Consider the following 128,589-nt stretch of genomic DNA (forward strand, 5'->3'; position numbering starts at 1 on the left):
AATCCAACAACACATTAAAAGGATCATACATGATGATCAAGTGGGATTTATCCCAGGGATGCAAGGATTCTTCAATATACCTAAATCAATCAATGTGATACTCTATATTAACAAATTGAAGAATAAAAACCATATGATCATATCAATAGATGCAGAAAAAGCTTTTGACAAAATTCAACCCCCATTTATGATAAAAATTCTACACAAAGTGTGCATAGAGGGAACCTACCTCAACAGAATAAAGGCCATATACAACAAACCCACAACAAACATCATTCTCAATGGTGAAAAACTGAAAGCATTTCCTCTAAGATCAGGAACAAGACAATGATGTCCACTCTCACCACTATTATTCAACATAGATTTGGGAGTCCTAGCCATGGCAATCAGAGAAGAAAAAGAAATAAAAGGAATACAAATCAGAAAAGAAGAAGTAAAACTGTCACTCTTTGCAGATGACATGATACAATACATAGAGAATCCTAAAAATGCCACCAGAGAACTACTGGAGCTAATCAATGAATTTGGTAAAGTTGCAAGATACAAAATTAATGCACAGAAATCTCTTGCATTCCTATACACTAATGATGAAAAATCTTAAAGAAAAATTAAGGAAACACTCCCATTTACCATTGCAACAAAAAGAATAAAATACCTAGGAATAAACCTACCTAGGGAGACAAAAGACCTGTATGCACAAAACTATAAGACACTGATGAAAGAAATTAAAGATAATACAAACAGATGGAGAGATATACTATGTTCTGGGATTGGAAGAATCAATAGTGTGAAAATGACTATACTACCCAAAGCAATGTACAAATACAATGCAATCATTATCAAATTACCCATGGCATTTTTTACATTTTTACATTGTACATTTTTTTTACAAAAAATCTTAAAATTTGTATGGAGACAGAAAAGACCCCAAATAGCCAAAGCAGTCTTGAGGGAAAAAAACGGAGCTAGAGGAATCAGACTCCCTGACTTCCAACTACACTACAAATCCACAGTAATCAATACAGTATGGTACTGGCACAAAAACAGAAATATAGATCAGTGGAACAGGATAGAAAGCCGAGATAAACCCACACCCCTATGGTCAACTAATCTATGACAAAGGAGGCAAGGATATACAATGGAGAAAAGACAGCCTCTTCAATAATGGTGCTGGGAAAACTGGACAGCTACATGTAAAAGGATAAAATCAGAATACTCCCTAACACCATACAAAAAAATAAACTCAAAATGGATTAGAGACCTAAATGTAAGACTAGACACTATAAAACTCTTAGAGGAAAACATAAAAAGAACACTCTGACATAAATCACAGGAAGATCTTTTTTGATCCATCTCCTAGAGTAATGGAAATAAAAACAAAATTAAACAAATGGGACCTAATGAAACTTCAAAGCTTTTGCACAGGAAAGGAAACTACAAACAAGACGAAAAGACAACCCTCAGAATGGGAGAAAATATTTGCAAATGAATCAACGGACAAAGGATTAATCTCCAAAATATATAAACAGCTCATGCAGCTCAATATTAAAAAAACAAACTACCCAATCCAAAAATGGGCAGAAGACCTAAGTAGACATTTCTCCAAAGAAGACATACAGATGGCCAGGAGGCACATGAAAAGCTGCTCAACATCACTAATTATTAGAGAAATGGAAATCAAAACTACAATGAGGTATCACCTCACACCAGTTAGAATGGGCATCATCCGAAATTCTACAAACAACAAATGCTGGAGAGGGTGTGGAGAAAAGAGAACCCTCTTGCACTGTTGGTGGGAATGTAAACTGATACAGCCACTATGGAGAACAGTATGGAGGTTCCTTAAAAAACTAAAAATAGAATTACCATATGACACAGCAATCCCACTACTGGGCATATACCCAGAGAAAACCATAATTCAACAAGACACATGCATCCCAATGTTCATTGCAGCACTATTTACAATAGCCAGTTCATGGAAGCAACCTAAATGCCCATCAACAGATGAATGGATAAAGAAGTTGTGGTACATATATACAATGGAATATTACTCAGCCATAAAAAGGAATGAAATTGGGTCACTTCTGGAGATGTGGATGGATCTAGAGACTGTCATACAGAGTGAAGTAAGCCAGAAAGAGAAAAACAAATATCGTATATTAACGCATATATGTGGAACCTAGAAAAATGGTACAGATGAACCAATATGCAGGGCAGAAATTGAGACACAGATGTAGAGAACAAACGTATGGACACCATGGGGGAAAGCAGCAGGGGGTTGGGGGTGGTGGTGTGATGAATTGGGCGATTGAGATTGACATGTATACACTGATGTGTATAAAATTGATGACAAATAAGGACCTGCTGTATAAAAAAATAAAAAAAATAAAATTCAAAAAAATAAAATAAAATAAATAAAACCTGTTTATTCACTAGGTTCCTTTTATCAGCTATTTAAGTTGAAATTAAGTTAATAGGCTGAGATTCAATAGGGTTTTTTTTAGAATTTTAAATGTATTAGCACAAAGATTTAAAAATTGAGTATTTCTGTAGAAAATAAGATTTACAGTTACCATATCACCAAATACTACAAGTTAGTCTTATTTTTAGAAGGAAATTTTTAAATGTCTATAAAGTCAACGTTTTAAGAAACATATATTTGTCAATCACTATTTTACCTTAACATTAAAATAAATAATAATAATAATAATAAAAAAATTAAACAACTCCCATGGGAATTAAATAGCAATTAGCACATGGTGAACAAAGGGGATTTGTTGAAGACCTGTGCCCCACTGGAGGGTCTGTGGATTTCCTGATGTAGTGATGTGGCCCAATGTTCTGATTTCATGGAAATCAGAGGAGTGTGCCCAAGATTAGGGCCATCTGTAACCACTGTGTCACAGGCAGTTTCTCCTTCTCCCAAGAGAGGTGAAGGAGTTTTTTGCATACAGCATGAATGACAGCAAGCATCAGTAAGCCTGACCTGAGGCCAAGAAAAAAGAAATTGTCCCTCCAAGATGAAGTGGCAGGGAAATTTATACCCCAGAACATGCCACCTATTTGATTCTTCATCTGACAACTCTACTTTAGCAAATTATGATGTTGGAATACGTCCTCCTTGCTCATAGAGTATCAGTGTGCAGAATGCTTAAAACCTGTGAATATGCTGTCTGGGGTACATCTCACTGCATCTGTCAGAAAGCTCCATCTGTCTCATGCCACCATAGGCACTGACCAGTTCCTCTCAACTCCCCACACACCAGTTTCTTCTTGCTTGCCTTACAGCATTTCACCTTCCTTCACTCACCTAGTTAATTTCACGTGGCTCTGATGATTCCTCCACATTGTTTTCATCTGACTACGTAGCTTCTCTACTTGCCATCCTAAAATTATCTTTTAAAAATCCCATTCAATTCAGAATAGCCTCATTAAAGAATTTAAGACAATTTTCTAAATGTATTTTACAGAAAGAAATAGGAAGGAATATGAATATTAGCTTTAACAAGTAATGCTTATAACTCTGCTATTGCATGCTTCACTAGTACATAGAGCCCCAAAAGCTATAAGCAAAAATATAAATTGTATATATAACAAAATCCTAATATAAAATAGCATGAAAACAGACATTAGCCTATCTCTGAGAAGCTCTGTAAAGTGGTTGAACTGCCTATAAATATAATGATAGAATTATAACCATGAGCAGTTGTCACTGTCTAGACCTAAGAAATACAGAGTTCCATTTGTTGGCTTTGCCGCTGACGAATCATACACAGTCAATTAACCTCTGTGAAACATTACTTGGTACCTTTCTATTTCACAGTAATGTTTTGAACATTTGGATGAATATGAATTAGTAAAGTTTTGTTTATTAAGTGGCTACAATCCAAAACATGGAGAATAGAAAATAGAACAATACATGCCCAGGTGTGATAATCAAATATATTGCATTGTTAGTACCTTTTATTTATTGATTATTTATTGATTGCAAACTTTCTTTTAGGTGTTGCAGTTACTTGTTTTTTGGTTTTTTTTTTTTTTGGTTATTTGTTATTAGATCAATCTTTTATTTTTTTAAAGTCTTACTGAATTTGTTACAATATTGCTTCTTTTTTATGTTTTGGATTTTTGGCCGTGAGGTATGTAGGATCTTAGCTCCCCAACCAGGGATCGAACCCACACCCCCTGCATTGGAAGGCGAAGTCTTAACCACTGGACTGAAAGGGAAGTCCCGAGCAATTCTTTTAGAAATGACTGTACTGTTATTAATGTCATATTAAACACTAGAAATGTTATGTTGAATTTGAATGAATATAGCAGGAAAATAAATTTTTACCTCAAAAGAATAAGCATGGATTTACCCTTATATTTAAATACATCTATTGATATAAATTGCTTGGCAGGAAACATATGTTGTGTTTAAAACTGATCCCACATTTGGAAATTTGAGCTGAGCTACCCTGAACTTTTTAGCTAGGTTAACTTATATTCTTCAAAGTTGTAAATGGTTTCTTTCCACATGTACAGTCAAGGTTACTGAATACAAAAGTAAGACTTTAGTATTATATTTTCTTCTACATTAAAAGATATAGGGGTTGAGGGAAAGATATGTATTTTAAAATACAAAACTTGAATTAAAGGTGGCCACAAAAGCTTTACTTAGAAAGAATTTGTGGAATGTTATTAAATGTTGCCACCTTCAGGACAAATTTTAAAATAACACTGAAAGGACAGGATTAAAGATACAGTATTCTTGCTATGATTAAATATTCAGTCTACAATACTGATGCAAAATTATCTACTTAGACTTTTTTAAGGCATCTAAACTTCTGACTTTTAAAAATTATTCTCATACTCAAATAAATACCTAAAAACTTCAGCTAGAGTATGCTTATCTAATAGTCACCCACTATAGATATTTATTTAAGAAACATTGGTTGATTATTATTATGCCTAATAGGCACTGTGCTAGATGTTGAAGATACAGAGATGACAAAGACATATATATCAAGTACACTCAAGGAGTCCACATTCTAGAGGGGGAAACAATACGTAAATGGAATATTCCAATATTGTGATAAATGTTCTGATAGAAGTAAACAGACTGTTATAGAAGAACATGAGCCAAACACCTCACTCCAGAGGATAAGAAAGAAGCAGTGAGGAAAGCGTGATGGAAGTGGCAACTGAGCTTAGTCTGTTATTATAATAACTTTGTTATAATATGTCACATGTTATATCTATAATTAGATTGTTTCCCTTTTGCTTCTTTCTATTAAAATAGAGAAAAAAAGAATACTCAAAAATAGCACAATTATCATGTCTACTGGTGTGTACCTAAAACAGAGATTATGTTCATTGAAATAAGTTATTTCATAGCTTATGTAGATATTTTCATACCTTTCAAATTTCTTTTTGGTAGTCTTTAACAAATTTCCTATGGAGTCTTCATGGAGCAATCTTGGGGGAAAAAATATGCTGTCATTTCTCCTGCTCATATTCAAGGTCTGGACCATACAAACGAAGTAAAGGTACTGGGTTGATTGGCAGAAGCTGTCTTTCTCAAATGGTCCAGAAACAGCAAAGAAATCCTCCTAGAATTCACCATGCTGTCTGTATTCCTCTCCATCATGAGAGAAATTTTTGTTCTAATAAAAATCAGTACAAAATTCCCATTTCCATTATCCCACTTTCCACATAAATGGCCTCTGAGACAGCTCCTATCTTTAATTTAAATGTGTTACCATTGTTATATATATGTGCAATGTATATGAGATGTGTCTATAGAGCAGTAAAATAATGTGGCATATGAGCCAGTCAGATGTGTTCTACCTGAAAATTGGCTATTCCTCCATTAACCAAGGAGGATTTTGATCTGCTCTTGACTGTAATAATTTCTCCAAAATGTCACTGCAGGACTTTTAAGTAAAAATTATTATTATCATCACTACCTTTGGAAATAATATTATTTCAGTCAGAGAAAATTGAAATAGAATCATTGATTGAAGGAATTATACAGGTAGATAAGTATCAGTACTTAAACTCACTATAGAAAACAACAGATCAAATCAAAGCAATTTCTACTCGAGTTTGAATTTGAAAGAGAACAAAAAAAAAAGAGTAGAGTGTTGAATTATGTCTTTTATTTTTGCAGAATAATAGAAAAGAATCCAAATCTGAATAAAATAGTTCATAGTCTTTCCTGATGAAATGTCATTCAGGTGCACTAATTGGACTACAAGAGTACAAGAGCTGGTTATTTTTTAATGTTACTTACGAAACTTCTCTTTAAGTTGGAACACTAATTATAAACTTAATTGCACATGTCAGCAAGCAATGTTCCTCTTGAGGTACCACCTCCAAATGAAGATAATGAATGGGTGGCTCTTTTATCCCAGACTTAGCTTGTCTTCTATGTGACTGCATCTTTCTTTCCAGAAACATTCACTACAGAGATAGGTTGCGCTCCAGTTTTATATGATAAATTATGTAAACAATTTAACCTTAAAAGTCAGTTCATACTGAACCAGAAATTACCAAAAAAATTCTTCATAATAATATCTATTACTTTTCTAGTGAGGAATCAAAGTTCCAGGATTGAATGGGTGACAGAATCTGGTGGTTTTGAATTTGAATTTTTTCTAGTTCAGTAAAAATTTTTAAAAGAGGAACTGACAAGGGGTTTCCTTCTTTTATGTTGCCAAAACAAGATAGACACATACATACATACAGATAGATAGATAGATAGATAGATATAGATAGAACAACCATGATTTTACAGAATAAAGAAATTTTTTGACACCAAAAGTCAAAGATATGTAATCTTAAATTAAGTTTATTACATAAAATTAGATAAACTGGTCTTCATTTAACACTCACTACATTCCTTTTATTTTCTACTAACTTTACCACAGATTGGCAAAAACTTTGTTACAGATAGCCTCTGGTCTGTGTCAGACCCATGAGAACTATGATCTGTTTCAAGTCTAATTCCTCCCTGGTAAGGGTTTATCCAACATTTCTTCTTAAAAGTCACTTGTGCTTATAACTGCTGCTAATTTTAATTCATGGAAGATGTTTAATTTTTTTAAATAACAGCTTAAAGTTATTGTAACTATTTCCCATGTTTGCTATTCAGAAGATTTAGTTTAAGTATCATTTGAAGGCTGAAATGAATAAGTTTAAAATACTCAAACTTCAGTTTGTCCATTTGAAAAATGTTGTTTCTTATTCAATGAGAAACAAGATGATGCAGATGTGGACCTAGAGTGAAATTACATAATTTCTGTCATCAAGATTACAGTTTAATAAGGAAGGCAAAAATATATCTCAGAGCTTTATATAGATTAAATGCAATAAGATTTAAGAAGCAGTTTGAAGACTATTAACTCTGATTCAAAATTATGTAATTATATTGCACAAAACATACATAACAATATGGACAACAACTTAAGACACTTGGAATATTCTATGAAGTTTGGTTACCGGTTAAAGCCAAACAAAGCATAAATACATTTCCTGCTCCCTTTTCTGTCCCTGTTTCTGACATGGACACAGGAAAAATTCTCCTTAGATTCCAAGGCCATCTCCTTTCCTCCCCTATAGCTACAGTTCACCGTGGTTACATGCTTTTGAAGTCTCTTATGCACACAAAGTCACCCCTTCTGCTCTTGGGCTTTCAGAGTTGCTGACACCATTTCCTGACACTCACAAACCTCCTGTTACCACATCAGCTCACCAGAGCCCCACTGTGTTCTCACAAATTGAGGAGAGTCCCCTCCACCAGACTCCTCCTAAAGTCACTTACTTGGGCCTCAAAACCCTGATTTCTACACAGCCAAAGTCTTCAGGAATTCAACAAAGTGGCTCATTTCAATATTTATATATTATTATGTAGTTATTGTATTATATAATATATACAAAAAGTTATACAAGGCATAACTGCATATACGAGCAGTTTAAAAATGAAAATAAAAAAATATACCAGTCTCCTGCTGGTCATGCTTCCTTGCTCTGGAACATGTTCTCTAGAGCATTCTGCTCTGGGCCTGCTCTAGCTACTCCCCTCCCCAAGAAGAAAGGATTTCCGGAGACCAAGGGACCATGCCTACCAGAAGCCCGAGGGCTGACTTCTCCAGGCACCAAGAACCCTAAAGTTCCCTGCCACATGTCCCTGAGCTTAATTTCAAGGCCTGATTTGACTCTTCCTCAGGTCAGACACCATTGGATGTGTCACTATAAACTCCAAGGGGGTTCAAGAGGCAGATATTTAGGGGAGTTGTGGGCAAAGCCTGGATAGAGGCGCTGTGAGATGCCTTGAAGTGGCACAGGCCTAAGGGTGGGACCAGACAGGGTGAGCCAGAGGTCATGAGTCTATGTACGGCTTGGACTGACTTTTTCTGAATCATTATGATCTATTATGGAATTTCTGAATTCAAACTTATATTTTATTTAATGGATAAGGTATATTTTTCAAGTTAGGAACGTAGAAGCTATTTTGCTTAACAGCTTGTTATCTTGATACTATTAAGCAATAAAAAGGCATGCACTACTGATGCATGCTAAAACATGGATGAGCTTCCAAATAATTATGTTGGATGAACATGCCAGACAAAAAAACGAGGACATACCATATTCCATTATTTAAAATTCTAGGATCAATAGGCTTTCACTTTTCTTGAGTAACTTCCTAGGAGTAGAATGGCTAGATCTTATGGAATATATGTTAACTTTTTGAGAAACTGTCATACTGCTTCCTAAAGCACTGGTTTCATTTTAGATTCCTGCCAGCAGTGTATAAGAGCTCTAATGCCAGTTTTTCCATGTCCTTGACAACATTTGACATGTCAGTCATTTCATTTTACTAGATGTATAATGGGATCTCTCTGTGGTTTTAATTTGAATTTCTCTAATAACTAATGATGTTGAGCATCTTTGCACACACTACAATATTAAGAAAAAGTGGTGAATAATTTTATATTTATTGAGATTTTTATTAAGGCTCAAATGAGATATATCTTAGTAAATATTTTGTGTCCACATGAAAAGAAGGTGTATTCACTGTTGTTGTGTAGAATTTTCTACAATGTCACATGAGGTCAAGTTGGTTGTTAGTTTTGTTTAAATCCTTTTTATCCTTAGTGGATTTTGGTTTCCATGGTCTATCAATTATTGACAAAGGGGTATTGAACCATATCTCTATAATTGTAGATTCATTCATTTATCTTTGAAGCCTATTAGCTTTTCCTTTGTATATTTTGAAGCTTGTTTTTCTGTCCATTAAAAGTTTAGGATGGTTAAAACCTCCTGATGAATTCATCCCTTTATCATTGTTGAATGATCTTCTTAATCAGTGGTAATATTCTTTTCTGTGAAATATACTTTGCCCAATATTAATTTAGTCACTCAAGCTTCATTTTTTGATAAGTGTTGTGAGGATATTTTTTTGTACTTTTAGTTTTTTTTTTTTTTTTTTTGTACTTTTAGTTTTAATGCATTTGTTTCTTTTTATTTGAAGTGTGTTTTTTTTGTTGGCGTTACATAATTGTGTCAGTTTTTAAAAAATCCAATCTGACAACTTCTGTCTCTTAATTGGAATATTTAGACCATTACATTTAGTGTGTCATTGATATGGTTAGGTTTAAATCTATATTGCTCCCGGTTTTCTATTTGTACCAAATGTTTTTTATTTGCCTTTTTCTTTTTTTTTTTGCCTACTTTGGATAAATTTGTATTATTATATTTTATCTCTTTGTTGGTTTATAAGCTAGTATCTTTGTTTTGTTATTTAGTAGATGCTTTAAGGTTTATAGTATACATTAATTGTTACTTTTTAGTGATATTATACCACTTCACATATAGTATAAGAATCATAACATTTTATATTTCCAGACTCATTATATTCCAATGACTATTGCTCAAATGCTATACATGGCATGTGAAAAAATTTAGAGATAAATTAAGGCTCTAGATGTTAAATTCTTCCAGAAAGGATTTAAGCTAGGGGCATACCTCCTTAACCCAATGAGATTGAGCTGATTAGAAGTTGACTTGAAGGTAGGTTAGGGTCTATTTCTGGTTGGCTTTTACTCTTAGAGTAGAGACTTGTAGGGGTCTCAACTAAATGTCCGGGAAGCTTATCAGTCCTCTATTCCTTAGTGGACTCTAAACTCTAAATTTTGACCCTCTACTCCACACCCTAGCCTGAAAAACTAAGAAAAGCTCTGCTCAGTTTCTCTGTCCCTTGGCTTAAGAATTCCCAACTTCCTTAGTAGGAAGTTGGAGCCAAATGTCAGGAACATCTCACTGTGCTTCCCTTCCTTCTAGAATCTTCAGTCTTCAAGTCCGTAGTGCCTTAGTAGTTCTTCAATATGTTCACACTGAAGATTTATTTTTTGTTTTGTTATGTTTTATGTTGTATCTAGATTTTCTCTAGATGTTTTAATTGTGCTCAGCAGGAGGATTGAGCTAATGAAAGCTAAACTGCCATGACCAAAAGCAGATGTCCCCTTTGTTCTGAAACTACATGATGACTTTCATATTTCATCCATTATGCTGGACACTCAGTGGCCATTTCAATATGGAAACTCATAGCATGCCATTCTGAAATTTTCCTTGTATAATTTTTATAATAAAATCCTCTTCATTTTCTATGTTTTATCTTTTCTATCATTTCTGTAGTTTCAATCTCCCACTCATTCCAGAGACCATCTCTTGAACTTTTTTCAGTTACTAAATCTTCAGTATTTTGCTGTGATTTATAAAGTGGAGAATGTAGGGATATAACTTCTTTCTTCTTATCTATTTTCTTGGAATGTCTTTAGCTTTTTTTTGAACCCTTTTTTGCTTTGTTTTATTTCCACATTTTTTATTAATTTCCAAGAGGATTTTTACTATGCATTTTTTATAGTTTTTGGTTTTTTTTTTTTTTTTTTTTTGGTCCATGAATGTAATAGATCGTTTTGTCTCTATAAAATATTGCTAATAGGTGTGCTTTTTCAGTTTTCTTCTCCCTGAATTTTGGGGTGTGTGTGTGTATGTGTGTGTGTTTCTTCCATATAAGAAGATTTATTCAGAGATTTCATAATACTTGGTTTATAACAAGGAGTGAGAGAATTAAAAGCTGATTGGTAGTTTTGAGCTTGCATTTGTAATGTCAATTTAAACCTTCAATAAAGTATAAAGTAAACATGTAAGTCATTATCTAAACTTTTGAGATTAAGGAGGCACTGTTTATAATATACCAATATTTCAAACATGAATGAGACTGTGCCAGACAAACCAAAATGTGTGTTTATCCATTTAATTAGAGAACTCCATATCTGTAAGTATTTTCTTTGAGACTGGTGAGATTCCTCAGACAATAATCTTTAAAACTCTGCCTGCATTCAAGGATAAGGTAAGAAAACCCAGCTGAGTGCCCTCTATATTCACATTCAGTATGCAAACAAACAAAAAAAAAATAACTGATTTCCCTGTTTTTGAAATGGTACCCACAACCTCAAGTCTTTATCACACTGCAATCCCCTCAGTTTATATACTACCTGTTGAACTTTAGTTAGTAAAGCGTCAGATTTCTGTTAGGGTGTGTAAAGTGAGAGAAGGTAAGGATCTGACTTCTCCAATAGCATTCACCGTAGTCCTCGTATTTTAGCCCACACCTCAATTCATTCCCAGTGCCACAGTATTGGTTGTCTCGGTCTCTGAGGCCTTTGATTATTCTTCAGTGTAAATCAAAATGATTTCACTTTTCCTTATTGCCATCATAGGAGGTGGCTTTATGTGGATGCTAGATCAATTAACACGCTTCCATCTATACTTCCTAGATTTCAAACTGTTGTTCCTGTTTTCTTTGTCCCTATACTTTTCTATCCTCATTAATTTATGTCTTTTTTAAAAACAATGCCTTCACTGTAGTTTTGGTGGAGTTTCAAGAGGGAGGAAAGTTTGATGTGCTCTCAATCTATGACCTTAATTTGGAAATGTTCTTTCCATTTTCGCTGCTGACCCTGCTTCTCAGGATCTGGATATGGACTTGAGAGAAATGGAACAAACAGCAGCCTGACTAAGAGACAGAATAGAGTTCTTTATTAAAATATTCACAATCCTCTGACCTTGAAGCACTTCCTTGGACCCAATTGCCCTCCTTTTAGAATGAGTCCTTTCTCAAGTACTAATCTGACTTCTTGTTCAAGTAGCCATTTCGTGGGTATACTCCACACATCCACCAGACTTGTAAGAGACTAGGATAACACAGATTAGGTTAGAGAAAAGAACACTGTTTATTTTAACAGTGTGTAGTTATACCCATAACCAGGTGATTTTCCCACAGAAAATCATTAATTCAGCAAATATTTACTTGGAGTTTTCTGTGTGGAAAACATTGCATTGGTTTTCATAATTTACAGTGTTTCTTCATATATTAGCAAGTGAGCAAATTACCATAAAGCTAAGAATTAATTGGAGACAACTGCATCTAAGCATTAGAGCCAGAGAGACCTCAGGGACTATGTAGTCTTCATTTTGCAGGTGAGAGAACTGAAACACTGAATGGTTTAATGATTCAGAGAGCTGCACCCTTATTGGGGATTAATGAAGTGTCCTGAGGGATTTCTCATCTAGTGTACCCAAATTGAGAGTCAATGGAGTAAATTGGGGAATTTCTACATTAAACTAGAAAATCAATTTCCTATGGTACATTAGCTAGAATCTTGAGTAAAATATAATCCTTATGTTCAAGTGAATTATCAAATCAATTTTGAACCCACTCCAAATGCCTTGGTCTCTAAGCTGCTGCAGTCTGTACTGTAATAGTATAACTTCTGTATTAGCCAGAATGCAAATGACCATTTGAAAATTACTCATCCTTAGTGAAAATGGCGAAATGTTGAAAGTTACGCTGTACATTACACAGGCAGAGAATTTTATTGCAATTTTGTCTGATTGAAGATTTAGATACGACTATTTCTTCTTTTCTCTTGCAATCTCTAAGTCAATAAGCTTCACACTAAATAGTACTCATATATCATTTTAAGATCACCTTCTGGTACATGGTACATGGTGCTTTGCTGGATGACCATGGGGTCAAAGGTAAGCCACTATTCAGAGAGGTGCTCAGCGCCACGAAGAGCAGCTTCTTCATTAATATCCAGACAAATGCATATCATCAGGTGGGAGTGTTGTGCAGAATACACTGGCATTGAGTAGTGAATTTGAATTAGATAATTCCTAGCTCACTTGCAACTTTAAGTTATAGGTTTCTCAGAGAATGCTAAAAGAAATTAAGGACGTACTCTTCATTGATGCTTCATTAAAATGTCTTTACAGATATATCATATTGCTCTAGCACCTACATCTTTTGTTTTGCCATCATAATAAATTTATATTATACTATATAACCAATTATGTACTATATATCTACACAGCATAAGTATATTCAATAGCAATGTGACTTTAAAGTATGTTTTAACACACACATACATTCTATACATCGTATCCACACAGGGAAAAACAAGTTCTGATGACGTTGGGTCAATAAATAAATGTGACAATGTTTAGGGGAATAGAAGTGTCCCAGAGAATATTTTATTCACTCTAGACTACATTGACATAGAATGAAAAGGCCTCCACTTCTTTGTAAAACAGATCACTGGCTTTAAATAAAGACCATTTGACAGTAAGAAGTCAGTCCCTTGAGTGCACTCCACAAAGTCAAGCCCTCATGGCTGAGGGCTTGGTAGATTCCAAGTCAGCAGGATGCAGGAGCTTAGTGACCTTTAATTCCACACACAGAAAGAATTTTCACCTGGTTCCCTGTCTCCATCACTTTCAGAAATGAATTCTTGAGTACTCTTCTTTGTGTCTCAGTTGCAACCAGAGCCATTATCTGCCCCTAGAATACAGTTTTTAGGCTGATTGGAAAGATAGCAAGAAATACTCCAGATGTTTCCATTGTGATAGCTAAGAACCAGTTGGCAAGTGCCCATTTAAATTGCTTTTTGCTGCACTGAAAGTTTTGAGATTCTTGCTCTTATAAAACATCTGCAGAAAGAAAGTATCATATTTCAGTCTGTGAAGCACAAAACAACCAATCAATAAATGTTAGTGAATTAACTAATTGTCATGCACAAATTGTCAAGCTAGGCTCTCAGCAGGATAGAGTGCCATTTAGGAGACACGGGCAAAAGAAAATAGAATTAATGTCATAAAGCAATAAGTGCATTAAGTGGTGGTAGTTGCTCAGTGAAAGAAAATAGAAAAGAAGCAGTTTGAAAGATTGAACAGTGTGAAGTATCTGAGTTGTACTTTCCATAAAGGAGGAATATCACTAATGAAGGAAGCAGAGGTGAGAAAATACAAGGGCTTTTTGATGGTCAGAGAAGGGAGGAAAGGTAAGGTGAACGGTCATGATGGAGAGGACCATAGTCTCCATGCGTGGAAACAATACAAGATAAGAGCAAAAAGGAACTGTGAAATTGGATTGACATGGCCTTGGCCACACAAAGGAAGCTGGACATCTTTAGGTAGATAATGTGACACTATTAAAAGATTTTCAAAGAAAATTCAAGATGTGATCAGAGCTTTGTTTTAGGAAGATCATTTTATTAGTGGTATGCAGAGAGGAGTTGACAGGGGAAAGAATAGAAATGCATCTTAGAAGCCCTTGCAGCATTCCAGCTCTCTGGAAACTAGGGCCTAAACCAGATATAGTGTAAATGGGAGTGGGGATGAGATATGTGTGAAGACACCCAAAGTTGTTGGTTAATGACATTGTGAGAAATCAGTGAAAATTGAAAATGACATTTTAAGTCTGGCTAATTTAGAGAAAATAGAATTCAAAAAGAAACTGTTATGAAAAGCAATGTAAAATAGTTATTACAGTTGCAAGCTCTAGAGTGTAAATGATTTGAGTTTGAATTGCAGCTTTACTACTGATCAACTTTGTGATCTCAGTGAACTTACATGACATCTGCCTCAATTACCGCACCTGTAAAAGAGGGTTAATCAAGCACCTACCACAAAGGGATGGCATAAACACAAAATGAGACTACATATGCAAATAATATTGCTTTGCACATAATAAATATTAGACACTATTATCAGCAATGTTATAATATTTCAAACACATAGGATTAATTTTATGTATGTTGACTTTGGAATAACGTATTAATATCAAATAGGCAATTAGAATTGTGGCATTGGAGCTCTGGAGGGAAGCAGACAAGAGATGTAGAATCATGTTATTTAAGCCTATAAACATTTGAAACTCTCAGAGTTAACTAGAGAAAAATTATAGGAGTCTCACTTTCTAGTCTCTGAGACCAAACTTGGACCCATTAGGTGAGTCCCTGGTGCCTTGCAATACCATATATATTTCGGTTTCACCAGGCCACAGTTGATTTGACATCTAACCCAAGCTTCATCAATCAGAGTTTTAAAATAAAAATTCAAAATTTGTTTGAAATTGGAGAACTCTTTGAAAATTATAGTCAGCTGTACAGGAGTTCAACAACTAATGGTAGACAAATGTATTAATTGTCAAAAGAGGAAGAACGTTGTAATTTGAGAGCTATAAATCTGTAAGTCTGATGTTCATCCTCAGGAAATTTTACAAAAGATAATTATATAGAGTATTATTAAGCCTATTAAAAAAAGTGATCATTAGGAGCCTGCATGAGTTTACTAAGAAAACAAATACCAGAAACATAATTTGAGATTTTTTTTTTAACATCTTTATTGGAGTATAATTGCTTTACAATGGTGTGTTAGTTTCTGCTTTATAACAAAGTGAATCAGCTATACATATACATATATCCCCATATCTCCTCCCTCTTGTATCTCCCTCCTACCATCCCTAGCCCACCCCTCTAGGTGGTCACAAAACACTGAGCTGATCTCCCTGTGCTATGCAGCTGCTTCCCACTAGCTATCTATTTTACATTTGGTAGTGTATATATGTAAATGCCACTCTCTCACTTTGTCCCAGCTTACCCTTCCCCTTCCCCCTGTCCTCAAGTCCAATCTCTATGTCTACGTCTTTATTCCTGTCTTGCCCCTAGGTTCTTCAGAACCTTTTTTATTTTAGATTCCATATATATGTGTTAGCATATGGTATTTGTTTTTCTCTTTCTGACTTACTTCACTTTGTATGACAGACTCTAGGTCCATCCACCTCACTACAAATGACTCAATTTCGTTTCTTTTTAAATGAAGTTGTCCAGGGAGTTTGCAAAGATTTCATAAGTTTGAAGATTTGAAAGGATTCACTTGAATCCACAAGATATGTATTCATGTAAGGCTTTAATATAAAGGCAGAGGTTACAGTGCAGCAAGAAAAAGAGAGTGCAGATAAGCACTGGAGATCTAAGAGACATCCCATGTGCAAGCTCCAAACGGTTCTTATTAGCAAACCTCTCAAGAGTGAACCTTCAAGATCATGCAATGAATCCTGACCTCAGGAGATCTCAATTTATCAGAAGATAAATTCTCATTAGAATCTTTTACGCCTCTCTGGTCACACAGTCAAGTGAGGTTGGCTAACTGGTTGTACCAAGTGAAAACGATCAGTAAACAAACTGGTCCTAGAAGTTACCAAAGTAGTTTTGGACTTTAAATCTCACTGCCCCATTTCAATTAAGAATTAAAGCCAGACATCCAAGCATCTCCAAAGATAAGGCTAGAGTTTTCCAGTCAGCTACAAATCAACTCTATCCTACACACAGATCAGAGGAGTTCATATATGTGAACTATTCTAATTTCAATGAGAAATTTGATCTTGTGTTATATGAACGGTTATAAGCAAATTAGAGAAAAATAGATGACTCTATGATTAGGGTGATTTATAGTTGGAGAGGGAACTTACCCAAATAACGTAATGTAATGGTAGTTTTAATTTATATTTTCTTTAATGTGAGGTACATGGATCATAATTTTTATATGTTTAAGTCACATTTGTGTCTCTCCTCTGTGAATTCTCTATATCTTTTGCAGGGTTGGATGAACTGTAAGAGGCAAGTGAATAAAGGGGTAAGCTGATCCAGGCAGTGAGAAAAGCACAAATGAAGGCAATGTTTGTATGATGCAAAAAAATCACAAATAGGTCTATATGTTCATAGCATTAAATGGGTAAAAGAAGTAGTGGTGGGAAGTGAGGCTGGAGAGGATGATGGGCATCTTATAATGGAGTGCCTTTTGTTCCAAGTTATTAACTTGGACCTTAGATTTATTCTAGATCTTTAATTATAAGAAACACCAGACATCTTTTTAAAGTAGTGTTCAGGATTTTAGTTCTACAGGATTAATGTAGGAACCATGGGCCTAGGGCAAATAGTGATCTATCTGAAAGCAATCTGAAAATCAATTCAATGGGCCATAATACCAGTGTTGGAGGTTTTTTGTTTGTTTGCTTTTTATTAAATACACATATAGAAGAGAAAAGAACAGGGGCTGAGAATAGAGGGGAAGAGACTGCAGGAGAGGAAAGCAGAAGAGAAGAGAGAAAACTGAAAAAGAGAGAATATCAAAATGCATTGCAGATTACGACTTTGATTTTCTAAGTATGTTTATACATAGAGTGAGTACATATTTTTACATATTTGGACTGGTGTTCCAGGAGGTGATGTAAAAATGTAAAATGTAATTTTTGCTCTAAGCCATGGTCAGAAAGTTTGAAAATCACTGCCTTAGGCTAGGTGGTACCATTGAAGGATTTTAATCAGATGAATGGCATGATCAGATTGAATTTTAGATTCATCTGTTAAAAAGCCTACAGGGCAGAGAGCTTCCTTTTCAACAGACTGTATGCAGGCAAGATCTGGAAGCCTCACTTGAATATATCTAAAGCAAAATCCTTTTATTTGACATGCAAATGAATGTGCATATTTTTAAAATAGAAAAATAAGTTTTCATGAAGATATTTTTTAATTCAACATTTTGTCCATTAATTTACTTAAATATGTATCTAGTACCTACATTATTTCAGGCCCTTTTGGAGGTGCTGAAAACATAGTAGTAAATGAAACAAAGTCCCTGCCTTTATTGGGCTTAGAGTTTAGTTGGAAGTGCCACACAGTAGTAAACTGTCTGTGGAAGATTTTATTTTCCAAAGATGGCAGCAACAATACCTCCCATTTCATATTCTCTTCCGACAATGTCACTTTGATATTTCTCCCATCAATTAATGACATCTATGTCCATTCTCCTTGAAAACAGGCAGGCTTTTGTAATTTTTTTGGTCAATTAGGTGTGTTGGAAAATTCTTTCTTGAGGTTTTTTAGCACACTGGAAACGATCAGACTGCCCTGAGGCATCCATGCTGTGAGGAAGCCCAGACCTGCCTTGCTGAGAGTTCATGCGAAGAGGCCATGAGACAACATGGAAAAAAGAGAGATACCTGACCAATCCCAAGATGCATCCCCGCTCTTCCAGCTGCATCCACTCAGCTGCTGCAATTGCATGAGAGACCCACAGCCAGAATGACCCAACAGAGCCCTTCCTGAAATACCGATGCTTCAACACCATGAGAATTAGTAAATTCAAAATCCTTATCTTGAGCCAGTAAGTTTTGGGGTGTTTTGTTAGGCAGCAATCGATAAAGGGAACACTGACAAAGAAATAAATATACAGTTAGCCAAACGGGATTAATTGCTAAGAAAATAAATAAATGTATAAGTGTAGAGCTTAGGAGGATAGGAAGTAAAGGGGAGAAAAGTAGCATGTAAGCTGGTCAGAGAACCCTTACCCATAAAGTGATGTTCAAGCAATGAGAAGAAAGCGGAGGAACAGCTCTGCAGAAATGTGGGGAAGGATCAATACAGAGACAGAAAACAGCAGGTATTAAGACTGAAGTCCAGAATGCTTGGTATGGGCAAGGAACCCTAGAGCAGAGTGACTGAGAGAGTGGGGAGATGAGGTCATAGATGAGGGAGAGGATGGGGAAGAGAGCAAAGAAGCCTAAATAACGTAGAGTGCTGTAGGTTGTTTTAAGAATTTTTATTTTCACTCTGGTGAGACGGGAAGGTTTAGAATGGTTTCGAAAAGAGGTGTGATTTTTTCTTAAAGGATCTTTCTTGCTTCTGTGTGGAGATTAAAAGGAGTGTAGGAGCACATACAAATGAAAAACAAGAGGCTTAATTCTCTCTGTTGAAAATAGAGTCCCCCATCCCTTTTCTTAGAGAAACTGCAATTGTAAATTCTTTCACTGTCTCCTTGAAATGTATGTAAATCTTTTTAAAATCTAAATAAGTCTCCTGCCCACTTTACAACCTAAGAATATCTTTCTCAAGGGCCTGGGAGCCATTTCTTTGAAATGTAATCATCATCGAGAACGATAGCACCCCTATCTCCCAGTTTCTGCAGTAGGGCAGGAACCTAACTTCCATAGGCTCCTTACTCCAAGTTGTAAAACAGCCTCTTGCCATAGAGACATGAGATGGGTTTTTTTTTAATCACCTTTGGATAAAGCCAATTTGCTAACACAAATGGTCACACCAAGTACCAAGTGAATTTAGGATGAACTATGTGTGACAAATGATGCTGTCAAGTCCTCTTACTTGAAAACTAGTTGTTATTTCGGAAACATGTATGTGATGGGGTGTACCTGCTTGGCTATATAAGAGGGAGAGATTTCTTCTGTCTTTGCAATCTCCTCGTGGATTGCCTGTGATGTACATCAAACTCTGGTTTAATGCTTATTCAATAATAAAATTGTTTGCTTTCTCTTCTACCTTTGTGGGCAGGAAGGATATTTTGTTTTTAAGTATATCTTAAAATATGTTTTTAAGTATACCTCCCAAACAAGGACAAGGATAGAAACAAAGAAAACAGTTAAGAAATCGGTGTGGAGATAAGTAATGGAGGCTGGCAGCATGTGCAGCAGTGGACTGAAACATGAGTTTCATGATGGCAGGGGCTTGGTATTTTTTGCAACTAACAATGGAAGTGTCATATGTGACCAAACTTATTCTTTCTCTTACTCTTTCATTCATTCAACTCAAATGTATCTAGTTCTTTGTTATCTGCCAGACATGAACATAGACCCTAACAGAAATTAAAATAAATAATACTGATACTATTTATCACATTTGCAAGTCTTTTAAATTTTTTCTGATAAGTCAAATTGCATGGTTTTTAATTCTTCTAGGCTCTCAATTAGTGTACATATGCAGAGCTAATTTATTCAATTTTATATGGATTTTTTGAGTGTTTTCTTTTATAGGCTATCAAATCAAAGAATAAACGTCACCATTATGAATAGCATATTCAATATTAAAATATGTGAAACCATATATATGTGACAATAAAAATGACAATATTAAAATAATGAAACGATCTAAAAATTGGTTTATTAAAGTTTGTGTCCCCACTATTTATATAGTAATTTTGGTAACACTTCTTTTTGATGTAGAGAGAGAGATGAAAGAGAAAAGAGAAAAAAGTAAAATATCTGGCATGATTTTTCCCAAGGTAGGAAAAAACAGGAATACTTGGTGATTTCCAATTTTGGTCTCACACTTTCTGTTTAATCTCTCTGATATGAGTCAGAGGGAGGATATCTGTACTGAAGTTTTAAAGGGGTGAGGGGAATCTGTGCCCATTATTTGGAATTCAGAAGCATCCAAGTTTTATCTAAAAATAAAATCCCATTAAAATGAATACTAATAAGAATATTAAGCGAGCCTCATTGAAACCAATTGTTATCCAAGATATACTTGAGAATTTTGTTTAGCATAATGATCATTCCAGACAGTTTCTGTGAGCGCACTTTTGATTGGTGACAATCCAGTATTACTGAACTTCTTCAAAGAAGGCAATTTAATATTTTCAGAACAGGGAAATCAAAATATCCAAGTTCTTTCACTGACTTCTGCACCAGCACTGGGACCAGCTTTTGGCAGGTTGAATTGTGCCAGACATAAGGGAGTGATTTTTCTCTTCCTAACTAGCTTTATTTTACTTTATTAGCATGGAACATATTAAGAAATAGCAATTCTAGGGCTTCCCTGGTGGTGCCGTGGTTGAGAATCTGCCTGCTAATGCAGGGGACACGGGTTCGAGCCCGTGTCTGGGAAGATCCCACATGCCGCGGAGCAACTGGGCCCGTGAGCCACAGTTACTGAGCCTGCGCGTCTGGAGCCTGTGCTCCGCAACAAGAGAGGCCGCGACAGTGAGAGGCCCGCGCACCGCGATGAAGAGTGGCCCCCGCTTGCCGCAACTAGAGAAAGCCCTCGCACAGAAACGAAGACCCAACACAGCCATAAATAAATAAATAAATAAATAAAAATAAATTTAAAAAAAAAAGGAATTCCAAAGAAAAGCGAAAGTAAACATCTACATAGCTAAACCCAAACCTGAAATAATTCAAAAATGCCATTTTGACCTAGGAAATTCCCCCACTGAGGAAATTAGTTTGAGTTCCTAAATTATGTAGAAGGGCTGTCTACACTAGCTGAATCCACTCAATGATTGTTCACCTTCTTCGCACATGTTGATAGAGCTAAAATAATTCCTTCAGTTAAGCGCAATGCTTTGGAATAGAAAGAAATCTGTATTTGAAATCAGAATACCTAGGTCCTTTATTTCTAGACCTGTATACTTAGGCAAGTGAGCTAACATTAAACTGAGTCTCTCCTCCTCTTCAAACTCGAAATAATAACGTTTTCCCCTGTGTAACCCTATTAGTATGAGTCAAATGAGAAGATGCAATCATAAGAACCTTGAAAACAGTAACCTATTTCTAAAAGTAAGGCATATTATTACTTCCATTATTGAAAATATTGATTTTAAAGTATCAAATAAAATTATAAATGTACAAAGAGAATTTTTTTTTTTTTTACTTCTTTTTATTTGGCCTTTAGGGATGTCGTGATAATCTATAAAATCATTTAAAATGTTGCAATAACCCAAGTAACAACACTCATTCCTTTTACAAAAAAGAACTGGGTGGACGAAGGTCAGTGTTTATAGGAACAAAGCATGAATTATTAACAACACATAGCTAATGCCTGCATCCTAGTTTATGATAAATTCATGTGGAAAATTTAATAAGTAACATATTATAAACAGCACTTTAGTGATCATGAATGTATTATCATCTTGTCATGCCCTTGCTTAAAGGGATTAACAAAGTAAATTCTCTGCCTGAAGAGGAGGAGTACATTGAAGAAGGTAGAAGCCATATTCACACTCCTCAACTCATTCATTTATTCAACAAAATATTTATTGAGTTCCTCTTTATGGCTAGGCATGAGGTAGCCCTGATAGAATGCTCCATGTCTGCATGTCTGAAAAGAATGAGAAACTGGGAAAATGTCGAAGACATATTTATATGTATTCATTAATTAATTCATTCAGTAAAAATTAATTGAATCCAGGACCATTCTAGTCAAAAGAGACACAGCAATAAGTAAGATAAGCATGATACTTGCCATCTCAGAATTTACAAAGTGATCATTAAACAAAGGTTTACAATAAAGAAAGCTGATTGTTATGATTGGGAAATGCAGAATAATATGGGAACATAAACCTAAACTTAGAGTCAGTGAAGTCAAAGGCAAGAACTGATTCATAAATTGACACCTGAAGAGTGATTAGGTAAAGTGAGAGGTTAGAGTGTCCCAGGAAGAGAACACTTCTTGTGCAAATTATGGAGATAAGATGGAAGGTCTCTCCCTCCTCCTCCCACCTGAGACTAAGAAAGTTTCTTCATTAAACTTCACCATAGCACCTTGCACTTCTATAACACTCTTCATATTTGTAATTCTTTATTTTAATGCCTATGTTATCAATCATTTTGTAATCTCCACAAGGACAAGGAAACTGCCTCATTCATCACTGTATCCCACCTCTTAGTACACGGATGGTTATTTAAAAGGAGATTAATAAATAAAGACTAAATAAAATTAAGTTAATGAAAGAAATTTAGTGAAGCTAGATGTGAGAATGCTAAAAGTAGCTTGGAGAGAAACGAGATTGGAAGTATGGCCAAAGGCCAGATCTTCATTCTAATTTATGAGAAAACTATTGAATGATTTTATGGAGAGCACTAAGCTGATTACACTTGTGGGTTTTGCAAGATCGCTCTGGCTAGAGAATAAAGAAAAGTTTGGAGAAAATCTCACCAGCAGAAAAAGACACCAATCAGGAAACTTGCAATATCCTAGTGATTGATAATCGTGGCCTGGTCTAAGCTGTAGTGGTAAATATGAAGAGTAGTGAAAAGACTCCGGAAATATTTATAAAGGTTTAAAAAAAAAGACAAGAGAGGTGAATATCCCTACTTCAATTCTGCCTTTGTCAGTCTCTTTATACAATAAAAATAAACTGGATATCTATTACAAAGTCAACAGTGAAGATATAGAGAAACTCACAGACATAATAACAAACCATTATAATACCATACTATAAAAGTTATAACAGAATAAGTACCCAAAACAAACAAACAAACAAATAAAAACAGAAGCATAAGGAAACTAACATTTGTTCAACAAATACTGATTGATATCCATTGGGTACCAAGTACCATGTTTGGACCGACCTTCAAGAAATTAACAGTATCATGGGAAACTCAGATTGGAACAGTAGTTAAATGGCTAAAAACACCTAGCATTTACTGAGTTCTTACTAAAAGTCAGTCACAAGGTTAAATACATTTCTTGCTTTATCTTGTTTATCCCTCCTGACAAACCTATGATGATAATGATTCTTCTCACTATCATCTCCTTTGCTGATTTATCTTCTTCTCCACTACTGTTTAAGGTTAAAATGTGCTAGGACTCAGTATTTGGTGCTCTTCTCTTCTCCATCTACACTAATACCCAAGGTGACCTTATTCTTTTTAGTGATTTTAAATACTTCTGTATGCTGTGACTCCCACATGCATATCTCCAATCAGACCTCTCACCCAAATTCCAAACTTCTGTATCAGCTACCTAGTGGACGTCTTCTCACATGGCCACAATGAAGTGACAATACTTTCCCAAAGGTGCTTCATTAACAACATTTCCCATTTCAGTGGATGGTACTGTCCCCTTAAAGTGGTTTTGGGTCATCTTTGACTCCTCTGTTACTCTCATAATTCATATCCAATCTTGTCAGGGAATCCTGCTGGTTAAATCTTCAAAAGATATCCAGAATCTTACTGTTTCTCACCTCCTGCATGGCCACAACCTTGGTCTGAGCCACCATTATTTCTTACCTTAAAAACAACTAATAGCTTCCTAATTGGAATCTTAACCTTCACATGCCATTGCTTCCTCCCTTATAGTCCATTCACACCAGAAAAACCAGAGAACTTTTTTTATATTTTGATATTTGTATATATTGCAAAATGATCACCATAATAAGTCTAGTTAATGTTTGTCACCACGTAGTTATATATTTTTTTTCTAGTGTTGAGAACTTTTAAGATTACTCTCTCAGCAACTTTCCAGTATGCAACACAGTATTATTAACTATAGTTGCTGTACTGTATATTACATCCCCATGACTTCTTTATTTTATAACTAGAAGTTTGTACCTTTTGACTCCCTTCACCCATTTCATCTGCTCCTCACCTATGGAAAACACCAATCTCTTCACTATATCTATGAGTTTGGGTTTTTTCTTATTTTTTTGGAAGTATTTTGTTTGTTTGTTTTTAGATTTCACATGGCATTTGTCTTTCTCCATCTGACATTTCACTTAGCATAATGCCCTCAAGTTCCATCCATGTTGTCACAAATAGAAAAATTTCATTTTTAAGGCTAAATAATATGCTATATACCATATATATATACCGTATTTTCTTCATTCATCTGTGGATAGACAATTAAGTTGTTTCCATATCTTGGCTACTGTAAATAATGCAATGAACATGAGAGTGCATATATGTTTTTGAGTTAGTGTTTTGTTTTCTTCAGATAAATACCCAGAAGTGGAATTACTGCATCATAGGGTAATTCCAATTTTAATTTTTGAGGAAGCTCCATTCTGTTTTCCATAGTGACTGCACCAATTTAGATTCCCACCAACAGCGCAAAAGGGCTTCCTTTTCTCCCAACACTTGTTATTTCTTGTCTTTTTGATAATAGCCATTCTAATTTTCTAATGTGAGATGATATCTCATTGTGGTTTTGATTTGCATTTCCCTGATGATTAGTGATGTTGAGCATCTTTTCATGTATCTTTAGGCCTTCTGTATGTCTGCTTTGGAAAAACATCTATTCAGATCCTCTGCACATCTTTCAATTCGATTGTTTGTTTTGTTTTTTTGCTATTGAGTTGTATGTGTTCTCTATATATTTTGGATATTAACCCCTTATAAGATACATGATTGGCAAGTATTTTCTTTCAATCAGTAGGTTGCCTTTTCATTTTGTTGATGATTTCCTCTGCTGTGCAGAAATATCTCTTGAAAATAAAAGTCAGATCATGTCACTTGTTTGCTCAAAATCCTACCGTAATTTTACTTTCTTCAGAATGAAAACCAGAGTCCTCTGAATGGCTTATGTACTGGATCAAATATTATCCTCCAAAAGTATATGTCTATTTAGAACCACAGAATATGACCTTATTTGGAAAATATCCTTGCAGATGGAATCAAGTTAAGGTAAAATCATAGTGGATTAGAGTGTACTCTAATCCAATGATTTGTATCATAAGAAGAAGGAAATTTAGACAACAAAACATACAAGGAGAACACCATGTGACCATGGAGGCAGAGACTGGAGTGATGTAGTAATAAGCCAAGGAATGTCAAGGATAAGGACTGCTAGCAACCACCAGAAGCTAGGGAGAGGCAGAGAAGGATTCTTCCCTACATTCTTGAGAGAGAGCATGATTCTGCTGACACCTTGATTTTGCAATTCTAGCCTTCAGAACTGTGAGAGATTAAATTTTGTGTTGTTTTAAGCCACCCTGTCAGAAGTAATTTGTGACACATCCCTGGGAACTAATACAGCTTAGAAGGCCCTGCATGATCTGCACTCACCATCCTCCAACCTTATCTCTCACTGCTTTTCCTCTTGCCTACTCTATTCTAGTCACCCAGCCTCCCTATACTACTTCTTATATATAACAGGCATGATAGCACCATAGGCTACTTGCACTGCCTGACACATCTTCCTGGAATGCTTTTCTATTAAGTGTCTGCACAGCTAACTCCCTTATCTCTTTGAAGCCATTGACCAACCAGAAGGGTTTTGATGAAGCTTATATTGTTCACCTTATTTTATTTATCTTTAAAATTTATTTTATTGAAGCATAGTTGATTTACAATGTAATGTTAATTTCTGCTGCAAAACAAAGTGATTCAGTTATACATGTATATACTTTTTCAAATTCTTTTCCATTATGGTTTATCACTGGATATTGAATATAGTTCCCTGTGCTATATGGTAAGATGTTGTTGTTTATCCATTCTATATATAATAGTTTGAATCTGCTAATCCCAATCTCCCAATCCATTCCTCCCCCACCCACACTTTGGCAACCACAAGTCTGTTCTCTATGTTTGTGAGTCTGTTTCTGTTTCTTGGATGTTTGTTTGTGTCATATTTTAGATTCCACATATAAGTGATATCATTTGTATTTGTATGACTGACTTCACTTAGTATGATAATCTCTAGGTCCATCCATGTTGCTGCAAATGGCATATTTCATTCTTTTTTATGGCTGAGTAGTATTTCATTGCATATATGTACCACATCTTCTTTATCCATTCATCTGTCAATGGACATTTAGGTTGTTTCCATGTCTTGGCTATTGTAAATAGTGCCTCTATGAACATAGGGGTGCATGTATCTTTTTGAATTGTAGTTTTGTATGGATATATGCCCAGGAGTGAGATTGCTGGATCATATGGCAGCTCTATTTTTAGTTTTTTGAGGAATCTCCATACTGTTTTCCATAGTGGCTGCATCAATTTATATTCTCACCAACAGTGTAGGAAGCTTCTCTTTTCTCCACACCCTCTCAAGCATTTGTTATTTGTAGACATTTTAATGATGGCCATTCTGACTGGTTGATCAACTAATTTTAAATTGCAGTTATTCCCAAGTCACAGAAGTCACAGAATGTATCAAATTTCACTGATACATTTGGCTTACCATATTAGTCAGGAAATATCGACTGGAACGTCTTCCAAGAGATTAACATAAAAATGTTAGGCCCTGTTTTTAAGGAATATCAGGACCTCTCTCTTGTCGACATCACAGAGTATACATACACATACAAAGTATTCAGAGTTCAAGTACTAAAGCAAATAATGTGTTTCCTTCTGATGAATAATTCATAGACATGAAGATCTCAGGTGGAGCAGGACAAAGCCAAAAGACTGTTGGAATTGTGGGACTTTGATGGGTTGCTTAACTTCTCTGGATATATGTTCCTTGTATTGAGAATGAAGAAGTAGGACCAGATGATCTGTAAAAAGTGTCCCACCCCTAACAATTTATTATCAACACTTTACCGGCTTAAAAAAATTTTTGCATGTAATACTTTCTCCAGTAGCTCACATTTTGTATTATAATAGTTAAATACCCATGCCATAGATCCTTTCCAACAATTGCCTTAACAGTTTAATGTCCTAATGAGTAGACATTGTTCTAAATGCTATCTTCACAGCACAACAATATGAAAACCACAAGCCCTTTACTTAAAAAATGTCTTCCCCATTTTTGACAAGATTATGGAAGTTTATTGGCAACCTTTTTGTTTTATCATATCCAGTCTAATTATAAAACCACCAAGAAAGAAACAGTGAAGCATGGAGCAGTGAAGAATACAATATTCCACTGGAAAAATAAGGTATAGCAGTTCTGATAGAAGAGATAAGAGACTGAAGAAATGTTCAAATACTGAACTAAGAAACCACTAAAATATATCAAATACATTTATTTGTTTAAATGAGAAAACTAGAGAAAGCATATACAGCAGTCCCCCTTGTCCATGATTTCACTTTCCTTGGTTTCAGTTACCTGCAGTCAACCACAGTTAGAAAATATTAAATGAAACATTCCAGAAATAAACAATGCATAAATTTTAAATTGTATCATCCTTCTCCATCCAGACTGGAATATGACTCATCCCTTTGTCCAGTGTTTCCCGCCCATTAGCCACTTAGCAGCCCCCTCAGTTATCAGATCAACTGTCAAGTTACCACAGTGCTTGTATCCAAGTAACTCTTAATTTTACTCCAAAGCACAAGTAGTGATGCTGGTGATTCACATATGCCAAAGAGGAGCCATAAAGTGCTTCCTTTAAGTGTAAAGATGAAAGTTCTTAACTTAGTAGGGAAAGAAAAAAATAATGTTATGTTTGCTAAGATCTACAATAAGAATGAATCTTCTATTTGTGAAATTGTGAAAAAGTAAAAAGAAATTTATACTAGTTTTGCTGTGGTACCTCCAACTGCAAAAGTTATGGTCACAGTGCTTAGCTAAGGTGGAAAAGGCATTAAATTTGTACAACAAGATATTTTGAGAGAGAGAGAGAGTGAGATCACATACATAACTTTTATTACAGTATATTGTTATAATTTTTCTATTTTATTGTTACTGTTAATCTCTCACAGTGCCTAATTTATAAATTAAACTTTGTCATAGGTGTGTATGCATAGAAAAAAAAATGCAAACATGTATATGTAGGGTTCCATACTATCTGCAATTTCAGGTATCCACTGGATATGCCCCATGGATAAGTATCCCCCATGGATATCCATGGATAAGGAAGTATCCCCCATGGATAAGGGCACTAATGTAACAATAAAATTTAAAAGTGGGAGTTGGAGTAACAGTCTTTAAAAAATTTTTGGAAAACCTGGAATAGCAGCAGGAATCACTACAGAGAAGCAATTTAAAATAAAAACTTATAATCTGCTAACTCAGATCCACTTTATTCTTCAATTAATTACATGTTCTTCAAAATGATAAAATAATGATCTGAGAGTGCCCAAATAATTGAGTGCTCTCGAATTACATGGAATAAGAAGATTACATTTTTTATTCCTTTACCTCTTCTGAAATTGGTGTAATGCTTATAAAAAGATATTCACTTGACAGTTCTAAACATGTAAGCCCTCCATTAACCCAGAAAGCAAGCATGGAATGCAAAGGAGATTCCAACAGTTTCACATTAGCTGTGTGTATGCTAAACGCTGCTCCTATTGGACTGCTTGTAAAGTAAGAGGCTCATTCAGTTCACAGACCATTCAGCCCTTTCTCTGTTGCTGGTATATTCAGGGAGGAAGCTAATTAACCATAGATTTGTCAAATTATTTCAGCTCAGAGAGAATCTCCAGAGATATGTTCCTTAGCATAATGGTGAATTTGCTTCAGGTGTTATGTTGGCTGAGGAATATTAACTTGCTTCACCCAAGTTAATAAAATAATTTGACTATTTATCAATCTAATATTCCTATTTTACCTTAAATGACATATCTCTATTTCCATGATACATGACTTCATTATTTCTATAATATATGCATGACCTAAACATATGGTATGGGAAAAAGAGGCACTCTAAGCTGAAAGCTCTTGTTCAAGTAACTGGCTTCTCTTTTTTTAAATACATTTTTAAAGGTTTTACACTTAACATCCATGAGCTACCATTGAGACCTGCAAAATGCAAGACATATTTGAAAATTATATCAAATAAAGATATCATATGTTTTTATAAACCTCATTTTAAAAATAATAGTTAATGTGAAAAAAATACACAATTTAGAAAAGCTTAGCACCAAATGCATTACACATTAGTATTTCCCAGGTACAAGAAATGTTCCCAGATTTTAAAATGTGTCCTTGAAATATAGTCCACACTGCTACTAGTAAGCCACAGACTGTGGAGAATTTTATAAAACTTGGGGATGGAGATTCACAGATAAGGAAAAGTCTCCATGGTATCAGCCTCCATTTGTCATTTTAATCCATGCCAGTTTTCCAAAATTTATGACCCAAAGAATTTAAAATCAGGAAGAAAATCCCATTGATGTATAACGGTATTAAGAAAAGTTTTACAAAATTTGGAAATCACAAGAGAGTACAGCATGCCCTTTCAATGTCATACTAGGGGATTCTTTAATTATTTTAAAAAGTTTATCTGTGTTGATGAGTTATTTTTAGACTCTTCATTTAGAACTTAGACATGCAGAAGTTACAGGTTAACTTGTGGACTTATGTCTAATAGAAAAAATAATCCCAAGGATTATGCTTTATTGCCATATAGGAAATAAACTTTTTAACCTTGTAATCTTATTTTAACATATTCTTCTTCAAAATGTCTATAGATAGACAGCTTCTCAATATGATTTTGTCCTACCTTTTGATCTTAGTTGTTACATCATGAATTAATACATTAAATAAGACTGTTGCCATGTTCTTTTTTTAAGAATCATATTTTAGCTACTTGAAAATTATATTTTGACAATAAAATAAAACTTTCAGAATGGAGAGACTTGAGTTCTACCTTTTCCAAATCACCTTCCTAGTTGCATGATCCTGGGCAAGCTACTTAATTGTTGAATCTCACTTTCCTTATCATCTTAAAGAGTATAATAAAAACCAAAATAATGCATGAAACACAAGCTCTAATGCAATAGCAAGTAGAAAATAAGCTACAGCAAATTATCAATATTTTGACACTTCAGATTTTAAACCTTAAATCAGAGCTTCCAAACTTCAAAGAGTTGTATGTCATCTTCACAGTTTGTCACGTTTATATTCCTCCTATAAGATTTCTTTACAATTATTAATTTTAAGTATAATAATTATTTTCACAAAATTAGACTTTATTTTACTACCATAAATGGAAAGCTAATCTCAAAAAATCAAAGTTAACAAGCAGACAGAAGATCAATAAGGACACAGAAGACTTGAACAGCACTGTAGAACAATTGTACCTAACACACGTACAGAACACTCTACCCAATAATAACAGAATGCATATTTCTCTCACATGCACATAGAACGTTCTCCAAAATAGAACATATGTTAGGCCACAAAACAAGTTTTAATAAATGTTAAAAGATTGAAATAGTACAAAGTATCTTTTCCAATCACAATAGAATAAAATTAGAAATCAACAGCAGAAGAAAAAGTGGAAAATCCACACACGTGGAAGTTAAACAACACACTCTCAACAAAGAGATAAAAGAAGAAATCACAAACAAAATTAAAAATACCTTAAGACAGTTGAAAATGAAAACACAACATACCAAAACTTATGGGATGCAGAGAAAGCAGTGCTAAGAGGAAAATGTATAGCTGTTAATGCTTACATTATAAAGGAAGAACAATCAAAAATCAAAAACTTAACCCTACAATTTAAAGAAAAAGATAAAGAAGAACAAACTAAACTGAAAACTAACTGAAGGAAGGAAATGATAAAGATTAGAGCAGAGGTAAACAGAATAGAGAATGGGAAAACAATAGATAGAATCAATAAAGCCAAGAGTTGATTCTTTGAAATGATCAACAAAATAGACAAATCTTTTGCTAGATTAAGGGAAAAAAAGAGAAAACTCAAATAACTAACATCAGAAATGAGCAAGAGTACATTACTATTGATTTTAAAGAAATAAAAAGGAGTATATGAGAGTATATATGAACAATTGTATGCCAATAAATTGCACAACCTAGATGAAATGGATATATTCCTAGAAACACAACCTACCAAGACTGAATCATGAAGAAAAAGAAAATCTGAGCAAAGCTATAAAGAAATTGAATCAGTAATCAAAACCTTCCAACAAAAGGAAGCCCAGGATCAGATGGCTTCACTGATGAATTCTTCCAAACATTTAAAGAATTAACACCAATCTTCCTCAAACTCTCTAAAAAAAAGGAGGAGGAGGAAGAAAAAATCCCAAGCTCACTCTCTGAGGACAGAATTAACCTAGTATGAAAGCCAAAGTCACTATGAGAAATCTACAGACCAATATCCTTGACGAATATTGATGCAAAATTCCTCAACAAAATACTAGCAAACTAACAGCATATTAAAATGATTATACAGCATTGCCAAGTGGGATTTATTCCTGGAATAAATTTTTAAATAGAAGCATAAGGTTGGAGGTTTCACACTTCCCGATTTCAAAATCTACCACAAAGCTACAGTAATCAAAACACTTTAGTATTGGTATAAAGACAGACACATATACCAATGGAGTAGAACAGAGAGCCCAGAAATAAACCCTCACAGATATGGTCAAGTGATTTTCAACAAGGTTTCCAAAACCATTAACCAGGGAAAGGACAGTCTTTTCAACTAACGGTGTTGGAAAAATTGGATTTCCATATGCAAACAAGTGAAATTGGACACTTACCTTACACCACATGTAAAAAAGTAACTCAAAATGGATCAGATACCTAAATGTAAGACCTAAAACTAAAACACTCTCAGAGGAAAAGATAGGACAGAAGTTTCATGACATTGGATTTGGCAATTGTTTCTTTGATATGACAACAAAAGTACGGGTAACAAAGGAAAAAATAGATAAATTGGGCTACATCAAAATTTTAAAATTCTGTGCATAAAAGTACATAGTCAGGCATAACCAGGAGGAGGTTCAAGATGGCAGAAGAGTAAGACACGGAGATCACCTTCCTCTTCAAAAATACATCAGAAATATATCTACATGTGGAACAACTCCTATACAACACCTACTGAACGCTGGCAGAAGACCTCAGACCTCCCAAAAGGCAAGAAACTCCCCACGTACCTGGGTAGGGCAAAAGAAAAAAGAAAAAACAGAGACAAAAGAATAGGACAGAACCTGCACCTCTGGAAGGGAGCTGTGAAGGAGGAAAGGTTTCCACACACTAGGAAGCCCCTTCGTGGGCGGATACTGTGGGTGGCAGAGGGGGGAAGCTTCGGAGCCACGGAGGAGAGCGCAGCCACAGGGGTGTGGAGGGCAAAGTGGAGAGATTCTCGCACAGAGGATCGGTGCCGACCAGCACTCACCAGCCCGAGAGGCTTCTCTGCTAACCCGCCGGGGTTGCCATGGGCTGGGAGCTGAGGCTTGGGCTTTGGTCGGATCCCAGGGAGAGGACTGGGGTTGGCGGCGTGAACACAGCCTGAAGGGGGCTAGTGCACCACAGCTAGCCGGGAGGGAGTCTGGGAAAAAGTCTGGAGCTGCCGAAGAGACAAGAGACTTTTTCTTGCCTCTTTGTTTCCTGGTGCATGAGGAAAGGAGATTAACAGTGCCGCTTAAAGGAGCTCCAGAGACAGGAGCGAGCCGCTGCTATCAGCACGGACCCCAGAGATGGGCATGGGATACTAAGGCTGCTGCTGTGGCCACCAAGAAGCCTGTGTGCAACCACAGGTCACTCTCCACACCACCCCTTCTGGGAGCCTGTGCAGCCTGTCACTGCCCGGGTCCCGTAATCCAGGAACAACTTCCCCAGGAGAACTCACGGCACACCTCAGGCTGGTGCAACGTCATGCTGGCCTCTGCAGCCGCAGGCTCGCCCCGCATCCGTACCCCTCCCTCCCCGTGGCCTGAGTGAGCCAGAGCCCCCGAATCAGCTGCTCCTTTAACCCCGTCCTGTCTGAGTGAAAAACAGTTGCCCTCAGGCGACCTACACGCAGAGGCAGGGCCGGATCCAAAGATGAACACTGGGAGCTGTGCGAACAAAAAATAGAAAGGGAAATTTCTCCCAGCAGCCTCAGGAGCAGCAGATTAAATCTCCACAATCAACCTGATGTACCCTGCATCTCTGGAATACCTGAATAGACAACGAATCATCCCAAATTGAGGAGGTGGACTTTGGGAGCAACAATATATTTTTTTTTCCCTTTTTCTCTTTTTGTGAGTGTGTATGTGTATGCTTCTGTGTGTGATTTTGTCTGTATAGCTTTGCTTTTACCATTTCTCCTAGGGTTCTGTCTGTCCATTTTTTTCGTTTTTGTTTTTTGTTTTTCTTTTATTACTTAAAAATTTTTTTTTCTTAATAATTATTTTTTATTTTAATAACTTTATTATCTCTTATTTTACTTTATTTTATTTTATCTTCTTCTTTCCTTCTTTCTTTCTTTTCTCCCTTTTATTCTGAGCAGTGTGGAGAACAGGCTCTTCATACTCCAGCCAGGGGTCAAGGCTGTGTCACTGAGGTGGGAGAGCCAAGTTCAGGACAATGGTCCACAAGAGATCTCCCAGCTCCACATAATATCAAACGGCAAAAAGCTCCCAGAGATCTCCATCTCAACGCCAAGACCCAGCTCCACTCAACGACCAGCAAGCTACAGTGCAGGACACCCTAGGCCAAACAACTAGCAAGACAGGAACACAACCCCACCCATTAACAGAGTAGCTGCCTAAAATCATAATAAGGCCACAGACATCCCAAAACACACCACCAGATGTGGACCTGCCCATCAGAAAGACAAGATCCAGCCTCATCCACCAGAACACAGGCACCAGTCCCCTCCAACAGGAAGCCTACACAACCCACTGAACCAATCTTAGCCACTGGGGACAGACAACAAAAACAACGGAAACTACGAACCTGCAGGCTGCGAAAAGAAGACCCCAAACACAGTAAGTTAAGCAGAATGAGAAGACAGAGAAACACACAGCAGATGAAGGAGCAAGGCAAATACCCACCATACCTAACAAATGAAGAGGAAATAGACAGTCTACCTGAAAAAGAATTCAGAATAATGATTGTAAAGATGATCCAAAATCTTGGAAACAGAATGGAGAAAATATAAGAAACGTTTAACAAAGACCTAGAAGAACTAAAGAGCAAACAAACATTGATGAACAACACAATAAATGAAATTAAAAATTCTCTAGAAGGGATCAATAGCAGAATAACTGAGGCAGAAGAAGGGGTAAGTAACCTGGAAGATAAAAGAGTGGAAATAACTACTGCAGAGCAGAATAAAGAAAAAAGAATTGAGGACAGTCTCAGAGACCTCTGGGACAACAGTAAACGCACCAATATTCGAATTATAGGGGTCCCAGAAGAAGAGAAAAAGAAAGGGACTGAGAAGATATTTGAAGAGATTATAGTTGAAAACTTCCCAAATATGGGAAAGGAAATAGTTAAACAAGTCCAGGAAGCACAGAGAGTCCCATACAAGACAAATCCAAGGAGAAACATGCCAAGGCACATATTAATCTAACTATCAAAAATTAAATACAAAGAAAAAATATTAAAAGCAGCAAGGGAAAAACAACAAATAACACATAAGGGGATCCCCATAAGGTTAACAGCTGATCTTTCAGCAGAAATTCTGCAAGCCCGAAGGGAGTGGCAGTACATATTTAAAGCGATGAAGGAGAAAAACCTACAATCAAGATTACTCTACCCAGCAAGGATGTCATTCAGATTTGACAGAGAAATTAAAAGCTTTACAGACAAGCAAAAGCTGAGAGAATTCAGCACCACCAAATCAGCTTTACAACAAATGCTAAAGGAACTTCTCTAGGCAGGAAACACAAGAGAAGGAAAAGACCTACAAAAAACAAACCCAAAATAATTAAGAAAATGGTAATAGGAACATACATATCAATAATTACCTTAAATGTAAATGAATTAAAGGCTCCAACCAAAAGACATAGACTGGTTGAATGGATGCAAAAACAAGACCTGTATATATGTTGTCTACAAGAGACCCACTTCAAACCTAGGGACACATACAGACTGAAAGTGTGGGGATGGAAAAAGATATTCCATGCAAATGGAAATCAAAAGAAAGCTGGAGTAGCAAATCTCATATCAGACAAATAGACTTTAAAACACAGACTATTACAAAAGACAAAGAAGGACACTACATAATGATCAAGGGATCAATCCAAGAAGAAGATATAACAATTGTAAATATTTATGCACCCAACATAGGAGCACCTCAATACATAAGGCAAATACTAACAGCCATAAAAGGGGAAATTGACCATAACACAATCATAGTAGGGGACTTTAACACCCCACTTTCACCAATGCACAGATCATCCAAAATTAAAATGAATAAGGAAACACAAGCTTTAAATGATATATTAAACAAGGTGGACATAATTGATATTTATAGGACAATTCCATCCAAAAACAACAGAATACACATTCTTCTCAAGTGCTCTTGGAACATTCTCCAGGATAGATCATACCTTGGGTCACAACTCAAGCCTTGGTAAATTTAAGAAAATTGAAATCATATCAAGCATCTTTTCTGACAACAACGCGATGAGACTAGATATCAAATACAGGAAAAAATCTGTAAGAAATACAAACACATAGAGGCTAAACAACACACTACTTAATAACCAAGAGATCACTGAAGAAATCAAAGAGGAAATCAAAAAATACCTAGAAACAAATGACAATGAAAACACAATGACCCAATACCTATGGGATGCAGCAAAAGCAGTTCTAAAAGGGAAGTTTATAGCAATACAATCTTACCTTAAGAAACAAGAAACATCTCAAATAAACAATCTAACATTACACCTAAAGCAATTAGAGAAAGAGGATTTTTTTTAAAAACCCCAAAAGTTAGCAGAAGGAAAGAAATCATAAAGATCAGATCAGAAATAAATGAAAAAGAAATGAAGGAAACGATAACAAAGGTCAATAAAACTAAAAGCTGGTTCTTTGAGAAGATGAAAAATTGATAAACCATTAGCCAGACTTATCAAGAAAAAAGGGGGGAAGACTCAAATCAATAGAATTAGAAATGAAAAACAAGAGGTAACAACTGACACTGCAGAAATACAGAGGATCATGAGAGATTACTACAAGCAACTATATGCCAATAAAATGGACAACCTGGAAGAAATGGACAAATTCTTAGAAATGCACAACCTTCCAAGACTGAACCAGGAAGAAATAGAAAATATGAACAGACCAATCACAAGCACTGAAATTGAAACTGTGATTAAAAATCTTCCAACAAACAAAAGCCCAGGACCAGACGGCTTCACAGGTAAATTCTATCAAACATTTAGAGGAGAGCTAACACCTATCCTTCTCAAACTCTTCCAAAATATAGCAGAGGGAGGAACACTCACAAACTCATTCTACGAGGCCACCATCACTCTGATACCAAAACCAGACAAAGATGTCACAAAGAAAGAAAACTACAGGCCAATATCACTGATGAACATAGAACAAATTGAAGGAGAAAAACCATATGATCATCTCAATAGATGCAGACAAAGCTTTCGAGAAAATTCAAAACCTATTTATGATAAAAACCCTCCAGAAAGTAGGCATAAAGGGAACTTTCCTCAACATAATAAAGGCCATATATGACAAACCCACAGCAAACATCGTCCTCAATGGTGAAAAATTGAAACCATTTCCACTAAGATCAGGAACAAGACAAAGTTGCCCACTCTCACCACTATTATTCAACATAGTTTTGGAAGTTTTAGCCACAGCGATCAGAAAAGAAAAAGAAATAAAAGGAATCCAAAGTGGAAAAGAAGTAAAGCTGTCACTGTTTGCAGGTGACATGATACTATACATAGAGAATCCTAAAGATGCTACCAGAAAACTCGTAGAGCTAATCAACAAATTTGGTAAAGTAGCAGGATACAAAATTAATGCACAGAAATCTCTTACATTCCTATACACTAATGATGAAAAATCTGAAAGTGAAATTAAGAAAACACTCCCATTTACCATTGCAACAAAAAGAATAACATATCTAGGAATAAACCTACCTAAGGAGACAAAAGACCTGTATGCAGAAAATTTTAAGACACTGATGAAAGAAATTAAAGATGATACAAATATATGGAGAGATATACCATGTTCTTGGATTGGAAGAATCAACATTTTGAAAATGACTCTACTACCTAAAGCAATCTACAGATTCAATGCAATCCCTATCAAACTACCACTGACATTTTTCACAGAACTAGAACAAAAAATTTCACAATTTGTAGGGAAACACAAAAGACCCCGAATAGTCAAAGCAATCTTGAGAAAGAAAAAAAGGAGCTGGAGAAATCAGGCTCCCTGACTTCAGTCTATACTACAAAGCTACAGTAATCAAGATAGTATGGTACTGGCACAAAAACAGACATATAGATCAATGGACCAGGATAGAAAACCCAGAGATAAACCCCCGCACATATAGTCACCTTATCTTTGATAAAGGAGGCAAGAATATACAGTGGAGAAAAGACAGCCTCTTCAAAAACTGGTGCTGGGAAAACTGGACAGCTACATGTAAAAGAATGAAATTAGAACACTCCCTAACACCATACACAAAAATAAACTCAAAATGGATTAAAGACCTAAATGTAACGCCAGACACCATCAAAATCTTAGAGGAAAACACAGGCAGAACACTCTATGACAAGAATCACAGCAAGATCCTTTTTGACCCACCTCCTAGAGGAATGGAAATAAAAACAAAAATAAACAAATGGGACCTAATGAAACTTGAAAGCTTTTGTGGAGCAAAAGATACCATAAACAAGACAAAAAGACAACCCTCAGAATGGGAGAAAGTATTTGCAAATGAAGCAACTGACAAAGGATTAATATCCAAAACATACAAGAAACTTATGCAGCTCAATATCAAAAAAACAAACAACCCAATCTAAATTTTGGGCAGAAGACCTAAACAGACATTTCTCCAAAGAAGACACACAGATTGCCAACAAACACATGAAAGAATGCTCAACATCACTAATCATTAGAGAAACGCAAATCAAAACTACAATGAGATATCATCTCACACCAGTCAGAATGGCCATCATCAAAAAATCTACAAACAATAAATGCTGGAGAGGGTATGGAGAAAAAAGAACCCTCTTGCACTGTTGGTTGGAATGTAAATTGATACAGCCACTATGGAGAACAGTATGGAGGTTCCTTTAAAAGCTAAAAATAGAACTACCATACGACCCAGCAATCCCACTACTGGGCATATACCCTGAGAAAACCATCATTCAAAAAGAGTCATGCACCAAAATGTTCATTGCAGCTCTATTTACAATAGCCAGGACATGGAAGCAACCTAAGTGTCCATCAACAGATGAATGGATAAAGAAGATGTGGCACATATATACAATGGAATATTACTCAGCCTTCAAAAGGAATGAAACTGAGCTATTTGTAATGAGGTAGATGGACCTAGAGACTGTCATACAGAGTGAAGTAAGTCAGAAAGAGAAAAACAAATAATGTATGCTAACACATATATATAGAATCTCAAAAAAATAAATAAATAAATAAATGGTCAGAAGAACCTAGGGACAAGATGGGAATAAAGATGCAGACCTACTAGAGAATGGACTTGAGGATATGCAGAGGGGGAAGGGTAAGCTGGGACAAAGTGAGAGAGTGGCATGGACATATATACACTACCACACGTAAAATAGATAGCTAGTGGGAAGCAGCCACATAGCACAGGGAGATCAGCTCGGTGCTTTGTGACCACCTAGAGGGCTGGGATAGGGAGGGTGGGAGGGAGGGAGATGCAAGAGGGAAAAGATATGGGGACATATGTATATGTATAACTGATTTACTTTGTTATAAAGCAGAAACTAACACACCACAGTAAAGCAATTATACTCCAATAAAGATGTTAAAAAAAAGAAGTACATAGTCAACAGGGTGAAAAGCCAATCCAGAGAACGGGAAAAAAGATTTGCATCTCATGTATCTGATAAGGGGTTAATATTGAGAATATATGAACCATAAATATATATATATATATAAATATATAAAATATCTTTAAACTCAACAACAAAAAAGAAACAACCCAATTCAAAAATGAGCAAAGGTCTTGAATAGACATTTCTCCAAAGATAAACAAACGGTCAGCAAGCATACAAAAAGATGCTCAACATCCCTAATCATTAGGGAAATGCAAATCATAACCACAATGAGATACCATTTCACATCCACTAGGATGGCCATTATCAAAACCCTGAAAATAATAAATGTTGGCAAAATTTGGATTTGGAGACATTGGAGCCCTTATACCCTGTGGATTGGAATGTAAAATGATACAACTGCCATGGAAAACAGTATAACAATTTCTCAAAAAATTAAAAATAGAATTACCATGTCACCTAACAATTTCAGTCTGGTTATATAACCTAGAGAATTGAAAGCAGGGACTTGAAGAGATATTTGTACACTCGTGTTCATAGCAGCATTACTAACAACAGACAAAAGGTAGAAGAAGCAAATGTCCATGGACAAATGAATAAATAAACAAAATGTAGTTATAGACATACAATAGGAAAGACATTCTGATACATGCAACAGCATGGATGAATCTTGAGGATATTATAATAAGCCAAGTATAATAAGCCAGTGACAAAAAGACGAATACTGTATTATTCCACTTATACAAGGTGTACAGAGAAGTCAGTTTATAGAGATAGAAGGTAGAATGGTGGTTGCCAGGTGCTGGAGGGAGAGAGGAAAGCAGTCATTTTATAATGAGTACAGAGTTTTAGTTTTGCAAGATGAGAAGAGTTCTATGGATGGATGGTGATGCAAGCACAATAATGTGTATGTACTTAAGGCCACTGAACTATACACTTAAAAATGGCTAAGGTGGGAATTTTGATGTTATTTGTGTTTTATCAACATTTTTAAAAATAAATGCTAAAAAAGGCAAAACTATAAAAATAGATAAAATAAAATATAACCTAAATAAATATATCCTAAAATATCATCTTCGATCTGGCTTTTGAGGAACATGGTCCTAGTGAGAACTCTAACAACTGCAAACATGGCTTCTGAAAAAGTCCTACACAAGTTAAGCTTACAGATTTGCCCTGGTGATTCCTTCAGTTACACATCTTTTTTGAAGTATTTCTGTTTGTTTAGTGTGGCTTGAATTTTTCCTATAAGCATGACCAAAATGTTCTCTACTCCACCTCCACCTTCTCCCCAGCACTTCCTGGCACAGAAGTTCAGGGACATAATATCCATGCTCTGTTTTTATGATGACCCCATAATTCTAACAAGCAACTCAGTGCATTTGGTCTGCAGTCCCAATCTTCCCAATCTCCTGCTCTTCTCTATGAATTTCATCAGGTAAGAAAACTTTTTCTAGAGTGCTATGGACTGAATTGCGTCCACCCACAATTCATATTTTCAAGTCTGAACACCAAATGTGACTGTGTTTGGAAATAGGGCCTATAAAAAGGTGATAAATGTTAGATGAGGTCAGGATATAAGGGTGGTATCCTAACCCAACAGGGTTGGTACCCTTATAAAAAGAGCAAAAGACACCAAATCACTCTCTTTCTCTGCATACAAAGAAGTCATGCGAGCACACAGCAAGATGGTGGCCGCATACAGGCCAGGAATAGAGATCTCACCAGAAACCAAACCCTGCCAGACCTTGATCTAAGGAATTCCAGCCTCTAGAACGGTGAGAAAATAAATTTCTGTTGTTTAATCCTCCTAATCTGTGATATTTTGTTATGACAGCCCTAGCAGTCTAGTATACAGTTTTTCCTGATCTGAAATCTTACCTCCCAGAAGAGAATGTTCCTCTTTTCCTCACATACACCACAGAGGAAAATCAGACTCAAAAGATTTCTGAATTGCAACTTCAGAAGAATGGTGCTGTAAATGCTCCCTAAGCCTGTGTTCATAGAGCTCTAGTGAGAAACAAAGATCCTCTATTGTGTATTTCTACCTAAAGCTTGTGTGCTACAACCGAGCATCTTCCCAGGTTGTGTCTGATGCAATATCAAAGACTCTTTTTTAAAGTAATTACATATTTTTTTGAGGTTCTGATATTTTCCTCAGAAATAGTGTTCTGCTCATTTAGCATACTCTATTATACCCTGTGTTCCTTGATCTAACAAAGGTTCTTAAAATTTTATAAGTAAATCTAATTCCTAGATACAAAAGACATTTCAATCTGATGATAGAGATAACCATTAAACAAATTAATAAGTAAACATGTAATAAAATAATGTCACTTAGTGGAAAGAAACCTACAAAGGAAAACAGAGTAAGGTATAGAGAGAGAATGTATGACTTCAATTGATATTTTATAAAGGGTAGAGGAGGGACAGTAGAGCAGACACTTAAGTTAGAGAAGGAATCATGGGCATATCTGGAGAAGAGCATGACAGGTAGTCTTGAAATCCAGAGTAAATAAGCCTAATGTATATATATATATAAATTACAAAACTTCACTTAATGTGCCCGTGGCCTTTTAGAGCACGTTAGTTAAATAAAAACATTTTATGGTGAATACAAAAAAAATCAGTACAAAATTGCTTATCACTGGTAAAGATTAACTATGTATCATACATATGCAGTAAGCAGTCCCAAAACCTAAAATCCGTATAATAATTTTTTAGACTATATAAAATGCCTTTACTTATAAAGCAATTGCATCATTACTGGGCATTATGTTAAAACATACAGACTGAATAGTGGTTTTGAGGCAGAAAAATGTGAGCACAAATCCAAGTTCTGCTATGTCTCTTGTCATAATTCAGTGCAAGTAACTTAACACGGCTTCAGCTTCCTGGCCTGTAAAGCAAAGGAAATGATCTCTACCTTCAATTAGCTGTTTGTTTGTTCACGCATGCATGTATGCATTCATTCGTTTAATCATTCAACACATATTTATTAATTGCTTGCAATATGCCAAGCCTCATTCTGGCCATGGGAATACAGGAATGCTGTCATGGACTTTAGAAAGAGACCACTAAGAAAATATTAAAGAAAGAAATTTGTAATGTTTCAGGTACTAATCACTGCCAAAAAGAAAATATAACAGAATTCAAAAGAAGTATTTGGGGCATTCTACTATTCGAGATAATGTAAGGAAAGCCTGTCTGCTAAAAATTCTCTGTAAAAAACAAAACAAATAACAAACTTAAATAATATAAACTAAATTAAAAGTAAGTAAGTGTACCCACACTCACAAGAAAAATTCTGGATCCAGGCAATTGGAGCCCAGAAAAATACAGATTAAGTTACGAAGGTAGAGAAGAGGGAGGAGATTGCCTAAGGCTTTCCATTAGTTTTAAGCATAAATGGAAGGAAGTAAGAAATCAGGAAACAAAATATGGAAGTTAGCAATCTCTGGAGTTGTCTTTATTATTAACTTTCAGTATTATGAAACTGAGATCAGATACTCATTCATATAAATATTAAACAAAGGATATTTGAACTGCATGTCTCCTGCTAAAGTCTGCATAATTACTCATATCAATCACCAAGTAATTACTGCTCATGTTCTAAGGTCTCTGCACTTTGTTTTTCTTCACAATGATGAGTACTCTAGAATAACTAACAGTATGAGAAACAGAGGCTAAATAAAATTCAAGGACATTTTGAAATTAAATTTCAAGAATATTTAGCTAGTACTTTAAATTATCCCAAAATACAGAGAAAAACATGAGACAACAGCAGGCCTCTTTTTTTCCCCCTAAAACGCTAACATTGTTCAACAGGAAGGCATTGCTGTTAAAAGCTCTATTATTAGATTTTCGGCTAATGGCACCAACCACAGGGTTACTGTGAGGATCAAACGGTGAGATCCATGTGAAGTGGGTTAGCATAGTACTTGTTCTATAGTAAGTACCCAATAAAAGTAGACTGTGACTATTATTATCAAGATATATTGTTTTCTTGAAATAGATTTTTGTTTCTCTCAAAAATAATAAAAATTTTGTGCTAAACATGTTTTATTAATATGAGAAGGCAATTTGATGCCTGTGTATCTCATCATTATTTTTTGGAGTTGAATGTTTTTTTATTTCCCTCACTATGACAAATAAAAGTTTCCTGTGTGTCCATCTTTTGGTAACATGTTGTTTAAGCTATAATGATTGTATTGTGTCAATAGTATTCTATGATATTGAGAGGGTTGTATGGACTAAGGTGAATATATTTCATTAATAAATATTGTTCTAAATTAAGAAGGACTTGGATACGAGAGTGAAGTCTTCTTTAAAAGAGTTTAAACTGTTCTGATAGCTTATATTAAGCATTTCCCCAGGTACTTAAAGCAATTTGTCTGTGGTAACTACTACGAGAATTTTTTTTCTTTTTTTTCTTTTTTTAATATCTTTATTGGAGTATAATTGCTTTACAATGTTGTGTTAGTTTCTGCTGTATAATAAGGTGAATCAGCTATAAGTATATCTATATCCCCATATCCCCTCCCTCTTGCATCTCCCTTCCACCCTCCCTATCCCACCCCTCTAGGTAGTCACAAAGCACCAAGCTGATCTCCCTGTGCTTTGCGGCTGCTTCCCACTAGCTATCTATTTTACATTTGGTAGTGTATATGTGTCAATGCTACTCTCTCACCTCGTCCCAGCTTACCCTTGCCCCTCCCCATGTCCTCAAGTCCATTCTCTAAGTCTGCGTCTTTATTCCTGTCCTGCCTCTAGGTTCATCAGTACCACTATTTTCTTTAGATTCCATATATATGTGTTAGCATACGGTATTTGTTTTTCTCTTTCTGACTTACCTCACTCTATATGATAGGCTCTAGGTCCATCCACCTCACTACAAACAACTCAATATCATTTCTTTTTATGGCTGAGTAATATTCCATTGTATATATGTGCCACATCTTCTTTATCCATTCATCTCTTGATGGACACTTAGGTTGCTTCCATGTCCTGGCTATTGTAAATAGTGCTGCAATGAACATTGTGGTACATAACTCTTTTTGAATGATGGTTTTCTCAGGGTATATGCCCAGTAGTGGGATTGCTGGGTCATATGGTAGTTCTATTTGTAGTTTTTTAGGGAACCTCCATACTGTTCTCCATAGTGGCTGTATCAATTTACATTCCAACCAACAGTGCAAGAGGGTTCTTTTTTCTCCATACCCTCACCAGCATTTATTGTTTGTAGATTTTTTGATGATGGCCATTCTGACTGGTGTGAGATGATATCTCATTGTAGTTTTGATTTGCGTTTCTCTAATGATTAGTGATGTTGAGCATTCTTTCATGTGTTTGTTGGCAATCTGTATGTCTTCTTTGGAGAAATGTCTATTTAGGTCTTCTGCCCATTTTTGGATTGGGTTGTTTGTTTCTTTAATATTGAGGTGCATGAGCTGTTTATATATTTTGGAGATTAATCCTTTGTCCGTTGCTTCATTTGCAAATATTTTCTCCCATTCTGAGGGTTGTCTTTTTGTCTTGTTTATGGTTTCTTTGCTGTGCAAAAGCTTTTAAGTTTCATTAGGTCCCATTTGTTTATTTTTGTTTTTATTTCCATTTCTCTAGGAGGTGGGTCAAAAAGGATCTTGCTGTGATTTATGTCATGGAGTGTTCTGCCTATGTTTTCCTCTAAGAGTTTTATAGTGTCTGGCCTTACATTTAGGTCTTTAATCTATTTTGACTTTATTTTTGTGTATGGTGTCAGGAAGTGTTCTAATTTCATTCTTTTACATGTAGCTGTCCAGTTTTCCCAGCACCATTTATTGAGGAGGCTGTATTTTCTCCATTGTATATTCTTGCCTCCTTTATCAAAGATAAGGTGACCATATGTGTGTGGGTTTATCTCTGGGCTTTCTATCCTGTTCCATTGATCTATATTTCTGTTTTTGTGCCAGTACCATACTATCTTGATTACTGGAGCTTTGTAGTATAGACTGAAGTCAGGGAGCCTGATTTCTCCATCTCCATTTTTTCTTTCTCAAGTTTTTGAGTTTTGGCTGTTTGGGGTCTTTTGTGTTTCCATACAAATTGAGAAAATTTTTGTTCTAGTTCTGTGAAAAATGCCCCTAGTAGTTTGATAGGGATTGCGTTGAATCTGTAGATTGCTTTGGGTAGTATAGTCATTTTCACAATGTTGATTCTTCCAATCCAAGAACATGGTATATCACTCCATATATTTGTATCATCTTTAATTTCTTTCATCAGTGTCTTATAGTTTTCTGCATGCAGGTCTTTTGTCTCCCTAGGTAGGTTTATTCCTAGATATTTTATTCTTTTTTTTGCAAAGGTAAATGGGAGTGTTTCCTTAATTTCTCTTTCAGATTTTTCATCGTTAGTGTATAGGAATGCAAGAGATTTCTGTGCATTCATTTTGTATCCTGCTACTTTACCAAATTCATTGATTAGCTCTAGTAGTTTTCTGGTAGCATCTTTAAGATTCACTATGTATAGTATCATGTCATCTGTAAACAGTGATGGTTTTACTTCTTCTTTTCTGATTTGGATTCCTTTTATTTCTTTTTCTTCTCTGATTGCTGTGGCTAACACTTCCAAAACTATGTTGAATAATAGTGGTGAGAGTAGGCAGCCTTGTCTTGTTCCTGATCTTAGAGGAAATGGTTTCAGTTTTTCACCATTGAGAATGATGTTTGCTGTGGGTTTGTCATATATAGACTTTATTATGTTGAGGTAGGTTCCCTCTATGCCCACATTCTGGAGAGTTTTGATCATAAATGGGTTTTGAATTTTCTTGAAAGCTTTGTCTGCATCTATTGAGTTGATCATATGATTTTTATCCAACAATTTGTTAATATGGTGTATCACATTGATTGATTTCCATATATTGAAGAATCCTTGCACTCCTGGGATAAACCCCACTTGATCATGGAGTATGATCCTTTTAATGTGCTGTTGAATTCTGTTGGCTAGTATTTTGTTGAGGATTTTTGCATCTATGTTCATCAGTGATATTAGCCTGTAGTTTTCTTTCTTTGTGACATCTTTGTCTGGTTTTGGTATCAGGGTGATGGTGGCCTCATTGAATGAGTTTGGGAGTGTTCCCCCTTCTGCGATATTTTGGAAGAGTTTGAGAAGAATAAGTGTTAGCTCTTCTCTAAATATTTGATAGAATTTGCCTGTGAAGCCATCTGGTCCTGGGCTTTTGTTTGTTGGAAGATTTTAATCAATTTCAATTTCATTGCTTGTGATTGGTCTGTTTATATTTTCTATTTCTTCCTGGTTCAGTCTCAGAAGGTTGCGATTTTCTAAGAATTTGTCCATTTCTTTCAGGTTGTCCATTTTATTGGCATATAGTTGTTTGTAGTAATCTCTCATGATCCTTTGCATTTCTGCAGTGTCAGTTGTTACTTATCCTTTTTCATTTCTAATTCTGTTGATTTGAGACTTCTCCCTTTTTTTCTTGATGAATCTGGCTAATGGTTTATCAATTTTGTTTATCTTCTCAAAGAACCAGCTTTTAGTTTTATTGATCTTTGCTTTTTTCCCCTTCATTTGTTTTTCATTTATTTCTGATCTGATCTTTATGATTTCTTTCCTTCTGTTAACCTTGGAGTTTTTTTTTTCTTCTTCTTCTTCTTTCTCTAATTGCTTTAGGTGTAAGTTTAGGTTGTTTGTTTGAGATTTTCTTTTTTCTTGAGGTAGGATTGTATTGCTATAAACCTCCCTCTTAAAACTGCTTTTGATGCATCAAATACATTTTGGGTCATCGTGTTTTCATTGTAATTTGTTTCTAGGTATTTTTTGATTTCCTTTTTGATTTCTTCAGTGATCTCTTGGTTATTTAGTAGTGTATGTTTAACCTCCATGTGTCTGTATTTTTAGAGTTTTTTCCTGTAATTGATACCTAGTCTCATAGTGTGTGGTCAGAAAAGATAGTTGATATGATTTCAATTTTTTTAATTTTACCTAGGCTTGATTTGTGACCCATGATATGATCTATCCTGGAGAATGTTCCATGAGCACTTGAGAAGAAAGTGTATTCTGTTGTTTTTGGATGGAATGTCCTATAAATATCAATTAAGTCCATCTTGTTTAATGTGTCATTTAAAGCTTGTGTTTTCTTATTTATATTCATTGTGGATGATCTGTCCATTGGTGAAAGTGGGGTGTTAAAGTCCCCTACTATTATTGTGTAACTGTCGATTTCCCCTTTTAAGGCTGTTAGCATTTGCCTTATGTATTGAGGTGCTCCTATGTTGGGGGCATATATATTTACAATTGTTATATCTTCTTGGATTGATCCCTTGATCATTATGTTGTGTCCTTCTTTGTCCTTGTAATAGTCTTTATTTTAAAGTCTATTTTGTCTGATATGAGAATTGCTACTCCAGCTTTCTTTTGATTTCCATTTGCATGGAATATCTTTTTCCATCCCCTCACTTTCAGTCTGTATGTGTCCCTAGGTCTGAAGTGGGTCTCTTGTAGACAGTATATATACTGGTCTTGTTTTTTTATCCATTCAGCCAGTCTATGTCTTTTGGTTGGAGCACTTAATCCATTTACATTTAAGGTAATTATTGATATCTATGTTCTTATTACCATTTTCCATTGTTTTGGGTTTGTTTTTTGTAGGTCTTTTCCTTCTCTTGTGTTTCCTGCCTAAAAAAGTTCCTTTAGCATTTGTTGTAAAGCTGGTTTAGTGGTGCTGAATTTTCTTAACTTTTGCTTATCTGTAAAGGTTTTAATTTCTCAATCAAATCTGAATGAGATCCTTGCTGGGTAGAGTAATCTTGGTTGTACATTTTTCCCTTTCATCACTTTAAATATGCCCTGCCACTCCCTTCTGGCTTGCAGAGTTTTTGCTAAAGATCAGCTGTTAACCTTATGGGGATACCCTTGTATGTTATTTGTTGCTTTTCCTTTGCTGCTTTTAATATTTTTTCTTTGTATTTAATATTTGATAGTTTGATTAATATGCGTCTTGATGTGTTTCTCCTTGGATGTATCCTGTATGGGACTCTCTGTGCTTCCTGGACTTGATTGACTATTTCCTTTCCCATATTAGGGAAATTTTCAACTATAATCACTTCAAATATTTTCTCAGACTCTTTCTTTTTCTCTTCTTCTTCTGAGACCCCTATAATTTGTATGTTGGTGCATTTAATATTGTCCCAGAGGTCTCTGAGACTGTCCTCAATTCTTTTCATTCTTTTTTATTTATTCTGCTCTGCGGTAGTTATTTCCACTATTTTATCTTCCAAGTCCCTTATTTGCTCTTCTGTCTCAGTTATTCTGCTATTGACTCCTTCTAGAGAATTCTTAATTTATTTATTGTGTTTTCATCATTGTTTGTTTGCTCTTTAGTTCTTCTAGGTTCTTGTTAAACACTTCTTGTATTTTCTCCATTCTATTTCCAAGATTTTGGATTCTCTTTACTATCATTACTCTGAATTCTTTTTCATGTAGACTGTCTATTTCCTCTTCTTTGTTTGGTCTGGTGGGTTTTTAACTTGCTCCTTCATCTGCTGCATATTTCTCTGTGTTCTCATTTTGTTTAACTTACTGTGTTTGGGGTCTCCTTTTCGCAGGCTGCAGGTTCGTAGTTCCCATTGTTTTTGGTGTCTGCCCCCAGTGGGTGAGGTTGGTTCAGTGGCTTGTGTAGACTTCCTGGTGGAGGGGACTGGTGCCTGTGTTCTGGTGGGTGGGGCTGGATCTTTTCTTTCTGGTGGGTAGGGCCACATCTGGTGTTGTGTTTTGGGGTATCTGTGAACTTATTATGATTTTAGGCAACCTCTCTGCTAATGGGTGGGGTTGTGTTCCTGTCTTACTAGTTGTTAGGAATGAGGCGTCCAGCACTGGAGGCTGCTGGCTCTTGGGTGGAGCTGGGTCTTAGCATTGAGATGGAGATCTCTGAGACAGTGCCTGCCGATTGATATTACATGGGGCCAGGAGGTCTCTGGTGGTCTAATGTCCTGAACTCGGCTCTCCCACCTGAGAGGCACAGGTCTGACACCAGGCCTGAGCACTAAGACCCTGTCAGCCACACGGCTCATAAGAAAATGGAGAAAAAAAGAAAGAAAGAAAAATAAAAATGAAAAATATAATAAATTGAAAATTATTAATATAAAAAATAATTTTTTATAAAAAAGAAGAGAGCAACCAAACCAATAAACAAATCCACCAATGATAACAAGCAGTAAAAACTAAACTAAGATAAACATAAATATCAGAAACAAATCAGTCACAGACAGCAAACCCCAAGTCTACATTTGCTCCCAAAGTCCACCACCTCAATTTTGGGATGATTCTTTGTCTATTCAGGTGTTCCACAGTTGGAGTGTTCATCAAGTTGACTGTGGGGGTTTAATCTGCTGCTCCTGAGGCTGCATGGAAGAATTTCCCTTTCTCTTCTTTGTTCGCACAGCTCCTGGGGTTCAGCTTTGGTTTTGGCCCCACCTCTGCATGTAGGTTGCCCTCAGGCATCTGTTCCCTACCCAGAAAGGAGGGGGTTAAAGCAGTGGCTGATTGCAGGGCAAGCCTGCAGTGGCAGAGGCTGGCTTGATGTTGCAATAGGCTGAGACACTCCACATGTTCTCCCGGGGAAGTTGTCCCTGGATCATGGGACCCTGGCAGTGACAGGCTGCACAGGATCCCGGTGGGTGGGGGGGAGTGGGCAGGTATCGATAGTGACCTGCGCTTTCACACAGGATTCTTGGTGGCAGCGGTAACAGCCTTAGCATTTCATGCCTGTCTCTGGGGTCTAAGCTGATAGCCGTGGCTCACGCCAGTCTCTGAAGCTCGTTTAGGCTGTGCTCTGCCTTTTGTTGGCAGACAGGGAAGGAATCCCCTCTCCTCATGCACTCCGAAACAATGGTCTCCTGCCTCTTCAGCAGATCCAGACTTTTTCCCAGACTCCCTCCAGCTAGCTGTGGTGCACTAGCCCACTTCAGGCTGTCTTTACGCAGCCAACCCCAGTCCTCTCCCTGGGATCTGAACTTTGAAGCCTGAGCCTCAGCTCCCAGTCCCCGCATGCCCCGATGGGTGAGCAGACAATCATCTCAGGCTGGTGAGTGCTGGTCGGCACTGATCCTCTGTGCGGGAATCTCTCCACTTTGCCCTCTGCACCCTTATTGCTGCACTCTCCTCCATGGCTCTGAAGCTTCCCCCCTGCCCACTGCCCATCTCCACCAGTGAAGGGGCTTCCTAGTGTATGGAAACTTTTCCTCCTTCACAGCTCCCTTCCAGAGGTGCAGGACCCATCCCTATTCTTTTGTCTCTGTTTTTTCTTTTTTCTTTCACCCTATCCAGGTACATGGGGATTTTCTTGCCTGTTGGGAAGTCTGAGGTCTTCTGCCAGCGTTCAGTAGGTGTTCTGTAGGAGTTGTTCCACTTGTAGATATATTTTTGATGTATTTGTGGAGAGGAAGGTGATTTCTACATCTTATTCCTCCCCCATCTTGAAGGTTCCCCCAGAATTATTTTTTCTTAATGTGTTAAGGATCTCATGTGTTTTTCAGTGTATTATAAATAAAGAAAAACTTTTCTTCTGGAAATGACCCCAGAAAGAGGTTGAGCAATTCCCTTCAGAAGAAAAAATGTATAAAACTGGTTAAAATCATTAAAAACAAATTTAAGAATGCTGGAAAATGACTAAAGGCAGACAGCAACTCGAGAAGTGTTTACTTGGAAAAAGATTCCTACTCCATTGGATTAAAAAAAATGAGTCCGGTGGCATTCTTGAATGGAGGCATTCCCACCTCATCAGTTTGGTTGGTGAAATCCCACATTTTTACCTGATGCCAGTGGGGGACTCATATCAGGGTGGCTAGAAGAGCAAGTTGAAATTCAGAGGGAATTTCTCTTGGAAGCAAGAGAAACAGAGAAGAACTGAGACACTAAACTCTTCAAGTATTCTTCGCTGGCAGCTGATCTAAGAGTGGGCAAGAGATCCCAGAGAGCTCAGTGAAAATTGAAAGCCTGGAGAGACTGTGAACTTGCTGCACCTTTGCATATAATCCTCAATTCACACAGTACTGGGGTGGTAGAGGTGAAAAAACTTACTGGCTGGAGGTGTCCGAGCATAATCTCTGTTGGAATCACTGACTAATCTCTAAACTGTGCAGACACACTAAGACCACAAGGGAATCAAGCTTAAAAAAAAAAAAAAGAAAATTGAGCGGAGACATCAGTACTTGCATACCATGATGAAGACATATTTCACAATGTGAGTGCAGATAAAAAACAAACAAACAAACAAACAAAATGGTCTTCAGGAAAACAACAGAGAGTCCAGAATGGCTATAATGTATTACCTATCATGCATAATTATCAACCATGCTCTTTATGAACTACACAAAGAAATAGAAAATTGTGAGCAATAATCAGGGCTTAAAAATAGCCAATAGAAATTGACTTCAAGTGAGCTCAGGTGTGAGATTTAGAGACTTTGAAGCAAAAATTCCTTTATTCAAAGAATTAAAGGAAAACATCCAAATAATCAAATTACTAAATTATTTATTTCAAATAATTTAAAGGAAATATGCTGAGAATAATCAAAGTGATCAAATCAATAAGTAGTCTCAATGGAGACCTGGAAACTGTAAAAAAGAAACTAATGCGGGCTTCCCTGGGGGCACAGTGGTTAAGAGTCGGCCTGCCAATGCAGGGGACGTGGGTTTGAGCCCTGGTCCGGGAAGATCCCACATGCCATGGAGAAACTAAGCCCGTGCACCACAACTACTGAGCCTGCGCTCTAGAGCTCGCATGCCACAACTGCTGAAACCCGCGCGCCTAGATCCTGTGCTCCGCAACAGGAGAGGCCACCGCAATGAGAGGCCTGCACACTGCAATGAAGAGTAGCCCCTGCTTGCCGCAACTAGAGAAAAGCCCACACTTAGCAACAGGGACCCAACACAGCCAAAAATAAATAAATAGATAAATAAATAAATAAAAGAAACTAATGAAAATTCAAGGACAGAAAAATTTAACAGTGAAAATTAAAATTTCTCTGTTCAACAGCAGACTTGAGATGTCAGAAGAATTAGTGAACTTGAAGATAAAGGTCTTCAAATACAAAGAAAGGAGAGGAAAAAATGTTTAAAAAAGAAATGAATAGATATTTGGAGGTAGGTAGGACAATAGCAAGTATTACAAAATGTGTGTAACTGGAGTTCCAGAAAAGAGAAATATAAAGGATCAGAAAAATATTTGAAGTAATAGTGGCCCCAAACTCAAAATTTGACCAGGAATATTAACTTACAGATCCAACAGCCTCAATGAAACTCCAATTAGTATAAATGAAGAGAGAACCACACGTAGATACATCAGAGTCAAACAGCTGAAAGCCAAAAACAGAGATGAGTCTTGAAAGTGTGTATCACATACATCACAATGATATGATTAATGGCTGGCTTCTCATCGGTTATAATGGAGGCAAAAGGACACTGAAATAACACATTCAAGATCTGAGGGAGAAAAACCTACCAATTGAGAATTTAATATATAGTGAAATTATCTTTTATAAATGAATGTCAAATAAACGTATTTCCAATTAATAAAACTTGAAATAATGCTAACACAAGTGCACTGCAAAAAATACTAACAGAAGTCCATCAGATTGAAAGAAAATGCCATCAACATGTAATTAAAATCAAAGGAAGGAATGAAGAACACTAGAAATATCATAAGGCAACACTACAAATATTATAAGGTAAATAAATATAATACAAATAAAATATTTTGTGTATAATACTCTTCTATAAATTTCTTTATAGGCATTTATTACTGAAGTCAAAAATTATAACACCCTATTACTGAGTTTATAACATAAAGTTGTAATGTATATGACAAAAATAGCACAAAGGAGTGGGATGTGGTACAAATTTTTTATATTTTATCAAAAGCAAGTTAGTACACATTTGAAGTGGTATTGACAAACACTAAAATAATATTGCAAAGAAATTGGATGTGCTGTCCATTATGTGACTGTATACATTTGTCAAAACTCAATTAGCTGTACACTTTAAAGAAGTAGATTTTTTGTATGTAAATTATCTCAATGAAGCTGACTTTAAGAAAAGTAAAACAAGCTTTCCCAGATTTTTCTACAAACCAGGATGTGTTATTCGAATAAAAACAATCATAGGAACAACTCAAAATTGCCTAAAGTTGGGAAAATTTATAAATCTGTGAATGTTAAACATTGTCAGACTAGAAAAAAGAAAATGTTTTCTTTCCATACTGAACTGCATACTGAAAAACAGGAAGTTGAAGAAAGAAAGAGCATTAAAAAAAAATAATGGGTGAAATTTGAGAATCCAATCTAAGCAAACAAAATATAGCTCTAATTTATCAAATATCAGAATGTCCTGAAACTTTTCTTTTTTATGAACAAACAATTTATGTGAAATATGATGGCAAAAGATTGTCAAAAGGCATCAAGGAGAGTGACAATGTTAACACTTTGACCTCTACAATGGCACTTAAGATTTTAATCTGAAACTACAGCTTTCACATATAAATCTGAATTTAGCAACAGTTCAAATTAAATAATTTAGTAAATGCGATGCTTTCTAAATCAGCATTTCCCCAAAGCAGCACCCATGACTTTGTTACAAGAAATCACCAAATGGTAAAATGTCAAGCTGCTTCCATGAGTGCATCTTTCCTCAACCCAGTAGGTATTCATAGCACAGATTTTTTTTTTCAGAGATATTTTATTGTTTTCCTACTTTTCATCAGGGTTGGGTTGCCATGGCAATAAAGTAGGCTATCTTGCTGGATTTCACCTTTGCTGTCTTGCTTCATGTGGTTCTCTCTCAGAGCAAACATGGCGGATGCTGCACACATACAGATGTCTGATTTCGTGTTTCCTTCTTGAGTGTGCTTGGCAGCTACTCTCCTGAGACAGCTGAAGCAGCACTTCACAGACTGGCATTCATCCTTCTCTCTAATGGCCACCATCATATGTCTCACTTGTTTTGTGATCTCTCTTTTAAAAAAGACACAGCTCCTCTTGAAAGATTTCTTTTTCCCATTGAAAACAGAGGACTTTTAATATTTCAGTTAACTTGGTTGTCAGATCAGTATGCCCTGTTTAATACATGCCCTATTTAAAGGTACCCATCATTAAGATGTAAAAGAAAAAAAAATCAAAAGAGCATATAGGCTTATCACAAACACAGGTTACTGTTGCTTAGTGTATAAACACGTTAACTTTCAGTCAGTTTCTATTTATATGTAGCAATTACCAATTCTTCCAACTGTCTAAATGTAAAAGGTGACTCCTGACAAAGGATGCATTAGTTTTTGAAGTAGACTTGCCTCACTGACAAGAAAAAATTTTTTTTCCTTATTTCCTACCTATTTCTGATTTCCCAAGTTCAATTCTACAATATTTATTTGCATCTGATAGCCAGTGGCATCCAGTAGTATTTCTTCATCAGGTTATTTTGGCTTGGAATTCTAATTAAATGAAATTTGTTAATCCTATTACTTATAGTTCCAAATATGATTTTTATATATCATATATAATAAGGATTCCTATACATTTAAGCAAAAATTGCAAGGCAAAACTTGGCCGTATTTTTAAAGATCTCATAAAACTATTTTCTGATTCTATTTAATCATATGACTATAGTCAGCATTGTCTAGATAATGATATCTATCACATCATTATTATGTGTCTCACACTTTAAATGTTTTACTGTCCTAAAATTGATGTTTTGTCTTATTTTGGTAGCCATTTTTTCCCCATCCAGGGGCACAGAATATTTTTTCCATACTTTTAGATAATCAGTATTGTGTATGTGGGACTTCAAGATATTTTCCTGCCTGCCATGATTTCCTTTTCCTCCTTTGTCTATTTCCTTTGCAGAATCCCTCTACTCACTTACATTTCCGAAGTGTCTCTCCATTATGGTACCCATTTCCAACTCCAGGAAAAGTCTATGACCCAAGTTGGTCAAAGATACCATCCACATGGTCCCAGTGATTGCTTCATAGATGAGCATATTACCCCTTCAGAGCTAGGATATTCTTAGAGAAAAGATCTCTTTCTGCATGGGGAATGTAGATATGAAGTAGCTAGTAGCCATCTTGCTCACAATATGAAGTGCTTCTCTACAGAATAATGCCCAATAGAGATAAGCTGAGCCAAAGGAGAAAGACACGAAGACAGCTTCATGCATACCTGAAACCAGCTTCATACATAAGTATTTCATTTATATGTCCTATTATAAGCCATTTTTTTTAAGTTTGGCTCAAACATCAGTTCCGCAGAGGCCTTACCTGCCCACAGTAACAAAGTAATATCTTCTTTAAGAACCCAACAGTTACTCCTTCACTGCACACTTTCATAATAAGCATAACAATCTGAATTATCTTGTTTATTTATTTCATTGTTTATAGTGTCTTTCTCTCATAAGAATATAAGCTCCACTATGGCAAAATCTTTGGCTTGTTCACTACAATAGCTCTAGAGCCTAGCACCATGCTTGGTTTTCAATAAATGTTTGTTGAATAGATGAATAAATGAATGAATGAATGAATGAAGTTGGTTAAGTTTCTGTCACTAGAAACTGAAGGAACCTGACTAATGCATACTTTATCTTTCCAGATTATGAAAATAACATAAAAATCTAGATATTAATGATTCTATTTTCTTAACTTATAATATCTTTTCTTCACATTATCATGGCATCTGTCTTATTTTAGGCACTCAAATGGGTTTTCAAAATAGACTACTAACAGGATTTCTTGCTCCTTAGTCTAATCCTTTCTTTCAGTTTCGCACTGTCACCAAAGTGATCTTTAGGAGAAAATGATTATGTTAAGTGCATATTCTGAGTATCAGAAGAGATCCTCCAGTGTTGAGGTGCTTTAGACAAGACCACCTCTCCCCTAGCTTCCACAAATCCATAGGAAGGAATTAAAAGGTATACAAACGCTCCATGTACTCTAAATAAAACCTTCCCTCCTACAAATTCCACATGCCCATTGGCAAGAGTGAACAAGAGACCATGGAACTTTATGATCCTTGCAAGACTCACCCCTTTTCATCCAATTCTCACAGACTCACCTTCACCTTGTTTGAGACCACCATTTCATTTTGTAATTTATCTGTTTCAAGATAAGCATCACAAGACATACAGAACTCTTAATTCAGCGTTTATTCTCTGGATTCTGAACAACATAATGTCTATATATAGGCAGAGGGACAACTCTCTCATCTCATCTCCACCCCCAATATTCTTTAAATCAATTTCCTGCTTTATTTTTCTGCTTAACATCTGTGTATATTATACATTCTCTTTCCCTTTTATGAGGACAAATATAAAGTTCCCTTTCATCTCTTCTGAATTTCTGTAATCCTGCCACTACCCTTCTATAACAGATATAGGCACCAGTCTGAGGCTTGGCTAATCATGGTAACTCTTTCTCCTTTCCATAAGAGATGGCCATGTGTGGTATCCAGTATAACGGCCTTCCAAATATGCCCATTTCCTAATTTCTGGAAACTGTGACTATGTTATGTTATGTGGTAGAGGAGAATTAAGGTAGCAGATGGAATTAAATTTGCTAATACACTGACCCAAAGATCAGGAGATCATCCCGGAACATCGAGGTGGGTCCAGTGTAATTGCAAGGGTCCTTAAACATGGAAGGAGGAAACAGAAGTGTCAGAGTGATACAATATGAGAAAAACTCCACTGGTCATTGCTGGCTTTGAAGATGAATTAAGGAGTCAGAAGCCAAGGGATGCAGGCAGTCTCGGGAAACTGAAAAAGTCAAGAAATATATTTTCCCTTACAGCCTCCAAAAAGGAATGCAGTCCCACTGACATCTTAATTCTAGACCAAGGAGACACAGTTCAAACTTCTGGCACCCCAAATTGTAAGTAATACATTTGTTTTGTTTTCGTTCACTATGTTTATGATAATTTATTAAAGCAGCCATAGGAAATATTCACCAGAGTTTCTTTAAAATACTTGTTATATTGATATTGGGAGAGAGAAAAAACGCTCTTCACAAAGATCCTAAGATTCAGGAAACTTGTAAGCCTGGAGACACCCGGAGCCTTCTTTCCACCACATGAAGAGAATGAAGGTAGCAGATGGAATTAAAAATTCTAAGAATCCAATCCAAACAAGGTGGCACATCTAAGACAGCAAACCCTAATGACATTATTTGTATCCTGGATTTTGCGTTTATGTGAATCAGTATATTCTTTTTTATCTTGAACTTGTTTTAGTTAAATTTTTGCAACCTTTAGCAGAAAGAACCCTTTACAAAACACCATCTACAGTTCTTTGACTATGCCTTTACCTTCTGAAAAATGTCTATACATACTTAAAGTTTTAGCTCTACTCCCCTCCCTTGTTAAATGTTCTCTGACTCTCACAAGTAGAATTTTTGCCACTTCTGTGCCTACTATAAAGCTACATTGTTAAAGTTAGTATATCGTGAAATTATTTGAGTGACAAGGTAAATTAAGATTTTCCTTATGCTTTCCATGTCCTCACCCTTACTTGAAAATGATTCTTAATCATAAGAATCTTTTCTAATGTAACTCAGATAAAAGAGAGATAAGTGCTGCTTTAATGATTTAAGGCCAGAATACTAGTTCATAAGAAATAAAGCCAATGTCACTTTAATCAGAGGAATATGAATTTTTCAGGGAAACACAATGAGATATTTGGGAAGGAATTCCATCCATGCTTGATTAGATATTTTTGATTTTTGATGGACCAGAGTAAAAGTAGCTTTGATAGTAAATCAAATAACTTGTCTTCCTTGTCTCTCCACAAATCTCTTCATCAATGACACCATAGCTTAGAACCTGTGCATTCATGGGTGCACACGTGCGTGCACGCACGCACACACACACACATCTTCCTGGATAAGCCAGTGGACTGAAATAATCCTCCTCTCCTTTCTGGGAAAATATGAAAAGACACTGAGGTGTTTTTTTACCTAAGAGTTTTCAGTATATGGGAGAGGGGAAAGTGTTAAAAAGAAATAGTACTAGGAGGGTAGTGATAGAATAGGGAAGGTTCAGTTTCCTGGGTGGTCTTCACAACAGACCCTCCATTGTCAGGAGGCCTACATGAGGTACACATTTATACCTTTTGCATTTTGATAAAATAGGAAGCTATCGGGGATATGACACCTAGTTTCCTACCACCTCTCATATCCATACTGTGTAGTTTTTAAACAATCCTCCAAATCCCAAATTTTTTAAATAAATAACAAATCTTCAAAACTATTAGGAGCATATTAATTTCAAAAAATGGTAAATCAATATCGTTAAGTATATTCACATGATTATACAACAGATCTCTAGAACTTTTCATCTTTCAAAACTGAAACATTATACCCACTGAACAACTCCCATTTCCCCCTCCCCAAGCCCCTGGTAAACAGCATTCTACTTTATGTTTCAATAAGCTTGACTACTTTAGATATCTCATACTTAAAAGTAAAAAATACATGATCTCACTTACACGTGGACTCTAAACTAGTCCAACTTATAGAAGCAGAGTAGAATGGTAGCTGCCCAGGGCTGCGGGAGGGGCGGGGATTGCAGACAATGTTGGTCAGGAGGTACAAAGTTTCAGTTACACAAATTGAATAAGTTCTAGAAATCTAATGTGCAAAAGTATGCCTATCATTAATGATACTGTACTGTATAATTGAAATTTGCTAAGAGGGTAAATCTTAAGTCTTCCCACCACATACACACAAAGAAGGAAATAGGTAATGACCTGAGGTAATGGATCTGTTAATTACTTGCTTGTGATGATTATTTCACAGTGAATACATATATCAAATCATCAAGTTGTACACTTTACATACATGCAATTTTGCTTTTGATTGTTGATTATGCCTTAATAAAACTGAAACAAAAAAAGAGAAAGAAGTGGAAGAGAGACCAGGCCTCTCCTTCTCTCTGTCATGTGAGGATGCATCCATGGGCAAGCCAAAAAGAGAGACTTCACCAGGGAGCTGAATCAACTGGCACATTAATCTCAGACTTTTAGCCTCAAGAATTGTGAGAAATACATGTCTGCTATTTAATAAATAAATAAATACAATACAGTATTCTAAAAATCCAACAATGTTAGAAGGAGAAGCCCTCTACTCCTTGTAAGGTAAGTATCAGTAGCACCACTATCACTGTAGAGTGGAGGGCTTCAGGGAGTTTCCTGACATAGCTGACTAGACCACAAGGGATGATGTGTACCTAACCTACTTGTCAAGGAACAGCTGGAGAGACCCTCATTTCAATGGGTTTTACAATTGTCTCCATTCTACCCACAAAGTATATTTATAGATAAATTCTAAGTTAAGAAAAGGAAGAGTCACTAACACCCAGGGACATTGGTTTACGTCTTTAACTACCCTAAAGACTATAGGCTCCTGGAGAAAAAAAAAAAAAAAAAGGGCTGTACTTATGTAATACTGCTTTTAAGTAAATTTAAAATAAAAGTTTTGAATTAGTCTGCATGGGCTGCCATAACAAAATATCACAGACTGGTTGGTTTAAACAACAAAAATTTATTCTCACAGTTCTGGAGGCTGGAAGTGAAATATCAAGGTGATGGCAGTGTTGATTTTTGGTAAGATCTTACTTTCTTAGCTTGTTGCAAGCTTCCATCTCACTGTGTCTTTACATGGCCTCTCTTCTGTGTGCACGTACTCCTAGTGTCTTTTACTCTTCTTACAAGGACACCAGTCCTATTGAATTAGAGCCACATCCTTATGACCTGATTTAATTCTGATTGAAACTTTAAAGGCCTTATTTCAAAATATAGTCATATTGGGGGTTAGAGCCTCAACATATGAATTTGAGGAAGAACAATTTACTCCATAACAAGCTTCAATTAAAACATAAGTTGAAAGTTTAAAAACCACCTTTAATTATGAAGCTAGAAAAATTCCCATAAATGTCAGCTTTAAATTGACATTTAACAGATGTCTTTAAATGCCAAATATTTTCTTGTTCACTAATTTTGGGCTGTTATGAGTAAAGCAATGGGCTAGCCACCTTTGGTTAAAGCTTGGAAACAAAATTAGAAAATTAAATTTATGAAGAAGATTTTCAAAAACTGAATTGTTTCACAAGAAGGTGCAGGTGATATGAAGTACCAAATGTGAAGCAGAAGCTAGTACCATTATGTATGAAAATGCCTGAAAGAAAAGGAAAGATTTTGAAGTTTAGGAAAAGGCAAGTTTAATACCTTTTTCTGATGAACAGGCAAGGACAACTTTGTTGTCTTTTTAATACCAATTGAGAAATTATCATATATTCTGATTTATACATATGTTATAGTGGGTGACAATCAAAAAAGCCTTATGGAGAATCATAAATAATTGTGTTCTCATTCTACAAAAATGCTAAGCCATAATCCTGTGAGTAGTTGCACTGAAAAATTTTTACATATCACTTTCTACTAATTTGGAACTAAAGTATGCCGATTTGTGTTAATCAACAGATTCATATAATATTATTAATTCAAGATAATATTGATTACATAAATTGCATATTGATATCTGTAGACTGAATTTTGCCCACTAGAATGTAAAAGCCAACAGAACAAGAATATTTGTCTGTTTTAATTTTATTTGTTATTGCTGTATCCATAGCACCTAAATCAGCATCTGACATATTAAAGGTGCTTAGCGAATATTTGTTGAGTGGAATATTTATTTAATTTATGCATGAGTACTATCAGTAATAAGATTTTATTATGTTGTAAACATCATCCCAAAGGAAATTAGTAGAACATCTAACAGTGATCTAACAGTGACTTGGCATGTATCAATGAAAGAAAAAGAAATGTCAGGAGAGAAAGAAAAGACAAATGATAAAATTGAGAAAAAAATAGGAAAAATTGGTAGCATCAAATAACACGATGGTGACTTCCATGTAAAAAGTAATATGCTGTGGGAGGTAAGGTAAAGGTGTTAGGAAAGCAACCTGATGTCTTGTGGCTTGTTTTAGTTATTAGTTTCCACCTCAGAAAATTTTTAAGATTTTTCTCTGCTTTAAAACAAATAGAAAAATGAAATGATTTACGTACAGCCATTTTCCTGGAGCTTAATATCTAGAAGGAAAGTAGTGAGAAGTGTCGTTGAAGAAGTGAGGGGAAAGCCACATTTCTTTTGATAGGATTTAACTAAAAATCCAATCAATGCAAACTGGCATTCACTCATCCATTCATTCATTTCATTAATGTTACAGGTACATGCTGCTCTTTTATATTTTATTACCTAAGGCAATAGACATATTTATCTTATGTTGATATTATAATTACTATTAACAATCAAAGTATGCCACACTGAAGATAAATTGCAGACTCACCGAGTGCCTAGCAAACCTGTTTTCTCCATGGTTTATCTTGCACCGTGCACTATGTCCCATAATGCTGTCACCCTGCTCAGCTGCCTGTCTGAACTACTAGACAATGCCATGATGCAGTAGTCGTGTCTATTTTGTCCCCACTGTAGAACTTGCTCATGGAAAAGTGATTGTCACAAATTATATGCTTAGTAACTATGTGATAAAGGAATTGACTGACCATTTTGAGAGTTCTGCTTAATGGGTATGCTGTAGTTAGATTGTGAATGGTCAAACCAATCATACCTTTTCTTGCGGTATCTGTGAGTCACAGACAATCAGTTGTGTGGTTGAAAGCATCAAAAGAAAATGTCAGAATATTAGAATATGAAACACAGATGCTATCATCTCTACAGATGGACAAAAACCAGAGTTGCTGTCAGGTTATTAGGACTACCATTGCAATCATGAGTAATGTTCTGCTCTTCTTGCTGTGCATCTGCTAAGGTGAAAGTTTGTTTTACTTTCCTTTGTATCTTTAAATAATTCACCATTTACTGAGATTATATGAGTGTGCCTAGGGTCTCTATAACTTGTAAGACCCTAACTAGCAATTAAGTTTAACAAATATGCATCAAATGTTTTATTTAGTTTATTTTATTTTTACGTATTTTATTTAATGCCGTTTTAAGCTGTGTGTGTCTGCTCAAGACTTACATACTTATTGTCATATAAATATAATATTTACCTTGAGATTTCTTTGCACTGTAATAAAATAGTTCTTGTACTCTTACTGGCAAGCTAAATGTTTGAAACCCTCGTAACTAATTATAGAACAGTGCTCCTGATAGGATATGGTAAGGTATGAGAGATGCTTTTATGTAAATAACATGATAGGTTTCTATTGGTGGACTATAGATATTGAAATTTATTAAAATGCCATTAAGCATAAGATTTATGTTTTGGGATTGCCCAATGGATGAGCTATTTTATTACAAAATATTTTTGGTACTCTGGTAATTTACCCATCACCCACTCCTTGGAGCAGAAGCTTCCTAAATTTCACAATATAATAAACAATGTAACAGAGAAGGTCTTGAGTAATTTCTGACTATGTTATTCTGTCAGACTGACTTTTAATTGGCAGTGGCTAACATTTATTGATTAAATTTATAGATACCAAACCATAGATTCTTAAATATAATAATACATTTTAATATAAGGATAACAGCATATAGTTTTTACTAGTTACTATGTATAGTTCTAATATATGCTCATCTCATTTAATCTTCACATGTCCTAGAACGAGTTGTTATGGGCTCCATTTTAGAGTCATTTTAATAAATACTTAGAGAAAAAAGTCATACCTTTAGTTAGTGATAAACTTGGAATTCAAATGCATGTGAGTCTAAAGGATTGCTCTTAATCATTGTTGTATGCTACCTACCTTAAAGCTTTTTAAAATACTTTAGGGTTTATGAAAGGAAGAGCTCTGTATTAAATCCCTTTTAAAAAGTATTTACACTTGGGATTATTCTTTCTTGAGGACTCTTCAAGCAGTGATTACCTGCATGATTGAAACTATTTAGATGTTGTTAGCTTCTAACTAACTTTTCCCCATTGTAGTAGATTCAGTTTTATATTCTTCAGAGCACTAACTCTGAAGAATTTTTTCAAAAAAGTCCTGAAATCTAGAAGTTTGAAAAATATTTTGATAATATACCACTTCTTAAATATTCACCATGCACATGTTTTTAAAAATTAAAGGATCTTATAGTAAGAAAACATTTAATTTTATTTATCTCAACACTTCCAATTTAATCTGTTTTTGTTTAATTTATTGAAATTCTTAGGTAATATTTTCTTAGAGATACAATGACAAATGTATGTTAAATTTGTTTATTTAAGGTTAAAAAGGAAGGGGAAGAAAGCCCTGGGGTAGTTTCCCATGTAAAATGTAATTTTCTAAAAATACACAGCTTTATTTCCAAATGGATACACTGTATAAAAAAAAATAGATCGATAGATATCCTTTAAAATCTCTCTATTGAAAACTTCAAGAAATTAAAAATAGTGATAAAAGAAAAAAAAACCCATTCATATTCTACATAAGAAAAATTTTCATTTGTAAGACGTGCTTTAAGTTTTTAAAAATAAGTACAGCTATTTATTTTCAAGTGACAATATATGTAACTTTTCTATTAAGGCTTCATGTGATGAATGATATATGGATATAAAATAGTCATTACTCCTCCTTTAAAATCATATTTCTCCTCCTTATCTAAAATAAAATGGATGTGAGGTGACCACATGAGTTAAATTACCAAAGGCACTATATACCATAAGTGGAATAGAGCGTTATTAAACAAACCCAAAAGGATATTTCCTTCTACAGTCTCTTGTCAGCTCCAATGTCTCTCTCTGTTGCTTCTCCTTTTCTGCCCTTTCTCAAATGAATTCATTTCTATGCAAATGCTTGCATCTCTGTATGGAGGATATGTGATAAGAAACCAGACTTTTTCTATAGACAGGCTGCTTATTGAGTAATTCATCCATCATTTACTCAAACAGAAAATCTATGACTACCATCATTTATTCATTCCCAAGGGTGTTTTCCCACCTGAGGCAAGGACACTATTTTAATTCTGCTTTAGAGCTAGTGGGGACATCTCTGCTCTATCATGGTCAACAGCTCCACTTTGCATGTAATGTTCCAGGGGCAATCTTACTTGAGAGACTTCTAAATATTCTTTTGTCACAGAATGTCACTCATCTTCCATGTTCTCTGATTTACCCAATCTTAGCCATCTTTTTGAAATGCAGTTTCCTTGGCTGCTGCAACGCATCTTTATTCTGTTAATCTATATCAGACCAGCTGTCACTTAAAAGTTCACCTTTGTCTTATAGTTTTCCTGAAACAAATGATAAATATCTTGAGCACAGATACTACTTCTAACATGTATTCTGTTCTCAACACTACAGTATTCTCATCCCATAATAGATATCCACTAAAGATTTGCTGAATTGGAATTATTGAGGTTATTAAGAGAGATAATTACAGTGGGAGGAGGGTTACCTTAGTGAGAGGGAAGACCCAAAGTAAAATAATGAAGACCTGTTAAATTCATGAAGTTACATTATCTCATAAATGTATGACTTCAAAGAATGTGAGAGTTTCTGGTTGTACAGTCTATTAGGAGCCTAGAAAGCTTCTAATAGGAGGATCAGATGAGTTAGTAAAATATATTGTATTTCAATCACACAATTCTATGTCTTACAAAAAATAGCCCTGTTCTTGTTTTTGTTTTGTTTTGCATCTCAGATTCTACTATAGTTAATGCTCCTTTCAAGTCAGTTATTTTTAAAATGCTCACAACTTAATTCTTTATATGTCTAAAACAGTGTATCAAGCAGTTTTACTATTTGGTTAAATAGTATACTTTAAAATCGCAATTTAAAAATCTTTTCTGTGTATCCTCAAGATATGTCTATAGAGGTAAATGAATTACTTACAACTCTAGTTAAGTGAACAGGCATGATTATTTATTCCTTCTACACATATTAAGCTAGGCATTGGGTATGAATAAGTAAGCAAAGAGATTTAGTCCCTTCCTTCTGGAGATTATAATTCTGTAAAGAATATATATAATAAATGATCAATCAAAAAAAAAAAGGAAATCAAAAAGGAATATATAAAAAGAAAAAAAACAAGAAAAAATAATAACCAATCAGCAATATAATTACAAACTATAATAAATCCTGTGAAAGGAGAGTGAGGTGCTAAGAGATTAAATAGGGGGAACCTGTTTTGGATTATAGTGTTTTTCTAAGAGACTTATTTTAGGAGGTGACATTTAAGCTAAGACAAAAGATGAGAAAGAACCATTATATGAATGAAAGAACATTCCAAATTGAAGGGGGAAAAAAGTCTGTTAAAGAGAACCTAAACCAGGAAAGGATGTTTAGTATATAATGCAAAGGGGAATAAGGAACAGAATAAAGCTAGAGAAATTGGCAGAGGCCAAATTGTAAGAGGATAATAGGCTAGGATAAGTACAATGGGGAGCCATTAAAGACTCTCAAGCAGGGAAGGAACAATGTTAGTTTAAGTTTTAAAAAGATAACAAGCTGCTATGTGGAAAGTATTAGAAAGGAACAAGTATGGAACAGACTTCATGTTCTTGAAAGCTTTCTCCATATAATGGAGAGGGTTCTCAGTGACAGTCATGGGCCCATATACTTCAGATTCAGCATCCATAAATCAAATGTCACAGAAGAGCCAATTAACCCCTTCCAGTTCCACCTCTGCTCTAGCACCCAATTGACACCTCCATCAATGTCATGTAATTGCGGCAACAGTAGATAAGAACTCTTGATTTGTTTCCCTTAATTTTATTCTTTCTTGATTTTCATAATATCACTGTTTACTCAATTATTGTCATTCTTCTATATATTTCTATTCTTTATACTCTGAGTACCCTATGCTGACACCTTAAATATTGATGCTTTTCCACCTCAACCCACTTTTGCCATGCTCATTTTCAGTGTTTTTCTCTGAGTATGCCCATCTATTTTCACAACTTTAAATTTTCTCATATTTACTCAGTGAAATACTGTCAAGTACCAGGAACTATTCTAGGCACTATGGATACAATTAACTAAAAATTCATTTAAATCTATCTATCCATCTACCTATCTACCATCTATCTACCTATCTACCTAATCTTTTCATCTACTGATGCCTCTCAAATCTAGATCTCTAGACTACAACTCTCTCATAAGAGGTTCTGTCTACTGGGCTTCAGACTTATATATCCAGCTTCTTGCTATGTTTGCCTAAACATCACACAGACACTGCTTAACTCAAGATAGCCACACAAAAATCCTCTTTTTCCTTAAATGTGTTCTTCCTCATTTTCCATCTCAGCAGTTGGTACAGCCATCCATTCAGACCCCAGGGAGAAATTTTTCTTTCCTCCCTTTCTTTCACTTTTCACCCTTCAATCGGTCACCAATATTTTCAGTCAAAATTAATTTTGAAGTTAATTCAAGCTTCCATCATCTATTGCTGTTCTATTGCTATAATTTCCAGACTTGTTTTCCTGATTCCAATTTCCTTTCCTTTAAATCAGACTTCTTCATCACTGCCAGAGGGCTCCATCTAAAAGGCCCTGGCGGTCCAGTGTTTAAGGCTCCATGCTTCCACAGCAGGGGGCGTGGGTTCTATCCCTGGTCAGGGAACTAAGATCTCGCATGCCACTCGGTGTGGCCAAAAAAATTTTTTTTTAATCTTAAAATAAAAAGGGTGGGGGCAGATCTGATTACCCTATTCCTCCTCTTAAAACTATTATTTCGTCATAATAATTCAAGTAACTTAGTATGACATAGGTTATCTGACCACCACCTCTACCTCCTCTCCACATCTAGCCTCATTTCTTCCCAACTGCCCTCAAGCATTTTATGCTCAACATTTTCTCCTGACATTGCCTGGGCTTAGGATTTTTTACTTTCCATTACCTCTTCTTTATCTGAAGAACAATTTATCATGCTTTAAGACAGTTTCTTCCCAGAAGGCTTTTTTGAAACTTTGAGTGTGGATTAGATGCTTCTCCTCTGTGCACCTATTTATGTATTCATTCACTCATTCACTTATAACGTCCTTTACTTACTCTTCTGTCTGCTAGTACTTGACACCTGCCCATGTGTTATTTTTCTTGATAGGACTTATGAGCCATGAGAGGGAAGGAACCACGTCTTATTTATCTTCCTCTTTCTAGCACTAATTTAGTGCCTTACACAACATATGTTTACTTAGTGAGTGAATAATTTACATTTTCTCTTTCACGCTTAAATATTTCAAACAAATATCTATACACACTCTATTATAATGATAGTGTGTGTTTGAATACTCCTTTAAATTTATGAAATGCTTTTACATTTATCATGTTTGATCCAAGTCACTCTATAAAGAACATTAATAGGTTTTGATATTCCCATTTTAGTAACAGGGAAAGTTGAAGTTCAGAGAGTTTTATTCAAGGTCAAACAGCTAGTGATGAACTATAACTCTGAATATAATTTTTTTTCAACAGAACACACTGCCTACTCACTGTAGTGGGAACACAGCCTCCTTGATCCCCTCTTGCTGAAACATGCTAAACACATTTCCTAACCCAGGAGAGCCTAACCTGGTGAACGCAGACACCTTTGTTCAAGTGAGCCTGACCTTTTTCCCTTGAGCTCCAGACCTGTATTTCTAGCTACCTGCTTAATATCTCTCTCCTTGTACGTGCCACACCACTTCAAAAGCAACATGTCTAAATCAAAATATATCTTTCCTCTGCTCCCACAGCCTCTGACTCCCACCCAAACTAGTTTGTCCTTCAAGTTTTATGATTTCTGTCAATGCTATTTTGCCTTCAGGATTTGGAAATTAATGTTACAGCTGTATCTAGCTATTCATCTCTTGAAAATAAGCCTCTTTACTGATAAATTGTCATTATTTATTGAAAACCTGCCAGACTATCATTCATCCCTTCAGGGCCTTACTGAACAGAGACATTTTAGAGAATTAAATATGGCATACTGAAAATAGTACTCTCCCCTTTGCATAATTAGATTTAGGCATAAAAACATTTCAGTGACAACCTAAACTGATAAAAGGTGAAAATCTCTAACAATGAAGAGATTACTTTCATTATTTCAATGACTTTTTAAGTGAAAAGTATGGTACTATTATCTTTCATCTTGTTTTTATTTCAGTTAATTTTCTTTATAATGAGGAAGGCAATGATGCCATCTGTTTTATTTCTATTTATTCCTATTTTTGCTCCATGTGTGTCAGTCATTTAGCTACACTAATGGAACCAGGGCAAAAGAGATTCCCTTCTGGATTTACCAAGTTTTGTAGGGGTGAGTCAGCTCTCCCTGTATTCTAACAGCTTTCTTGTTATTTTAACATCTGCTTAAAACCATTCAATAGATTAAAATGTAGTTATTAACCTAAAATTATCTTTAAAAAACCAGAAAGTTTAAAATAAGTTCAAAATGTAAATCAAGTAACCAACTCAGTAAAGCACACCTAAAATATATTGCTGTGTAAGTAAGGCATAAACTATATGAATCAAATTGTTCTTAAGTGGTCTTTGAGTTAGATTTTAGAAATAAAATCTGAAAATCACCTCAGTGGCTAAAATTGAAGAGAGAAGGCTGAAGATTCTAGGGCAGGATTTCTCATAACCTGGGTCAGATAGACATTGTGATGTAGCACACAGATCCCATTCATGGAAGAACTTGTCGCCCCAGCTGTTGGGAGGGCTGTCATCAACAGGCTTTAGCCATCAGTCCCTTCAGAGATTTCCTCGGCTGCATGTAGGCCTACAGCCACTGCTTCCTGGGAAACACATTCAATTTGACTGATCAATACAGAAGGGCCCAACTCCTGACAGGACTGAAGGGCCGTTCTAGCTCCTGAGTGCGATCACTCCCATATGATTCTGATTGGCTGAAGCTCTGTTGGTTCTGCATCACAGCTCAGCTTCTCCCTCTGCCCTATCTTGCATCTTTACCTTCCTTTTCATAGATACTGCTTCCTAGCAAATACCCTGCATACTAAACTGTCGGCTTCCCCCATCACAACCCAAAGTGGAACACAGGGCTCCAAGGAATCTGTGAGCCCTCTCAGTTTACATGTACATTTTTTAATTTTGTATGTATATGTGAATTTTCCTGATAGTCTTTTCCTAGGTGGCCTTTGTATCAAAAAATATAAGCACGATTGTTCTAGTGTGTTGAAGATCATCTGATTACCAAGAAAAGACAAAATGTGCCAGTTTTAGCCTTTAAATTAATTCTAAGAAATTCTGCACAACTATTGCACACATATCACTCATTCAATATCTCTTACATTATGAATGGGCAAAAATGAAAATAAATCAATGAATGCTTAAAAGGCAAATACCACCCTGCTAGGGTAAAAAGAGAAATGATACACCTTGAAAAAACAGAAGACTATTTTTTGTGACCAGCAGACTGTTTCAGGCCACCATTTTCATTTTTATAATTTTTTAAAAGGATAGATGAAAAAACACCAAGGTAATGATGCCCCCGGAAAAAAAAATTTAAAGGATTGTGATACACTTTTGAAATTGTGTGCATGAGCTCTTGCCTAGAGCCCTGATGAATCTTTTTTCAAATTCATAAAGAAAGTCCCTCAGGATATTTCACAGTGTGAGGATACACAGTCTCCTTTCCTGACAGGTCATTATTGAATATCATGCTGGGTTTGAGTACAGGGCTGGTGAGAGGCTTCTCTCCCTGCTTCTTCTGTAAATGTATGTGAGGTTCAAGCTTTGGAATCTTAAATGTCCACGAGAGCTCAAAAGGTACCTGGTGATTGATTTGCACTACAGGACAGAGCTGACACAAGAATTGCAGTTGAGTTCAGCAGGATTGCAATCAGAGTCCTTGGCAAAAGTCACATTGTATGAGGTAGATCATCATGTGGTTAAGACCAACTGCTGCAGTTTTTATGACTCAGTTTTTTCTATGCAGTTTTTTTCATGTACTGGGTAAGGTTTTTGTGTTTCCCTTTTTAAATTTTGTAATTAAAAGCAATGTCTTCAAAAGGAAAAGTTTAACAGCAAAAGAACATATCTGACTAAAGAATGGAAACCAATATAGGGTAAGTAAAACCATAGGGAGGCATATGTTGTGTGTCTAATTAGTCTACAGCCTTCTAAGTTGAGATACATCATAGGAGAGATTGTGCTTGGAGCAAAGCTCCTTCCTTTAATAACGGCATACTTTTCAATCATTAAAATATTAAAGTCCTAGAAAATGTTACACCACACAATTCATGATTTCACTTTATATAGTTACGAAGTCTCTGGGAAAAAAAAAGTATATTTTTAAATTCACATTGTTTTAATAAATTTAATAACTTTTGCCCTCCTACTTTGCTCATTGTAAGAAAAATTTAAAATACAAAAACTATAAAGAAGTGAATGAAAATCACTTAAAACCTCATTACACAAAAGGGCACAATCCAGACGACTGAAAATGCGCTACTAGACCCCGAGGTAGCCTAAATCCACTGAAATTGTTATAAAATGTCAAAAAATTTTTAAATTGTTGAAGACCAACAAAAATTTAGGTTAACTAAATTTTGAAATAAATTAACCACATTTTTTCAGAGTTACCTCACATTATTTTTTGTTTGTTTAATATGCAGCAAGCACAGGTAAGCAAAGATAGTTGTCTCAGAGAATTGATTTAAACTGAAACAGAAGCTAATCAAAACCAGATAATAAAAATGATTCTAAGGGTTTTGGTGTAAACATTCAAATTCAAAATCAAACTCTATTGACATTTCAGTCATATTTGAAGTTTATTAAAATCTTCATGGAGCTTCTTTACATTTGCCAGTAATATTTCTTGCTAAGTTTTGATCCCTAATATTGGTCTGGACAGGGAAGAATATGAGGACTCTGTGCTCAAAGCTCTTAAGTCTTGAAAAATTATAACCAAACCTTCTATACCTGATGGCTATGTGCTTCATTCCTAATATTGAAGGGGGTTTTGTGTGACTTTTTGTTTCATTTTGGTTTTGCTTTTTACCCTCAGGGTTGGTTTTTATTTACAGAAATGAATATTCAGAAGTTTAATCTTTAAAAAGTCAACTAATTAAATTTATAATTATAAAAACTTAGTTCATTTTTAGGCTTTTAATCTTAAAGTTTACTTTAAGTTTACTTTCAAGCTCAGTTTATTTACCTTATTCTACTTATAGGACTAGAAAATTCTCAAATTGTTTTAAAGGCCTTTCAATAATTCCTAGTCCCATTTACAAGCTTAGTTATAAACATTTTAGCATTTTAAATCAAAGTTAAAATTTTTTAAATTTATTTTCTTATACTTTTGTTTTCTGACTACAATTTCCCAACTGCTAAATACTTTTATAAAGCTAATAAAGTAAATTTATAAATAAGAATTCTCTTAAATATTATTTTTAAAAATCTAGTCAGGTCTCGACAATAACCACAAAACCATAAGCCTAAAGTGGTTGGTTAATTAGGCATCTTAATATGAAAATACAGGGTTTTAAAATGAAATAACATAGTTGACCCCCTGGGATTCTAGTTTTCCAATTTTCTTCAACACTAAAGGGACCAATAATAAATGTGCACCTAATTTTTACTAAAGAATATTAATGCTATGAGTTTTTAATCTCTTAAATGTTTCCCTATTCAATTTTAAATCTTTCTGGCATTGAAAAATGCTTTGCCCTCCATTCCTATTATTATTCTTCAAATTTGGAAGGTTAACTCTCCAAACCTACCATATTTATATATCAACTACATTTTAACCATGTCGTTGGATTCATCTACATCTATAGCTCCCACCTGGCTTGATTGGATTTTGCATTTCTTTTATCTCTGGAGGGCTGGCATGTAGACCTCGGCCTGTGGGATCACAGAAGGCTAAGCAACCCAAGCTGAGCAGCACAGTCGGGTCTATTCCTAGGCCCACCCCAAGTAGAAGGGATGAACTTGAGGGCCCATCAGAATCTTACCATGTAGGGGGATGTGGCGCCTAGCCCTGAGTGGCAGAGGCCGGCTCTCAGCTTTCATCTGCCCTCAGTCAACCACTCCAGGGACAGCTTCCTGTTCAAGTCCGACAAAGGGGGGAGAAAAACAGCAACTTACTTCTGGAGATAAGTAAATACAGTTGCTCCCCAAAGCAAAACATTTTTCTATTTGAATGGAAGGAAACTGCATTATTTTGTATACTTCCTAAGACTATACAACTCTTAGGATATTAAAATATTTGGCTTAATTTGGCTCAAATGTTTCTTTGTACTCTATTAGGCCCAATGTATAATGTGTTTCCTCAGAAACAAGCATTTCCCATTTCTCTGATGTTGATGCTATACGAAGAGAGATAACAAAATATGACTGTCAGGATAGCCTTGCCTAGAACAGTCCATGCTGAGTTCCTTTCTTGTTTGAATAGACTACTAATTCAACACAGGTAGCTTCTAGGAGGGAGGTGGACTCAAAGAGGATAATAACATAGTTTTTACATTAGGATTTGAGATTCTCAGAGTTTGGGGTGGCTAATTGCTGGGAACTTTTTGACCCTGCATTGTGATAAATTATTCTGAAGATGAGATACAATATTGGTGGCAGCAGCAGCAGCAGAAAACATAAAACTAGGGTTGCACAGCTTTTGGAAAGCCTCCTATTAATAGCTTCTTATTATCATCATCTTCTAAAATAGCATCTCACTTGCATATTAAACAGAGAAATAGTCCTTACAAATATGCTTTCTCCCATTTTTCTTGAAACACGTGTCTCTTTTGGTATATCTTTCATTCATCAATTATTGATAGAATACAGATAAATATTTCTCTTTTACCAGAAAAAACAAATAGTCCATGCTTAATGATAAATGGCAACTGACAATCCATCTCTGGGAAAAGGAGACGATAAGGTTCCATGGAGTCGGAACCAACTTGGAAAGTATACATCCCTCTTAACAAAGGACCCATCATGCAGCTCTAGACAACACTTCTCATGTTGGACTACAAACTCGACATTGTCAAAGATTTGGATCTTTATGTAAAATTGCCCTATTTCAAATCATTAGTTCAAATTTTCAAAGAACTGTATTCAGGTTAAACCAAACACACCAGTAAGATTTATTAGGTCCTAAGTAGCTAGTTTGCCTTTGATTGCTAGTTTGTCCGATTCAATGTGTTATACAGCCTTTCTAACACGCATTATCTTACTGCCAGGAGGGTCCACTTGCCTGAGTTTGTAAAATTCTGTAGTAGTCATTTCTCTAAGTTGGGATTTCAGCTTTCATGCTTTTGCTAAAACTCAAACCTTCTTCTCTCAGATAGTATGATAAATCATTTTAAGCTAATATAAATAATCTTATGCCTCATTATCAATAATTGGAAAGTTCTTCCCTCATTCTCTGATTGGCTAATTTTAATTTCCCATCCTTTAATACCCAGATCAAATGTCACCTCCTCTGTGAAGGGTTTTTAACATCAACATTTAGCATTTTTTTCTTCTTCTCCCCACACTCAGAGACTCTATATATCACCTCAACTATGGCATATTGCCATGAAATTAACATGTCCCGATCAGCCTACTAGTCCAAGGAGGGATAAAAACATGTGGAGCAGACCTGAACTCAACCTCAGCTTGAAGTCAAATCAGGCTGAACTCAGGCAAACTGAGCCTGCTCCAACCAATCTGCAGAAAGGTGACTGATGAAAAAGTTATTTTACATTTATGTGTAATTTGTTATATAGCAGTATTATGGCAATAACTAACTAGTACACTTTATCATAATGGTTAAGGGATCTTTTGAGAGCATTGTGTTCCTGGATATGTGAACACTAAAAGAAAAGTCTAATTTTCAGAGAAGAGAAGAAAAAGAAACCAAAAATACTTTCCTCTTAATAATTTTACTTGAAGTTACTCTGAGAAGAAATAACTGCTCATTTTGAGCAGATATATAAGTAATCCTTGAAGTGTGTAAGGTTACTACTTATTACCCTGAAAGGAGTATTCGCAATTTAAAAAAAAATCTGGCAATCGTTACTCACTTTCCAGATTGAACAAACACCTTTAAAAGTATGTAATTCCATCATGCAGTACACATTTTTGAGCCCCATACTAAACACTAAATATAAAATGAAATAAAGAGATCCAGAAATATGTTGTCGGGTACAGAGGAGATCATGAGTTCAGTTAAGTAATGTCCATGAATAGATTTTGAGTAAGCTTTGGCTATATGAATTTAGAGCACAGAATGTGACTGGGTATCTTTAGTAGTCAAGTAGTAGCTGAAGGCAAGGGTTGGACATCATCTTCCAGGAAGAAATTATAGAGGAGAGGAAGATAAAGCTGAGGATAGAACTCTGGATAACGCTAATATTTAAATGTTGGGCAAAAGAAGGTGAACACATACATGTGAGCAAGGACTGCCACAGAAATAAAAGGAAATTTGGAATAATTCGTGTCATGAAAACCAAAGAAGGAGAAAATTTCAATTAGGAGTAGGCAACAGTGTCAAATATTTAAGAGAACATGGCTATAACAAGGGCAAATTTTCACTCGATTTGGAATTAGGAATTCATAGATGATTTCAATTACTGAAACTTCAGAAGAAAGAAAGGCAACAAGCCATATTACAGTGGGTTGAAGACTGAATGGACTGTTTAACAGCAAAAACTTCCAGTGAAGATAGCACTTCTGTAAGTTTGACTATGAATGGAACTGGGATTAAAATGCATCTGTTTAAATCCTACTTTGCCCTCACTTGTTCATGAATATTCTATTGAGTTATCTTTAGTGTCTTGATACATAAAATTTTTATTTTGTTTCTATACTATTTTTTTTAAGTATTTTTTATATAGACAATAGCAGTTTTTTGGAGAAATTCCTATAATTATCAGAATCACTCCATATTGCATCATATCTAAAGAACCTCATTCAAATTCCTGGGTCTACACTTAGTAAAATGTATGTTCTTAGATAAGTTACCTAAATTTTCTAAGCCTCCATTTCCTCAGATGATAAAAAAGCTAATATTTTCCACCTCATTGATTGTATGTAAGGATTAGATAAAATACAAAAATCTCATAGGACTAACACTAAGTAAATACTTAATAAATGGTGACTGTCATTATCATTGTTATTATTAATATTAACAAAGTGCAAAGAACATTATGCAACATTTGCTTACATTTTAGAGTCATAGAGTGAATGATTTTCTTTGGTAAGAGTAGCAGTGGAAATCACAGTCACCTAGACAAAAGTACAGATTATTATTTTTTCACAGACAAGAAAGTAAGAAGATATAATTTAATGAGTAAAATAATTAGTCTTTTAGTTTGGATAAAAACAGAGCAAGTGAACGTTTAATTTTAATTATTTAATAGCAATACAAATTGACTGAGCATTTTTCCTATTAAAATTATTTGCTTTATTAATTGAAAACTCTTTTAAAATTTTATTTTATTATGGTAAGAACATTTAGAAAGAGATCTGCCATCTTAACAAATTTTTTAGTGACAATAAAATACTGGTAATTGTAGGGACAATGTTGTACAGCAAATATCTAGAACTTATTTATCTTGCATAAGTGAGACTTTATGCCTGTTGATTAGCAACACTCTCAGTTTCTCATGTCCCAGCCTCTGGCAAGCACCATTCTACCCTCTGATTCTATGAGTTTAACGATATTTGATACTTCATATAAGTGGAATCAGGCAGTATTTGTCATTCTTGCACTGGCTTATTTCAGTTAGTAAAATGTCCTCAAGATTCATCCATGTTGTTGCATATTGCAGGATTTCCTTCATTTTTAAGACCAAATAATATTCCATTGCATGTGTATACCTCACTTTCCTTATCTATTCATCCATTCATGAATATATATGTTGTTCTCACACCTTGGCTATTGTGCTTCAGTGAACATTGGTATGCAAAACATTGGAAAGATTCTGATTTTTTTTTTTTTTTTGGTGGGGGCAGGGGTAAACACCCAGAAGTGAGATTGTTAAATCATGTGGTAGTTCTATTTTTAACTTTTTGAAGAATCACTATACAGTTGTCCATAGTGGCTGCATCATTTTACATTCCCATCAAGGGTGTGCAAGGGTTTTCATGTCTCCGCATACTCGCCAAAATTTGTCTTTTTTTTTAAAAATATTTGCCATCCTAACAGATGTGAGGTGATACATCACTGTGGTTTTGATTTGCATTCCCCTGATGACTAGTGCATTGAATATTTTTTCATATACCTGTTGGCCATTTGAATGTTTTCTTTGGATAAATCTCTACTCAAGTCTTAGCCCATTTTTTAATCAGGTTATTTATTTATTTATTACTATTGAATTATAGGAGTTCCTTATATATTATGGAAATTAATCCCTTATCCAATATAATGTTTGTGAATATTTTCTCCCATTCACTGCCTTTTCACTTTGCTGATTGTTTCTTTTGCTGTGCAGAAGGTTTCTAATTTGATGTAGTTCAACTTTTTATTTTTGCTTTGTTATCTGTGGTTTTAGTGTCATCTCCATGAAATCATTGCCAAGACCAATGTCATGAAGGTTTTTCCTGTGTTTTCTTTTAGGAATTTTACAGTTTCAGGTTTTACATTTAGGTCTTTAATCTATTTTGAGTTGACTTTTGTGTATGATGTAAGATGAGTCAAATTTCATTCTTTTGCCTATGAATATCCAGTTTTCCCAGTACCATTTGTTGAAGAGACAATCCTTTCCCCGTTGTGCATTTCTGCCTCTCTTGTCAAAGATCAATCAACCATGTATGCATGGATTCATTTCTGGGCTGTCTATTCTGTTTTGTTGGTCTATATGTCTGTCTTTATGCCAGTGCCATACTGTTTTGGTTATTGTAGTTTTATGATATAGCTTGAAATCAGGAACTGTGATGTCTCCAGCTTTGTTCTTCTTTCCCAAGATTTTCTTTGCTATTCAGAATCTTTGTGGTTCAATATGAATTTTAGGATTTTTTTCTATTTCTGTTAAAAAATTTTAAAAAACCTGCCATTGGGATTTTGATAGGGATTGCATTAAATCTGGACCACTAAGTAGTATGGATATTTCAACAATATTGTCTTATCCATGAACACAAGACATCTTTCCTTTTTTTTTTTTTTTGTATATTCTTTAATTTCTTTCATCAGTGTTTTGTAATTTTCAGTGTTTAAGTCTTTTACTTCCTTAATTAAGTTTATCCCTAAGCATTTTATTCTTTTTGGTAGTATTGTAAATGAAATTGCTTTCCTAGTTTCCTTTTCAGATAGTTCATTTTTAATGTATAATATACTACTGATTTTTGTATGTTGATTTTGTATCCCACCACTTGACTGAATTAGTTTATTAGTTCTAACATTTTTTTGTGGAGTCTTTGGGTTTTTCTATGTACAAGAGCATGTCATCTGCAAATAGGGACGATTTTACTTCTTTTTTCCATCTTAGGTGAATTTTGTTTCTTTTTCTTGCCTAGTTGCTGTGGCTAGGACTTCTGGTACTATGTTGAATAGAAGTGTCAAGAGTGATCAACCTGATCTTAGAGAAAAAGTTTTCAGTTTTTCCCCATTGTTTACAATATTAGCTGTAAGCTTTTCATATACAGCCTTTATTAACAGGGCATTTTTAAGGCACATTTAGATAATACTTAGAACAAAGAGAAAACTTGAAATTCTCCTAAATTATCCTCTGATTATTACTGATTAATAACTTGCATACATTTTTAATCTAAAGATAGAATCAGTCCTTGTATTGTTTTTTTTTTCCCAAAGTCTAAAGCAAGATTTTTAAAAAACAGATAAGAGGCACCAGTCCCAATTTAACTAGAGATGGAAATGAAAACTGTGCTCTGCAAAAGGGCTTAGACTATAAAGTTACTAGCAGGTGCAAATATGAGGGCAAGCAGTTTTCTGGCATCATTCATTTCAATTCAATATTATATTAGTTAAATATTCTTTATACAATCTTTTAAGTAACATTTTCTTGTTTTAAACATTGATGCCTGTGTTTGTTTTCTATTGCTGTATAAACAATCTTAGCCACTTAAAAAATATACATTTATTATCTCACAATTTCCATGGGTCAGGAGTCAGGGCACAGCTCAACTGCATCCTCTGTTCAGGCTCTTATAAAGCTGCAATCCAAGTATCAGCAGGGGCTGCAGTCTCATCAGAGGCTCAAGTGTAAGTCTTAGTTTTCAACATATCTACAAAGATTAAATTGTATTCTTTTTGATTAGTTATGGTTTTTAGGAATTTATAAAAATCTTTCATAAATTTTAAATATTACAATTATTATTGTTGTTAATGAGAGAGAAACTTAACAAAACCATCATGTTCAAAATCACCTAACTCTTTGAATTTGTATTTCTTTGTTTCTTTATTTCATCACCTTATTCTTCAGTCATTAAAGTTTTGTCACCACTTTATATTCTCAGTCCAATTTCCTACTCTACTTTGAAATTATTCAAGGGACAGAGTTTCCACTATTTCTTGAGAAGCTATTTGGCACTGTAAAATAGCTCACACTTAGGAATTTTTCTCCTTATTCTGTCTAGTTTTCCCTTTGCTCTGTCTTGTCTCATTACATCTCCACAACTTCCTGCAATATCACATTGCAGGCTTTTATCTAATTTTCAATGCACTGTCATCTGTTCATCCTTTTTTTAGTTCTCCTGTTTATCAAGCAGTTTTTTCCCAAAGAATCACTTTGCTTTGGAATCTATGTGCCAGGTGTATGATACTAACTTGCAATGCTGCCAGATGAATCTTGTTTAATTTTCTTTTTAACCTTGCTTTAAATTTATAGAACAGCACATCAAAATGTGTTGAACAGCAGGAGTAAAACACTTTTTTTTGTGGAGAAAAATAGAAAAGCACATATATAACCTATTTTATTTATACATAAACATAGAGCTGCTCTTCTACAGGTGGTTGTCTGCAGATGATTACCAAGAGGAAGGTACTAGAAGATAATGGAAATTAATATACTCAGCACAGCAGGAAGCATTTAGCCTTTTAGATATACTTTAGGAAGAATCTCTTAATGGATGTGCTTGCAAAGTGTGATTCTGAACAGCAAAGCAAAAGCTAGCATCACCAGTATTGAGACAATGCCCCACTTCATGCATCCAAAAGCTAAAATCTAACAGATATAACTCTAACTCTTAAAATCACAAAATTCCTTTCCTAAATTTCCAAACATAGAGAAGAGTATTCTCTGGAAGAATGAGAAATTTTTTTCTGTTTGTTTTCATCTGAAACCTATTTTATATAATATTAGCCTTTGAAAATACCTTTATGCATACACATTTGAATAGTTTAAAATTTTTTTAACTTAATAAATAGCTATCTGATACAATTCCCTTTTGTTTAAAACCTGAATATTTTTAAAGTTGACAGTAATAACAAGAACTAAATCTTATTTGTTATGAAGGCAAGAGTTTAAATATAATGCCTGGTGCCAAAAATCAGGTAAATTGGTCAAAATAAAAAAATATATATATATAGTGTGTATGTTTTCTCCAGTGCCTGGTAATAATATTCAAGGACAATATGACCAATTTAATTAGGAATATGTTATAGTAAAACAGAATCTAATAAATTTTTATCCAAGAAAATAAATGTGCTCTGTCATGATTTTGGCAAGTTTATCCAGATCTGTTTAAATACTCCCAATGACTCAGATTCCCTTACTTCACAAGACCATTTCTTATAGTGTTGGGTTGTTCTATTTTTATATCTTATAAAATTTTATTTTTATAGAGAATAAAACTGCCTCTGTAGACAATCTATTCGTTGGCCCTACTTTCACCTTGGAACTATTAGTTATATACCTGTTTCTTACACATTACCTTCCTACAAATGTTTAAAAATTATTTTAACAAAAGAAATGTTCAAGTTAAATTCTAGAATTTTCTCCAGTAATTTCCAATATGCACACAATCTTCTGCACACAATCTGGTTGGCCATTACCCTGATTATGAGTAGAGCTTAAAATCATGCACAGTTGCATAGGCTAAGATTACAATGCATATTCTTTTATGTTTTTGTTCTGTCAACTAAAACCTTATTTTACTTTCTGATATAAAGCTCTCAAGATATGTCTTTTGATTGTGAAATTTATACTTGACATTTTTATAACCTTTGTGCTGAATTTATTTAATTATTAGTTGCATAACTACTAGTGCCAAGCACTACCCCAGGTTCTGGAGATGTATTGCTGAGCACAGACACTCTGATGACCATACAGTCTCTAGAAACAGTCAAACATTAATAAAACAGTCACAACAATAAATATACAATTACAAACTGATATAAATGCTCAAAAGAGAAAACCCAGTTTATTTCATGTGTTTATAGTTATTTTAATTTGTTTTTCTTGTTAGATTTGTTCTATACATCCACTTTGAAGATGTTTTTGAATCTGTATTATTTTATCCAAATTGTTAGTTATTTCTCTTAGCTTTTTTTATTAATAAGCGTATGTATTCCCATATGTCTTTAGGCAAATCATTTACCCATATTTACTTAAATAAAGATAATCACTTTATTAGAAAAATAAAATCAGTTTGAAAATCAGTTTCCATATCTAGTTAAAGAAAGATAATCACATTGTCCCAGCCTTCAGCACAAGGCTATGATGAGGATTAAATGAGAGCTCACAAATGAGCTCTTTGTGAACTATAAAATGCTATGCAATGTCAGGCATTATTATTATTATTTCTTTTTTAAAGATTGATTGATTGATTGATTGATTGATTGATTGCTATGTTGGGTCTTCGTTTCTGTGCTAGGGCTTTCTCTAGTTGCGGCAAGCGGGGGCCACTCTTCATCACGGTGCGCTGGCCTCTCACTATCGTGGCCTCTCCTGTTGTGGAGCACAGGCTCCAGACACGCAGGCTCAGTAGTTGTGGCCCACGGGCCCAGCTGCTCCGCGGCATAGAGGATCTTCCCAGACCAGGGCGCGAACCCGTGTCCCCTGCATTAGCAGGCAGATTCTCAACCACTGCTCCACCAGGGAAGCCCCAGGCATTATTATTATTCATCTGAGTTAATATACCAAAAACCAAAGAGCACTGTTTATGTAATTAAAGCTTGCATTAATCCATTAATCAATAAGCATTAGGTATATTTGCTCAACCAGTTAAAATGTACCCAAATGTGTTTGTATTTGGTCCAAGTTTCTCCCTTTTGGTCATAAAGATATTGTGACAGAGAGTCAAATGGCTTGTTGAAATCAAGATATAAAATGTATATATTTCCCTGAATTTTCCATTTCATTCCTTTATCATTCATTCAGTTAGTTGGTTAGTCAAAACCAGTAAACATTATTTTGGACCTCTTCTTTCACATCCTTCTCAGTAGTTTCACAACTCGTCAAAGAACCAATGGGAAAAATTCCTGCAAGCTTTACTTACTCCACTTTCTCTTTTCAACTTTCTTTACTTTATCTAATGTTTTTAAATTTTTTATGCAAATAGATAAGCACAGTACATGTTCCTCCTTTTTAGACTCTTTAAATTTTGTTTCCAATTTCAAAGGTAGCTCTTCTTTTTCTTTCATTTAATAGTGACTGCAGGTGAATTCTTCTCAACGAGCAAGAGGTATGGTATCACACTGAGAAGATATGAGGATTAAACATAGCTTTTAAATAAACTTTCATCTATCTAGTTTTTTCTCTTGGAAAAGGTGAGTTATAAAAGGTGATTTTATCAATTTTAATAAAAATTTATTTCTGATATATCCTGTAGCACCTATCATAATAATTACTCTCAAAAAATTAACATTCTTTGCTAATAATCATCCCTTGGACAGCAACAAATATATATTTTTAAAAAACCTAACATGTATTTTGACAAATGTCAAAGTTCTACTTATTGTCTCACTCAAAACTAAACTAAAATCATAGCATTAATTACAATGTTTGTGCTCTTTTAGCTGGAGAGTATCAAACTACTCTAGATGGGTAAAAAAAGCAATCAAAACTTTGTAAACTAACAACCAACTTCAAATTCCATATTTTATCTAAATTGACATTTGTTGAATTTTTATTGTAGTGTGACTTGTATACACACAGTCATATTTAATGCTTCAAACGTAATTTTACCACTGGTTTAAAAATTCATTCACTCATTCTCCCCCCAAATATTTATTGATTGCCTACAATGCTCCATGTACTATTTTAGGCGCATGGAATATAGCATTAAACAAATTAGCAAGCAAATAAATACATAAAACTCCCTGCCCTGATGGAGCTTCCATTCCATCAGACAGACACAGACAATTATAAATTAGCAAAATAAATTAGAAAAACATATATGCAAAAGTGGTAAATGCTATGAAGAAAAATAAAGCAGGTTGAGGAGGTGGAGTGTGTCTGAAGTGGGAAGGGGCAGGTTGTAATTTTAATTGTGACAGGATAAAGTAAGGTCACCATTGATTTCATTAAGAAAATGACATTTGAGCAAAACCTTAAAGAAAGTGAGAGAGTTAGCTATACAGATGATAGGAAGAGGAAGCTGCTAGAGCAGAGGCCCTAGGGTGGGGGCATTTTTGGCTTGAGGAGGGAGACTAGTGTGACTGGAGCCCTGGAGGGAGAGGAGCAGTGGAGGCGGGGTTAGAGACTTAAGGAGAGCAAAGTCATGGAAAGTCCTTTAGAACATTGCAAGAACTTTGGCTTTTACTCTGAGGGGCATGGGGAGTCAAGGAATAGTTATAATCAAAGGTTGTATTCATTTTCATTTCTACAGCAAAGGATTTCTCTGCCTGAAAACAGATTTAAGTGGGCATTGGTAGATACAGGAACACAATATTACGGACCATTGCAATAATGCCAATGAGATATGGTGATGACTTATACTAGGATAAAATCAGTGGAGGGGGGGTCAGAAGTAATCACAGACTAAGTGTTTTAAAATAATTCAAATACAGTAAAAAGTAAAAATAGTATTATTATGAACCTCATATACCCATCACCAATAAAGAAGAATTATCAATATTTTGCCATATTTGCTTTATTCCTCTTTATCATTTTCTTCCTTACAAAGTGTTTTAAAGCAATTCCTAAGTATCTTGTAATTTCCCCCCTAAGTGATTTAATAGCATTTCCCAAAACTACAGTTATTATGACCAGAAAAAGTAATGATATTCCTTAGTATCCTCTAATATCATAATCAGATTTCCATAATCAAACTTCATTCAGTTGTTTTAAAACGTATTTATACAGTTGCTTTCTTGAAATCAAGATCTAAACAAATTTTTTACATGGCTTTTTGTTTTATTGTGTCTCTTAGATCTCTTTATTGTAGAACAGATGCCAGTTAACTTATTTTAAGTGAGTCTCTAGTAGACAACATGTAGTTGGATCATACTTATAAAAAATTTATTCTGACAATTTTTGCCTTTTAATTGGACAGTTTAATCCATTTAAACTTAAAGTAATTAGGGATAAGAAAGAATCTCTGCCATTTGCTATTTGTTTTGGTTGTGTCTTTGTTGTTGTTTTTCATTTTCCTCCATTAGTGCCTTATTTGCCCTTATTTGATTCTTGATTCTTTATAGTGTACAATTTTTATTCTGTTTTCATTTCCTTTTCTTTTTTTAAGTTATTTTCTTATTGGTTTCCCTGAGGACTACAATTAATCTTTTAAACTTATTACAATCTATTTTGTACTAATACCACCTTATCTTCAATAGTGTACAAAATCTGCTCCTATACAGCTCTGTCCCTTCCCATTTATATCGCTGTTGTCACAAATTACATCTATATGCATTGTTGCCCATTAACATAGATTTTAAATTAATGTTTTATGCATTTGCCTTTTAAATCACATAGGGAAAGAAAAGGGAGTTGAAAAATACAATAATACTGGTTTTGTATTTGTTACGTAGTTACCTGTACCAGTGTTCTTTATGCTTCATATGACTTCACATGGCTGTCCAATGTCATTTTATTTCATCCTGATGTACTTTCTTTAGCATTTCTTATAGGGCAAGTCTACCAGGGACTAACACCCTCAGCTTCTATTTTTCTGGAACTATCTTAGTTTCTTCTTCATTTTTGAAAGATAGTTTTGCCACATATGGAATTCATTTTTTTCTTTCAGCACTTTAAATATGTTATTCCACTGCCTTCTGACCTTCATAGTTTCTGCTGATTAATTGGCTATTACTCTTATTGAGGATTCCTTGTGTATGACAAATTGCTTCTCTCTTGCTTCTTTCAGGATTCTCTCTTTGTCTTTCAACAGTTTGATTATAAAATGCCTTGGTATAGATCTCTTTGTGTTTATCCTTCTTGGAATTTGCTGAGCTTCTTAGGTATAAAGGTTCATGTCTTTTATCAAATTTGGAAGGTTTTAGGCTATTATATTTTCAAATATTCTTTCTGACATTTGCTCTCTTCTCTCTTTCTGGGACTCACATTATGTTTATGTTGGTACACTTGGTGGTGTTGCACAGGTATCTTAAATTCTGTTCATTTTTCTTCATTCTTTTTTCTTTCTGCTCCTCAGAGTGGATAATTTCAGTCTTCAAGTTTGCCAATTCTATTCTGCTTGCTCAAATATGCTGTTGAAAAGCTCAAGTGATTTCTTCATTTTAGTTAATATACTTTTCAGCTCTAGAAATGTTTTTTTCTTTTTTATATTTTCTACCCCTTTATTGATATTCTCCATTTGTTAAGACATCTTTCTCCTGGCTTCCTTTAGCTCATTTATCATAGTTAACACTGAGTAAGTCCAATGTGTCTACTCCCTTAGGGACAGTTTCTATTAAATTCTCTTGTGAATAGATCATATTTTCCTGTTTCTTTGCATACTCTATAATTTTTGGTTGAAAATTGCACAATTTGACATATTATAATGTAGTAACTCTGGAGATTATAATATTCTTGTCCTCATGGTTTGTTTTTATTGCTATGTGTATTATAGCTCTTTGTTTAATGACTTCTAAAGTATTATTTGTAAAGGTTGTATTCTTTGCCATGTGTGGTCTTTGAGATCTCTGCTCCTTTAACTTGTGGTTAAGTTAGAGTTTTGACAGAAATTTCCTTGAACACCTGGAGTTAAAAAAAACAAGAAACAAATAAACAAAATAACTCTTCTAGTCTTTGCAAATTGGCTCGATGTTGGTGTACTTGTTTAATGTTTAGCCAGCCTGTTTACAATTATGCTTTAGCCTTCACTTACAGCTTTTACTGAGCCAGAGGTGAAAACTTAAGGTCTTCTCAAGGTCTTTCCTGAACATGAGTCCTGCCCATGACATGGACATGGCTTTCTAAATCCCCTAGTATTTAAATACCCAAGGAAACTTTTCACTGCCCTAATTTTCCAAAGAATATCTCTTCCTAGCTTTTATATTTTGCTCCAGATGGAAACAGGTTTTCTCTTTTCCTTTCAATGTTTTTGAGAAAGGTCCTCTGTGACCTGAGGGTGTTCTACTTAGGAAAATCAAAGACAGGTGCCTTGCATCAGTCCTTTAAGTAGCCCTCAGACAGATCAAACAGAGAAACACAATTCTTTGAGAAGGTCTGCTATGCTGTCTCTGGAATAAGGAAGCAGGATTCAACACTAGGAAGATTAACTGCCATCTTCAAGACCCCAGTAGACCCAAGGAAGGAGGTGGTGCAAGGACAAGTAAAATGACACAAAGGTCTTCTGCCATATCTTGGCTTCCTCTTTCTTCATTAAACCTTTGTTTGGTTGATGTGGACCTTTACCTATTTTTTCAGAATTTTAACAGTGTTGATTCTGACAGCTTTTGGAGATATCTACACCAGCATTTTTACTGACATTATTTCCTTCACTTAAAATTTAATTATATGTCTCTGACTATGAGTGAAATCGAACATCTCTCTATGCGTCTGAGGGTCTTTTTATATCTTCTATAAACTGTTCATAATTTTTGCCCATTTATCTATCAGGCTGGATATATCTTTTTTTTTTTTTTTTTTTTTTTTGTATGGCTGTGTTGGGTCTTCGTTTCTGCGCGAGGGCTTTCTCTAGTTGCGGCAAGTGGGGGCCACTCTTCATCGCGGTGCATGGGCCTCTCACTATCGCGGCCTCTCTTATTGCGGAGCATAGGCTCCAGACGCGCAGGCTCAGTAATTGTGGCTCATGGGCCTAGTTGCCCCGCGGCATGTGGGATCTTTCCAGACCAGGGTTCGAACCCGTGTCCCCTGCATTGGCAGGCAGATTCTCAACCACTGCGCCACCAGGGAAGCCCCAGGCTGGATATATCTTGAAGAAGCAGGAGAGTGTGGCAAAAAAAAAATGCCAATTGTCCTCAGCCAGTGTCCAATCTTCCCTTCTCTGTCATAGTACAAGAATCCCTAATTTTTATTTATTTTTATTTTTTTCCAGTTTTTAATTTTATTCTATGGATGTACACCTATAGTCAAAATGTACTTCTAATAATAATAATAATTTTTTTACTTCTCAATTAACCATGCCTTTTTTAGAAAACAAATATATTAACATAAACAAAGAGAAGAAAATAAAATCATCTACAACCTCACAACTTAGAGGTAACAACTATAAGCATGTAGGCGTAAAACACTCTATACCTTTTAACATGAAATATCAAAAAAATGACCATACTTGTACAGATTTGTAATAGAGAATGATTTTTTAAGATTGATATGCTTAATTGAGCAAAAATGTAAAAATATTCTATTTATAAAAACAGCACAAACATTTCAGCAAATGATGCTGGAAAAATTAGATACCCATAAACTGAAAAAGTGAACCTTGACCCATATATCTCATCATGTGAAAAAATTAACTCGAACTATACCATAGACCCAAGTGTAAAACCTAAAACTGTACAACTTCTAGAAGAAAATACAAGATACAATCTTTCTGACTTTGTCTTAGGCAAAGATTTCTTTTTTTATAGTGGTTAAATACATATAACATAAAATTTACTACCTTAATCATTTTTAAGTATACATTAATTAGACCAAGGGCTGACTAGAATAAAGTCTAAATCTCCCAGCCTCTCTTGCAGCTAAGTTTAGAGTGATGATTAAATTCTGGGCAATGCGATGTTTGCAAAAGTAATGTGAGCACTTCTGAATTTTACCCTTTAAAGGAAGGGGTATGAATTTCTTGCTCCATTCTTTCCTCCATTCCATTGCCTGGAATGTGAATGTGATGATGATACATTTGGGACCATACAAGATAAGGGCAGTTTTCTTTTTTTTTTTCTTTTCTTTTTGTGGTTATAAACAAGAATATCTTTATTACTAAGAAATCCCACTGAAGTTTTTAGGGGTGAAGGCCATGATGTACGCAATTTACTCTCAAATTGTTCACAAAAAGGATACACTTGTTATTTGTGCTATTCTTATTTTTGCAGGATAAGGGCAATTTTCTATCATGAAGCAATAGCATAGTAAATGCAAGGCCCTTAGAAAACTTTATGGAGCATACCTGCCAAGCCAGACTTTAATCTCTATTTTCCATTTCATTACATGAAAGGAAAAGATATTTCTGTCTCATTTAAGCCACTGTTATGTGGGTTTCTTTCTCATACAACATATCCTATATCCCAACTACACAAGATCCACTGAGGATGGTTCTAGTTGTCAGCAGTTATTGACATTAGAAGATCAAGTAGACCTGACATCTAAAGAATCCATTAAGGACAACATGCAAAATGAATATATAATTACTCATACCTCTAACAGCATTTTAATTATTTATTAGAATGAAAGAAAAAAATAGAAAAGAAAGAAAAATCCTGGTGATAAGGACAATCTTGTTTTTATTTAAAATACACAGATTTTTAAGAAATGTGAATATTTTTTATTGCTGGCATGGCATAGTGGGAATTAGGATATAAGAGTAAAGAAGCAAAGTTAAAGCTAAATTATTTGCTGCTTAAAAAAAGAAGAGAGAAGGTGTCAGTAGTATGAACGGTTAGAGCCAGTGAGGTTTGGAGAGAGAGTAGGGAAAAGATTAAGAAAGAATTTGTAACCAAGAAGTTACTCTGGGAAGAAACAGATGATAAAGATGTTTGGAGAAAAATTAATACATACTATATGATGTAACTTCTACCTTCTCACTTAATCTTCAGTAAAATCTAAATAGTTCACTATCATTATAGAAATCATAATTGCCATTTAATAATACAAAGACATATTGAATTCTGATTTAACGCTGTATAGATTGCATGAAAACACATTCTCTCTAGAGAGGTTCAATCAGATCTGTACTACATAGTACGTAATTACATATTGAATTACACAGTATGTATACACAGTTATAAATTCTAGGTATACAAATGTAAACAAGATAAAAATATGCATCCTCCAAGATTTCACAATCTAAAAAGTCATAAAATGAAGCAAAAAGTGACAAAACAATGTAACGAATGTTGGATACTAGGGATATGTAAAGGTGCTAAGACAGTGCAGGAGAGAGAAAGACTAAATCTAGTCATAGGGTAGGGAAAGAGGAAGTATCAAATTATTTCAGGAGGTAATACTTTTGTGGAGGCAGGTTGGAATTCTTCATGAAGTGAAGGAAAAAGAACCCTAGGTAAGAGGAATAACAACTACTTACAAATGTATAGAGGTATGAGCCAGTCAGACAGAGAAAGTCAAATATCATATGATATCACTTATATGGGGAATCTAAAGAAAAAAAGGGTATAATTGAACTTATTTACAAACCAGAAATAAACTCTCAGAAATAGAAAACAAACATGGTTACCAAAGGGGAAAGGAGGGGGAGGGATAAATTAGGAGTTTAGGATTAACATATCATCTACACGCTACTATATATAATATAGATAAACAACAAGGGCCTACTTATAGCACAGGGAACTGTATTCAGTATCTTGCAAAAATCTATGATGTAGAAGAACCTGAAAAAGATGTATGTATATATTTGTATATATAGACCTGAATCACTTTGCTGTACACCTGAAACTGACACAGCATTGTAAATCAACCATACTTCAATACTTCTTATCTTTTTTAATTTTTGGCCATGTTGAGCAGCATGCAGGATCTTAGTTTCCCAACCTGGGATCGAACCTGCATCCCCTGCAGTGGAACTGCAGAGTCTAACCACTGGACTGCCAGGAATGTCCCCTGCAAAAATTTTTAAGGGGTATGAGCCAACATTTTACCTCAGTGGCCTACAAGTGGTTTAGTATTGTGAGAGTCCAGGATTTTTAAGGGGGACTGAAAAGAGATGCATTGAGAGAGTTATACACTTTTTCAAGACATCCTAAGGACTTTTTGAATTCTCCTTTCATGTGGAAGAATTAAAACAATAGCTTCACTTATTTATAAAACAAAGCTTTTCCTAAGCATCTATTTGTTCCAGATACTGTTTAGATAAAAACATATGGAGGGAGTAACCTCATATCTTAATGGGAGGAGAAAAATTTTTAAATAAGTAAAAAATATATTACAAATACATTAAGAAACATATATTAAGAAAATAAGATACTATGTTTCTGGGGGAGAAAATGAATTAATGTTATAGAGAATATGATGTGGGCAGGGAGGAGAGAGATTTGCTTTAGCTAGAGTAGTCACGAAATGCTTCTCTGAGGAGGTGATATTTGTTGAGACCTGAATAAGAAATAGAGAACCATGTAAACATTCACTGGAAGAAGTTTCAAAGCAGAATCAATAGCAAAGGCACAGAAATGAGAGTAAGCTTGAATGTTTGAGGGGTGGAAAGAAAGCCAGTGCTATAGACTGAATGATTGTGTGTCTGCAAAATTCATGTGTTGAAATCTAATCTCCAGTATAATGAGATTTGGACGTGGAGCCTTTGAGAGATGATTAGGTCACAAGGGCAGAACCTCATGAACAGGATTAGTGTTTTTATAAAAGAGACCCCAGAGAGCTCCCTTTCCCGTTCTGCCATATGAAGACACAGTGAGAAGACAGTCATCTATGAACAAGAAAGTGGTCCTTCATCAGACTTCAAATCTGTAGCACTTTGATCTTAGACTTCCCAGCCTCCAGAACTGTGAGAAATAAATTTCTGTTGTCAAGACAGACTGAGTAGACAAGCCACCCAGTCTATGGTATTCTGTAATAGCATCCCAAATAGGTTAAGACAACTATTGGATGAACATAGTGAATAAGAAGTAAAAATGAGCTTAGAGAGTCAGGTAGGGGCCAAATTATATAGAAATATGTAAAATAGGTAAATTAATATGGATATGTTTGATTTCAATAGAAATCCATTGGAAGCATCTATGCATGGAATGGCATGATCTTTTAGAAAGATACTTCTGGCTTTTATGTGGAGAATAGACTGTACTTAGGCAAGAATGAAGCAAAGTATTCTAGTTAGGGAGCTATTTCAGAATCCTAGACAAAAGTAGTATGGAACTGCAATGAGAAATGGAAACAGTGAGAAATATTTGAATCTGGAGTATATTTTGGCAGAAGAGATGTGACAGACTATCCAGAACGAATAGGTGCGAGATGTGAAGAATCATGACTCATACTCCTGTCTGAGCAAAAATGTAGATAGATAACTATGCCAATACCTGGGATGGGGAAGGTTTGGGAAGAGTGTATTTCAACAGGAGCAGCTTGAGGAAAGATGAAAATTATTTTTTGTGTTTTGGGCTTGTTAGCTTTCATATATCTACTAAAGAGAGTGGAAGTATTGATTAAGCACTGGAGCCTAGGAGAGGTCTCGTCTAGAAATATAAACTTTAGTGTCATTAGCATATTCTGATATTTAAATCATGGAACTAGAAAGATCATCTTAGGAGAAAAATTAGAAAGAGAAAAGAAAGAGGCTGAGAGCTGGAGTCCTTCAGCACTTAGACATCTGTCAAAAAAAGGAAGAACCATCAATGGAGACATCAAAGGAGCCACTAGGGAAGTAGAGGAAAACAAAACAAAAAACTGTCAAATGTTATGTCACTGTGGATTTCACAGAAACATTTCAAGAATGGACCCAGTGGTCAACTATGTCAAATGTTATTGATAAGTCAAGTAAGATGATTTGCAATGAAACATTGATTTTGGCAAGATGCAGGTCATAATTGGCTTTGACAAGAGCCAATTCAGTAGAGTACTGGAGACTAAAGATTGAAGTGGTTTGAGAAAAGAATAGGATAGGTGAAGTAAGGGTACTTATAGAAAACTTTTAAGGTATATTGTCATAAAAAGGAGCAGAGAAAGGATTGGTGAATGGAAAAGTTAAAGGTTAAGGGAGGATTTTAATTTTAGGTTTTATTTTAGTCCAAGTTACACATTCACATAATTCAGTTAAATAACTCAAAAGCCTTCACACAAATGTAATTGTCCCCTGCATATATCACCCCCCATTTTTCAACCTTCAGAAACCTTAGAATCAACTATTTTAGCTGATTCTTTTGGCTTCTTCTTGACTTCTGTGTCTGCACTGGCCTCCTTTGTCTACATTAGACTATTCCTATCCACTATTTTCCTTTTTTTTGTTTTCCTCTTTCCCCTTTTCTTTCCTTTTTTCTCTCCTCCCAAGTCTCTTTAATCTTATTCTTATTATTTTCCTTTTTTAAAAAACTAAGCTCTACCTTTCTTTTCCTTTTCCTTCTCCATTTCCTCTTTATCCTCTTCATCTTCCTTCTTTCTATGTCTATCTCTTCCCCCCACCCCCCAGATACGGCCAGCCAAAGTTTTAAAATGCCATATATGTTACACTTCATGAATAAAGATTTTTAGGCCAGGTTCTTATATTTGAGTCAAACTAGCCAAACAATTGTAGTTCTCTTTCTAAGGAGGAAAAATGGGTTTTTTGAATGTCGTATTAACCTTATTTTGTTTCCTTCAGCATCAGAATTATTCAATAGAAATAATAAATAAATGATACATATAGAATATATTTCTAACTAGCTTAAAGACTTCTGAGAATAGGAGGTCTCCTTTACTCAATAGATATTTCCTTAAGATCAACTACTCTGCCTTATTCATCTATTACCCTAGCACCTAATACTGTGCCTGGTAGGTAATAGCTGCTCAAAAACTTTTATATAATTGTATTCATAATCCTCCTAGCAAGTAGACCACAGTGCTAACACATTGACAAACTCTGGAAGTGTCAACTTAAACAATTATAACATGGTTTTTCTTTGCATTTGACTATCTTCCATGTCAAACCTTAATCTTCAAAGTAAAATTATATTTTTAAGAAAACAATACCACCATTAAACTATATGGCATGTTTTTCTTATGCTCCATTGCATATTTGATATGACATTCATGTTTACTTAGTAAAATATGTGCCAGATCCGTATGCTACACTCAGAGGCTAGAAGGAGTGGTTATAAAATAGTGTGACAAGTGCTACAAGAAACAAAAAAGAAAGTCACATTTTCCTGGGGGAGTCTTCATAGGTTTCAGAGAAGTGGTGACTTTTAATCTGAGTCTGAAAGTGTGAGTGGTAAGAGCCATTTCAATGAGCCCTGATACTCAACACAATCTTTATAACAAACAGGTGCAAGATAAAGTCATAAGTTTTAGTGAGACAAGTAATATATTTTAAAAATACTTCCTACTTTATTTGAGTGTACTGTGTAAGGAAATATGGACAGCAGAAAACATACCATCAAGAGCAATTAAAACTGAGCCCACTAAATGTGGGAACATTTTATTCAGAATTTTCACCTAATTTCCTTTTGTTTAAACCATTATTAAGAAATATCTTCAAAAAAAAAAAAAAAGAAATATCCTCCAACTTATCACATGTGAATTTTAAGCCTCAGTGGTATTATGTTTGACACAGACAGATCACTTCTGGGATTATATTAATTTAGGTAGTAGTACCTGTCAGTGAGCATTTGATTGCCCACAATGCAGAAGGATTTACTCATATTATTGATTTGTTGGCAAATATATTGGATGAAAATCCCCTGATATTGCTAGAAGTTGTGCAATCCAATCCAAATCTTATTGGATCTGTGAGCCATTTTCCTCTGTGTTTAGACTTGTGATATCTTTCTATAAATAGAAAAACTCAGATGTTAACTACAAAAGAACATTAACTGTTATGCAGGTGTACCCTAGGCTTGTGTCTCTGATGCTCAGTTATAACAAGTGCTTTGATTCCTTTTCAATTTAATTTTCTTTTGTCTTTTTCAAACCAGTCAATAGAAGAGAAAGTATAAAATGATTATAAGTATCTAAGCAAAGATAACCCTTTGACCTCTTGAAGACCAAAAGGGTTACATAATACGCTTGGATATTTTTAGGTAAACTATAAAATTTTCTTTCCAAATACATTGCCCTAGATTTGCCTGTGAAAACAAGGCAATTGTATTAAAATTTATTGGACATTTAATTTCAAACAACTTCACATGCTATAGTATAGTTAAGCAAATTCTACCTCCAGAACCAGCCAAATCCTCATAAAATCTGTTTTGGTAAATCCCATACCATAGATTTTTTAGCCCACTACTAATGTGTAGCATCTGTTATTTCACCATGGTGGTAGAATCTTAATTCAAAATTAAGGGCCCAAAGTTGTCAAAACCTAAAGCTGCTAGCATTTACAATTTAGTGATCATGGCATAAGAAATAGAATTTACTTAGCCTTTGAAGTGTCCTTGGACATATAAAGTCCACAGAAATGTCAATCTTTGTACTTCATGAGAGACCACTGTATTTCAGGGTGAAAAAATTACTGCAAAAAGAAAAGAAAAGAAAACATACCACAGCATAATAACAATGGATGCCTCTTAGTCTTTCTAAGAGGAAAATTATATATTTGTATATTTTACATTAGATTTCTAATGGCATGTCTTAATGACTAATGGTGGTGGTAGTAATTTTTCCCCCAGCCTAGATTTATTTTTCTATTTCACTACTTTTTTCCCTTAGGCATTAGAAGACAGAAACTTGGGAATAGGAGGAGTATCTAGCATGGAAAGTGACTTCAGAAATCATTGGGAAAGTATGAACTTGAACATTTGAGGCCATGGACTTAGAAAATAAGCACGCAACAAGGGAAGACAAGAAATGAGACGTAACCATAACTGTACACCTGTGTATATTTTCAGGTACATTTCTAAACACATATAGCAAAATTTCTCCTATTTCAAATGACATATATGCAATCAATTTTTCCCTGGTTGTATTTAAGGTAAAAGAAAGCACTGGTTTAGATACTTGTCCGAGTTCTACCACCAGATACCTGTGTAAGTTTTGACAAGTAATTAAACCTGTCTGACCCTTAGGTTACTCAGGCTTAATTCAACTTGGTGAATATGAATTGTTCTCATATTAGGTGTCAGTCCTTGTGTTCAATTCTGAGAGCCCAAAGATAAAAATTACTTCTACCTGAGTTACTGCAATTTCCAATTCCAATCTCACCTGACTCAATAACTTCTAAATTGTCCACACTGCTCCAAAGTGATCTCTTTATAATAGAAATCCCAAAGGTTTTTAAATGCTTCAATAACACCATGTGGCCCTCACAAAAAATCTTAAATTCCCTAGAAATGTACACCTGACTCTTTATGGTGGGTCCTTCTTTGCTTCTCTGTATCCATTTTTTATTCCTCCTCACTAAATAATCCCCCTGCTGCTCAGAAATGTTTTCTCTGTTTTCTGTTTTGTTCCTTTTGTAGTATGTGTATTTCTTTCCACCTAAAACTGCATCCTTATCACTTCTACTTATTCCTAACTTCTGTTAATCCTTTGTACTTCAGTACTTAAGTCTCTCTTCCTTCAGACAGAAGCCTTCTCTGATCCTGCTGATGTATTGTGGAATTTATCAAGCAGTATTGTAAATCTCTTTATGGATCTGTTTATCAACTATAGTAGAGATCCTAGAGTACCGATTAACAGTATGAATTATTGAATCAGATCGCCTAGTTTCAAATTCAGCCTATCTCAGTACTGCGTAACCTTAGGCAAGTTATTGAGCCTCCTCCATCTTCAATTGTTTCATGCGTGAGATGGGAATTGATTATTAGTACCTAGCTCTTGGGAGTGTTATGAGGATTAGAAAACAAACATAAAACCAAAAACACAAAAAATGAAAATCAAATCTATGCATGTAAAATGCTATACCCAGAGCCTGAAACATAATAAGCGCTTAATAAATGTAATTTATCATTTTATTATTGCTAAGATTGTCTCATCTCTGTATCTCTGATACCTTACACATTACCTGACATGACACATTTACCAATTCATTAATTAAGTGAATATCTATTATGCACCTCTGTGTCAACTATTATGTAATTGCCGGACATAAAAATACAAAGAGTAAGTATGATAACTGAATGAAGGAATGAATGAAAGAATGACCAAACACAAGTTCTATTCCTATTCATAAAAAGTGTTTGGTATCTAGTGAGGGAAAAACCATGTAAGTGAAGAATATAACAAAGAGTATGTAACAGTTCTGGTTCAGTGCAGGAAGTTAAATCTTTTCAAAGTGTATCAAGCAGAAAGGAAATTTAATTCAGGGAATCTGTAGCTTAGACAATTGTTGAACAAGCTAGGAATGGAGGTCAGGGTCAACTACTGGATTCCTGAATTTAAGGGCACATCACCAAAGTTGTAATCCAGGGGAATATAGGCTTCTCCTGCGGTCAAACTACCTCTCATCCACATAATACTGGTGACTCATGGCTGGGAAGCTGAGTGTGGGGCTCCTCAACTGCCTTTATTCACTCCAGTCTCCATGACTTTGCTTGCTATGCCAGCAAGAAGATGGCTTTCCCCTGTCTTCCACTGTCCAAATCATATGTTAGACCCTCGTGGGCAAGTCTGTGAAATGTAGTAGTTTTCACTTCCCAAACTCTCCAACTACATAGTGTCCATGTACTTTGTAGGAAAATGTTTTAGTTTTAAAAGTCTCTGCTTTAACATCTATTTTTGATATCCCCATTTTTAAAAAATCCTACCATTCCAAAGTCAGTAGCAGTCACTTCACAGGTTCACAGAGAAAAATATTATTCTGGATCTATCCAGTGGTCCAGTGATGGAATTATATTCTCAGGATTTTATGAAGCACAGAGTAGGAGCATGTAAACCAGGTCAGGATGGAGGGTGTAGGCTCAAGTGGACTTCCTGAAAGAAGAGCTCTGTGAAGAAGAAAGCAAGGAAGCAGTTAGAATAATGTGAATGTGGTCTTACATTTCAGGAGTTCCCTTACAAAGAGAGAACTCCCCGCTGAAGATATTTTCTTATTTGGAAGTAATGCATTTGTGAAATGCTATTAACAAAGTATCAGTAAAAAAAAAAAACTGGGTGCCAAACATAAGAACAATTTAGTCTATTCTTACCAAGTACTTATGGGGTTCTGATTGGACTTCTATGCATTGAGATCCCTGCAGAGAGATGGTTGTGCCTGCCACACACACCAAGCACTAGACTTTAAGGCATGATTTGGAATTGTATTTATACAGTCTTTCTTAAAGTTTGCTCTCTCTTTAAACTATACTCAGGCAAAACCGGAACTAGAAATGAGAACTTGAAAGTATCGAGGTTTTTGCATTTCTTATCAAATCAAACAAATTTTCATCATGGAAAAATTAGTAATCTTGTTTTTTTAGATATAAGAGGCAACTCTGGGCAGATAAACCTGATTAAATCCATTTGATTTTTGTTATATATGTTGTAGTTTGTTATATTAGGAAAGGAGATTTCATCACTTAAAAATGTTTTATTTCATTTGCATTTCACATAATAATATTATTAACTGGTATTCTATAGTCTCCAAAGAGCTAAGAAATCCAGTTTTAGTTAGCCATACTCTAGATTAGTTGCAGTAGAGCTGTGGTCTACTGTAGGAAACAGGTAGGTAATTCATTAAAACCATTTTACTATAGAAAGCAGCAAATGAATTTTCAAAATAACTACCTAGCATTTTTTTTTTTCTATTTGGTTAATTTGTGACTATCTTGGCCCTCTCAACTCCTGAATTTTATTATCTCCTTAGCCACCGTGAAAGATATAAAAGTTATTAGGAATTACCTCTTAGATATTAAAAGTTCTAATTGATAGTATTTCTTAAGTACATTGGGAGTGGGTTTTTTTCAAATTAGCATTCAAACATTTAATATTTAAGCAATTTTATTTTTTATTCTCCTTAAAACAAGGTTTCTTTTCACTCCTCTCCAAACTTTAAGATAGGTTTACATAAGGTGAGAAGAAATTTGTTACCTTACATATCTTTGTTTTCTAGTATTAAAAATGTCCCTTCCTTATGCTTTTATGGTTGATAGTATATTGGTGCCCTTCCACTAATTTTTAAGTTAGAGATAAACTATCAAAGTAATACCATCTTATAAAATACAAATGATAAGTGATCTTCCTTTTCATCATAAGTTGTCATAAGTATCTCTGCCTACCTCATTTTACTTCCTTTTATAATAATCTAAGAAATTTTAAAACTATTTTCTAGATTTAAATAAAATTTTAGCAGACTATTGGATGATTATCAAACATACACAACATTTATCTTCAAGATTTATAATATTCTTTTAAAAAAATTATTTTAGTGTTGAAAGTAATACATCTTATTGTATAAAAAATATTAACAATATTACGCAATACTGTAGCAGCCATTTTGTTGAATGGCACCAATGTGGTTTAGGTAACTGACTTGATCTCAAGGGGTGAGCCTGCTTGGTTGAATCATAGCATCGGTGTTGTCAGTGATTGGCTTAAGAATAATTATGTGACCAAATTTTGGCCTTGAAACACAAAAAGAGGATTGTTGGAATCCTCGTTCTTCAGTGGAAGAGAATCTCTATCATTCTTGAAAAAGTGTAGGGCCCTTTCTGCTATTGGCAGTTATCCCACCGTCCTGATGAGCAGTGATATAGACAAAAGATGACAAAGGGAAAGGAAAGAACACAGTTCTGCAATAACATAACTGAACGACTAATCAATCAATCCAGAAGCCTAGCTTCTTTCTAGCTTTTCTGTTAAATGGGATAATAAATTTTTTTGTTCCTTAAGCAAATTTTTGTTTACTTTTCTGTTACTTGTGACTGAAAACCGCCTGACTGATAAAAAGCAGAAAGCGAAGGTCTGGCTCCGTCTACCTCTTTAACACACTACCCTAAAGTAAACATCTTTAGCTATTGTATATGAAATCTTCCACATCGTGTCCCTATTCACACAAAAACAGATCCGCCTCTCTCATTTTCATTACACACAGAGAGAAAGAGAGCGAGGGATCTTTTTAAAATATTATTTTTATTATTCCTATTTTAACAAATGAGATTATAATGTACACAGTGATATGCACCAGGCTTTTTTTTTTCCCACTTAATGTAAGATGGACAATTTTCACATCACTATACATAAAAGAAAACCCATTCTTTGTAATAGTCACATAGTATATCATAGTGTGAGTGATCTTTTAATTTCTTTAACGACTGCCCTAATAATAGAAATTTAAATTGTTTTGAATTTTTTGTTATTATGAACAGTGTAATGAGTATTTTTATACATATATCTCTGAGTAAGTGTGAAAGTGTTTTCTTAGAATAGATTCATCACAATAAAAACGATGACGTTATTTATTTTGATTGTCTTCTTTACTCAGTAGTGGTAACTATACTGAGGCACAGGGCTACGTACTTGCTTTTGGAAGTTTTAGAGTCAGTATTCTGCTCTGATTTTAGAGCTAGCCCTCTCTGAGATATATTTTGCCACCTCCTTTTTAAGATTTCTTTTTAGAATTGCATTGGATTTATGATTCAATTTGAGGAAATCTATCTTTCCACGTTTTTGTGTCTTCTTTTTGGCTTTTCGGAAGAAAAATTACAGTTTTTTTTTTTTTCCATATAGGTGAGACATTTCTCATTAAGCATAATCCTAAGCATCTCACACTTTATATTAGAAGTTTTTAATAAAAGATGTTAGAAATTAGATGTTTTGACCAGGGATCCCAAGAAAAAATAAAGAGGGCAAATCTCCCTAAAAGCATCAGTTTATCTTATGGAGAGTAATCTATACGATTTAGTTTATATTAAAATGGGATATAGGGATTCCCTGGTGGTGCAGTGGTTAAGAATCTGCCTGCCAATGCAGGGCACACGTGTTCCAGCCCTGGTCCGGGAAGATCTCACATGCTGCGGAGCAACTAAGCCCACGAGCCACAACTACTGAAGCCTGTGTGCCACAGCTACTAAATCCCGCGCGCCTAGAGCCCATGCTCCACAACAGAGAGGAGCCACCACAATGAGAATCCCATGCACATCAACGAAAAGTAGCCCCTGCTCACAGCAACTAGAGAAAGCCCACGTGCAGCAATGAAGACCTAATGCAGCCAAAAATAAAAAAGTAAATAAAATAAATAAATTAAAAATGGATTTCTATTTAAAAAAACAATAAATAAGGAAAAAGACCTGGATATATTATAAAAGAAAATTCAGAGCTCGTATGAAATTTTTTCATAAAATATAAGGAAAGGTATTTTGTGTCTATATACTAGTTAACTATTGACAAAGTGAATTGCCCAAAACTTGGAGCTTAAACCGACATTTATTACCTGACAGTTTCTGAGGGTAAAGTTTCTGGATGTAGCTTAGCTGGGTAATTCTGTCTCAAGTCTCTCATTGGCTGTAGTCAAGCTGTTGACCAGGGCTGTAGTTATTTAGGGCTTAAGGATCTGCTTCTAAGTTCACTTACACAGATGTTGACAAGAGGCTTCAGTCATCCACCACGTAGCCCTGTAGTGATGAGAGAGATGCCGGCGTGAGGGGGAGGTGCCCAAGAAGGAAGTCAGAGGCTTTTATAATGTGATCTCAGAAGTGATATTCTATCGCTTCTGATGTTTTCTACTGCTTACACAGACCCACCTTGGGACAATGTGAGTGGGAACTAAACAAGGGTGTGAATACCATGAGTCAGGGATCATCAAAGGCCGTCTTGGAGACTAGATGCCACAGGTCTTCTGGTGACTTGAACATCCTCCGCTACCATATGGATACCAAAAAGAAAAAGTTTGAGAAGCGCTGACCTATGGAATTTTATTTATAAAGAGTCTTAAGGCATGTAAGAAACCTGTATTTGTAAATAGTTTCACAATTTTTTCAAAGAACTTCATATATATATATATATATATATATATATATATATATATATATATATACACACACACACATACATTTTCGTTCCAAAACTCCAGTAAGTAAATTTTACCTCAAAAGAAGTAAAGACTAGACTAATCTGGAGGATGAAACCATTTCGCTGTTTTAGCCCCAGCTAAGCTCTCACTTTAATAAAGCCACACGAGTAATACCCATTTTGCCACGTGGAGCAGAGCAACCAATCAACTGATCTCAATCAACCCACAGAATCATAAGAAATAATAAGGACTTGCTCTTATAAGTCAGTAAGTTTTTTGGAGCGTTTTTACCACAGCAATATATATCTGAAACAGAAATTGCTACTATATAGAAGTGGGGTGCTGGCATCATACAAACATAAAATATTGGCTTTGGGACTAAGCAGCAAATACCTGGTTAGAAGAGCAGTGATAAAATTGCTATTGGAAACTTGACAACCTAATTTATGTATTGATAGAAAATTAACGGGAATAATGACCTTGATAACTTGTAAGATAAAACATGTACCTAATGACTTTGTGATTCTGGCTAAGTAGATTTTCAAACAGGATGTTGAAAGTGCCAATTGGCTTCTTATAGTTGCCTAAGATATGGTTTTATAGGAAAGAGATGAATGAAAGAAGGAACTGTTTGGTTTCAAGCGGAGCTTAATGAAATGATTTCTAACAGAAGATTAGCTGAGTTAGAATATAAAATTGGTTTTCATTCCCAGCTTCTCCAGTGGACAATAGATTATCAAATTAAGAGGTGAAAATGAAATTCAGGGTAATAACAGTAAAATGTGGCTTCAAAATAAAGATCAAATCAAGGCTATGAATGTAAGACCCTTAGTTAAGACCTAAGAAAGATTCAAGTTGTTTCTTCTCAGACTCTCAGCCAGACCAAAGGCTCCTAAGAATTTTAAGGATGTTGTCTCAAAGCACATTAACCCATATTTCAAAGTAGAACGAGATCTGTCTTGAAAATATATGTCCCTGTGACTTTTGTTTAATGGAATGAACTATAATATGTAAACAGTCCACATGATTTTAAATGGAATTTTAGTAGTGAAAGCACTATCAGCTTAGACTAAAAGGCACAGAGACAGTTCAAAACTATTTGGGCCATCGACTTTCTACAGCAGGAAACAGCCTAAGAAACATACTGAGCTACAAGCAAAAGCAACTTGTTACTACAAAGGGGGGCATAGAATTGAGCCAAGGGCCAGAGGGAGCCACTTGCAAATAGGAGAAGTGGGTATAATCAAGAAACATCCCCTGCCTCTGGAGCAGGACAACTGGTGGCATGTACATGAGTGGATTCCAGAATTTCTATGTGTCTCTACTTCCTCCATCCTTTCTGAGTAGGAGTGTCTAGCATGATTATCTTCTTTCTATCTCACCATTTTATGAACTTACATAGAGGGTAGACTGGTAATTTACCTTTCCAGTTTATAAGTCTCTGCACCCAACAAATGAGCCCAAGTAACTGTACCTAAGGGATCACCCTGAACATTATTTAGATGTGGGCTCTTGAACTTCAAAGTTAGATCTGATGACATAATAGGATAAGACTTTTGGGTCTTGGAGAGAGCATGATTTTCTTTTGCATGTGAGAGGAATGGATCATCAGGGATCAGAGAGATCATGGCAAAATGTTAAGTGAGCCTTGACTCCCAGTGTTCCAGACCTTGTGTAGTCCCCTCCCACATTGAACCTAGGCTTGGTTCTGTGTCTTCTTTTGGTCAATGGGACATTTGCAAGTATGATGCAAGCAGAGGATTGATAGGCATATGTGTATTGGAGTTTGTCCTTTTGGAATGCTCCCACTAGGAATTTAGTCACTTAGCTGTAAGGTAGTACAGACTAGACTGCTGAATCATTAGAGATCACATGGAGATAAGCCTTAAAGGATGAGAAACCATTCTGGACCTTCCAGCCCAGACAAACTCCAGCTAAACGCAGCCACATGAGTTACCTCAGCTATATCACATGGAGCAGTAAAACTACCCAGATGAGCCCAGACAACACACAGAATGGTCAGAAATGATTAATCAGCATTTAGTCTCAAAATTTTGGAGTGGCGTGTTACACAGGAATAGATAACTGAAACAATTTATTTTGAAAGACTCTTAACATGGAAGTTTTGTTAGTCTCCAATATATTACCCTAAACTACGGTAAAGAAGTAAAATTAGGCAAATTCTTTTTGTTTTTTCTGCTAAGCTTTGAGTGCAAGTGCAATTCCTAAGGCTCTAAGGAGAATTTTTCTGACTTTTCTACGTAAAGAAATTCATTGATAAATGGAGTATTTGGCATGCAAATTTTTTTGCTAAATTCACAAATGATTTATGACCTATTTACCTATTAGAGGTGATCATCACAATACTAACAGTTGAGAGATAATGCTAGTTAACTAATAAAACATGTTAAGCATCCTGCCAAAATACCAGTGTCTGACTAATAATTTCAATCATTTTCAGTTTAAATTGTATTATCACCTTATGAAATCTCATTAGAAATTTATTTTTTTGTTTGAAAATTCTAAGTGTAACATAAGTCAATGTTGAAAATGATACTAAAAACCAAAGAAATTGCATGTTTTAGAATTTATATCAATTATATTTTAAGGATATTAAAAATATTGAAAACTATTTACTTTGATCTTATATTATCAAGTTGATATTTGATTTCATATAAATTCAGTTTTAACAGAAGAGTTATTTGAACTGTTCTAGTTTATTTATTGGTCTAGTTAAGTAATATAGCCCAGAAAAAAAACAAGAGAATCCATCAGAAAAATACATCAGTTCTGCAAAAAATCCCTGGAAAGTTTCATCTATAAAATCTATAAAATAATGTGATCATCCACAATAGAAGATTCACAGAATGTTTGGCACACCTTCCATAATGTAAGTCTCTATGGTTTCTAGTAAAGACTTGCTTAAATAAAAACATATTCAAGATTTAATATTTTTCAAGTTAGCCTTTATAAAAATACAATCATTTTAAATTATTAATAAAAAATTATGCTGGCTATTGATACAAATCCTTGAGTTGCCTACTGCTACATTCCAAACATTTTGTTAAGCTTAATTTTACTTCTAATTATAAATAATTTTCAAAAATAATATGTAAATAAAAATCATGAGACAGTTAAACAAGAACAGAATATCTTGAAAAATCTGAATCTGGACAATCTGAATCTGAAAAAAGGTATCAATGGATATGCTGAGTATATATCTGAATGTTTTAAATTTGTGATATATTTAGATGTCTGCATTCTTATCTCCAAATTGGGAATAACATTACCTTGTCTGTAATTACTTATGCTAACTAATGAGAAAAGGGAAATGAAAGAGCTTTGTATACCACAAAAATTCATTGTTCTTCAAAAGTAAAATATTATTACATATATAATTAATATATATGATGAAACTCCTTAGTGACTATTTCAAAAATGTTACTTGTTTGAATATTTTATAAGCCTCTTATCGTTCTGTGAATACCTCAAAGTAGTAAGCAAATCATTTTCTCTCAAGTGGGAGTTTACCTTATTTTATAGAAAGGAAGGAGGCAGTATTCAATTGAAAAAGAAGAATCAGACCATTTGATGTCAGAGCTCTGCCGCATTAATCTTGGGCAAGTTAACTACCCTTTTGAAACTTCATTGCACATACATAAGAAAGGAATGTAGAAGTCATATATATAGAGCATATCCAGCACCTGCTACAGAGTAGATACTGACTCAGCAGTTAATACTTCTTCATTTGCCCTTCCACATGAGATTCTGAGGTTCGATTTCATCATAGTTGTCTTTAATCATATCTTGAGGTTGAGATGCATCTAGCCGATCCACGTGGAGATGTTACCCTGAAGAAAGTAATATTGTAGGTTTCTTTAAATATATTTGCCAATCATTAATTCAACTTTTAGCAGTTCTTCAGGACTCAACAGCTTTTCTTTCAGCCTTCCCTAATGCCTAAGGCCGTGTTAAGTATACTTTTTTATATTCTCATATCATTTTGTGTTTATTCCTAGGAGAGCACTTTCTATATTGCATTATAATTACAGTCATCTCACAGTGTCCTGGCCCTGGAACCAATCCTCTGAGGATACCAAAATACAAGGATGCTCAAGTCCCTTACATAAAATTGCATAGTATTTGCATATAACCTATGCACATTATCTGTATACTTTGTATTATCTCTACATTACTTATAATACCTAATACAATGTAAATTCTGTATAAATAGTTGTAAATACAATGTAAATACCATGTAAACGGTGGCCAGCTCGTGGCAAATTCAAGTTTTGCTTTTTGGAACTTTCTGGAATTTTTTTTTTCAAATATGTTTGATTTGTAGTTGGTTGAATTCAAGGATGCAGAGCACAGGGATATGGAGGGCAGACTGTATTTGCTCTCTTTCCCTATTTCTCCTCAACTGTAAACTCATATGTTTTATGCATCACTGTACTCCAGTGCCTAGCAAAGAGAAATACATATTTGTTAAATGTATGGACTGGTTAAATTATTTTATCAGGGTTGTTTGCATCTCTGCATGAAGTCCAACTCCTCTCCTTCCATTTGTAACCAGATACAGTCTCTGTGCAAGGTAAATTTATTCAACCTCATTCTTTGCTTCATCCTACCTGAGGTGGTCAGGGCTTCTTTGGACTAATTTTAGACAGCCTTTGTTTGACTTTCAGATATAACAATCACTAGCTGGGCAAATTTGGGGGAGTTACTTAACTTCTTTGTACATTACTTTCCTCATATGTAAAATGACTATAAGTTATGATAATGGCTAATCATAAGATTCTGTGAAAATTAAATGAGTTACATGGATAAATGAGCTAGTATAGTTAGGATGCTGCCTGTTACTAAATAAGTTGGCTACATCGGTTCCCACATGCTCTTTCAACATCACTGTTCTTAGTCTAAGTTAAATGTTAAGTGGGACCATTTTAAAATTAATGATAGTTTTATTTATAAATCATTTAATACTAAAGTAATGACAAGGGATATATTTTGGCAAGAGGGTTCAATAGGTACAGATTTTCTTATGCATATATGTATGTGTCTGTGTGTCTGTATATATGTATATGTATGCACTTTTTACTCAAGGACTTGGGAAATAGTATAGGTATGTTGAAAACTGGTATTTCATAGTTGCAAGACTATAGTCATAGAAGTCCACTAAGAAACTGATTTAAAACATAGTTTTGTTTTGGACAAACTAATATACACAGAAATAGTAATAAAATATGTATTTTTAAAAAAGGTTTAGTTTAATCATTCAATTCAATTTAATCAATTATAGATATTTCTATTAATCTCATTCTTACAGTGTTATGAGGATAAATTCTTTAGTGGAATTTTTATAGTATTATGATTATAGCTTTACTATGCTTTCTACTTTTTCTATTTTTAAATAACACTTCCTGCACATGCAAAGTAAGGTGGATAACTGAAACAAGTATCTATATATTCTAGATTTTAAAAATCTTTTGATTTCAATTATCTAGGTCTGTGCTTTCCAATCCAGTAGCCACAAGCCACATGTGGCTATCTGAGCACTTAAAAGTGAAATGCGGCTGGTATGAGTTGAGATGTGCTGTAAGTGTAAAGTAACTATAGGATTCTGAAGACTTAATAGGAAAAACATGTAAAGTATCTTATTAATAAGTTTTATATTGATTAGATATTGAAATGATATTTCAATATATTAGGTAAACAAATGTATTATTTAAATTAATTAAAATTTTTTCTTTATATAGTTTTAATGTGACTACTAAAACATTTGGAATTACATATGTAGTTCATATTGTATTTCTATTGGACATCACTAATCTGGCTAGTTCAAATGAAAGTAATTTTTTAAAAAATTTGTTGGTCGAGAGAGATAAACCTCTTTATCCATTTTACCTTGTGAGTATAAATACAATCTGAAATATTATATTTCTAAAGCTAATGTTTGACATAAAGTTAAATAATTATATATGTTTTTAAGCTGTACTAAATCTAAAAGAGCAAGCAGTCCACCCGAGATGTTTTTATATACTGTCCAGTCTAGTAGACAGTCCTCAGATTTTTACTCTGAATTTTGCCCCTAATTTCTAACCCATGATGATATCAGTACATAGATACATTACATACGCACATATATAAATACATACATACATATATATAAATGAAGGGAAAGGGAAAGTTCTTCCTTATGTAAGAATGACAGCTAATAAATGTATAAGAATTAGAAAAATCACAATTGGTAAATTATTATAATGATAATTTATTTAGGCAAGAATGAATCACTAATGAATACTAAAATGACTCGGTAAAATTTTGCTGAGGACAAAGATATTTAAATAGGTATACAAGTGGCAAAATATTTACTCATTATAAAGAGAAAAATAGTAATTTTACAATGGAGAATTCCGGCAAAACACTACCTTAGCCAAGTGATCGAAGGTAACATCACCAGTAATGCAAGGAATCAAGAATCATGTTGTTATGATGTAAAGAAAAACACAGAATCACCTCTTTAATATCCCAACCAAAATGCAAAAATTGAATTTAATCATGAGAAAATATCAGGTAACCCAAAATCAGGAACACTCTACAAAAGAACTGGCTTATACTCTTCAAATCTTAGAAGTCATGAAAGACAAGAGAAGGCTGAGGAACTATTGAAAGAACTCAGGAGACATCTCAACTATATGCAGTATGTAATCCTGGACTAGATCCTGAATATGGAGAAAAACCGTTTTTTTTTTTTTTTTTGCTATGAAATATGTTATTGGGATAATTGGTAAAATGTGAATGGAGTGTGTGCTGATAGTATTATATCAGTGTTGATTTTCAGATTTTAATGATTGTACTGTGATTACAGACAATAGTGTCCTAGTCTTTTAGGAAATATTGAAGCATACAAGAATAATGGGTTAAATGGCAATTTCCTCTCAATTGGTTCATATGAAAACATTACACACACACACCACACACATAACATACATACACACATACATACACATTTATATACAGGCACTCATGCATACAGAGAGAGACAAGACAGAGAATGGTAAGGCAAATGAGGTAAATTGTTTACATTTGACATTTTACCTGGATGAATTCTTTGTTCTATTTTTGTATCTTATCTGTAAGTCTAAAATTACTTCACAATAAAAAGTTTTTAAAACATGTTAAGTGGCATCCAAGGTAGACCTTGGGAAAGTGCTGGTAGTTCCTTCTTTGAGATAGGAAAGAAGCCATCTTTGGATGGACACAAAACATCTAATGACATAGACAAATATTCTGAAAAGTATTAGAACCACTTATTTACTTTGCTTAAGCTCCGCAATGCCCTTAGCTCTCTTCTTGTCTGATCATATGCAAAGGTGGGAAAAAGCTGCTCTTAAAATGTTTTTTCCTTGAGATAAAAAATGAGAGAAAAGTCCTACTGAGTTTTGCTTTTTGATTAGCTCAATCAGTTCAAATAAGAAGAGCTGTTCCCAAGGCAAATAGCAAGCTCCACAGCCCTCCTCACTTCCTTAGTGTTGCCACCTGTGTTTTGCAGGGCTTCTCCACACCCTTCTTTCACATCTTTTGAAAAGGTTTGTGGGGCATGGAATTAATGTATAAGCACTCTTGGGAGACTCTCTTTTGCTTACTTTTAGATTTTGCAATTCTGGAACTATTTTACGTTTTTAAAATGTCCTTTCATGCAGAGTTTTTATGAACTCTGAACCAAATACTCAGGTATTTTAACTTTACCTTCAAAGCAATCTTTCTTTGTTATAATTCCATCACCAGAAAATAAAATTGCATCTGGAAACAGACACTAAACTAATAATCATAATAAAGTTATCAACATAACCCCACTAAGCATTTTATAAATACCCTATTATTTTAAACCAATGACCATCTTCTCTGTGCCCTTTTGAGGCTAATTCATTTTTTGTTATCAAATGTTTTATTCAAAATGCTTCTCAATTTGCAGTATTAAGACAACAGTAACTTATGAAAAATTCTTAGACATACATTAAATTCTAATAAAACAACCAAAAATGTCCAGAAATGATTCTAAGTTAGATAATACAAAAATCTGTGTCCAGAAAGAATTTTAAAAGATAATAAAAGTACTGTGTCTGAGGACCACTTCTGACATTCCTTAACCTTGTGACACTAAACAAATCATTTTATCTCTGAGCCTCAAACATAAAATAAAGAGGTGGAAATAGATTTAATACTTTGATTCATTGGCAAGTATAATTTGAAGGGTCTTAAACGTCTGGAAAATGCAATGGTTTAATTCTAATTTATATTTTTAAGGCTCCAAATACTTTAAATGATAAATTCTCAGTAGATTTTATACAAGGCCTTTTCTTGAGCTTTGCTATTCAAGAAATGACTAATTATCAAACTACATTATGCTAGTGACACAAATAGAATTTTGTGACACAAATAGAATTTTATAATATGTTCTACATATAAAATCTAATAGAAAAAAGGCAGATGACTTACAGTTCCATCCTGGAAGTATACAGAATTCCCAGTGACCTATTTACTAAATAAAACTCTGCTACCATGATGTTCTCTGTATTGCACAGAACACTATAAACATACACAAAATGTCCTTTATTTCTAATTCATTTGAATCACCTTTTCCTCACCTTTATTCAACAGGGAAAAACAAAAATCCAAACCTATTTAATAATAATGTTATTCATTAGTAGATGCAAAAATAGTTTTGACATTTTTACCCCATCAAGGATAATAACAAATGAATGCTATAGAATTAAAAGAGATTGCCCATACTATATTGCTTCTTCCTGAAAGTAAAAGAACAAAGAAATCAGGTTTCATTTTCAAAGGGAGAGATTTCTTATTGTCAGGGTTTTTTTTTATTATTAAACTTTTTATTCTAAGATAATTATAGATTCATATGTAGTTATAGAAATAATACAGAGATCTGTATACTCTTTATCCAATTTTTCTCAAATGTAACACCTTGCAAAATTATAATACAATATCACAAGCAGAATATTAGTATTAATATAGTCCAGATACAGAACATTTCTGTCACCACCATAATCTCCCATATTGCCCTTTTATAGCCACATTCAATTCCCTCATGCCTTAATCTTTGACAACCATTAATCTGTTCTTCATTCTATCATATTGTCATTCCAAGAATGTCTCATAGGGCTTCCGTGGTGGCGCAGTGGTTGAGAATCCGCCTGCCAATGCAGGGGACACGGGTTCGAGCCCTGGTCTGGGAAGATCCCACGTGCCGCGGAGCGACTAGGCCCGTGAGCCACAATTACTGAGCCTGCGCATCTGGAGCCTGTGCTCCGCAACAAGAGAGGCCGCAATAGTGAGAGGCCCGCGCACCGCGATGAAGAGTGGCCCCCGCTTGCCACAACTAGAGAAAGCCCTCGCACAGAAACGAAGACCCAACACAGCCATAAATAAATAAATAAAAACAAATACTTTTAAAAAAATGTAACAATGTTTTCAATACTATATTATAAAACAAACAAACAAAAAAAAAGAATGTCTCATAAAGAGCTTTTCTCACTTGGTATAATTCTGTGGAGGTTTATCCAGGTTGTTGACTGTATCAATAGTTTATTGTGATACATGTATCACAATTCATTAACTAATCAACAATTGAAGGACACTCTGGGTTGTTTCTAGTTTTTGTCCATTAGGAATAAAACTGATATAAATATTTGTGTACAGTTTTTGTGTAAACATAACTCTTCATTCCTCTGGGATAATGCCTAGGAGTGAAATTGCTGGATCATATGGTAGCTGCATATTTCATTTTATAATAAACTAACAAACTATTCTCAAGAATGGTTGTACTAATTTACATTCTCATCTGCAATATATGACTGATCCAGTTTTTCTGCATCATCACCAGCATTTGGTGTTGTCACTATTTTTTTGTTTTTGACATTTTTGTAGACATTTAGTGATATCTAATTGTGGTTTTAATATGCATTTCCCTAATGGATAATGATGTTAAATTCTTTTCCTGTGCTTATTTGCCCTCTGTGTATCCTCTTTGGTGAAATTTCTCTGCATGTCTTTGCCTATTTTCTAATTGGAGCTTCTTTTTAAAAAATCATCCAAACAGAGCTGAGATGAGAGGAAACCATTACAGAGAGGACAGAAATCCATTCCTTTCCTCAAGGATAGAGAAGGTAAAATTCAATGGAAATCCATAAGAATGAGCACTTAAGGGTAGCTGAAGAATTCCTCAAATGCCCATGAGTGAGAGCAGATAAAGGGCCTCGCCATGCCACCTGTGAGTTTACCCATTTCCTATCTTGTGCTACTATTGCTGTAGCCTAAAAATCATACTGAACTTATGATCAAACTTGGCCTTTCTCAAGTAGGGGGAAACAGGAAGAAAATGGCACCAACTCAGTAAATTGGAACCAACATCCATCTTTCGAGAAACTTAGGAAACGTCTTTGACTACTTAGGAAACAATCGTTGACAAACATCATTGACAACTCTCTTTTCCTTATCAAATCCTCCACCGAAGCCTATAGATTTTATTTCTTACATATCTATTTGAATCTATTGACCTCTCACTAACACCACCTACTGCTATTCTAATCTAAACCGCTATCATTCCTTGCTTGGACCACCAAAATAGATGACTAACTGGTCTTCTTGCATCAACTCCAGCCTTCCTCTATTCTGCAACCAAGATAATTTTTCAAAACAAATCCAATTGTCACCTTCTCAGCTTAATACTCTTCATTGTTCTCATAATATAAAGTCCTTAATATATTCCACAAGGCTCTGTGTGGCTCTATATTGAAGTGATAAAGAAGAGAAACAAATAACTTTATATAAAATAAACTTATCTTTACAAAACTCTCTAAAAATTACACAAATATACAGACACACATGTATAAGTATATATATATGTATATATACACATATATATACATATAAAATGAGGAAATTATGTTTTATGTATCTATATAACACAAGCATATAGAAAGATGTGCAAAGCTATTTATTACTTAGGGTGGGGACAAGGTGAGAAGGTAAATAAAAGTAAAGAGTTGATTGAAAAGGAAAGGGAGGAAATAGAGAAAAGAAATAACAAAATAACCATTTTTTATAAAAGAACATTTATATATGACTCCACTTATACAAATTTATACATTTGTGTATGTGTTGAGGGAATCTTGCTAAAGAATGATCACTAAATTGTTAACAGTGGTGGTTGCTTGCTGATGGAATTTCACTATTTTTTTTTAAATTTTTACACTATTTTCATTTTCTAAAAACAAAGCACATGGAGTCTGAAATCAGAATATCTGGATTCTTATCCCAACTCACTGTGTGTATTAGACAAATTGCCATATCAGGATGAGTACTGAATCTAATTCTTCCAGTTTCCTCTTCAGTAAATGGAAATAGTAAATAGTATCATCTATGTGGGGTCAGTGAGACAACTGAAGGATATAATTCACATATATCTCAGTACTGCATGTTGAAAGTAATCAATAAATAATAACTATTATTATTATTTTAAGATGGAAAAGAATTTTAGTTAAGTGAGAAAAGCCCGATAGAAGTGACTGCATATGGGGAGATGCTGGTATGTGCCAGGCAGAAGGTAGAGGTTGGTTAGTTATTCAGACTGGTCTTCATGATTGTATTAGTTTTCTGTTGCTGCATAATAAATTACCACATACAGTGTCTTAACACAATACCCACTTATTACCGTACAGTTAGGTAGGTGAGAAGTCCAAAAGAGTGAGGTTGGGCTCTCTGCTCAGCATCTCAGGTCAAAGCCACAATCAAGGTTTTAGCCAAGCTTCGTGCTCACCTGGAGCTTAGAGTTCTCTTCCAAGCTTGTGTGGCTGTGGCAGGATGCAGTCTCTTGCAGCAAGAGCACTAAAGTCCCTGTTTCCTTGCTGGATCAGCAAATGACCCCGCTACACTTCAGAGGCTTCCCACATTCTTTGCACATGGTCCTCTCCATCTTCAAAGCCAGCAAAGCCTGAGAACCTCCCTCACATCAAAATCTTTCTTCAAAAACTCAGTCGCTTTCAAGGGCTCACCTGATAGATCAGGTCTATCTCAGATAACTTTGCTTTCTTTAAGTCAATTGTCTCTTGTAAGATAACCTAATCATGAGAGTAACTACCCCATCATATCCAGAAGCCCCCGGGTGAGAGAATCTTGGGGGACCATGTTAGAATTTGACCTAACACAATGATGTTTCATTATCTTAGATTCTTTTATTTATTTGAGGGTCAGACATTCAGATTTTCTATTCCAGTAATTCTTTTGGTGGGATCTATACCATTTAGTAGAATTTGGTTTGGGTTTTATTAAACTAATCATAGTCTCTTGAGAGTACACTTGATCACACTGACTACATCAGTGTACTAGGAGAGGTGGGTGGGAGAAAAGGTGGTTACTTCTACCTAAGCTTAATTGTATGCTTATATGTTGGGTTACATTATCTTCATCATTTAAGACTACATAATATGGTACCCAAAATACCAACAATAATCTCAAGAAGCAGCAATTTTCCATATTTCAACATAATTTTACTCCTGTTATGTTCTTCCTTCTCTTCCTCACTTCCTCCACAAAGAAAATGCAGATGTAGAGGGGAAGTTTTTGAAAGCGAAACATTTATTAATATTAACAATGACAAATATAAGCCTAGTATACAAAAGTGACAGTAAAGTGCCACACAGGGCTTGAACATAAAATAATTTTACTCTCTGAAATTTAACTACTGTATAATCAGAGTAGTGATACACTCTGGTAAAATAAACTAACATAGGAACATCATTTTTTCCTTCATTATTTGATACTTTTTAAACAGTTTAACATCTCAAATTTGGATCACCTTACAACTGATGGATATATTTAAAGTGAGTTCTGTCTTTCAGAAAAAAAAGAGCAGTTAATATATTGATAGAAAGTCTTACAATAAATAGAGAAAATACTAAATAACTCCTAGCCAGCAAGACTGAAGTATTAAATAACTAAACAAAAAAGTGCCATTTAACAAGGTCAGACTTTTAATTGAAATGGAAAAAAATGGGGGAAGTAGACTTCAGCAATGTTCATTTAAATGTTTTCTAGGAATACTCTGGTTCAAATTCTTGATATAGCCATCATGGTAATAGGCATACCTCTATGTAAAGATGGATTTTGCAAATACACTTAATTTTTCCCTTCATGCCTCTTCTATTCTACTCTGTCTCTTCTGCTTGTTCAATCCTACTCATCTAGGAAGCTTGTCCTAATAAAATTTCCCTTATCTCAGGCTCAACTACTTACCACCCCCTCAATTCCCACAGCAACCTATGCCCACCTCTATCACGGAAATTACCACATTGTACTTATTTGTTTATTAGCTTGTTACTCAAACTTGTCTTGCTTATCTTTGTTTCCCAAGCACGTGGCACAGTATTTGGCACATAATAGGTGGCTGAAGTATATAAATGGATGAATGTTGGCTTAAATGGCTTAAACCACACTTACCAAGCTGAGTACTCTATTCCACTGTGTGTCAGTGGTATCTGAGACCATATCCAAATGGCTTCACACACCCTTGCTGGGAGAGAAGAGCAACCCAGAGCATCATCTTCTGATATTAAGAGGGTCAGAATATTATTTTTATTTAAAAAGAAACATGGATATATTATGAAGTAAACTGTAAAATATGTAAAGATATTTAAGTTATATTCTTAGAATTCAAGGTTAGTTTTTTCAAGCTATATCCCCAATCTCCATCCATAGAAGCATGTAGAGAAAAATGTTTGGAAGCCCTGCTTAAGCTTAGGCCTAGACCAAAGCTCTCAGCCTCACTTTATCTGTACCTTTCTGCTCTCACCCCCATGGGAGTGGCTATGGCACTCAGCCAGCTATTCCCAGGAGGCAAGCATGCCCCAATTTGAGAAGTTCGGGTTGACTAAATTATCATTCAGGAAATATTATTATCTCCAGTAAGAAGACTGAATAAGAAGATTGAATGTTTGTCTGTCTAAGACTGAAGTCAGAACTAAAATATGATGAATTTACCAAGTAAATGCCACTTGGCAAGTCCCCTTTGTGGCCACAGCCCAAATATTCTGATTCCTCAAACTTCGACATATTTCTTATACGTTCTATGTTATATATTGATTAGAGAAAAATGATACAGGACATCCAAAAGTTTTAGTCAGTTAGCTAAAGCCAGATTTCAGGCATTGTCTAGTAATAGCACCCCAAATTCATGTTTAATAAATATCTACTACAGGTTGCTTACTATTATGAAAAAAAGCAACTATATCTGTATATCCATGCTGTATGAAAATTCATTCATTTATTGAACAAATATTTATTGAGAGACCTATTATGTGTTAAGTGTCTGAAACCCTAAGGATGCAATAGTGAACAAAACAGTAATCCTGCTCTCATGGAGTTTATAGTCTAGTGAGGGAGACGTAACACACAAGTCTATATCTGCCATGTCAGCGTACTGGGGGTAAAGAGGGAGGAGTAGTCAAGGAAGGGGCTCTCTGATAAAGTGACATTAGTGTAGGAATCTCTAACTGGAGGGACTTATGTTTTTGTTTAGTCTTATTTTCTTCTCTTTTTCCTCTTCCTTCTTCCTACTTCCAAGTAACTAATAATAAGAATATTCAGAGGACTGGCTTATTGCAGACTAACTGCAGAAGGTATACCTGCAAGCCTGGCATCCTTCCATGCACGCTAGCATGACCAAACCATGTGTTAAATCCAGAGACAAACACACAAGTTATTTACCTATGGCAAGCAGGTTCATTCAAGGTTTGAGCGGTAACTTAAATTATTCCTTAAGAACATACAATTTGTTGAGCTAAAAAGCTGTTATGCTATTCTTTCTAAAACTGTGCTTTTAAACTACTTCTATCTCTCTTGGTAACTTCAGGCAGGAAGGTTGTTTTTAGCATTATTCTTTTCTCTTTAAACTTGTGAAGGTGACTGTTTGCCTTTAGCAAACGTTTATTCTTATTAGTCTTTCCAGGCTGCTTAATGAGCATCACCTCTCACTTTTTGGCTTCTATAGCTTAGATACTTTATTCTGAAAGTACTGCATTCATGTAAAAAAGTGATACTCTGTATTTGTAACTACAGCTATAGAAATCATATGTACAGTGTAAATAAGCCTCAATGAATATTTCTCACAGAGAATGTAAGAGCGTGTGATGGTATTTTACTCAGTTCTGATTTCAACTTTGTGCATATGAGATGTGCTTTGGTAGTAAGTTCTATGACACTGCCTTCTTTTCAAAATACCAATTCAGAATCTTAAATCTTTTCTCTTTCCTAGAAATAATAGTAATTACTAAGTTAATGGACAAAAGTTGATTGTCACACCCTAATAATGACTTTTATGAAATTGATTATTTTCTTAACAAGTCAATAAAGAAGAGATGAAAGTCAAAAATAGAAGTATTATGGACTGAAGTATGTCTGTCTGCTTATTTTTTTCCCTTAGATTAGTATGTCTAAATTCAATCAAAGTTGGAGGTTTGAGACTGGGAATTTTACACATCTTGATGAAAAAAAAAAAACCTGCAAAAATTGTAGCCAATAGGCAACACTAATTGTGGATGCTACTCTAAAAGTTTATCTGAGATCTAAACTCCTTAAGGTAATACGAAGTATTTTCAAAGCATTTTAAATATTTTAAAAGATCACCCCGAAGAAGAGGAAGGGTAGGTATAGCCTCATATTTGAAACAGCAGTGCCACCTTGTGACAAGCTATTTCAACATAATTCTGCTCCTTATTTCTTTATTCTTAACTGACTCTGTTTACTTACACCATATAATGATATGATGAGGAAAATAATGCACTTCGAGTTTTTCAGGGCACTTTATAAAATCACTTATTAAAGAGAAAAAAGTCAATTTTCCTTTATTTATTAATCATCAGACTAACAATCATCAACAATTTTAAGCAGTCACTATATTAAAACATTTTCCTAGGCTTTATAAAAATTCGTAAAAGAAATACTCATTGGTTCTGACTGCTGCTCTTGAGAAACACATAATCAGATAGAAAGACTGACAAAACCAGGCTCAAGAAACAAACATTTGGCAAATAAATTAAATAGCAGAGAATGGCACTTTTCAGAGTACTTCAAACCAGGAAGGTATTCTGGAAAAGAGAGAAAATGTCTATTCTCTCACAATTCTTACTAGACAATAAAAGGAATAACAAGTAACCAAAAAAGCAATCAGTAAGAGTGAAAGGATAGGAGAATTGGTCATAAAATTTTTCTTCTTTAAATTTAAAGCTCCTTGAAAACTGAGCATCTTCTTGTTCTCTGTGATCCCGTGAAGGCTTAACAATAACAAGTATCCATTGAATTAATTTTTTTAATTCTTTCATCAATGCTCTTAATCCTAATATATTTCAAAATTCTTGGAGTCCTTTTATTACACTGGCAATATGCAATTTATCATTAACCCAAAAGATAACTGGGTTTTATCCTCTAAATAATTATTTTATAGCAAATAGATATTTTTCAGACATTCAGTTGTTTTGTAAGTCATGTCTAGTTATAATCTTAAAATAATCTAAGAGGCTATTTCTCCCCTAAAGATGGCTAAATATAACCCCTTCTCTAAATCCACTGGTATTTTAACAAAGAAAATTAAAGTGTGTTTTTCCCCTAGGCTAATCTAGCGAAATGTGCAGACTTTTTGTCCATATTGAAAAATACTGATTCTTGCATAGAAGGTCAATTTATTCTCTTCCTTTGGTTTGTCAGGCCTTCCTCCACATGTCGTTACTACTTTACAAGAAAAGTATTTGTGTTATCGAGCCCAAGCTCGCTCTGCTTGCCACACGACGGGCCAATGAATCGGAGACGAGGTGTTGAGGCAGAAAGCCGGCAGACCAAGAGGATGGCAGACTAGTGTCTCCGAAAAACCATCTTATAGGGGTTTGGATGCCAGTTTCTTTTATAGCACAGAGAGAGGGAGGAGATGAGGAAGTAAAGTTAAAAGGCCATAGTTTTGCAAATATCCCCTGGGATGGCCAGCCTCAGGGAGGGGATGTGTTCATTTCGTCTTTCTTGCAGCCATACACAGGAGGACAGGGTCCAGATATTTCCCTGAACAAAGGCACTTTGGTTTAACATTCAGGCAGAGGGGGAGGGTTCCCCGAGGCAGGCCATTATGTACAGACAGTATCCTTTTAGTGAACAAAAGCAAGGGGAAGCAAAGGTTAAAGTAAAATAAACGGATCCAACCTAGAGTCAGATTTGGCTTTTCCCTGTTACATTTTCTTTGAATAATTTACCCTCATCATCTCTCCCTGTAATTTGTATATATATTAAATATATATATATTTATATAAATATAAATATATACACATATTCACATGCTTTCCTACCAAATTCTTACTTTTAAAGTTTACTTACTAGTCATTATTTAACAACATATTTACTGTTACTTAGAAAGTGGCTTTCATTTTCTGACAGAAGATGTAGCAAGTTTATAAATGACTACTTTTAATTATAAAAGGTATTTAATATGCTGCCATGAATCTAAAATATAATTTCATTAACATATCCTAGAGGTTAAGCTGGTAGTGAATATTTACTTTTTTTAGCTGGTTAAAGTTATGTTGACATGCAGAAATAACAAGGAACAGAAGATAAGATATCTTTGGATTCTGTTTCATAACGGGATCACTTTAGGTGACAGAGCAGATGGTCAGCAATGTGTAAACAGAGCACTGATTTAACCAGATAAATTCCAGCATAGGTATAACGGATATATTTCAGACTCAGTTTCATCATTTACTCTGCAAATTTCATTTCATCCCACTCCCTGTTTCATAATAACATTTTTCATAGAAAAATAAGTATTTAATAATTAAATGCTTATTTATGCTATAATCATTACTACATACTGTTTTATATACTGTTATTTAGCATTATAATTATGCCCAGAATTATGAATTTTAATTTCATTTACTTTAATCTTACATTGTATATATTTATATAACTCAATCATAGGTAATATATATGACACCATATTCTTTTATGTTAGTAAGTAGTCATGCAAAAAAAAATATTCAAGATTAAAGGACACCGTTGTATTGTTTTTGTCCAATTTTTTCTCTTACTTTCTGTTGCTACATTCGGTATGATTTTCACCCTCAAAAAATATATGAGGATTGCATATGACACATCTGATTGCTCATTGCTAAATTTTGAAATAAAAATCTAAAATCTTTGTTAATTTTAAACTGCTAAATAAATACTTCTCTAATTCCTTCCTTAAAACACATTAAAAATAAGCTGTAGTTTTACTTTAGCCTTAAGTTTTAAAATTTTATTCATTGTCCTTTCACATTTGAATTTTGATATTGACAGAAATAGAGCTAGATAGTAAATAAATATATTTTCTGGTATAAATGAAAACCAATTTAAAAAAACAGACACATAAATTATGGGGAAATCCAAATTGAAATGATTATGAACAGCCCTAATTCTTCACCCTTCATATTCATTCTTACTGTCTTCCCAGTTTGTATATATATTTTTTCTGCTTCTGGCTCATAATTGTCTTTTATTGTCAAAAGGGAACGTGGTTCATCCACATACAAGCTTCCAGGGGAAAATTTTTCTATTTTCTCACAATCTATGTAATGAGGAATTTCTTCTTTAATCTCTCCCATTTCCACTAAATCTAGCCTAGGGAAAAAACACACTTCTCTTTAATTTTCTGTGTTAAAGTATCAGTGGATTTAGAGAAGGGGTTATACTTAGCAGTCTTTAGGGGGGAAATATCCTCAGATTATTTTAAAATTACAATTATGAATTACAAAACTAATGTCTGAAAAACATCTATTTGCTACAAAAGAATTATTTAGAGGATAAGACCCAGTTATCTTTCAGGTTAATGCTAAATTTCATATTGTCAGTGTAATAAAAGGACTCCAAGAATTTTGAAATATATTAAGATTAAGAGCATTGATGAAAGAATTACAAAATTTAATTCAGTGGATATTTATTATTGTTCAGCCTTCATGGGATCATAGAGAAAAAGATGCTCAGTTTTCAAGGAGTTTAAAATTTAAAGAAAAACAGTTTTTTGACTGATTTTCCTATCATTTTACTCTTACTGATTACTTTTTTTGGTTACCGAATTAGATATTGTAGGAAAAGATTAAATTACAATACTGTTGACTGGGGTGAGGAAGATAAGAACTAGCCATAGTTTTCATTGCATTGAAATCATCTGAAATTCAATAGCTAATACTGAGAACTCTAACTGCCACTTAATAAAAATATCTGGTTTGGAAATAGAAAATGCAACCCTGAAAACTCAACTCTTTCTTTTAATTAAGTTCTATCTGTAAGAAACAGTTGCTGCAACTTTTCCTTTTTGTGTGTGTGCAGAGGATTTATGTGAATATATCAAATGTTCAAAACTGTATTAGCCTCCTACATCTAGGCAGCCACTTCCTTCTACACTAACCCTAACTTGTCCAGGTAATGGCAAAAAGTAATTTTGAAAGTCATATTTCGTATAACTGGATGTAGTCATTGCACAGCAGCAAATCTCTTAAAGTTGTTATAAATCGTGCAAAACTACTTCCTTGTGACAGTTTGTTGAGCATTTAAATGGAAATCAGAGAACCTAAGCTATCTATTTCAATTCAGTCAGCAATTCTGCAAAGCTAAAAAATTTAAATGCCACAGTACTGTGAAAACACAAACTATCAAAAATTTATACAATTAAATTAAAATCTATAAAACTACTTTGTTTTCAAACATTTACTAATCTCCTTGTAAACATACATTTCTTTTACAAAATCACATACGCTCTATAATTCCCATATTATGCATATGGTCTTCAAATTACTTTTATGTTCTGATTCTATTTAAGCTTTAGATTTCTAAACAGGGTTATTTGAAATTGTTAATCCTCCCCCATATGATTCTCACAGAGGAGGTTTCCAGTTGCACCACTCTACTGATACTACCAAGGTCACCAATGGCAAGGTAACCAGTTGTCTATCCAGCACTTCTGCCCCTATATGTTTCCTATGACTCTTTTCCTTATTTTAGTTCTTTTGTTTTTGTTACAGTAAGTCCTAGTTCTGAGCTCCATAGCTATTTCTTATCCTCTTTAAAGCTCCTTTTTCCAATCCTTCACTGTTGCCATTCCCATCTTTGCCATTCCTTTTTCTTCCCTTCCTTCCCTTCCTTTCCTTTCTTTTCACTCTATAAATATAAGTAAAACTCCACATAAGGCCTCAACTACCACTTGTATATTGAAGACTCCAAAATACATATATACAGCAAAGATTTTTCTTATAAAGCCTGAACCTATATGTTCAGCTGCCCACTGAACATCACTACCTAGAAACTCATGTGTTCAAACCTGAATTATCATCTTTATTCCATTTCATTCACCTCCAATTCTTTATTCCTTTGCAATTCTTTATCAACTCCTCTCCAATTCTTCTCCACTCATATTCACCATGTTCTCCTTTTTAGTGATGGCACCATCTATCTTCTATACTAAATCACAAATTTTAGAGGTTATTCTTAAATCATTCTTCACCATCTATATTACATTAATCAGGAAACATTCTTAATTCTACTTCCTGAATACTGTAAGGATTATTTCCTTAATTTCTATCTTTACAACACTGCCTATATTCAGTTTCTCCCCATCTTTCACTAGCAACATCATCCTGACTAGTTTCCCAACCTCATCAAAATCATCTTCCTCACTAAAAACACAATGCTTTCTTTCTCTTTTCTTTTTTTACAATAGTACCTAGTTATAGATAGAGTAACTATATAGAAAACAAGTAGTCTCTTCTCTCCAGAACTAACACAAATAAAGTGGTCTTCTCTTCTTTCTGCTCATATATTGTCAAACATTTAATAGTGAGTCTTTATATTACCTAATCAGATATCATGCAATTGATGACAAAAACACCAACACTAGTGTCTCTGGGAGCATGTCTGATTTCTAATGGTGGGGCCTATAAATCTTCTATATTTATCCTTCACTTTTCATACTCCTAAGCATTCCACTCCTTCACCATTTTGGTGGCACTTTTACAAACATTCCCTAATTACTACCTGCATGTAGTCTCTCCTGGGATTTCAATGCTCAACTATGTTATAAAACACAATATAGATGGAGCATATTAGTGACTTTAACCCATCAAATAAATCTGTTATGGACCACCTTTGAGCAAATATCCAACCTGTTAATAAACCATGTGTTATGTATAAATATTAGGATTGTTTTTCTCTTTCTGTGAAAATGCCATTGAAATTTTGATAGGGATCATGTTGAACCTGTAGATCCTTAAGTATTATGGACATTTTTAACAAAATTAATTCTTCTAATCCATGTACATGGGGTATCTTTTCATTTATCTGTGTCTTCATTTCTTTCATCAGTGTCTTATGGTTTTCAGTGTACAGGTCTTTCACCTACTTGGTTAAATTTATTCCTAAGTATTTTATTGTTTTTCATGCTGTTGTAAGTGGGATTGCTTTCTTAATTTATCTTTTAGAAAGTTTACTGTTAGTGTATAAAAATGCGACTGATTTTTGTATACTGATTTTGTATCCTACAGCTTTACTGAAATAGTTTATTAGTTCTGAAAGTTTTATTGGTAGAGTCTCTAGGAATTTTTATATGTAAAATCATGTTATCTATAAAGAGACAATTTTACTTTTTCTTTTCTGATTTGGATGCCTTGTATTTCTTTGTTTTGCCTAACTGTTCTGGCTAGTACTTTCAGTACTGTGTTAAATAAAAGTGGCAAAAGCAGGCATCCTTATCTCATTTCTAGTCTTAGAGGAAAAGCTCTCAGCTTTTCACCACTGAGTATGTTACCTGTGTGCTTATTATATATGGCTTTTATTATGTTGAGGTACATATTTTATATGTCTAATTTGTTAAGATTTTTTACCATAAAAGTATATTGAAGTTTTTCAAATGTTTTTCTACATCTACTTATATAATAATATTTTTTTTATCCTTCATTCTGTTAATGTGGTGTGTCACATTTATTAATTTGGTATATTGAACCATTGTTGCATCCCAAGTATAAATCTCACTTGACCATGGTGTATGATCTTTTTTAATGTGTGTTAAATTCAGTTTGATAGTATTTTGTTGAAGATTTTCGCATCTATGTTCATCAGGGATATTATTCTGTAATCTTACTTTCTTGTAATGTCATCATCTGATTTTGGAATCAGAATAATTCTGGCCTCATAAAATGAGCTCAGAAGTGTTCCTTCCTCTTTGATTTTTTTTTTTTTTTTTTTTTGGAAGAGTTTGAGAAGGACTCGCATTAATTCTTCTTTTAATGTTTAGTAGAATTCAGCAGTAAAGTCATCTGGCCCTGAGCTTAGATTTTCTATTTATTTCAGATTTTCTATTTATTTTTTACCCAGTCTTGACAGGTTGTATGTTTTCCAGTCTTGATAGGTTGTATGTTCTACAAATGTATTACTTTCTTCTAGGTTATCTAATTTCTTGGCATATAATTGTTCATAGTAGTCTCTTACGATCCTTTATATTTTGTGTTATCAGTTGTAACGTCCCTTTCATTTCTGCTTTTATTTGTTTGAGTCTTCTCTCTTTATTTCTTAGTTGTTCTAGCTAAAAGTTTGTCAATTTTGTTTATCTTTTCAAAAAACAGCTTAGTTTCATTGATCTTTCTGTTGTTTTTCTAGTCTCTATATCATTTATTTTTGTTATAATCTTTATTATTTTATTCCTACTTCTTACCTTGAGTTTAGCTTGTTCCTCCTTTTCCAGTTCCTTGAGGTATGAAGTTAAATTTTTTATTTGAGATCTTTCTTTTTTCTTAATATAGACAATTATTACTATACTTCTCCCGGAGAATTGCTTTTGCTGCATCCTGTAAGATTTCATGTGCTGTGTATCCACTGTCATTTAAAACAAAATTTTTATTGAAGTAACATTGATTTATAACATTATATGTTTCATATGTATAACATTATATTTCTATTTCTGTATACCCTACAATATGCTTACCACCAAAAATTTATTTTCCATCCATCACCATACAGTTGATCCCATTTACCCATTTCATACTCCACCCTACCTCTGCATCTATTTGTTTGTTGTTGTTTGGTTTGGTTTGTTCATATATTTTGTTTTTGTGTATTTGTTTATTAGTTTTTTTTTAATATTCCATATATGAGTGAAGTCATACAGTATTTCTCTTTCTCTGTCTGACTTATTTTACTTAGCATAATGCCTTCAAGGTCCATCCATACTGTTGCAAATAGTAATATTTCATTTTTTCCTATTTCTGGGAAAAATGTCCTTGGGATTTTTATAGGAACTGCATTAAATCTGTAGATTGCTTTGGGTAATATGAACATTTTGACAATGTTAATTCTTTCCATTCATGAGCACAGAATATCTTTCCATGTATGTGTCTTTTTCCATTTCTTTCAACAATGTCTATAGTTTTCAGTTTATAAGTCTTTCACCTCCTTGGTTAAATTGATTCCTAGGTATTTTTGTTGTGATTGTAAATGAGATTGTTTTTAAATTTCTCTTTCTGATGTCTCACTGTTATTATAAATAAATGCAACAGATTTTGTATATTGATTTTATATCCTGCAACTGTACTGTATTCATTTATTATTTCTAATAGTTTTTTGGTAGAGTCTAGGGTTTTCTATATATTAAATAATTTCATCTGAAAATAGTGACAGTTTTGCTTCTTTGTTTTCAATTTGGATGTCTTCTATTTCTTTTTCTTGCCTAATTGCTCTCACTAGGATTTCCAAAACTATGTTGAATAAGAGTGATGAGAGTGGGCATCCCTATCTTGTTTCTGATCTTAGAGGGATAGCTTTCCACCTTTCACCATTGACTATGACGTTGGCTGTGGGTTTCTCACATATGACCTTTGTTATTTTGAAGTACATCCCTTCTATACACACATTATCGTTTTTATCATAAATGGGTGTTGAATCTTGTCAAATGCTTTTTCTGCATCTATTAAGACGATCATATTATTTTCATCCTTCATTTTGTTAATGTAGTGTATTACACTGATTGATTTATGAATGTTAAACCATATTTGTATCCCTGGAATTAAACCCACTTGACCATGGTGTATGATCCTTTTAATGTATTGTTGAATTTGGTTTGCCAATATTTCGTTGAGGATTTTTGCATCCATTTTCATCAGAGATATTGCCCTGTAACTTTCTTTTTTTGTGTGATGTCTTTGTCTGGTTTTGGTATCAGGGTGATATTGGCCTTGTAAAATGAGTTAGGAAGTGTTCCCTTCTCTTTAATTTTTTGCAATAGTTTGAGAAGAATAGGTATTAGATCTTCTTGGAGTGTTTGGTAGAATTCCCTTCTGAAGTCGTCTGGCCCCAGACTTTTGTTTTATGGGAGATTTTGATTACTGTTTCAATCTCTGAACTAGTGATTGGTCTATTCAGACTCTCGATTTCTTCACAACTCAGTCTTGGAAGGTTGTATGGTTCTGAGAATATGTCCATTTCTTCTAGGTTGTCCAAACTGTTGGTGTATAGTTGTTCAAAACGTTCTCTTACAGTTCTTTGTATTTCTATGGTATCCATTGTTATTTCTCCTCTTTTGTTTCTGATTTTATCAGAGCCTTCTCTCTTTTTTCCTAGTGGGTCTAGCTAACAGTTTGTTGATTTATCTTTTCAAAGAACCAGCTCTTAGATTCTTTGATCTCTTCTATTGTTTTTTAGTCTCCATTTCATTTATTTCTGCTCTGATCTTTATTATTTCCTTCCTTCTACTAAATTTGGGCTTCATTTGTTCTCTTTTTTCTAGTTCCTTTAGGGGTAAGTTTATATTGTTTGAGATTTTTTTTCATTTCTTAAGGGAGGTCTGTATTGCTATTAAACTTCCCTCTTAGTACTGCTTTTTCTGTATTCCATCGATTTTTATATGTCTTATTTTCATTTTAATTTGTCTTCAGGTAATTTTTGATTTCTCCTTTGATTACTTTGTTGACCCAATACTTGTACAGTATCATGTTGTTCAGTATCTATGTAGTTATGACTTTTCCAGTCTTCTTCCTATAGTTGAGCTCTAGTTTCATTCCATTTTTATCAGAATAATGTTTGATATGATTTCAATTTTCTTAAATTTATTGCGACTTGTTTTGTGTCACAACATATGGTCTATCCTTGAGAAAGTTCCATATGCACTCCAGAAGAACATGTAGTCTGCTGCATTTGGATGGAATGTTCTGTACAAATCTATCAAACCCATCTAGTCTAGTGTTTCATTTAAGGCTGTTTCCTTGTTGCGTTCTGTCTGGATGATCTGTCCATTGATGTAAGTAAGGTGTTAAATTCCTCTACTATTACTGTGTTGCTGTCAATTTCTCCCTTTAGGTCTGTTAATAATTGTTTTATATATTTTTGTGCTCTTGTGTTAGGTGCATATATTAATTACTGTATGTACTTCTTGATGAACCATCCTCTTTATTTTTGTATATTGTCTCTTATTACCTTTTTTTGGACTTGAGGTATATTTTGTCTGATATGAGCATAGCTACACTAGCTTTCTTTTGGCTGCTATTTGTTTGGAACACTGTCTTCCATCATTTCACTTTTAGCCTATGTTTGTTTTTAGAGCTGAGTTGAGTCTCCCAGAGGCAGCACATAGTTGGGTCTTGTTTTTAATCCATCCGGACTCTCTGTGCCTTTGATTGGCAAATTCAGTCCATTTACATTTAAGGTGATTATTGATGGGTGAGGACCTAATACTGCCATTTTATCTTTTGTCTTCTGGTTGCTCTAGATCACCATCATTTCTTTTTCCTTGTGTTTCTGTCTGCCATTTTGGCTTGGTGATTTTCTATGATATTTTTCTCCATTTCCTCTTTTTTATGCTTTGTGTCTCTGCTATAAGTTTGTTTTGTGGTTATTCTGAGTTTTGTGTTTAATGTCTCATAGATAAAATAGTCCCTTTTCTGCTGATAGCATCTTATCTTCATTTATATATATGAATTCTATCCTTTTCCTATTCCCCTTTTACGTTTCTGTTTCAAATTATCCTTTTTTTTTATGTTGTGAGTTTGCTAACAAACGGAGACAGCTGTAGTTATTTATTTTTGCTTTCTTTTTTTCTCCCTTTAACCTTTATACTATAATAAAGTATTTAAAAACCTAATCAGATAAAGAGTTGCAATTTTCTAGTTCTATTTATCACCTTGCTCAAAGTTTTGTGTATTTTTACCATTTTGTTTCTGGAAGAACAACTCCTTTCAATATCTTTCATAAGGCAGATCTAGTATTGATGAACTCCCTCAGCTTTTATTTGTTTGGGAAAGTCTTTTATTCCTCCTTCATATCTGAATGATGTTTATTGGATAGAATATTCTTAGGTGACAGTTATTATCTTTCAGTATTTTGAGAATGCCATTGCATTCCCTCCTGGCCTGTAGGGTTTCTGTTGAGAAATCTGATGATAGCCTAATGGAGGCTCCTCTGTAGGTTACCATCCTTTTCCCTGGCTGCCTTTAAAATTCTTTCTTTATCATTGACTTTTGACAATTTAATATTATGAGTCTTGGAGAAGGTTTCTTTACATTAAGATAATTAGGTGTTCTCTTAGATTTATGGGTTTGTATATCCAGGTCCTTCCCAAAGTTTGGGAAGTTCTCAGCTATTATTTCTTTAAATTATCTCCCTGCTTCCTTTCTCCCCTCTTATCCTTCTGAGATAACCATTTTCCTAATGTTGTCCTTCGTAAAAGGGTTGAATAGCTCTTGTTGAATTTTCTCATTTTTCATATCTGTTTCTCTTTCCTCTCCTACTTGTGTCATTTCTAGACTTCTATCTTTGAGCTCACTAATTCTCTCTTCCCATATGGTCTGCTTTATTTTCAATGCTTTCTAATGAATTATTCATCTCATTTATTGAGTTATTCAGCTCCAGAATTTATGTTTCGTTCTTTTTTAGAACTTCAATCTATTTGGTAAAATATTCCTCGTGTCCATTAATTTTAGTCCTGAGCTCATTAAACTGCCTTTCTGAGTTTTCTTGTACCTTGTTGAGTTTCTTCATGACAGTTATTTTGAATTCTCTATCAGTTAGACAGCAATATTCCATGAGTTTAAGTTTGATTTCTGAAGAACTGTCATTTTCATTTTGTGATTGTTCATTTTACTTGACGAATTGCTCCTCTTTCGATGCATTTAAAGTTAAATGACGTTAGAAATTAGAGTCCTGTCTTTTGTTTTCCAGTAGGTGTCGCTGTGACACACGTTTTTGGTTTCTCTACCGTGAGCTGCCTCTGGTTACAAATATTTGAAAGTTCGCACTTTTCAGCCTCCATCTTCTGTGTAAGAGGTATGGCTCTGTGCCTTCGTTGTTGCTTCTTGTGACTCCGAGCTTCTTGCAGCCTTGCTTCCGCCAGAGCCCCTGTCATCACTGGGATGGTGGGCTCCTTCCTCCTGTCCCTAATCCCTTGAGACACAGGCTCTGCCCTGGGGTGGGAGGGTGAGAGTTGGGGGAAGAACCAGGGTCGCACAGGCACCTCTACTGTGTCCAGTGTTGTAAGGTTTGTGGCCTCTGCCACAGCCAGTGGGGGGGTGTGGAGGTGTAGAATTTTGGGGCCCCTCAACAGCTGGAGGAATGGGGTTTCAGGCCACACTGCCATGCCTGCCCAGTTACCTGTGGCCACAGGCACTGGAGTGGTCTGGAGGCTGGAGTCCTGTGCACCATTTCCCCTGCTGTTGCTAAGGTTTCTGAAGCTGTAGGCTCAGCTACCATGGTCAGAGGGCTGGGATGGCAGGTACCAACTCCTCTGTTCCTTTAGTTCTGCCTCTTCTATGTGTTCCAGTCCACTCACCTTTAAATATACAGATGTGTGGAATCCTCCTGCATCCTTTTGTCTTGGGTGGAGGTACCTTTGTTGAGTTGTGGGTATTTTATTGGTTGTAGATTGAAGAGGAGAGAAAAAGGTAGCTTTTCTCCCCACCATGCTTCTGACAACA

The 128,589-nt window shown here is 34.8% G+C and overlaps 4 long non-coding RNA genes across 4 annotated transcripts; 2 read left to right on the top strand and 2 right to left on the bottom strand.

The window, feature by feature from the left end:
• The first annotated feature begins 10,657 nt into the window (after positions 1-10,657).
• On the top strand, positions 10,658-13,542 carry LOC309626530. Its single transcript, XR_014243250.1, has 2 exons — positions 10,658-12,279; positions 12,317-13,542. It is a non-coding gene; the product is annotated as an uncharacterized lncRNA (long non-coding RNA).
• A 32,581-nt stretch (positions 13,543-46,123) lies between these two features.
• Positions 46,124-82,043, bottom strand: LOC309626418. Its single transcript, XR_014243174.1, has 4 exons — positions 78,553-82,043; positions 75,669-75,730; positions 72,478-72,568; positions 46,124-54,589 (listed from the first exon to the last, which is right to left on the bottom strand). It is a non-coding gene; the product is annotated as an uncharacterized lncRNA (long non-coding RNA).
• Positions 72,568-116,002, top strand: LOC309626351. The gene is made up of 4 exons (XR_014243128.1): positions 72,568-75,177; positions 82,054-82,172; positions 94,330-94,508; positions 109,719-116,002. It is a non-coding gene; the product is annotated as an uncharacterized lncRNA (long non-coding RNA).
• On the bottom strand, positions 93,069-104,556 carry LOC309626374. The gene is made up of 5 exons (XR_014243147.1): positions 104,273-104,556; positions 100,320-100,394; positions 99,968-100,148; positions 96,366-96,545; positions 93,069-94,132 (listed from the first exon to the last, which is right to left on the bottom strand). It is a non-coding gene; the product is annotated as an uncharacterized lncRNA (long non-coding RNA).
• Positions 116,003-128,589: the final 12,587 nt, after the last annotated feature.

The sequence above is a fragment of the Balaenoptera borealis genome (assembly GCF_965194805.1).
Source record: "Balaenoptera borealis genome assembly, chromosome: 1".
NCBI lineage: Eukaryota > Metazoa > Chordata > Mammalia > Artiodactyla > Balaenopteridae > Balaenoptera > Balaenoptera borealis.